The sequence below is a fragment of the Mytilus edulis genome, chromosome 2 (genome assembly GCF_963676685.1).
Source record: "Mytilus edulis chromosome 2, xbMytEdul2.2, whole genome shotgun sequence".
NCBI lineage: Eukaryota > Metazoa > Mollusca > Bivalvia > Mytilida > Mytilidae > Mytilus > Mytilus edulis.
Genome location: NC_092345.1, coordinates 7,431,364 through 7,575,542, shown reverse-complemented (window position 1 = coordinate 7,575,542; position 144,179 = coordinate 7,431,364). Strand labels below are relative to the sequence as shown.

The 144,179-nt window shown below is 32.6% G+C and overlaps 2 protein-coding genes and 1 long non-coding RNA gene across 3 annotated transcripts; 2 read left to right on the top strand and 1 right to left on the bottom strand.

Annotated features, from left to right (window-relative positions):
- Nucleotides 1–24,815: 24,815 nt before the first annotated feature.
- Nucleotides 24,816–28,163, top strand: LOC139510467 (uncharacterized). The gene is made up of 3 exons (XR_011661886.1): nucleotides 24,816–24,905; nucleotides 26,940–27,079; nucleotides 28,133–28,163. It is a non-coding gene; the product is annotated as an uncharacterized lncRNA (long non-coding RNA).
- Nucleotides 28,164–60,720: 32,557 nt separating this feature from the next.
- On the top strand, nucleotides 60,721–100,706 carry LOC139511326 (uncharacterized). Its single transcript, XM_071297968.1, has 17 exons — nucleotides 60,721–60,804; nucleotides 63,423–63,520; nucleotides 69,137–69,223; nucleotides 70,370–70,445; nucleotides 75,786–75,850; nucleotides 76,637–76,696; nucleotides 79,049–79,139; nucleotides 83,453–83,503; nucleotides 84,719–84,768; nucleotides 85,790–85,849; nucleotides 86,565–86,649; nucleotides 87,053–87,094; nucleotides 92,087–92,127; nucleotides 93,490–94,639; nucleotides 97,447–97,473; nucleotides 97,849–98,031; nucleotides 100,530–100,706. Exons 1-14 carry the CDS (start codon nucleotides 60,771–60,773, stop codon nucleotides 93,592–93,594), a joined length of 945 nt encoding a protein of 314 aa, XP_071154069.1. The 5' UTR covers nucleotides 60,721–60,770; the 3' UTR covers nucleotides 93,595–94,639; nucleotides 97,447–97,473; nucleotides 97,849–98,031; nucleotides 100,530–100,706.
- A 6,586-nt stretch (nucleotides 100,707–107,292) lies between these two features.
- LOC139511325 (uncharacterized) lies at nucleotides 107,293–137,996 on the bottom strand. The gene is made up of 22 exons (XM_071297966.1): nucleotides 137,916–137,996; nucleotides 133,925–133,987; nucleotides 133,416–133,500; nucleotides 132,637–132,701; nucleotides 131,669–131,749; nucleotides 130,033–130,126; nucleotides 129,210–129,248; nucleotides 128,752–128,892; nucleotides 127,518–127,652; nucleotides 126,402–126,457; nucleotides 125,536–125,595; nucleotides 123,667–123,748; nucleotides 122,806–122,895; nucleotides 120,672–120,709; nucleotides 120,047–120,106; nucleotides 118,702–118,783; nucleotides 115,469–115,675; nucleotides 114,508–114,545; nucleotides 112,556–112,612; nucleotides 110,660–110,753; nucleotides 108,751–108,885; nucleotides 107,293–107,475 (listed from the first exon to the last, which is right to left on the bottom strand). Exons 2-22 carry the CDS (start codon nucleotides 133,976–133,978, stop codon nucleotides 107,339–107,341), a joined length of 1,830 nt encoding a protein of 609 aa, XP_071154067.1. The 5' UTR covers nucleotides 133,979–133,987; nucleotides 137,916–137,996; the 3' UTR covers nucleotides 107,293–107,338.
- Between the last annotated feature and the right edge of the window lie 6,183 nt (nucleotides 137,997–144,179).

The window sequence follows — 144,179 nt, the reverse complement described above, 5'->3', positions numbered from 1 at the left end:
AAGTCGCATTATAAAATGCTTGTTAAATTCCGTTACATGTGGTACGTTCATATTTAAATACCTTTCTGTTGAGAAAGTGTAAAAACAGTTATTGAAATTCGCCTGAAAAGATAAAACGAGTAGTGATTATGTAACTAACTTTTTTTCATAGGACATTTGCGCTTTTTTTTTTGGACACTTGCGCTTCAAAACATAGGACATTTGCGCTTGTTTTGAAAGCACATTTGCGCTTTTTACATATGACATTTAAGCTTTGGCAATATTTGGTTGTTATGAATTCCCTCCTCTATTCCAGGGTTATGTCCGGCAGGATTGTAATTTCATCAGACTTCCCAGTCAACACAATAAATACAAGGGGAATATAGTTCCCATTTCTAAATCCATGACTCAGTCTGGTAAAAAGCTGGTATAAAACATTTGGGCAACAATTAAATGTTCCGTCCGTTTGTGAATGAATATGTTTTTTTTTTCTGACTAAAAATATTACCAAATATAAGTTGATTTTATTTACGTAATGATTACTTCTCACTAAAAATTTACAGGTATACGACTATAGGTAAAAAGCGCAAATGTCCGGTCAATTTAATACAGGTTAATCAAAATTTAAAGTGCAAATGTCCATAGTGTTTGAAGCGCAAATGTCCTACCGATTTACAGGTAAAAAAGTGCAAACGTCCTGTGCTTATAAAAATAGACAACGCTTATATTTAAAAAAAAAAGTAAAGAAAAAAAATATTACTATACATTGTACGGACGTTTAGACTAATTCGCTAGCTGTGATATACAGCAAAAGAAATAATGTCGATCGTAGCAAGGATAAAAAGTCATACCAGATTAAAAAAAAATATGATAATTTCTGAGAAAAAAAATCCCGTATTTTAGAATCACGAAGTAATTGAAATTGGATTTAGATTATATTTGTGATCATTAATTGGAATTTATTAAGACTTTTTAAAATATCTATTGCTTTCTCTTTATACATGTAGTAACTTTTTTAAATCGAAATTAATGAGATACGTTTGCAATTCTCATTTTCCGTTCACTTAAAGTTTTTGACGGTCTTCTTTTTTTATTTATTACCTTCAAAAACTGCTCAAACTTTTATTCTCAGACTAGACAGTATGAAAGACATAAACACTTTTATAAGTCAGTGTACACACGGTGTTTTCCAAACTTGGTAATTTCTTCGCCCAGGGATATGAATTTGGCATTAAAAGTCCCTCAAAGCTTTACAATACCCGGTCGTGTCATTTCCGTATATTGTAGATGGAACGAGTGATATACATACACCAGACATACATGTGTCATTTCCGTATATTGTAGATGGAACGAGTGATATACATACACCAGACATACATGTTCCAATACAGGTAAATTTTACCTTTTTGGAGGACTCCTAAGTGGGGGTGCGTTGCATGTGTGCTAATCTAAAAAAAAATCCAATCTTTTATTTTTCTAAACTGCGTTACATGCAAATGCGAAACAATTAGTGTTGTTTGTTCAGTCCAATTTATTTATAAATATTAATTTATTCTTTTGAATAAAAAAAAACTACGCATGTAAACTTCAATAAATACAATAGTATTTAATACTAGTAGCCTAAATGTAAAACAATTGCAGCAAGATTTGAGGTTGAAGCGGCTCGATCAAAACGTGAATAGATGAGAAATTGTCATCATTCTTCTAATTAATTACAAAGTATTTTGTGAGAACAAATACTTATATTTTAGTGATGGTGATTCATTGTTGTTTGCCTCACCTCCAGTGGCAAATATTTCATTCGTGTTCATAACGAGAACACAAGTTTTAAATATAATAGGAAGAACTTCAAATAGTCGTTCGACAATAAGATTAAAAGTGAACTTGAAATACCACTGGATAATGAGAGAAGATTTAATAAGGATAGAAATTAAGCCTTGCAACAGCTCGCTACAGTGGGACCACTAACATAATTGAGGAAAAGTTTTCAATTTGCAGAGAGCGATGATCCTCTCAATCTACTCTGATGTCGGCCATCTCTATTCATACGTGTAGATACCAAAATCACATAACGGCATCTAATTTAGATAAGATCATGACTTTAAAATCGCATTAGTAACGGTGATAATTCTGTTAAACTGTATTGTTTATTATGCTCGATTTTTGGTATGACTATGCGACTACTCTCCTCTGGTTGGTCTCGTGAGAATAAGTTCACCTCGACAGTCCGAATTCCAAACGGGTCTAACAAAGAGTTTTTTTCTTTCTTTCGAACTGTTAGCTTGTGAACTTACACGTTAAAAATCCATCTCAGTGTGTCGGTCTAGTACAAAGCAGGCTTAATTTTCATATTATATTTCCATATCATAGCTTTGTCCTAAATCTATTGATTTATATTACACCTGCTATAATTTTCAACGATCGAAATAAAAAAAATGGTACGTGAAATATTTCTACGGAACACTTGCATTTTTGTCTAAAAAAATCACTGCTCCCGTACTATTTAGTCTTGTTGCGGTTTAGGCTTTTTATTCTGTATAGGTTTCTTTCTATTACAAAAATATGTGTGTTGACTCTTAATGTTTTGATTTATATGTGTCGTTGGGTTGATGTCGTATTAATGTATACCTTTAAAATTGTTTTCAAAACCAAAGGATTGATTGGGTATAGAAATATTCACATCTCTTGACTTACCCCGTTCGACAGTATATCTATTCTTTGCTAAAATTGGGTGCGGACGTTTGGTTGTTCGGTTGTATAAATAAGCAGCCGCATTTGGTCGAAAATAAATTAGTCTATGCATGGTGTAGGGAGAGTTTCGCGCTATCTATACGTTAAAAAAAATTGAATAAATCGTTGAAGGGATATACGAACTTCGATTGAAATTTCTAAAAACGAAAAAGGTCACCTGAATCTCCAAGTAAGCCAGTCGCATGGTTGAATTTAACACTTTAGAAGAAACGAAACGGCCAAAATAAGTTTAGTCTTATTATAAATTGTTGCCAACTTTTTCGTCCGTTTTTGCTTTTATGACAACTTTCAGATTTGACAGTAATTATTTCACCAAAACGAGCTCAACTACATGTCGTTGTTTTACGCTTCAACATAAATGCATATTTATGTATACAATGGAGACTGTTTTCTGTTCTACTGCCCTTGTCCTAGATTGGCTGTATACAATCTAACCCCTGACATGGACTACTTTATTAAATGTTTACAAACAAATAAATGCAAAGAGAAAGATTCGGAAAGAAATTCTAAAATTTACGCTAAAAAATAAAATACACAAAAATGGAAACAGTTTTAGACAATTATCATTTGAGAACTATATATAATTAGCATGCATCACTAAATGAAACTGATAAATTGATTGCTCCCTTAATGTCCAGTGGCAAATATATTACGCATATTCATGACGAGATGCGAAATGGATCGACCTGAAGCAAATGATTGATACATCACCAAGACAGAGAGTTCGCTGAGGTAAAAGGTATGCCGTACTAGAATAAAGTTGAATATGACCAACATCTTGAGGTAAGCTATTGACCACCTTTTTTTCTCCACAGAAGACGCACGCCAAAAACATAACATGAGAATTAGAAGATATAGGTTGGAAAGTCACAAAAACGCTGAAAAGGACAAAACGTCAATACATGTATGGATTGTTTTTTTCGGGAAAAGTTTTTTTTTGGGGGAAAATTTAATTTTAGATCTTAATGCTTAAAAAAATAATTGGTTAATAAAAGTCAGACATATGTAATATTCATTCATATTTATATTGATATATGTATTGGAGAAAACGTTACTAAGTTAAAAACTTCTGTCTAACATGTCTAATCCATTTGTCATTTGTTAACAATAAAATATGTTCAAACTAAAGAATCTTGATATGATTTTAAAGAAAAGAAGAAAATCAAACAATTTTTTTTTTAATCAAAATTGAAAATCCAACTGATTAAAAAAGTCGTTTTGCCCCCCAAATTTCTATCATAGAAAAAAATACTATTGTTTCTCAAAATGTCCAAATATAGCCCATTTTATAACCGTGCAGTGGACATAATCGTTATATTTATATTCAGACATTCCACATTTTATCAACCGTTTCAGAACGATTTTTTGAAGATTACGAATCCATTGCTTCATTGCACATTTAACGCAAAATACATTTTTCAATTTTTTATTTACACTCAAATTCAAATATGTGTTAAATGAGGACAAATTAAAAATCAAACGCAATAAATGACAGAATAGACAGGAAACTAATAATAATTCATGACCCAATTCATGAGGTCGTGTCAAATTGTAACGAATGTCCAATCAGATTTTTCTGTTGTTCAAAGTATGGTTGAAGTGTTTAGTGTATTTTACATTTGTCATTTCAGAGTCTTTTTAAAATATCTTACTATGCTGTATGGATTTTGCTCATTGTTAAAGACCGTACAGTGACCTTTGAACGACTTTGACCCCCCCTTTTTGCAGAGCTATAGAAAAACAGTACATTAACGGGTGTTACACGGACTCTTTTTCGATGATACACAGACTCTTCTTTGTTGTTACACGGACACTTTTATGAATAGAATCACTCGTGCATGATCAGTGAGTTCATGGGCACTTTAATTTTCAATTAGATTTGAACTTTTTGGTTCACCGACTTATTTCCTGTCTTTTTATTGGATAAAATATTTACGTTAGCATCAATATCTATTTTCCGAAACATTTCCAGTAAAATACTATTCATATCAGTACACTAAGGGATTAGACATTTAACTTCAAGGGGGGGGGGGGGGATTTTATTAGGAAGTATAAACTGAGAAACAAACCTAACCATGTTAACATTGTATTAAACTGAAATAACTTTGATCACTTAAATTATCCATGAAATAAAGTCAAGGTCAGGTCAACCCAACCTGATAGACAAGTAGATCTTTCAAGATACTCATATACAATAAAATGTATCCAATTACATATATAAAATATACAGTATAAGAGAGCATTTAATTGATTAAGTAACAGTATATTTTACATGCAGTCATTGAACCATGAAAATGGGGTCAGGTGCAATGTACATATAATGGCAAACTGAAACATCATAACATATTAGCTACTAGCATCTGAATACAAGACAAGAAACATCCAGCTCTTTTAGCTTTTAAAATGTAAAGCTCTATAAAATAGCTTACATCATCACCCCAAGACTGTAATACAAATTTCTTGTATACAACCAACTTTCATGACTTTTGTGTAAGGCGAGACAAAATAAAATGATACTTTGAAGTACATGTATTGTTTAATATGTTTGACTACTATTATAAAATGCCAGTTTCAGAATGAACAGTAATTTAGAAGATAATTAAAATACATGTAAATACATTCAGACTATTATAACTATACAGCAAGCTGTCATTTGACTCTAACCAACAACCATGCCAGGGCTGTAAAGCTTGTCTAGGTTGGTAAAAACTTCCATCATCATGCATATACATGTATATGACACTAACCAATAGTGATGGACTGTGACAGACCCTCATGGAAAGTAAAGGAGGTTTAACACTCCCTGGTGGTACATGTAGCCAACAATAGCAATGGCAGCATAGAAACTCTTATTATATCCAAATTCTTATTTCAAATGAATAAATATCCAAGGTGAATCAGATGATGTATGATCATGATGATGCACTTTTAGTATTGACAATGATTGATATTCACTGAAAATAGAAATTTCCATTATTCCAATTTTCTATTCTTAATGATATTTATAACTATCCAAGATAATCATGGAATTAAGATATGATGCACTACTAATATTCCTAGAAAACTTTAAATTCTCTTTATTTCAAATTGTTAATATTACTTATTTCAAATATATATATATATATATATATATATATATATATATATATACAACTCGTCTAAACATCAACCCAACAATGTTAGATCTGTAAATTTGCTTTCGCAAATTTTTGGTTCTTCCCTCGCCGGGATTCGAACCCATGCTACTGTGATATCGTGACACCAAATCGCCTGCACTGCAGCCGTCCCGCTAAACCACACGACCACCTGGGCTCTCATAAAAAGAGCTTTCGGTGGGCATGTGTTACCTTTCCACGTCAGTTTTAATCTAGCGGCGTACTACAGTACATGATATATAAGGCATGAAGATGTTATTGTTACATATATATATATATAACTCGTCTAAACATCAACCCAACAATGTTAGTTCTGTAAATTTGCTTTCTCAAATTTTTGGTTCTTCCCTCGCCGGGATTCGAACCCATGCTACTGTGATATCGTGACACCAAATCGCCTGCACTGCAGCCGTCCCGCTAGACCACACGACCACCTGGGCTCTCAATAAAAGAGCTTTCGCTGGCCGTGTGTTACCTTTCCACGTCAGTTTTAATCTAGCGGCGTACTACAGTACATGATATATAAGGCATGAAGATGTTATTGTTACAGATCAGCTAAATTATCTATAGTAAAGGATCCTACAAATTAATGTAATATACAGTCACAGAAAATAATTATATTTATAAGTACGTCTGAGTCAGTGACAACTCTACAACAGATGTATCCATCGGATCGCCATCAATGATGGTGATACATGGCTGTGTACATAATGTATATACAACTCGTCTAAACATCAACCCAACAATGTTAGTTCTGTAAATTTGCTTTCGCAAATTTTTGGTTCTTCCCTCGCCGGGATTCGAACCCATGCTACTGTGATATCGTGACACCAAATCGCCTGCACTGCAGCCGTCCCGCTAGACCACACGACCACCTGAGCTCTCAATAAAAGAGCTTTCGCTGGCCGTGTGTTACCTTTCCACGTCAGTTTTAATCTAGCGGCGTACTACAGTACATGATATATAAGGCATGAAAATGTTATTGTTACAGATCAGCTAAATTATCTATAGTAAAGGATCCTACAAATTAATGTAATATACAGTCACAGAAAATAATTATATTTATAAGTACGTCTGAGTCAGTCACAACTCTACAACAGATGTATCCATCGGATCGCCATCAATGATGGTGATACATGGCTGTGTACATAATATATATATAACTCGTCTAAACATCAACCCAACAATGTTAGTTCTGTAAATTTGCTTTCTCAAATTTTTGGTTCTTCCCTCGCCGGGATTCGAACCCATGCTACTGTGATATCGTGACACCAAATCGCCTGCACTGCAGCCGTCCCGCTAGACCACACGACCACCTGGGCTCTCAATAAAAGAGCTTTCGCTGGCCGTGTGTTACCTTTCCACGTCAGTTTTAATCTAGCGGCGTACTACAGTACATGATATATAAGGCATGAAAATGTTATTGTTACAGATCAGCTAAATTATCTATAGTAAAGGATCCTACAAATTAATGTAATATACAGTCACAGAAAATAATTATATTTATAAGTACGTCTGAGTCAGTGACAACTCTACAACAGATGTATCCATCGGATCGCCATCAATGATGGTGATACATGGCTGTGTACATAATGTATATACAACTCGTCTAAACATCAACCCAACAATGTTAGTTCTGTAAATTTGCTTTCGCAAATTTTTGGTTCTTCCCTCGCCGGGATTCGAACCCATGCTACTGTGATATCGTGACACCAAATCGCCTGCACTGCAGCCGTCCCGCTAGATCACACGACCACCTGGGCTCTCAATAAAAGAGCTTTCGCTGGCCGTGTGTTACCTTTCCACGTCAGTTTTAATCTAGCGGCGTACTACAGTACATGATATATAAGGCATGAAGATGTTATTGTTACAGATCAGCTAAATTATCTATAGTAAAGGATCCTACAAATTAATGTAATATAGTGCCTATAAATAGCAGCACATGACATACAAATCTATGGGAGTGTGGATTAATCAGTACAGAGATTAATTCAATTACACAAATAAAATTATAGATTGCCTAACAATGTAATTTTAACACACTATTTAGTATGTAAATATAAGAATGTTTAAAATATTTACAAAATGATGAAAATAAACGCAATATTTCGCTAGACCAACTAGCTTTATCAAGCGTGCATCTATCCAGGTGAAATCGGATGTAGATGATAAGAAACTTTTGCAGCTCAACGTCTATGTTGCACTGAACTGCCTTCAAAATAAGAAAATTTTGCAGCTCAATGTATATGACCTCTTGCATTTAGCTGCTTTGAAAATAAGAAAATTTTGCAGCTCAATGTACATGTTGCACTTGGATTTAGCTACCTTAAAAATGCATAATTGGTAGTTGAAGTTAGCAACGTCCATTGGCCAATATTACGGGATAAAAAGGACGATGCTTTGTTTTAAATTATTCTTTATCTTTCCTGTATCTTTTTTCGTCTTTTTCGTTAAGACCATCAGGTTCTAAAGTGTGGAGTTGGTGGATCCAAAAGTTTTCTCTTCTCCTTCTCGCCGTGGTGTCCCATTCGGTGCTGACTTCTATAATTTGGAAAGTGACATTATCAAAAGGATGTTTCGTTGAACGAAGATGTCTTGTGAGAGGACAGTTTTTGTTGGTTTTGTACGATGAACGATGGTTATTGAGCCGAATATTAAATTTGTCCATTGTTTCTCCCACATACTGAATGCCACAAGTGTCACATGTTAATATATAAATTGAGTTCTCCGTTTTACAGTTGGAATTAGAGTAGATGGTATAATTTTTTTTAGTAACGGAGCTGACGAAAGAACTGCTTGTATTGGCAGCTTTACAACACAAACAATTCCTTCGACCACATTGTTTGTAGCAACCGGGCGATGGATTGGGCTGCTTGGTTAATACAGATGTCACTAATTTGTCACGGATGGTTTTAGGTCTTCTGAAGGCCATGACTGGTGGTGAAGAAAATACTTTTTTTAGATTTAAATCATTTTCTATAATTTTCCAATGCTTCTGAACAATGGATGACACATTTTTAAAATCAGGATGGTAAGTGAGTACAAGGGGTGTTCTGTTAGCTGCTTTATTCTTATCTTTGTACTCAAGAAGTTCTCGGCGACTAGTTTTGTTTGCTCTTTCGAAAGCGCTATCAATAATGTTGTTATTGTATCCTCGAACAACTAGATGTTTACGAAGTTGTCCAAGTCTAGCATTTTTCGTATTTTCAGTAGAGCATATTCTCTTGATTAGCAATGCCTGGCTGAATGGGATACCACGGGAGCAGTGTTTAGGATGGCAACTTTTAGGAGAAAGGAATTGATGTTTGTCCGTTTGTTTGGTATGAAGGTCCGTTATAATGGTTCCGTTCTTGATGTAACTCGTAGTATCGAGGAAGTTTATTTTCTCCATAGATGATTCATATGTAAATTTTATTGAATGGTGGAAAGAGTTGCAGTGTTCTAGAAATTCATTAAGATGTTCTTGTGAATCTGTACATTTGAAATCAATATCGTCAATGAATCGGAACCATGATAAGGGCTGATATGGAGCACTAGCCAAGAGGCGTTTTTCAAGTTGGCCCATAAATATGTTGGCATATGACGGGGCCATTTTAGTGCCCATACTAGTACCGTCTATCTGGAGATAGTGTTTTTCATTGAAAGAGAAGTTGTTATTCTCCAGTACTTGTTTCAGAAGTGTAACAAGGCACTCAGTAGGAGGATTTTTTTCACTACGAGTGTTCCATGCCTCTTCACAGGCTGCTATTCCTTCGTCTTGTGGAATGTTGGTATATAAAAAAGACACGTCCATGGATGCAAGTATTGTATTGCTTGGTAAAGGATTGAGGCTTTCCATTTTCTTGAGATAATCAGTTGTATCTTGAATGAATGATGGTAGTTCTTTCACATGAGGTCTTAGATGATGGTCTACAAATTCTGATATCTTTTCAGTTGGATGACTATTCGCTGACACAATTGGTCGACCTGGATTGCCCGTTTTATGTATTTTAGGCAACATATAGAATCGTCCGGCCTTTGCTTCGTTCTCAAGAGGTCGGAGATAATCAAAGGTGTCATTGTCTATATGCTTTTTGTCGAACATCTCTTGAAGGATGGTGTTGATCCTTCGAATAGTATTAAGCGTTGGATCTGTGGTTAATTGTTTATAAAAAATGGAGTTAGAAAGTTGTCGATTCCCCTCTGCTATATAATCTGTTTTATCCTTGACAACCACAGCGCCCCCTTTGTCGGCAGGTTTTATTACAATATCCTCTTGATCTTCACAAGACATCTTCGTTCAACGAAACATCCTTTTGATAATATGTCACTTTCCAAATTATAGAAGTCAACACCGAATGGGACACCACGGCGAGAAGGAGAAGAGAAAACTTTTGGATCCACCAACTCCACACTTTAGAACCTGATGGTCTTAACGAAAAAGACGAAAAAAGATACAGGAAAGATAAAGAATAATTTAAAACAAAGCATCGTCCTTTTTATCCCGTAATATTGGCCAATGGACGTTGCTAACTTCAACTACCAATTATGCATTTTTAAGGTAGCTAAATCCAAGTGCAACATGTACATTGAGCTGCAAAATTTTCTTATTTTCAAAGCAGCTAAATGCAAGAGGTCATATACATTGAGCTGCAAAATTTTCTTATTTTGAAGGCAGTTCAGTGCAACAAAGACGTTGAGCTGCAAAAGTTTCTTCTCATCTACATCCGATTTCACCTGGATAGATGCACGCTTGATAAAGCTAGTTGGTCTAGCGAAATATTGCGTTTATTTTCATCATTTTGTAAATATTTTAAACATTCTTATATTTACATACTAAATAGTGTGTTAAAATTACATTGTTAGGCAATCTATATATATATATATATAGATTGCCTAACAATGTAATTTTAACAATAACATCTTCATGCCTTATATATCATGTACTGTAGTACGCTGCTAGATTAAAACTGACGTGGAAAGGTAACATATGGCCACCGAAAGCTCTTTTTTAGAGAGCCCAGGTGGTCGTGTGGTCTAGCGGGACGGCTGCAGTGCAGGCGATTTGGTGTCACGATATCACAGTAGCATGGGTTCGAATCCCGGCGAGGGAAGAACTAAAAATTTGCGAAAGCAAATTTACAGATCTAACATTGTTGGGTTGATGTTTAGACGAGTTGTATATACATTATGTACACAGCCATGTATCACCATCATTGATGGCGATCCGATGGATACATCTGTTGTAGGGTTGTCACTGACTCAGACGTACTTATGAATATAATTATTTTCTGTGACTGTATCTTACATTAATTTGTAGGATCCTTTACTATAGATAATTTAGCTGATCTGTAACAATAACATCTTCATGCCTTATATATCATGTACTGTAGTACGCTGCTAGATTAAAACTGACGTGGAAAGGTAACATATGGCCACCGAAAGCTCTTTTTTAGAGAGCCCAGGTGGTCGTGTGGTCTAGCGGGACGGCTGCAGTGCAGGCGATTTGGTGTCACGATATCACAGTAGCATGGGTTCGAATCCCGGCGAGGGAAGAACTAAAAATTTGCGAAAGCAAATTTACAGATCTAACATTGTTGGGTTGATGTTTAGACGAGTTGTATATACATTATGTACACAGCCATGTATCACCATCATTGATGGCGATCCGATGGATACATCTGTTGTAGGGTTGTCACTGACTCAGACGTACTTATGAATATAATTATTTTCTGTGACTGTATCTTACATTAATTTGTAGGATCCTTTACTATAGATAATTTAGCTGATCTGTAACAATAACATCTTCATGCCTTATATATCATGTACTGTAGTACGCTGCTAGATTAAAACTGACGTGGAAAGGTAACATATGGCCACCGAAAGCTCTTTTTTAGAGAGCCCAGGTGGTCGTGTGGTCTAGCGGGACGGCTGCAGTGCAGGCGATTTGGTGTCACGATATCACAGTAGCATGGGTTCGAATCCCGGCGAGGGAAGAACTAAAAATTTGCGAAAGCAAATTTACAGATCTAACATTGTTGGGTTGATGTTTAGACGAGTTGTATATACATTATGTACACAGCCATGTATCACCATCATTGATGGCGATCCGATGGATACATCTGTTGTAGAGTTGTCACTGACTCAGACGTACTTATAAATATAATTATTTTCTGTGACTGTATCTTACATTAATTTGTAGGATCCTTTACTATAGATAATTTAGCTGATCTGTAACAATAACATCTTCATGCCTTATATATCATGTACTGTAGTACGCTGCTAGATTAAAACTGACGTGGAAAGGTAACATATGGCCACCGAAAGCTCTTTTTTAGAGAGCCCAGGTGGTCGTGTGGTCTAGCGGGACGGCTGCAGTGCAGGCGATTTGGTGTCACGATATCACAGTAGCATGGGTTCGAATCCCGGCGAGGGAAGAACTAAAAATTTGCGAAAGCAAATTTACAGATCTAACATTGTTGGGTTGATGTTTAGACGAGTTGTATATACATTATGTACACAGCCATGTATCACCATCATTGATGGCGATCCGATGGATACATCTGTTGTAGGGTTGTCACTGACTCAGACGTACTTATGAATATAATTATTTTCTGTGACTGTATCTTACATTAATTTGTAGGATCCTTTACTATAGATAATTTAGCTGATCTGTAACAATAACATCTTCATGCCTTATATATCATGTACTGTAGTACGCTGCTAGATTAAAACTGACGTGGAAAGGTAACATATGGCCACCGAAAGCTCTTTTTTAGAGATCCCAGGTGGTCGTGTGGTCTAGCGGGACGGCTGCAGTGCAGGCGATTTGGTGTCACGATATCACAGTAGCATGGGTTCGAATCCCGGCGAGGGAAGAACTAAAAATTTGCGAAAGCAAATTTACAGATCTAACATTGTTGGGTTGATGTTTAGACGAGTTGTATATACATTATGTACACAGCCATGTATCACCATCATTGATGGCGATCCGATTGATACATCTGTTGTAGGGTTGTCACTGACTCAGACGTACTTATGAATATAATTATTTTCTGTGACTGTATCTTACATTAATTTGTAGGATCCTTTACTATAGATAATTTAGCTGATCTGTAACAATAACATCTTCATGCCTTATATATCATGTACTGTAGTACGCTGCTAGATTAAAACTGACGTGGAAAGGTAACATATGGCCACCGAAAGCTCTTTTTTAGAGAGCCCAGGTGGTCGTGTGGTCTAGCGGGACGGCTGCAGTGCAGGCGATTTGGTGTCACGATATCACAGTAGCATGGGTTCGAATCCCGGCGAGGGAAGAACTAAAAATTTGCGAAAGCAAATTTACAGATCTAACATTGTTGGGTTGATGTTTAGACGAGTTGTATATACATTATGTACACAGCCATGTATCACCATCATTGATGGCGATCCGATTGATACATCTGTTGTAGGGTTGTCACTGACTCAGACGTACTTATGAATATAATTATTTTCTGTGACTGTATCTTACATTAATTTGTAGGATCCTTTACTATAGATAATTTAGCTGATCTGTAACAATAACATCTTCATGCCTTATATATCATGTACTGTAGTACGCTGCTAGATTAAAACTGACGTGGAAAGGTAACATATGGCCACCGAAAGCTCTTTTTTAGAGAGCCCAGGTGGTCGTGTGGTCTAGCGGGACGGCTGCAGTGCAGGCGATTTGGTGTCACGATATCACAGTAGCATGGGTTCGAATCCCGGCGAGGGAAGAACTAAAAATTTGCGAAAGCAAATTTACAGATCTAACATTGTTGGGTTGATGTTTAGACGAGTTGTATATATATATATATATATATATATATATCAAAGGTATGCTCTGTCACCAAGTAATGTAGTACATTGTATTTCCTACATTTTTTTCTATGAATTGTAAGTTTGCTATTTGTTCAATTCACAATTTTCTTTTTGTCCAATCAGATCATCCCATCAACTGTACATCATGACATAATGCTGTTAGCTCTATCAACGTTATTTCCAAACCAATAAGTAACACAAAATTATGAATGAATCCACCATTTCACAATTTATAGCTACAGGTACAAATGAGGTACCATATGAGAGTAACTTAGTGACACTATATATTTCCTATATATACATTGATATACATGATATATGCCGCTTCATAATCTGGCTGGGAATCATGCTCAAACCAATGTGATATCTTATCTACAAAAAAAATATACATTAAGAATAAAGTATTTATTATATATAAACTTGAATTTATCTACAAGAAAAACTAGCAATCATAATTTGCTTGACAACAAAGTTTAATGATGTAAAGAAATGAATTTATGACTTATACATTTAATTGATAAGTCCCTTATGAGAAGAAGAATAAAACCCTTTTTTGAGGTTCTATTTCTAAAACAAAATGTTCTCTCTTTCTACATCAATGTTTTCTTAGGTGTATACTTTATTGAAGGGTTACTGTCTAATAGAGGCTATAGCACTATACTTGATGTGATCAATTTATAATACTTTTTTATTTTAAAATAGAATTTGTTGAATATTACTACCAATGTGACATGGTGACAAAGCAAATAGTATTTATAAGATTCTTCTTCTTCCTTATAATCCATCAACATACTGATGATAACGTGTCGGGCACTTATTTAACTATGCCGCGCATGCGTGGGATCTAATTTTTATTAAGTCATGACAGTCATAACAGTGAATAATATACAAAAGATAAAAATAAAAATTTCAACATAATTTCTTTTTCTTCTGTTATAACATATATTTAAGTTCTACAAAATTTAGAGCATAACAAATCATTTATAACAAAATAATGAATCATACCTGGTAAAATCTTAAATTTCTTATCCCAAAAGATGAAAAGTGTTAAAAATTGTTGTTAAGGACGCAATGCCGTCTCGTCATTTGGAATCAGGCATGTCAGAGCACAATATCAATATACTCTTTTTTTGCCCCGGGCAATTTTGAGGTTTTTGCATAAATACAAACCCAAGCCTTGAACATGTTGAAGGTATTCATAACACATATGTGACAAATTATAATTATTGTACATCACCCACCAGTGGCTATATAAATAGGTATATGATCGTCGTAACTAGTCCGAGATTACTCTGACGTCAAAACGGCTGTTTTGCCAGACAAGCTTGTCTCTGACTACATCCTAACATGTGAAGATTGGTTGGTTATGGGTTAATAAAAAAAAAGTGACAAATATTTCATGTAAATTTAGGACGTGACAGTTATCAATACATTAACATACAATATGTAGGATTACTCGATCAGGGGTTTAGGTCTTGTAACTGTTGTAATAGGCCATCCCGCACAACCAAACCATTGTGAATACAGGGGCGGATCCAGCCATTTTAAAAAGGGGGTTTTCAAACCTAGAGTAAGGGGGGGGGTCCAGCTATATGCTCCCATTCAAATGCATTGATCGGCCAAAAAAAGGGGGGGTTCCAACCCCCGGAACCCCCCCTCTGGATCCGCGCCTGGAATACCCCACATGCTAGGCAATAAACAGGTGTGGATCCAGCCATTTTTAAAAGGGGGTTTAAACCATACTTGTTTATATGTAACTTTTCAAATCATGCACTGATCTTCCAAAAACATGACTGAAAAGGCGGGGGGTCCAATCACAGGAACAATTTTTTAACAAGCCCAAATTCTTACTTTGACTTTGAACAGGCTACTATGCAAGAGTGTGGAGTATTGGAACGTCGATTCATACCTGCATGCACAAATGTAACAAATGTGAACAGTTTTCCTTCAAACTCTTGGATGATGATCCATGATCAATGATTATTCTGATAGACATGTATTAAAATATTATTCATTTCTACTCACCAATTGCAATTTCCAGCTCAGCTTATATCACATGTATATTGTACTATAGTTTCCTTCTACCATGTCAACAATTTTGTGTAAAATAAGTTTGCTATTAGAAGCGCTGACACTGCCGACACACATGTGACATGAATGCAACAAAAATAAAGAGGGTACGGTAACGTTAAATCGTTTACGGGCGAAGAATTATTTTCCGTTTTTAATAAAACTTGTCAGATTTGATTAATTATCGTCGAAAAATGTCCCTAATTGATCAGTGGCGGATCCAGGGAGGGAGGGGGGGGGGGGGTTTCCGGGGGTGCGCACCCCCCTTTTATTTTTGCCGATCAATGCATTTGTATCGGGACATATGTTTTGCACCCCCCCCCCCCCCCTGCACCCCCCTTTGCCCTGGGTTAGCACCCCCCTTTCGAAAATTCCTGCATCCGCCCCTGTGGATAGTCATTCCAATTAAACCAGCTTTATTATGCTGTATGCATGTAATATATATGTAACCTGGTCTTTAAATGTACTTTAAGTACAGTGTCTGACGTATAAACATTTTCTTGATTATTTATCCTATTTCAAATATAAATTTGAATGAATTGATAAGCCTTTTTCTGCTATAATATTCAAACTTTATTTTTTAACGAAGACTTCTGGTATGTAATTTTTTTTTACAAAAGGCTCTCGAATTATAGACACATTAAAAAATAAAGATGGAAAGTCAAACGCATGAGATAGGCAAAAATAAACGGACAATGTCATGACAATAAACGGAAAACGATAAAAGACAGAGTTATATATATATATATTTTTCCTTGCCTCAAATTTACTCAAATGCAATTTATACAGGTAACATAAAAAGATAAATGATAATGCATTCATTTACAATATTTAAAAATAGTTACATCTTAAATTTAATTTAACATATCAAGATCACGTTTTCAAGTGTTCACGGCCGACATCCGTTATTATTAAATAAGGGTGTAACACTGCGGATATATTTCTGTATACTTACATACATTTATTTACTATGAATAACTGTTTTTGTTACAAAAACAGAAGGTATAAAAATCGGGGTATTTGGAAAATAGGGGGAGGGCAAAAAAATGTGCCCAGTCGTTAAGTACCTTTGACTTTTGATACCTCTCCTGAAATTCTTCAGTCAGTATATTTTTTTTTTACAGTTTACATACGCTCTATTTCCCCGCGATTTCGCGGGTGTGTTCTAGTTGCATATAAAACGTATTGCTATCACTTGTAAAGCATTAAATATAAAGGTTCAGGTGCTTATATTCAATAAATAAATATTATTTCGGCAATCTGTTGATTTTTTTTAGACAATTCGCGGCGATTTGTGCAGCAGTATGACTTTGAGCTACTTTTTTAAGTTTATATAATTATAAAACAATGTTAAATAATTAAATAGGAAGAAGTTAGAATTCAAATTGAATATTTGTTTTATTTAAATAACATGATTATGGGACGTGGTAGACTTTCAGTTAAAAAAAATCGTCTTCTTTCACAGTTTTATTTTATTCTTGAAAGGGGAGCAACCCCTGATAAATAATGGGAAAGTTTCACTCGTTTTGTGTCCAAATTATTAAAATCTGAACACGACTGGACACGGTCTGAAAACATCTTGACGTCAGTTTGTATCCATGGTCTGTTTTGGTCTGACACGGTCTTAACGGATCTAAACAGCTCACTAGAAGATACAGTCTTAAATATCTTTACATGCCTTAGGTAGCACTCCACAGTTAGAAAATAAAATTAAAAATGAGCCACAAAATGTTTTATCATCTCCTATTCCTGGATTTCTAATACATTAACCTAACTGTTTGTGTTGTACATGTGCATATGTATGTAATCAGTATATTCCATAGATTTGATTTTCAAAAGTTAAAAGAGTGAAAATTAATTCCTTTTATGTGTATCCATGGCAACATTCTGCATTTATTTACCATAAAATATTGCAAAAAGGGGGGTGGACATGTCACATATCCCCCCAAAATTTTGATCAAACTAGAATTTCAATGCCTTTGAGTGATACCTTTTTAGAAACTGTTTTCATAAATCTTCCTAATGATCAAATAAAAAATGGGTGTCTTTCGCCTCATTTTTTCGTAAAATCCAATCACAAAGTTCGTGCGATAAAAAGTTGGAAAAAAACATTGCAATAATTGCCGGACCAATGTATGGTAGGGACATGCAAATACGGACTGTCATACAGAAAACAGCCTATATTACATACATTACATAATCTTGATGTTCATATAAACCCAATACAAAGGCTATTTTAATACTCAGCTATCCAAAAATGAATTTTATTGCACACTAGCTCTCATATTTGAAAAATCCACAGGGGCCAAAATGCGAAACTACACACCTAACTGTGGAGTGCTACCTTAAGGTGAAATTTTTCCCCTCCTGCCTCAATTTTTATTATATTTTCTGTGTTCTACTAGCTGTTACGATGAAAATGGTACCTTAGTTTTTAAAATTGATATAGGAAGATGTGGTGTGAGTGCCAATGAGACAACTCTCCATACAAATAACAATTTAAAAAGTAAACCATTATAGGTTAAAGTACGGCCTTCAACACGGAGCCTTAGCTCACACCGAACAACAAGCTATAAAGGGCCCCAAAATTACTAGTGTAAAACCATTCAAACGGGAAAACCAACGGTCTAATCTATATTAACAAAACGAGAAACGAGAAACACGTATATATTACATAAACAAACGACAACTACTGTACATCAGATTCCTGACTTAGGACAGGTGCAAACATTTGCAGCGGGATTAAACGTTTTAATGGATCCAAACCTTCTCCCTTTTTCCTGAAACAATAGCATAACATTACAACAAAGAAAAACATACGATAAAATATCAATTGGCAGACTTAACTCAATCAAAAAACGTATGATTAAACAATGAACGAATGGTTCAGTAATAAAGATTTTATGAAGGTTAGCAGTTGATGTTGAAACGCGACAAAAAGTGATTTAAAAATAAATGCTGGATCATAGTGAAAAACTTAAAGTCTGTCTCATTTTTGGGGTAAATTTCTAAAACCTTTCCCATTATCTTCTTTAAAATCATAAAATTACCTTCAAAGAGGACAAATTGTACAATTTTTAGGTATTTGAAAGCACTTATAGGTCAATTTTGCTGTAAATAGCATACCTAACCTTGGTTTAGAAGCTCTCAAGCAGGGTATAAATTTCTAGCAGTACTGGCATCTTTAAATTTAATTAATGCCAAATTATAATATAAAATCCTGCTAAAAATGTTTATTTGACTTATTCGCATTCAAAAATATAAAGCGATACATTCTGAGTATATCATATAAAGCGCAATCTTTGGTTACAATGGTGAAGCTAATTGAGTACAAATTTAAGACCGCAACATGTCTAAGTGTCAAAATGTGTATATTTGGTTGCTAAGGACAGTAAACAATAAGATAAACATAAATTGCATTCCTAGCAGATTTTCTCCCTTCAGAACTAAAACAAGAACATAAAAGACTAAAGATTTGTGGTAAATTTTATCTTAAAAAGTGCATTTCTGTGCTTTCTGATGTGCCATAAGGTAGCACTCCACAGTTAGAAAATAAAATTAAAAATGAGCCACAAAATGTTTTATCATCTCCTATTCCTGGATTTCTAATACATTAACCTAACTGTTTGTGTTGTACATGTGCATATGTATGTAATCAGTATATTCCATAGATTTGATTTTCAAAAGTTAAAAGAGTGAAAATTAATTCCTTTTATGTGTATCCATGGCAACATTCTGCATTTATTTACCATAAAATATTGCAAAAAGGGGGGTGGACATGTCACATATCCCCCCAAAATTTTGATCAAACTAGAATTTCAATGCCTTTGAGTGATACCTTTTTAGAAACTGTTTTCATAAATCTTCCTAATGATCAAATAAAAAATGGGTGTCTTTCGCCTCATTTTTTCGTAAAATCCAATCACAAAGTTCGTGCGATAAAAAGTTGGAAAAAAACATTGCAATAATTGCCGGACCAATGTATGGTAGGGACATGCAAATACGGACTGTCATACAGAAAACAGCCTATATTACATACATTACATAATCTTGATGTTCATATAAACCCAATACAAAGGCTATTTTAATACTCAGCTATCCAAAAATGAATTTTATTGCACACTAGCTCTCATATTTGAAAAATCCACAGGGGCCAAAATGCGAAACTACACACCTAACTGTGGAGTGCTACCTTAAGGTGAAATTTTTCCCCTCCTGCCTCAATTTTTATTATATTTTCTGTGTTCTACTAGCTGTTACGATGAAAATGGTACCTTAGTTTTTAAAATTGATATAGGAAGATGTGGTGTGAGTGCCAATGAGACAACTCTCCATACAAATAACAATTTAAAAAGTAAACCATTATAGGTTAAAGTACGGCCTTCAACACGGAGCCTTAGCTCACACCGAACAACAAGCTATAAAGGGCCCCAAAATTACTAGTGTAAAACCATTCAAACGGGAAAACCAACGGTCTAATCTATATTAACAAAACGAGAAACGAGAAACACGTATATATTACATAAACAAACGACAACTACTGTACATCAGATTCCTGACTTAGGACAGGTGCAAACATTTGCAGCGGGATTAAACGTTTTAATGGATCCAAACCTTCTCCCTTTTTCCTGAAACAATAGCATAACATTACAACAAAGAAAAACATACGATAAAATATCAATTGGCAGACTTAACTCAATCAAAAAACGTATGATTAAACAATGAACGAATGGTTCAGTAATAAAGATTTTATGAAGGTTAGCAGTTGATGTTGAAACGCGACAAAAAGTGATTTAAAAATAAATGCTGGATCATAGTGAAAAACTTAAAGTCTGTCTCATTTTTGGGGTAAATTTCTAAAACCTTTCCCATTATCTTCTTTAAAATCATAAAATTACCTTCAAAGAGGACAAATTGTACAATTTTTAGGTATTTGAAAGCACTTATAGGTCAATTTTGCTGTAAATAGCATACCTAACCTTGGTTTAGAAGCTCTCAAGCAGGGTATAAATTTCTAGCAGTACTGGCATCTTTAAATTTAATTAATGCCAAATTATAATATAAAATCCTGCTAAAAATGTTTATTTGACTTATTCGCATTCAAAAATATAAAGCGATACATTCTGAGTATATCATATAAAGCGCAATCTTTGGTTACAATGGTGAAGCTAATTGAGTACAAATTTAAGACCGCAACATGTCTAAGTGTCAAAATGTGTATATTTGGTTGCTAAGGACAGTAAACAATAAGATAAACATAAATTGCATTCCTAGCAGATTTTCTCCCTTCAGAACTAAAACAAGAACATAAAAGACTAAAGATTTGTGGTAAATTTTATCTTAAAAAGTGCATTTCTGTGCTTTCTGATGTGCCATAAGGTAGCACTCCACAGTTAGAAAATAAAATTAAAAATGAGCCACAAAATGTTTTATCATCTCCTATTCCTGGATTTCTAATACATTAACCTAACTGTTTGTGTTGTACATGTGCATATGTATGTAATCAGTATATTCCATAGATTTGATTTTCAAAAGTTAAAAGAGTGAAAATTAATTCCTTTTATGTGTATCCATGGCAACATTCTGCATTTATTTACCATAAAATATTGCAAAAAGGGGGGTGGACATGTCACATATCCCCCCAAAATTTTGATCAAACTAGAATTTCAATGCCTTTGAGTGATACCTTTTTAGAAACTGTTTTCATAAATCTTCCTAATGATCAAATAAAAAATGGGTGTCTTTCGCCTCATTTTTTCGTAAAATCCAATCACAAAGTTCGTGCGATAAAAAGTTGGAAAAAAACATTGCAATAATTGCCGGACCAATGTATGGTAGGGACATGCAAATACGGACTGTCATACAGAAAACAGCCTATATTACATACATTACATAATCTTGATGTTCATATAAACCCAATACAAAGGCTATTTTAATACTCAGCTATCCAAAAATGAATTTTATTGCACACTAGCTCTCATATTTGAAAAATCCACAGGGGCCAAAATGCGAAACTACACACCTAACTGTGGAGTGCTACCTTAACGGACTAATTTACCTAATGAGACTATCGATCCGAACGGTGACTTAACGATCTGACAAATCTTGACGTTTTACTCTAGCGGTAAATCCAGTCAATTAAGATACGATCAGACCAAAATGACCGTTTCAGACTAAAATCGTGATACTAGTGATATAGGAAGATGTGGTGTGAGTGCCAATGGGACATATAAAGGCAACAGTAGTATACTACTGTTCAAAACGGATAACTCTACATCCAAATATCAATTTTAAAAAAGTAAACCATTAAAGGTCACACACTGCATTTTACCTTGATCTTTCTGAGCCATGTCAGCCATGTTTGTTGGCAAGCGGGTTGATATGATACATTTTTAGCTCACCTGGCCTAAAAGGCCAAGTGAGCTTTTCTCATCACTTGGCATCCGTCGTCCGTCGTCGTCGTCGTCGTCCGTCGTCCGTTGTCTTTAACTTTTACAAAAATCTTCTTCTCTGAAACTACTGGGCCAAATTTAACCAAACTTGGCCACAATCATCATTGGGGTATCTAGTTTAAAAAAATGTGCCCGATAACCCAGCCAACCAACCAAGATGGCCGCCATGGCTAAAAATAGAACATAGGGATAAAATGTAGATTTTGGTTTATAACTATGAAACCGAAGCATTTATAGCAAATCTGACATGGGGGTTAAATTGTTTAAAAAAGTCAAGATCTATCTGCCCTGAAATATTCAGACGAATTGGACAACCGATGATTGGGTTGCTGTCCCTGAATTGGCAATTTAAGGAAATTTTTCCGTTTTTGATTATTATCCTGAATATTATTATAGATGGAGATTAACTGTAAACAGCAATAATGTTCAGTAAAAAATAAGTCAACCCGACCAAAATCGCCAGTTGACCCCTTAAGGAGTTATTGCATTTTACAGTCAATATTTTTAAAAATTTTGATAAATTTTGTAAATTTTTGTAAATTTTAACAAAATATTTTCCTCTGTAACTAATGGGCCAAGTTCATTATAGATAGAGATAATTGTAAGAAGCAAGAATGTTCAGTTAAGTAAGATCTACAAACACATCACCATCACCAAAACACAATTTTGTCATTAATCCATCCATGTCTTTTGTTAAATATGCACATAGACCAAGATGAGCGACACAGGCTCTTAAGAGCCTCTAGTTTAAACAAGTTAATAATTGCGACCAAGTTTGGCTATATTCGTCCCATCATTTTCAGAGGAGAAGATATTTGTAATAAAAATAGGTAGAACTTTTTCATAAAGGACAATAACTCCTTAAGGGGTCAATTGATCATTTTGGTCATGTTGACTTATGTTTAGATCTTTTTATGCTTGACACTATTGCTGTTTTCAGTTCATCTCGATCTATGATAATATTCAAGATAATAACCAAAAACTGAAATTCTCTGAAATTACCAATTCAGGGGCAACAACCTAACAACGGGTTATCCAGTTTGTCTGAAAAAGTCAGGGTAGATATATCTTGTCCTGATAAACAACTATAATCAGTCAAATTTGCTCTAAATGCCTTGGTTTCAGAGATATAAGCCAAAATGAACATGTTGACCCTATGTTCCATTTTATGCCATGTTGGTTGGCCGGTCATCGGACACATTTTTTAAACTTCATACCCAATGATTATTGTGGCTTATAAGTTTGGTTAAATTTGGCTTAGCAGTTTTTGAGGAGTAAAAGTTGACGGATGATGGACGACGGCCGACAGACGCGAAGTGGTGAGGAAAGCTCAACTGGCCCTCTTGGCCAGGTGAGCTAAATAGGAGTTTTAAGTTTGATGTTGTTTCATTTTCGATTTTATTGCATCAAGCGCACATTCATGGATTTTAATAAGTCGACAAGTCTACTCTTACTTTGTTACAACATGGCAACTGTGGATACATTGTATATTCTATTCAGTGAACATGAAGGCAACGAAAACAAACTTTTTGGGTTAAGATTACTAAAGTTTTAACTGTTTTTTTTTCAGGTTGTTATTAAAAGGGCCATAATTTACGAGACATATATAGAGATTATGTCTGTTTTGGATTTCCATCATTGAAATAGTGAAATAATAATTCGCTTTTAGCATCCATTATGGTGAAAAAAGGATGAACAAAAACCAGCATTAATGCATCCTTATACACGCGACTTTCATTTTAACCCATAAGTTAGAGATGTATTACTCATAGATTATACATGGTTAATGAAAATTGCAATATTGAAAGTGAAAAAAAGTAAAGCATTTGATTCATGAGTTTGACTGTCCCTTTGGTATTTTTCGTTCCTCTTTGATTGACTGATTGGATCAACAAAACAACTTTCTTCTCCAGGTAAAAACGATTAACAAATATTTCCAACCAATCACATGATAATAAACAGACCTATAAAAATACATAACACAAGTTCGTTATTTCATATCTATATTTAAGTGTTATCTCTAATATTACCGTCGGCAGTCTGTTGGAGGTCAATTGATACTTAGTTGGATAGCGTCTAGACGGAAATACACATGAAACCTATTGAGCCCATGACGTTTAAATTGTTTCTTTTTTTAGATTTTTCATAATTTTGATATACGTTTTAGTATGTTACAAAGCAAATATGAGAATTTTAGTCAATTCGGTGAACACTAATTACACAGAAATGCCCCTTTAAGAGATAAGTCATATATAAAAGCTTTAGATTTATTTGAAATGTGTAGCTTTTATCTAACACGGTGTAAAATTGAACACCCACACACAGAACAACCTTACCTTTGCATCAGTTTTCTTATTTTATATTATTACCGTATTTGTCCTATTATAACTGAAATAATTCATGCTAGCCCTAGATTTGATATATGTTTTTACATGGCCGTGCCGTTATATTCGCTTAAGATTGGAATAATCATCGATTATAATATCCCATGTCATGTAAAATTTCAAATAAATCTATGGCTTGCATGAATTACTTTTGGAATTTTAGTTGAGAACTAATACCACTATCTTATTATGGTAAGAAGATTGTTCTAATCTGACAAAAGCGTTGTTAAGTGCACAGTTGTCTGTTGTGTCCAGCATGGATGTAAATAATATCCTTGTAGTATGTGTTGGTTAGTTATATTTATAATTTAGATATATATATATATATATATATATGTTTATATAATGTGCTTAAGGTTGATCCTGACCTTTAACAAATATGGCCGTAAAAATTTACTCGGATTAGAGACAAACATCATGTACACCTTCAAAAGTTAAGGAGCATTGCTGGATTTCAGAAGGTGACAAAATAACTAATTTGATAGAGAACTTTGAGCACATAACCTTATATAATGAATGTTGTGAGTTATATTGATTTAAATGGTCAGTAGATAGACAATAAAAAAAACCTGCAAACAATAGGTGATTTAAACTTTATAACTTAGTGGATCGTATCTAATTAAACTTTTAAGTCCTGGCATGCCTTTTAAGGTTTCCTTGATTCATCAGTTTGTCTACACTCATAGAATCTTTTGTAGTGTAAACATAGTCATACTTTTAATTCCTCTTGATGAACCTAAATGCAGATGTCTTTAATGAAAACATCGAGTTTATTGGGTTTGGTTATGTTTTCTTTTATGTTAGTAGAAATAAGAAGATGTGATACGAGTGCTAATGAGACAACTCTTCATCCAAAATCACACTGTGTATAAGGTAAATAATTATACGTCAAAGTTCGGCCTTCGACACGGATTATTGGCTCGGACCGAACAGCAAGCTTAAGTAGACCTCATAATTACTCATGTTAAACATATGATAACTAGAATGAAAAACAATATAGAAATACTTATCAACCACAGAAAACAGGTTTCGGAGAAAGAATCAGAGCTTTGCATAAATGGGGATAAATTCTTTGATTTTATAAACTTTAAAGCACATTCGTATTTTCATGTCAGTACTGAAGTATTAGTTACTTAGCTGTTGAAAAAAACAAGTGCAATCAGTCCTGTGGTAGAGGTATCCGCCCAGTTGTAGGTATGACATAAACGGTACCAATTTTTTGACAGTCTGAGTCTGAGTAGTAGCTATAAGATCTTGCATACCAAATACATTGGGAAATGAATATCTTATCCATTTTCCAATTAAAAATCCAAACTTTTCTGATTTAGTTCCATTAATTTATCCACAGAACTTAAAAGTAACCAAAATCCAGAAACGGCCTCCCCCGCGTCATTGAACTTATACTCCGAATTTGACATCTCGGTGCCAGAATCTACGGCAAACGAGACGATTTTAATCTTGAAATTATCAATGTTCCTCTTAGTTGCAATATACCAATTTCACCTGCATATTCGATATTCAATAGCTTGCAGCTGCTACTCAGGCTTTTTACAAAGTCACAAGTGGCTGACACGAAATTTTATGAACCAGCCAGGAATATGTCAAAGAATGTCTTTTTTCTAAAAAAAAAGTTCATCTGAAGGTACCAACATCTGTTCATGAATATTCCGTATTAACTAACAAATAATATACAATGGTCTTGAGGAATAGGTTCTGGGTACTGAAATTTTTGACCATTTCAATAAAGTGTTCAAGCTCTCACCCCATATGGAATTTACTGACCCCATATATACCGTATTAGGTCACTAGCACACTATGTAACTAATATTATCTGTAAACAGTTTTGTAAGACTTAGACGTTTTTATTGTTCTCTTAGTATATTCCGCATCTTTGTTTAGGAACTATGTTATCAAGAGGGGAAAATGAAGTACATACATATAAATTCAATTTAACCACATCTTTGAAACTTTAGTTTAGTTTCAAAAGCAATTCTACCAGGTTTAATCCAACATTTTCTACGTCCGAAAATGCCTGTACCAAGTTAGGAGTATGACTGTTGTTATCCATTTGTTTGATGTGTTTAAGCTTTTGATTTTGACATTTGATAAGGGACTTTCCGTTTCGAATTTTCCTAGGAGTTCAGTATTTTTGTGATTTTACTATTGTTCAACAGTTCTAGTGCCATGATGAGTTACATTCAGATGAAAAGCGTATATTGCATGCTGTAGCATAGGCAAGGTATCTTCGATAAGTTTTTAAAGCATTCTTTTAATTATAGATATCTGTTCACTGCACTCAACCAATTTTCTTCTTTATTTTATAGTTTGTTATAATACTGGATTGTCAACTCCATTCTTCTTACATCACTTAGAATGGCCTAAACAAAACACAGACCCACTCATACAATACCAAAAACGTTATAAGATGACGTATAGTTGTCTCAAGCATGAGTGTCACGGGACTGTAAGTAATATTTATAACTAATTATCACTTCGGATTTCAATTTGAAAAAAATACAACTTTATTCTCAATTAGAAATATGCCCATTGACGGATACGAACACATTTTACTTATGTCTATAATTTAACAGAAAAAAGTTACAATCCCTTAGTCTTTTATGTACCGATTTTTTTAACGCTGATGGTTCACTTTGGAAATGAAACGTTCAAAATATGCTACGAAGAATGTTTATAACTGGCTCCGTGCCCAAATTGAAAATGCTATGAAAATTGAATTATTTTAAAGATTTTTGTGTATTTTGTTTGGTTTTGTCGTTCTTAGTTATTGGGTTTTTTTGTCATGATTTTGTCGGTCTCACTACGACATCTAACTTTTGATTCTTCTTAATTTTTCAATTTTCCGGATTTATTTTTTCTATAACAGTATCTACAAATGCAAGATCTGGGAAAAACTTAATACGAAAGCAAATCATAAATATTTGATCCAATGTTGAAAGTTTTTCTGTGGTTTACATCAAGTTAGGAAAATTGAAATAGACTTTCTACAAAATCTCCGCTTTTGACAATTTTTGCAATGTTATATGCATTCAGTTATCCCCTTCTGGATGTTTAATACTAACTACTGATAATACAACTATAAACCAGCACTATATACACGAATAATGTCTAACGTTTATTACGTCACCTTAAACTCGTTGGTAATTGCAAATAATGTAACAATTATGTCCTATCGGAAAAAATATGTTTATTTAAGAAAAGTGTTTTTGTTTATGTAAGAAAAGTGCAATAGTTTATTGAACCGCATTACTAAAACTAATTATCAAAATGTATAAATCTTCATCCATGCAGAATAATCAGTTACAATAACGTTTGTTAAGCAATAACGTCTCTCTTACCGATTCTTTTTCGTTATGAATCGATAAAAACTGTGTATGGCGATATATTGTGTTCAAGAAATATTCATACAGGGCAATGATGAATGCATCGATCTCAAAATATTTCTGATTTGTTGCCTTTATAGTCACAAATTATTTAACAGCCTATTCCTTATTTTAAGGACTATTGCCTTATCAAAATGGGCGATGACGACATTCAGTCATTCTGCCATGAAAATATGGTATGTAATCTTATTTTTAATATGAAATATTAAATGATTAATTTATATTTATTTTGTCTTTTTTCAGAAAAATTCAAAACATCTATTGATTATAACTATTTAACATATATTTCTGTAAGAAAGATTGTAAACATCTTGAATGTCAACATATAATTTAATTTTGGATGTAACGCGTCTTTTGATCGGCTGACTTTATTTTGTTGTGAGCCCATATACATTATTTAGTCATATGACCGTGACGTCATCAACGTTTTTTCATGGTTTTCTACGGTTTAAAACAAATTTAGAATTAAATTATAAGAAATGACTGTAATATTTTTTAGATCTATTCGAAATAACATAAAAAATGTGGTGCACACTGTTAAATAACCTGCTACGCGCGTTATTCAGTGTGCATTCCTTAAATAGAATTAATATATATATATATATATATATATATATATAGATTTAAGAAGATGTGCTGTTGCATGAGAAAACTCTCCATCCAAGTCACAATTGTAAAAAGTAAATCATTATCGTCCGGTCTTCAACACGGAGCGTTGGCTCACACATAACAGCAAGCTATACAGGGCCCCAAACATGACTAGTTTAAAACCATTCAAACATGAAATCCAATGGTCTATATCTATATCAAAAACGAGAAGATGTTATGAACCACACCAACAAACGACAACCCCTGAACATCAGGGGCCAGATTTAGGACAGGTACAGACATATGCAACGGGTTTGAATGTTTAATGCCTGCAACCGTCCCTAACACCTGAAGCAATATTGAACATTACAACATAAAAAAACACATATGTAATATCCACTTAAATGGTTGAACTCAATCAAAAGCTGTAATAACAAAAAAAGTCGAAAATACACTGAGCACATTCCATATGTTTGATCTAATACAGCAAAAAATATATAGTGCACTTAATTTGCGTTTTAAAAAGCACTTTCAAAACTGTTACAGTTGCATTCTTTGCATTAGATGTAAACTCACTTTGTATTTTGATAGGACATCAAAGTTACTTATTCGAATCAAAGATTAAATTGAAACTTTATATAATAGTATGTAACACATACTGTGTTTTCACGACTGAGAAGTTAATTCCGTGCAGATGGTGTTTGAGCACCAAATGCTATAATGAATGTTGCCAAGTACGCCAAAATAATGTTGAACAGATAAGGAATCATTTCTTAAAACTTCGAAGTTTTTAATGCAACAATAAATTCGCTTTAGGTTACACTTCAGTAGATATAGAAAAAGTAATTTCTCATAGAAACCCCTACTACGTGAGAACAGTACCATTTTACTATGTAATTTTAAACAATTATATCATAGAATGAAATGCTTATATGCACTACTTGTTTTCTAAGGTAAAAACAAAGGGATGTGCGGCATATTTACAACATTTATATAGATATAGGAAGATGTGGTGTGAGTGCCAATGAGACAACTCTCCATACAAATAACAATTTAAAAAGTAAACCATTATAGGTTACAGTACGGCCTTCAACACAGAGCCTTGGCTCACACCGAACAACAAGCTATCAAGGGCCCCAAAATTACTAGTGTAAAACCATTCAAACGGGAAAACCAACGGTCTAATCTATATAAACAAAACGAGAAACGAGAAACACGTATATATTACATAAACAAACGACAACTACTGTACATCAGATTCCTGACTTAGGACAGGTGCAAACATTTGCAGCGGGATTAAACGTTTTAATGAATCCAAACCTTCTCCCTTTTTCTGAAACAATAGCATAACATCACAACAAAGAAAAACATACGATAAAATATCAATTGGCAGACTTAACTCAATCAAAAAACGTATGATTAAACAATGAACGAATAAATTGGATCTGCGATATCTGAATACAAATGCACAGTTAATTAAATATTTTAGACAAACATTCATGACCAAAAAGCTAACAAACAAATTCAAACACAGGACATGACGGAGAAATATTAAACCAATCAATGTTCACTTTAGAAAAAAAACGGTTTTTTTATAATCTTGAAGTTTATACAAATGTTGTAAGAATAAGTGAAAAATTGAAGATATTACAAATAATGAAAGCTGGTGTACAGAAAAGATCCATATAAATGAAAAATAACAAAAAAAGCATTATAAACAGTATCAACAGGTCGAATTAACAAGAAAATACGATTTGAGAGTACTCGCAGTTACTGACAGCTAGTTAAAAGCCAAAACCAATAAATAATAAAAAATCATGCATCAGAGACTAAAATCGACTAAAACATATATGCCTTGAACTTCTAAAAAGTAAAATGACAAAAAGACCGAACAGTTCAAAATTGATGTTAAAATTAGACGCATCAAAAGAATAGACACCAGCCTCATATTCCTGACTTGGTGCAGGCATTTCTTATGCTGAATGAAAATGGTGGATCAAACCTTGTTTTTGTTAAGATTTAAGATATCAAGATTTCATCATAAGGCAACGTTCAAAAACAAATAGATGTGTCAATAAACTCATCATAGATACCAGGACTAAATTTAGTATATACGACAGACGCGCGTTTCGTCTCCAAAAGACTCATCAGTGACGCTCGAATCCAAAAAAGTTAAAAAGGCCTAATAAAGTACGAAGTTGAAGAGCCTTCAGAACCAAAATTCCTAAAAGTTTTGCCAAATACAGCTACGGTGATCTATGCTTGAGGTAGAAAAGCCTTAGTAATTAAAAAAATTCAAAAATTTGTAAACAGTAAATTAATGAATATAACCATATCATAGACAAATTATGTCAGAACAAAAAGTGCTGACTACTGGGCTTGTGATAAATAAACAATGTTGTACACATGATATACAACACAATTGTAACATCTACAAACAAAATCAAATAACAACTGATACAAATCAAGAAGTTATTTAGCTTGATAAAAGATTACACCTGCTTTATAAATAAGCATTGCAGTAAGATAACATAACAGATGATTTCTGCTTGATTTGATGCTATGTATAATAACTAAGGATATGTTTTTATCTAAAATATATTCGTCTGAGGAGATTTACATACAAATAAAGGCAACAGTAGTATATCGCTGTTCAAAAGTCATATAAGAATTGAGAAAAAAAAAATCAGGTTACAAACTTAAACTGAGGTAAGTGCAACAAAATACAAACAACAATGTAATTTACATAAACAGGAACTATTAGATGGCAACAATAAAAAGACAGTGAAATTCGTCTCCTGTATTTTCTTTATATATGTGACATTTTCGGTCCTCCATTGAAGAGTTTAAACTAACAGTTTAATTATGTCCTATTCGGGTATTCCATAGGTATTCATTTGGCCGCTTTTCATGTATATCTATACAAGTTACATTTTTTAATTGTGTCCCTACGAGATGAAGCATTAAGATCGAATGTGGGAAGCAGTATGTTACACAAAAAGATAATATCTTTCAATATTAAATGTTTGCCAAAACAAGGAGTGGTTTGTGAAGTAGCTTTATTTACAAGGTTCAACATATATAGTGTTGATCAACGAATAGAAATTTCATAATATTGAATTCAACATTTGGTCTTCTATGGAGATTCAATGTGAAAGCGAGTGCACAAAAGGTGTTATTTACACATACATGTAACAGCAATTTCAATAACCAAGTGTCAATTAGTGATATCAGACGTCAAATTGGGCTATACCCTAGGTTCATATCAGAGTCAGAACAGAAATCTTTTTATGTTTAATAAAGTCTGCAAGTTAAATGATGTTTTTATTCACAACATGTAACAGTTTTTACTGTTTTCCAACTACTACACAGGAAAAATTGCAACGCATGTTTACCAGGTGTTTTTGAAAAAGTATGGTAAACATTCGTTTCACCATATGTTTACCATGTGTTTTGAGTAACAGGTGGTAAACATGTGTTTGAAACCATGCGTTTCCCATATGTTTGAAAAATAAGGGGGAAAGCATCAAACTTCAAAAAGAGGAGGTATGATTATTTTTCTGAATCAGAAGTTTTTTTTGCACAAAGTGTGAACAAATTTATTTAGTTTTTTGACGCTATCAATCAAATTATTTTGTCAAAATTTAACACTATTTATAAGGTATGTGGGAAATCTGCATTCAGAATAATATTTTTGTCATCTGCTTGACCAGAATATATTTTTTTCATCAAATTGTGGGTCAGATTTTTGTTGTTGAAAAAACATACCCCCCTTTTGAAGTTATATGGTCTTCCCTTAGTCAGTGTCAAATTGTTTGAGGTAGTTACTGTCTTGTTCAATGAAGCTCATTAGAATTAGTGGAAATTAAGAAGCATTTTATTATGTTAAAATCATGACAAACAATAGTCACTAAATTATATCCCTCTAATCTGCCAAATCATGATACTAGAACAATTGTAATTCTTAGTAATAAACTTCCTTCTCAATTTCTCTTTTCTATACAACTCGCCCAACTCAAACCACAAACACTCTCACTAATTATTACAACTTTATCAAACCAAGGATTTGTATAGTAAGTCTAACTATACAAATCCTTAATCAAACTACTACGTGACTTGCTTAAAAAAAAAGAAAGAAATGTAACAAACTAATTGAATAAAAATAAATATGAGGTTCTGGATGGGGGTCCTTTATATCTTAATTACTTTTTTCAGACCATTAACATTTTCTCTGTTTCTTCATTTATAATTTGTCCCTTACTTTCAATAACTTCTCAAAATTCAGTCTTTACAATTTAGAAGTTGAACCCCATGATTCTCAATTGTTCTTTATTCTATTTTTTGCTTTTTTACTCTCCTCTTTCCTTTCTTTATTTTTTCTCTCTTTATTCTGCACTTTAATTCGTCCATCATTCTTTTATTTCCCCCTTCCGAAACAGTTTCTAGACCCTCATATACGTACAACTACAACTACAAATGTACGAGAGTACGAAAACACGGAATTCTCACCGTTACCATTTTGTATACTATGACGCAATACCATGGACGCTCACGAGCTGGCGATGGAGTTTCAATTTTTAAAACTAACTGCAAGAATGGAAACAGTCAGAGATATATGGTATAAACAACTCTGGTTGTTCAAACTGATGGTCAAACCGATGAACAAATAAATGGAAATAGATAACTTGTAGATTAACTGGAAGAAACCGGGGAACGATTGAAATGAAAGTCAACGCAACGAAAGTGTTTTTTTTTATGAGTGACTTGGAAAGCACAAAGGAAAGGTAAAAAAAAAATTATCATTCACATTTTTTAAATGGATAAGCAGAAAGATGTAAGCATTAAATTATCTCCGTGTCGGCCATATACCGCCACACCATGCACATCGTCCATTAGTCCGAGATTACTCTGACGTCCAACGTCTGTTTTGCCAGACAAGCTGGGGCCGGCAAAACAGCCGTAGGACGGCCCCAGCTTGTCTGGCAAAACAGCCATTGCACGTCAGAGTAATCTCGGACTCATCGTCCATACTCTGTAAAGACATCTTCCATACTTCATGTACTTCAAATTTTAGTTTCATTGAGCATGTTCAGTTTATATCATAAAATATAATAATACAACACTATCCGACATATGAATGGTATGTTTGTATCTGGGAAAAGGGTGTTACTAACTAAATTTTTATAGTACAAATGTGCCAAAAAATAGGGTTGCTGTTTCATGCCCTGCTGGTTAGAACAGGGTCCCTTTTCATGTCCTGCTTGTAAGAACAGGATCGCTTTTTCATGACCTTCTGGTGAGAACAGGGTCTTTTTTAAACAAAGTATGTGTCTTCTAGGGGGGAGGAGGGTTGGAGTGGTCCTGATTTCGAAATCCTGAGCATAAAAACATGAAATCCAAAGGGGTGTGTCTTTTCAACACCAAAAACACCACCAAACACCCTGAAAACCATTGACCACTAAGAAAAACTGTGATATACAATAAAACGATAAAACAAATTAAATTACTTATAATTTAATCAACTTTTAGATTTTTATGTTAAAATCAATAGTTTTATATACCAGTCGAGAGAATGTTTAATTTCATGAGCCATAAGGCGAGGGAAATACATTCTCAAGACTGGTATTTTTCGCAAATACCCCTCGTTTTATTCAATAATGATAAAGTTTTTGAAAGTCGCCAGAAACTGCTATATAGCATTTTACTCAGAAGGATTGGTTTTTTATATAATTGATTATGCTGTATTTTAATGATATTCATAAGCAAATATATATTATATATAATATGTACAATATCTTATTGTTTTTTAGTAGTATTGATTATACAGTCTCTTTGTTTAGGGGCCAGCTGAAGGACGCCTCCGGGTGCGGGAATTTCTCGTTACATTGAAGACCTGTTGGTGACCTTCTGCTGTTGTTTTTTCTTTGGTCGGCTTGTTGTCTCTTTGATACATTCCCCATTTCCATTCTCAATTTTATCTCATAAATCTTTTAAGATTGGCACATACAATGTGAATTTAAAGTTTGTTGTTATACATGTATGTTTTATGTACCTGTATGAATATTTTATTGTGTAATGAATGTAATTGTACAAAATGTATGTGGTGAGACTTAAATAAAATATTGAATCTTGAATATTGAAAGCAAGACACAAAAGAATTTGTATGGTGTAGGAAATAAATATATACAAGTCACTTTATAAAGGGGGGATGCTATGTTATTATACAATTTTTCTCATGTCATTTTCATTTTGGAAAGGCAGATAATTAATCGTGTGGCTGTAATTCTAAAGAAATTAAAAATTTGGGCTTTAGATCTAGATTGTTTGATAGACATGATAGAGTAAAATCATTTAATGTATAGATATTCCCCATTTCCATTCTCAATTTTATTATCTATAGGTGTAATAAAGTCAGAACTGACACGAATACAGCATAAAATCGTGATACATTATCATACATATATACTTGCTGTCTGGTGTGAGCCAAGGCTCTGTGTTGAAGGCCGCACCTTGACCTATAATGGTTTACTTTTATAAATTGTTACTTGGATGGAGAGTTGTCTCATTGGCACTCATACCACATTTTCTTATACATATGTACATATAACACAAAAAACTAATATCCATAGGTCAATGTATGATTTTCATTGACCAAATTTAACATCTTTGTATAACTTCAAATTTCAAATTCCTTAATTAATATCATGTTTTTTGCCCAAAGATTGGCATTAATTTATTTATTAATCATATCAAAATCAGAGATGCAATATAACCACTTTCTTTCATAAAACTATCGTATTGATCATAGTGATTTGATATGATGCGTAAGAACATTAAAATAATGAAATGCTTTTTGTAAATTCATATTTTTTTTTAGGGCAAATCTGTTGGTCTTATTTTGAAATGCCAAAGTAAGGCAATTTTGCCAGTAACATGTATCATAACTTCCTTTTATCATGTTTATGCAATTAAACATTTTTCTTTTAGCATTTTTAATGAAAGTACATGTACTAAAAGAAGCAGGAGAAGATAATCAACAAAACAGAAGTCACTAGAGGCAATGCTTTCTATATTTATATATAGACTAGTAGTGGATTTGAAAAGTGCTGTATTGATTCATGTGCAAATAAGGAGCAGCGGCCAATGAAACATTGCAATTGTGTGATGAGAGGTATGTCATGAAAGTTATGCCTTTGTTTAAATATTTTTTTGTTTTCAGACTTACATGTACAATGTACAAGTAAATGTTGAGGTCATAGAGGTGACAATTTTTATTCTTGGGTTAATTGGAAAATTTTAGTTTGAAAATTAACCATTTTAGCAGTGACAAACTATTTATTTTAATTGGTCAATTTTATATAAAATTGCATTGGAAGCTCTCTTTACTCTACTTTACTGGTTCTTTTTAGCTAAACTAGTTAAAAGGGCCAAATTGCCTTTTCTTTTTACTTGGTGTCTTTTTATTATTTTCTACGAAAATCTTCTCTGAAACTACTACAATGTACATGATGTAATAAGCCATATTCAACTAAACTTGGTCACAATCATCATTCATGTCATTAGGGTATCTTTGCTTTCCTCCATAATGACACATTTTGACGCAACCCCCTTTACTCCATAATGACGCCTTTGGATGCCTGTGTAGTCCCTAGTTGAAACGTATTGCCTACGAAAAAACTTTATCAGACTTTAAAAAAATTGCATGTTATATAAAAAGGATAATAATATTCATGAAAATGTCTTGCGCTTAAGAATGCATTTAGATTTGACAAACGGAAAAACAGTTTGAGAAAATGTGATTTTTCGGTATTTTATCAAAGCAATCACATATCAGTAGATTCAAAATAATATTTTCTGTCAGATACAAACATAGATTGAGACTTTTTACTAAAGTCTACTGTTTCATGTTCAAAAACCATGTTTTTCTAAACGTTCTATCTATCTACTGATACAAACACAAAGAAACGCAACAAGCAATTAATTAAATACCAATATATACTTTGTCACGAATACTGCATAAAGTTATAGATAAATGTGTATGACATTGAGACAGTCATGAACATAGCCTCAAACATGTTTGTTCACATAACACTATAATTATTATACTTGTGAATGACACGATAACCTAGATTTATTGAGATAAATTATCAATAGTATCCGAAATTGTCTTTCTTATACATATAATAATATCGACCTCATTTGTCTATGTATTCAGGATGCCGCAGAGTTTTAGCAATTTGGGAAATATTTTTGCGACTGAAACCGTTTTATTTACCTTTTCTATCAAAAAGTAAAAGAGAGAAATGAAATTGCTCATAAAATTAATCATGACAACAATTAAAATTCAGAACTTTCCGAGGAATGGCTTGTTTGTGCTTTTACTGCCCTAAGTATATAAAGTAAAATAACTATTATACTGAACTCCGAGGAAAATTCAAAACGGAACGTCCGTAATCTAAAAGCAAAAACAAAAGCTCAAACACATCGTACGAATGTATAACAAATGTCATATTCCTGATTTGGAACAAGCATATTCTTATGTCGAAAATGGTGGATTAAACCTGGTTTCATAGCTAGCTAAAACTTTCACTTGTATGACAGTTGCATAAAATTCCGATATATTATCAACAATATGTTAACAAAACAAACGGACATAATTAGTAAAACTATATGTTAACTTGTCAAATGTCAAATATAGATGCGAACCATGTGTGTATAGACATTTACCAACTATAAAGAATAAGAAAGACAAATACTAAATTATTTTTATGATTCATTGTCAAAACGTATAACAGACAATCGTTTTACTAGAAATGGGTTAAACTAGAAAATTCATAAGAAGTAATCAATTCGGAAATGACAATCAACTTGCGACTGAATTCGGTCGTTGATTATCGTTTACGAATCCACTACTTCATTTCAATTCTCTACTACAGAAACACACAAAAGGCATACACTAATAGCATATTATCAAAAATAAAAAACAAGAATACACTGTTATTTTTACAATAGAACAATGACGAAACATATAAGTACTGTTCCACTTCAAATGAACATCAAATGAACATCACTTAAACAGATTCAATTCAAAAAGCTAACCAAACCTTTAAACACTTTTTCAGAAGGTATATAGGTACGATGCTCTTGTCATGTCATTAAGGATGACATATGTTGGTTTAAATATTGATTCTCTTATAGGGTCTTTGGATCGGAAATAAACACATGTATATAAAACAATTGTTGGCATACTACGGATTATGTTCTTCTCGTATATTTTCTGATAGAATCATACTAAACCCTGACGGGAGGGATTCTGCTTGATTTTTGTATGATGAAGACATAATTTTTCAATCAGTTTAATTTAGGTCTTGAGCTGGGATGTCAATAACTGCTTGTAGTCCTAAGTTGATTTACGTATCATTGTCATTATGCGTAGTTTCTTTTGTTACTTATTCTGACATCGAACTTTGAATTCTTTTAAACTGATTTTTTTATAATGTGTGTTTTGTTATTCTATATTGGCTAAATGTATCAGGAACGGTTGAGTTATCACAAAACATGTTTAACAATGCTCGCGTATGTTAGTCTTATATGTATTTAAATTTTGGTACATATAATTTTTGGAGTTTAGAATAACGTGTTTTTTCACTTGACTAGTAAACCTTTTTTTAGGGGCCATCTGCAGTTTTGTCGGGATTTTGTATCTTTCACATATTCCCTATTATGTTTCTCAATTTTAATTAAATACTCAATAAAAGCAATATTAATAAAAAAAACTGTTGAATAACAACCGTCATATTGATGACTTGGTACAGGCATTTTCTCATGTAGAAAAAGGAGGATTGCACCTGGTTTTACAGCTATCTAAACCTCTAACTTGTATGAAGGGTTGCATAGAATTCCAAAAACGTCATGGATTATACAGAATAAATGATATGATATTAAAATGTATAACATATTGTAATATATATTAAAATCTTAAACTTAGTATATAAAATTAATAGCCTATATATATAAAACAAAATAATAACCTTAATATGTTAAAACGTAAGGCACACTATATCAAAATGGTAATATTGATATGATAGGCACAAAAATATTAAAATGATAAACACAATGTAATTCAATGATAAATTAAAAACCAATTGTTCAAAGAACAATTGAGGGTCTTTCCACCAATAAGTATCTATTTTGATATGAAAATATTAAAATTCAGTTGAAAATGTCAGTTCCTATGGCTTAATGATGTATACATATGAATTTCAAGCAAAGGTCAAAATCTAGAACGTCCAATTAACCTATGACCTTGACCTCAATTTTAAGGTCATAAACCAAGGATTCCATATCAAAAGACCATAGGTCTGTATTATGTATGGTTCATGAGTAATATCCCTTTACGCATAATTCTAAATATAAAAGGGGCAAAAACTCCCATTTATTGTCTACGCACCCTTCCAATCAAAATTTTTAAGTTACGACATGTCGCAACTAACAATTTAGTAAAAATAATTTGTCGAAATCTTATAAAAATAATGAAAAAGAGTGAAAATAAGCCAAAATCAAAATTTAGAATTTGACCTTGACCTTTGACCTTGACCTAATTTTCATTTTTTTGGACCAAGGACCTTAAATCTAAAGATTCTAGGTCTCTAGCACTTATGGTTTACAAGATAGAAATGCATATCACTTATAACAAATGCATAAGGGGAAATAACTCTCATATGGAGCGTTCATATCGCTTCGGTCAAAATAGGACAAATCATGCGAAGGATATAACGAGCAATTTTGTAAAATAAATTTGTAATAATATTTTACGGTTGCGAAGGAGTTGCGCTAACAAGGAAAACAGTGTTTGGGGAGATAACTCCTACAAAGAAAAGTATTCGTTTACGCAGGGGAAATTTCAAAAGCGCATAAACTGTTCGATATCATATACCAAATATCTAAGCGACATATTGCGAAACAAATGTTTATCGCAAGAACAAAATTAGGCGGAAGAAAAAAAAAATAATCAGAAGAAAAACAATAGGTCTTCCACAGAAAAGTGGAAAGACCTAAATATATATAGAATAATAGAAATTTGTGTTTTTGATACTGATTCTATCAGCAAGAATATCAAGCGAGCCCTCAAGGGCAAGTTGATGTAGTCAGTATTAACAAAAATATAAAATGGCATACAGATTATTCTTTTTATTTGGATTTGTTTACCAATTTGTTTTTGCTGAGAATATGAAATAAAATGAAAAAATGATATTGTCATTAAAACTATTTTTACGCGATCGTTCAATCATTGTTAAAGTTGTTCCGTATAAAGGAAACCAAATGTTAAGCACACTATTCCAAAATCAATTATTTATTTTCACAAACTAAATTAGATGGCATCGACTATTAAACATTTGCCCTGCCTATATATATTAATTCACACCTGTTTTAACCCCAATTTGAACATTTTAAAAAACCGTGTCCGAAAAAGATTCTATGGTACGTCTAAGAGGAACACAAACTTCTAAAGGTATCAATAAAGGGAATTCAGCAACCTCGAACTAATTTCTTGTATAAGATATGTGCAGGATTCCATGCTTTATGGTCAGGCATTATCCTTTGTAGTCTTCATAATTGCCATTATGTTTATTGAATCTCCCCACTCGTGGAATTGGTATGAGATATGCATATCTTGCTTTTTGTTTTTCCTGCAATTTGCATAACATTTTTAACACACGTTTTCTTCAACCCAAGCAACATATATATGTGCCTGTACTATGCTTATTTGTTGGTGAAATAATGAGATAATAATGTTGAATAAAATATAAATGAAAAGCACTGATTACATAAAATTTACTTAGTAAATCATGAATGAAAACTGATCACTCAAAATTTTAAGGAATAAGAAAACAAAAGATGCCTATACTTATTTATTTTTCATCAAACAAAGGATCTTTGTATTATTGATAATCATTTCAGGGAATTCGTAGAATAATTATTTAAATGTTCAGTGATTATGTAAAATAACTGGTTATTTTCGGGGATTATATATAATCCCTAATGGTTTTAGTGATTTTACATTAGCCCTGAAACATTAGGGATTACACATAATCGCTGATTATATCAATTTACTGTAACATATCGTCGCTGTTATGCAAAAACCTCGTATCTAAGGTTTTGATAATTTTACACCAGGCAGTAAAAACTGACTCAGATCGATCTTTTTAATTATATAAACCTTAAATTTGAAATGTGATTTTAAATTAAATCAAGTATTGATAATGTATGTAATTTTTTTCCCTGCTGCAATCTCATTGGTTGTCAGCTGAGATACGATATTTTTTTCTTTATACATCCTCGGACCAAAAAAATCTACGATATTTTAGACTCATATTGAATATAAAAAAGAGCAACATAGAGGACACAATCTTTAGATTTAAAGATAGTTTATAATTCATTGACACACAAAAGGTATTTTGACGTTTATATGGGAAAAATATCAATCCTAATAATGTTTGAAATATTAACTGGACTATATTTCAAAAGAAAATCAGTGATTCAAAGGCGTCATGTTTTATTCATATAAAAGGATGGCTTTTTACTGACAACAATAAAAGAGATACGAACGCTACCAAAGAGACAACCAAGCTCAAATATGTAAACCAAACTGACAAACCCTGGCAAAAAATATGGAAAAACAAACAGCAGTCCACAAAACACACCACAGTAAACTAACAGCTGAGCAACACAAACCCCACAAAAAACAGCGGTGACCTTTGCTTTGGGTGATGCAAATTATAATTTGCATTGTTTGAATAAACACATAAATAACACATAATCTTACTGTTTATTCTTTAAACTGTAAATAAAAACATACAAACATAATCAAACGTACATGCACAATTCTTAATGCTGAATATAGAATTGTAGTAGAAAAAAAATAGACAATATAAAACTGTCAATAAAAAACAAGAATTAGAAAGTAAATCTGTTGTCAAAACAGTTTTTCAACACCGATCCTTTGATATTGTATCTAAATTATGATAATAAAAAATTACATTGGAAATGTCCATGTATTTTTTAAACAAAAAATGACTTTTCCTAAGTCAATTAGTATTCTTTGTTATTATGAAATTAACACGCGAGAAAGTCAAAGAACATCAGACTACAAAATATCCTTCTTTATACATGTACATAAAACATATCAGACAGTGTTATGCATGTCGTAAGTAATCATAGAATGCATGGAAATCTCTAGGAACAATACGTTTTAGTTCTTGAAGGTGCTTATACTTCGAGGCTATTGTATCTAAATTATGATAATAAAAATACTATTGAAAATGTCAATGCATTTTTTAAACAAAACATGACTTTTCCTAAGTCATTTAGTAGTTTTTGTTATGAAATTTACACATGAGAAAGTCAAAGAACATCAGACTACAAAATATCCTTCTTTATACATGTACATAAAACATCAGACATTGTTATGCATGTGGTAAGTTATCATAGAATGCATGGAAATCTCTAGGAACAACACTTTTTAGTTCTTGGAGGTGCTTATACTTCGAGGCTTTGATACACAAAGCAGAATCATGAAGATTACCTACTTGATCCGTATCTCCAGGTGCTGAAATTTTTGCCCGTCTTGGTAATTCTAAGTAATCCCCAGACATTGCCAGTTTATACTTAATTTCTCCTTCAGGTAAGTACATAAGAGCACGAATATCAGTGACAACATTATCACCAACCTTAGAACCCGGCCGAATAGAGTTGTAATAATTTAGATCAGAATACTTCTTGAAAAACTGATGTGAGAGATATTTTACGTCATATGGACGTTCAAGGCGGGATACTTTAAAGATATCTACATAATTCTGCGGCACATAAATTGGCTTGTTTTTCAGTTTACGTTCTATGACACTGTGAACGCTATCAACCTCCATTTGTGTACGACCCCTTTCTAGGTACTTTTGAAAAATAGTAATTTTTTTATCATAGGCTACTTTCAATAGTGCATTGGACAAAGTAACGTTCCTATTTTGGTACGTGCAACCGTCACTGTAAATTATTAAAGTCTTAATGCTATTGTCCAAACTCATGATGTAATCGACAACACATGATGAAAATGAATTTGATGTTAAGTCACCTTCGACTTCTGTCCAAAAATAACAAATAACATCTTTAGTTTTCATGTCAAATATTGTAAAATTATGACAGGACAGTTTTGTCTTGTAATACATTGCGCTCGCTTTTAATAAAGGGCACATTAAAAGAGCCTGTAGATCTAAACTAATGACTTTCATGTCATCTTTTGTCAATGCTGCTTCTTTGTCCTTATTCTTTTCAGCCCTGGCTGCTTCCTTCTTAACTATGTGTTGGTCATACATCACTTTATTGATGTTTCCGGCTTCATACCCAAGTGTCACATTGGTCCTTTCTAGGCTGAAACAATGAAATGTTTAATTCGTCAAGTATGTTGTGGAAAAGACTTCTACTAATCACAGGACTCTCATCTTTCTGGGCCTCTTTTCTATATTCCCTATGCAATTCTGAGATGGTTTGGAAGACAGGTTCCAGGTATACTTTAGAGCTAGAGGCACGACAATAGTGACTTGGAAGTTTAGGCAGGCGTTCTAAAAATGATTTTGCATATTGTTTTCTGTCAATGTCATACTGTTTTGCAGGTCTTTTGACATTTGACTTATGAGGAATTCCATTCTTTGAGTTCAAAATCCATTCATACATCATCTTTTCTCCGATACCTAGTGTACTTAGGAACATGCTTTTGCACACAGGAAATTTTGAACCGTTTTTGGTCAAGAAATATGAGTACGAACATTTCCTTCTGCTTGCGCCAACAGTTGTTCTTTGTTTCACATCATGTTTCCAAACTAGATTACAAACAAATACTTTCTTTTCCTCCCATATGAGTTGCCAGAAACCGTTAAATATTTCTTCTCTTTCTTTTTCTTCAAATATTTGACACTTTCTTTTCTCTGATTTCTTACATTTGTTGGTACATCCACTAGGAGCCATTATTCTCTGTTCTCGGTCAATACAGTAGGTTCTTATTCCTTTCTCATTTTTTAGGACTCCTTTGTATTGTTTGCCTTCCATTCTTAGTCTTTTATTTGTATTCTTCAACCACTCGGCTGGTGCTTTTTTCTTTCTTTTAGTCCTAGTGTGTCCTGTGTTTTCAAGACCTGCATCATCTGTTTGGATAATGTTATTATCTGGCTCCAGAACTGATTTCTCTGATTGTACATTGTTCTGTTCCAAGTCTGAATCATCATTTTCTGAATCAATTGCATCATTATTATTTGAATCTTTTTCTGGTCCCCAGTCTGGGTCTTTTGTGGAATCATCTAAATCATGCTGAGAAAATTCTTTGTCTGAATCAAAATTGTCAGATTCATTACATTCCAAGTCTTTTTCTTTGATCTGACGATAATTTTGAAGTGTTTCTCCTTGAATGCGAAGAAACGTTGATGCATTTAACATAGAAATAGACTGAGAAGATTCCAAAGGTCTGTCTTCGATTTCTTTGCTTTTCAATGCAAGTTCAACTAACTGTTGTCCTCGTGATAATCTATTAGCATCCATTTTTGCAATTTGGGTGAAATTTCCACTCTATGCTTTGGTACTGGTCAAAATTATTTGGGTTTCTATCGATGACCTGATATCGAGGTGAATTTACTTTAAACCAAGTGTAATATATTGTCGGAATGAAGTCAAAATGCCGTCCCTTTGAAGAATAATGTCCACGTTCTCTCTTTAAAAATGTTTGCAATATATTTGTATCTTTATTCACACGATAATCAGTGTCTAAAGGAGTGTTTCTCTGCCATTCATATTTGGACATGATCAATTTGAATTGTTGTCAGAATCATAAGCTCCACTAGCAAACCATCCACATTCGTCACATAAATAAACACCTTCAGGAAAATCGTCGTCAGTTATGTTTTTAGGTATATTTGTGACACAATTCATGTGGTATCGTCTATCACATCCAGCACATTTTAACCATCTGGTTCCATTTGCCTCAATCAATATAACACATGAAGCACTTAGTAGTTCAGTATCCAAAGAAAATCTATCATTTGCTTCAAGATTGCATATAAAACAAGTCCATTCTTCTTCGTGTTCAGTAGAGTCTGAATTTGCCGACTGTGACATCTTGTTTAGACATTATTCGATAAACCTGAGAAAGAAAATTTATTTGTATTTTTCAAGCATTTTATTTTCAGCTCACGACTAATTTATTTACATATTGTTTTTACTAAATAAATCTTGAATTAAATGCATTTTTTTTTTCGTTTCCATTTAAAAGACTATAAATTTCGTATTTTTTATCTGTAAAGTTTATTTTAGATTCTTTGTCTTCTAATCATTTTTTTATATTTTCAAAAGGGGTGCTTTTCTTATGTTAGTTTTATTTATTTATCTGTATTATTGCACCTATCAAAGCAACAATCATTATCTATGATTCGGTCTAAAGCATCGTAACTCAAGTCAACATTGGAGCTAAAATGTCGGACAATAAAAAATCTTCAAATGAACGAATTACAACTCATATAAACACATCTACCGAATGAAATAACCACTACAATTGTATTTTTTATTGAAAATAACGTTAACATGTCTGTCAGCAACATTTAAGAACCTGTTTGTACCGTACAGAATTGTGTTTGGTATTACTACTTTTTGTTTTGTTTGTTTATCTTTCAAAACATGCATAAAAAGGTTAAATTATATTGTAATTTTAAAGCGTTTCATTATTTCTAAGTTATATCAGCTTTGAAAACCTTAAATTGATAAAACTATACCTGAAATTATGTCAGCTGCCGTGCCGAGTGTTTTTATTTTGAGATACGATATTTTCGCACAACAATATTTCTCACCAATCCAACTTCACTTTTTCGTCACATGACAGAACTCGGGTTAATGATTGGTTAGAAGGTCAGATATTTTCGCATATAGTGGAACATACATATTTAATTCTAAATAATCGATAAAAAGATTTCCGCAAAAAATTGAGATACGAGGTTTTTGCATAACAGCGACGATATACATGTATATATAAACAGATAGATGCCATCATCCACATGTTGAAGTGCTCAATATGCAAAGATGAAGATGCCATTTCAATATTTATAGTATCTGCCAACGCATGTTTAGTAAATAAAGGCAACAGTAGTATACCGCTGTTCGAAATTCATAAATCGATAGAGAAAAAACAAATACGGGTTACAAACTAAAACTGAGGGAAACGCAACATTAAAATGTAACACACACAGAAACTAACTATAATATAACAATGGCCATTATCCTGACTTGGTACAGGGCATTTTAAGAAAAATATGGTGGGTTGAACCTGGTTTGTGGCATGCCAAACCTCCCGCTTTAATGGCAATGTTAATTAAAACATTAAATTGACAACATCACATGACAGGATTACAATAAAAATAAATGGAAGAAAATATAGTACAGAGAAAAAAACGAATAATAGCCAACAAAAGGTACTAGGTTAAAAAAAAAAAAAAAAACCAGTGACGTTCAGTTGAAAAAAGTTTGAAAGCCAAAACAAGTACAAAGTTGAAGAGCACTGAGGACCAAAAGTTTTCAAAAGTTGTGACCAATACGACCAGGGTTATCCACCTGGGACAAAAACATCCTTATTATTTATAATAATTCATACTTTTGCAAACAGTAAATTTCATAAATTGACTATATAATAGATATAAATGATTAATCTGAAGTGGTGACTAGCTACAGAATAAAAAACGGATACATTTCAAAATACACAGCCGTGTTAGCCAAATTCAGCGCAACGAACAAAGTGACGTCACATTTGAATTTTTAAAGCGAGTTCCCAAAATTAAGAAAGAATTTGGATGGATCTCAAGATTAGATTTGTATGACTGATCTAACATTTATTAATAACAGTGAAACAAAACAATACTAATAAAGATCAATATATTATGTAAAGTTAAATCATAATAGTGTTTTATACAATAAAACACTTTCTCAACCATGAAAGTTTAAATTACATCCAGGTATCAAATACTTTTAAGAACCCATACAAATTGATAAACAGAATCTGTTATCCATTGAGATACAAATGAATCATCAGACGAGAAATAAAAACGGCGAATGTGTCAAAGAGACAACAACTCGTCCTTATAACAGAAAAAAAAACACATAACAGCCAAAGGCTAAGTCTTTATAGTTTTCTTAATGGTTTTTGTGTACTATTGTTTGTCTGTTTGGTTTTTATCTTTTTTAGCGATGGATTTTTCATTTTATTTTCGATTGATCAGTGTATGAGTTCGAAATTCCCTCTGGTATCTTTTTCCTTTTTTTTATAGCACAGACTCAGATATATACATATCAATGGATATAATTAGTTTAACAATTGTCCTAAAACGAGAATTGATCAAGTCAATAAAATTCATATCGAATCCAAACCCGATATGAATTTGATTGACCCGACAAATTCCGCATTAGAACATTTGCACACTGTGTAACGAATTTATCCTGATTTTTATTACATATTATTATATTCAAATTCAGTTACAAGGACAATATACACGATATATATTTAGATATTTAATCTCAAACTGTGAAAAATGTAAATAATAGAAATTTAAAATTACTCAAAATATTATTAGGTCAATAGTATAAGGGAGATTGGAATATTTGACCTAATGAAAATTTGTACTAAAATCAGCCAATCAAATTGCCAGAAAGTACTCTAAGGTAACATTGTATATGTTTTATGGTAATCAATATGTGACACTTTAATAAACAAATTTATTATTAATTTATTTTTCATTAATACTATTTACCCCCAACATAAATCCATATCATAAACTATGTGTAAGTACTATGAGGATTTGGTTTTATTCAAATTGGAATTGAAAAAAATAACTACATAATCGTTATTCCTATTCTTATATAAAAAAACGATAATACAATAAAAAGACGGTAAAAATTGGCAATATTTCCGAAAAAAAATCTTGGCACATTAACGTCATGTAAACAAATGACGTCATACGAACGAAAACTCTCAAGCTGTGAATTATACCGTTACGTGTATGCTCTACATTCTAATAATGTGTTTTTAAAAAGAAGTTTTGAGGTAGGTTTTAATTCATTTTTTAAATTATTGCATTAAGTGCACTATCATAGATTTTAGTAAGTAAAAATGGCGTCTTACTCTGACTTTGTTACAACATGATAACTGTGGATTATACAGTAAATTGTCGGCAACGAAAACAAACTTTATTGGTTACAAATAATAAGGATAGAACTAACGTTTCTAGTTGTTATTAAAAAGGGTACTAGAAAAAAAAATTATAAGTGCACGAAGTGCACGCAATGAAATTAAGATTTTATGATGAAACTTAAGTAAGGTTCAATAATGTATTCTTTCTGAATTCCCCATATAGAGCCCTTCAAAGCTATGCCTCATGGGGAAATTCCCATGATGCATCCTTCTTAACGAGGCTGAATATGGAAAAATTTGAATTCATCATTTTTCTTTTTGTGTGTTTGAGTTGCTTTGAAACATTACCTAATTTCCTCAGTATGCAAAAGTAACGATGGAGTTATCTCATTGACAAAAGTACCCTTTTCCATCAATTAAAATGCCATTTCAAAAAGAACTTCTTAATCAATCATTTTATTACTTTCAGTTGTATATAACAAATGTGTTTTTTTCCACAAAATTATAATAACGAAATCAAAAATTGTCTCTGCATGCTAACTGTCCCCACGAAATAAAAGTTCTATAAACCGTCTTTTTCGTCTTCTTTTTTTATATTAGCTGACAACAATCTCTCTTGTCTTCATCCGTTAATCCTTTTTGAAAGATGTACTGCAATACAAAGGAAATAAGATTATAAATCTTAATGAACATATGTAAATACATACGCACAAACAAAGCGGTCGGGTGGGTGGGGACCCATACCTTAAATAAGTTTGATCATAAAATCTTAATTTCATTGCGTGCACGAATCGTGCACTTCGTGCACTTATGAAATTTTCAATTTTATTTCTCAAACTTAATAAAGGTTTAATTTTGTATGTTCAAAGTTGTTTAATTATTTATGTATATACACTATATTACACTATATACAAATAGATTTATCAAATTGTTTTGTTTGTTTTGTTTTGTTATGATTTTTTTCTTTTTTTCTTTTTCTTTTATAAACATTTTTACACTGCTTTAAGTTTTCCTTTTTTGGGTTTCTGTATAATCACAGTCTAAGGAGAGTTGATTGGAAGCTACCTGCTTCAATTTCTGTTTCTGGTGGTTTGTGGTAGAATTTTTCAAACGTTCCCCTAGATCGCCAGTTTGCTATATTCATAATTTGTTTTATTGAAACTCCGAACTTGTTTGCTTTTGATGTACTCGCACCCCGAGTTGAATGTGGTTTGAAAATGTCAGTATCTATGCCTGCAGATTCTAGCATATGTTTTAACCAATGCGCAATTGTGCATGATTTGACAGGTTTGTGAGGTTTAATAAAACTAATGATCAATTGATTACACTCATTAGAACGAAGACTTACGGTTTTATCAATGTAGTCTAAGATACATTGAACGACATTAAGATTGTCATTCTCCAGGAAGGAGCTAAATGTTATTTGGTATGGTTGTGAACCAGTCTTCCTAGTCTTTGTAAGTTTTACCATTGTAAAAATAATTTCATTTGTACGAACATTCATATAATTCATATCCAGTTTCTGAATGTCCGACGACCTACTCGCTGAAGTAAGAGCTAAAAGCATGGTCAATTTCAATGTCAATTCTTTCAAACTCAAATTTTTATTCGACCCCATAGAACTTATAGATTTTAAGACTATATCTACGTGCCAAGTTTTTATGTATCTTGGAAGAGGGACGCGTTCGTTGAAAACCCCCGCCATGACCTGCTTAATCAACTGATGTTTGCCTATTCTTTCGGAAGACACATTTTCGTGAAATGCCGACATAGCTGACCTGTAAAGATTTAACGTGCTATACTCGTAGTCAGACTTAAACAAATATGCAATAAAGTTTGCTATAGATTCCACAGGGGCCTGAAAGGGATCCAGGACCTGTTCACAACACTAGCGATCCAAGTGTCGCCAGCAGCAGCAGCTCCATCCACTAACCAAGAGTTTGGAAGCGTGTTCCGAAAGTCCCATTGCTTTTCGCTCAGTCCGGGAACTTTCCACGCCACTAGTTTTAAGGTTTTGTTTTCTATTAGTGGGTGGGTCCCGCCCTGTGAGTTTGTCAATAAATCCCTCATTGGAGGGAGCAGTATTGGTGCTGATATTTACATTTCCAATAGCATTGGGTAAAACGCTTGTGACTGCCAAGCTGGAGTTATGATAACTAGATTCGAGCGTTCTTTGTTCACTTTCGCTAGGCAACGAGCTATCAAGCAGAACGGGGGGAAAACATATGGGTTCTTGTTCATCCAGTTCAATTGAAACGCATCTGTTTGGATCGCAAATGGATCTGGTCTCCAGCTGACATAATTGTCCAATTGTGCGTTCAGGCGATCTGCGAACAGATCTAATTTCAACGGTCCCATTATTTTGTTGATCTGTTGAAATATTGCCCTGTTCAGAGTCCAATTGTTTGAACTTTCTGTGTGACGACTTTCCTAATCCGCAATTTCGTTTAGAACCACCGGAATGTATTTGGCTGTTAGAGCTATTTCCCTTTTTTGGCAATATTCCCATATCTCGCGACTTATTTTTAGTAAAATTGGGGATCGTGTCCCTCCCATTCTGTTTATATGCGCTACAGCGGACACTGTCCATTTTTAAATGAACATGAATGTCGGTTTTGTCTTTTGTTAAGGACTTTAAACCGAATTCTGCGGCTTTTAATTCTAGAGCATTTATATGCAAAGCCTTTTATGTTTCGTCCCAAGGACCTCCCATTCTGATGTTTCGAGCCACATCTACTGCTCCCCAACCCTGTTTTGATGAAGCATCGCTTTCTATAATTAAATCTGGGTTTGGGGATATTATGCATTTCCCGTTCCATTTTTCTAAGTGTAGGGCCCACCATTTCATCTCGTTCTTGCATTCGGGCGTTAGTGTTATAAGCGACCGGTATTGTGTCGTTTTCAATAAACTCTTTGTTTTGAACATTTGTAGTTCCCTGACATAAAGGGACGCCGGGATTACTGCTTCTGCAGTCGCGTTCAGAGTCCCTATCAGACTTGCTAGATCGTGAATAGAGACTTGGAGGGATTCTAGCATATGTTTGCATTTTTGAACTATTGCTTTGCATTTCGGCTCCGGGAGATAAGTCATCTCCATGGAGTCTATTATCATCCCTAAAAATGCTATAGTTTGCGACGGCTCTGTTACAGATTTCGACCAATTTATTATCCAACCCAGACAGTGAAGTGTCCACACTAATGTGTTTTGGTCCTTCACTAAACCATGTTTTGACTGGTGTAGGATTTGAATGTCGTCCAAATAAATTACTATCCGCATGCCTATGCGCCTCATTAGTGCAACAATGGGTTTCATTACTTTTGTGAATATTCTTGGGCCGGACCCCAGGCCGAACGGAAGTGTTCGATATTGGTACATATTTTGACCATGTTGAAAGCGCAGATATTTTCAGTGCGATTTTAACACCGGTAGACATGTACAAGCTTCTTTTAAGTCCAGCTTGACCATCCAGTCCCCCCTTTTTAGGAGATTTTTTACCGTTTGGAACCCTTCCATTTTGAAATATTGATATTTCACACTTTTGTTTAAAGCCTTTAAGTTGAGAATTGGCCTGACACTCCCGTCTTTCTTTGGCCTGATGAAAATATGGCTGAGAAATTGACCAGGATCGGAAGTTTTCACTTCTTCTATAGTCCCGTTTCTTGTACGGGCATTTCTAGAAATTCTATTGTGTACTGTGTTATGTTCTCTAGAATTTTCTGATCTGAGGTTATTTTCCTCCAATTTTCCCCGCAAAAATTGAAGTCGACCCCCAGGGGTATATGTGATTGATTCACCATTACAAAATTCAGATCTTTTACTATTTGGTGGACATTCAATGCTATGTTTTGCACTTTTGACACCTGATTGTCTACCAATGAAAAAGTCTGACAATTGTTTACAAGATACGTACATTCTGACTTTGTTGGTAACCGGAAGGGCCGGTCTTGCCATTTCCCTGGTTCTTTTCTTGTTCTTGGATTTCTGGTCAAGGACATTATAAAAGTTGTCCCCGAAAAGGGCCTCTCCGGACTCAGTTAACATGCTTTGATTATGCGACAAAGTTTGTTTAGCTTGCTTCATGCCTTTCAGAATTTTGGCCATGAAATTTATTCTCCTTTTGTAAAGGCATGCCACATTTACTTGTCCCACCAAGAGCACTGTTCGTTCAATTAGATTCAGTACATCTGTAATGGACATCTCGGATGTTTCTTTCCCGTGATTCGCTCCATCGATTTCTTGCCACATTTTTGCTTATTATTAGAGCTACTTTCTTTTGAATGCATTTCACATTGTTATCATGCAGTTTCATGAATCGCCAAGCCTTGCGATTTCCTATCAAGTCTTCAATGAACTCGTCGATTGAAGGAGGCGAAAGTATGATGTTTAAAGGGACGGGTGAATCACCAAGAACCTTTTCTTTCAAGCAACTTTCACTCACGTAAGTACTAAAATACTTCTGCACATACCTTGCCATAATGCCAGTCATAAATAGTTCGGACTCCTTGTCCAACGGATCGAATCTCTCACAGTCCGATTCGTCATCAGATACTCCTGATTTGGCACAATCGCTTCTGCGACTTTTCGATTTCATAATTTCCCCGTCTTCAGCTTCTGAGCCCGAAATACAGTCTTCTTTGAGCTATGCTTCTCATATGGGTAGGTCTCGGAATCGTCATCTGAGGATTCTCTCTAATCGCATTTGCTTGTGCGAGTCTTTTGGGGAATCTTATATTCTCTTAGACATTTTTTGCCATCTTGGCCGGTAGCATCACTTCAAAAGTCTAAAAGTCAGAAAAGACCAGTTTTTGTCTTGATTTGCCTGAACTTTTACTCGACATTCTCCTAAAGTATGACTTGTGTCTTAATTTTTCTTGACAAATTCTAATTTATATCAAATTTGTTTGAAATTTACTTGACATATTCTTGACATTCTGAATATGGTCTTAAAATTTCTTGACAAATTCTTGACATTTGAATACTGTCTCAAAATTTCTCGACATATTCTTAACATTTTTATTTTTTCTCAGTATGGCTTGACATATTCTGAACATTTGGAATTGTGTCTTAAATTTACTTGACAGTTCTCAGTTTTACGAATCATGACCAATATTAATGATATAACTTTAATCTTTATTTTTCTTTACATAATGTACCGTTGTTTCAAGTTACACTTCTTACAACAAAAAATGAAAGTTGGGCATGTAAAATAATTGAAAATTTGGGCATCAAAATATTTTTACAAATGCAAATGTGGCTATAAAATCTAATGTATAAAACAATTTAAATGTGTTTTTTTTTTTAAATTACAAATTTTGATTCCTAAATCTTATAAATTAAATGATTTAAACCAATCATACTGTAGACATATTTTATTCTACATTCATAATATTCATTTGTTAATATGGTAAATAATTCTTGTACAAAAAATGTGGTTTATATCAATAGCAAATTATGATGATATACAAATCATTCATTAACAGATGAAAAATTTGTGTAATGTCATCTGTTTGAATATATATTAAGTATTACACATTGACAGGATGTTCCCCATAAAATTAAGATATTCATACCCAAGAATACACACAACTATTAAATAGAAATTACTGATTTACCTGTAATCAGCCATACAACTTATTAGTTGACCAACCATGGCACTACAATATCAAAATTTGTTTAATAGATGAAAATGATGAAAAATTATAAAATTCAACACTCAAATTTGAATAAAATTGTTTTTGAGTTGTTCTGAAAAATGAATAAGTTTTTTTAATCAAGATGAGATAAAATTGAGAATGGAAATGGGGAATGTGTCAAAGAGACAACAACCCGACCAAATAAAAAAACAACAGCAGAGGGTCACCAACAGGTCTTCAATGTAGCGAGAAATTCCCGCACCCGGAGTCGTCCTTCAGCTGGCCCCTAAACAAATATATACTAGTCCAGTGATAATGAACGCCATACTAATTTCCAAATTGTACACAAGAGAATTTGTTGACCTACACGTAACCCCCCCCTTCTTTTTTAGCCACATAAACCTAAAAGATGAATTGTGGGGTCCAAAAGAGACACATGGTCACATTATAAACTGCCTACAAGACACCTGTTTTAGTAAAGCATATTTGACTGGCAGTTTTGCGAATTGCAAAAATCTAAATGCTGTTTGTCAGTTTTATCGACTTATAATGAAAGTGAAAACAATCAAAACTAAACTACATGGGGGATTAATCAGGGTATTCCAACTTAGGTGAACCAAAAGGGTATATTACTATAACAAATTAATCCTTGATTCTTCAAAGTTTAGTTTAGCCAAAATAAAAAGGAGTATATAACAACAATAGAATGTCATAAACAGTGCAGAATAAGTCTGCACACATTTTTCAGGCGATTTTTATACTGTCAAGACATATTTAAGACAGTCAAGAATGTGTCGAGACAATTTCAGACATTATTTAGAATGTCAAGAATATGTCAAGACAGATTAAGACATTATTAAGAATTTCAAGAATATGTCAAGACAGATCGAGACAAATTTAAGACAGTCAAGAATTGGTCGAGACTAATCCAGACTCATCAGATGATACAGGAAGTGTCGAGAAATTTTAAGACAATGTTCATACTGTCAAGACACTTGTCAAGAAAAATCAAGAACATTATTAGACAAATAAATACTATGTCTTAAAAATTCTTTAGACAAATTAAGAATATCGAGTAAAAATTCATGCAAATTCAGACAAAAACTGGTCTTTTCAGACTTTTTGACTTTTGTAGTGCATGGTCTGCCGTAGCAGACGATGCATCTTTGTGGACTTCTGTACCTAAATCATGCAAATCATCCATAGATGATCTTCTCTTTGCACTTTGTGCCAATAAGAATTAATTATTTGCGTTAGAAATTGTTCGTAACCGTTGATGTTGATAGATTAAAAAAATTGAATTCAAAAAGTCGTCTTCCATTAATGAAAGCCGAGAGGAAGAAGGATGCATCATGGGAATTTTCCCATGAAGCATAGCTTTGAAGGGCTCTATATGGGGAATTCAGGAAGACTACATTATTGAACCTTACTTAAGTTTGAGAAATAAAATAGTGAAATAGCTTTAAACATCCAATATGGTTCAATTTTGTCACAATAAGCTATAAAAACATCATTGCATCCGTATTCATGCGACTTTCAATGTATACCATTAGTTAGAGATGTATTACGAATACATTATGGTTATTTAAAGGAAAGAATGGCAACATTGAAAGTGAAAAAAGGTAAAAGATTTGATTTACTGATTCGATCAACAAAAAACCTTTCTTATCCAGGTAAAATCGAGAATTAGAATAAATTTTTAATCTAGCATATGATTTTAAACAAACCTAGAAAAATACAATTGCACACGTTCGCTATCTATTAATTTCTATCTATGATTAAGTTTATATATCTTATATGACCGTCGGAAGTCTTTGTAGGTCAATTGATAGAAAATAAAATAGCGTTTTAGACTGAAATACACATGAAACGGTGATATAAAATATTAAGCCCATGGCTTTTAAATTGGTTTTTTTTTTAGACTTTTTATAATTTTGATACACTTTTAGTATGTTATAAATCTAATAATATGAGAATTTGAGTAAATACGGTAAACATTAATTTGACAGCCAATGCCATTTTGAAATAATTCATCTATTCGAGCTTAAAATTTATTTGAATTATGTATTTTTTATAGTACAGGGTGTAAAATTTAATATCTGTACACAGATTAATCATACCTTCGCTTCAGTTTTTCAAATTACCGTATGTGTCCTATCATAATTAAAATTATTAATGCTAGCCATAGAAAAGTTATTATGTTTCATATAGCCGTGTCGTCATATTCGTATATGTTCGGGATAAGCATAGAATATAATAGCCAATGTCATGTACAATTTCCAACAAATCTATGGCTTGCATGAATTACTTCTTGAATTTTAGTGGAGGACTAATAGATGAAATAACCTGTAAAACTGTAGTTAAATTTAAAACATTTCTGATGAAAATGCTCCTGTATAGTGGTATTGAATCTTCCAGTATTAACTACATACTCTTGGCAAATATAAACAACGCAAACATAATCTTAGTTTGCCGACAGCCCGTCATGCTCGATGGACGCCAGATTGTATTAAAAATATTTACAAATATTATTGTCATCATATTATTACAATTACAATGCATATTCAAACATCATACAATTCAAATGTACGTATTATCCAAATACACCAAAACCAAACTTCCAACTAAATGCACCCCTTCATAGACGGTCAGGGCCGGCCAGGAACAACTAGAGATAAAACGATATAATCGACCAAAATTCTCTAGAAACCTGTGTCAGTGGATGCCAAGTGCGCAATCCCGTCTCCAGGGCCAGGTGCTCTGACCTACACCTTAAACATGTGTGTACTGGCAAATTAAATGCAGTAAAAATATCAACATATATACATGTACATCAAAAGTTAAAGTTGAGTGTTCACTCGTTGCACGACAGCTAGAAAGTGACCCTATGCTTTACTACCAGAAAGTATACCCATTGGTCACTAAGTGTGACCCTATTATATATTCATACGACCCGTACCCGTCAATACAATATTTTCCCGCTATACTAAACGAAACGCGGGAAAACACAAGTATTAACTACATACTCTTGGCAAATATAAACAACGCAAACATAATCTTAGTTTGCCGACAGCCCGTCATGCTCGATAGAAAAATACAAAGAACGGGGGATCAGGAAAAAAGTGACGTTACAGTCCCAGTGTTTGTGACACTTTAAGCCTCTTTTCAATGGAGTCCACGATATAACTATCTTTACTTTTCTCAGTTTTCCATCTCCCGTGTCTTTTCAAACATCTACTATGGTTAGCAACATGATTTGCGGCTGCCGTTGCCCCACCGGAACGAAGAGAATGTAAACCTAAATTCAAATTACCAGAGACTAATTTAAGTCTAGAAATAATGTTCTCTCTAGCTGACGTGTAACTAAGCTTTTTATTTTTGTAAATTAATTTACAAGTATTCCCTGATCTAAAAACAGGTCTGAACAAAAACACTTCTGACCCCTCAACAAAGCCTGCTAACCGAACATATTTCAAATACATATTAAAAGGACAAGCCACTGAAAAACCTTTGGAAATCAACACTTCATTTCCTTGCCTATACTGGTCAGTCTTGCTTTTGTTTAAATACAAAACTAGAAAATCATCTTTAACTTTAACATTGCTAAAAAGTAAAGAGCTTAATTCATCATATCTTAGAAAACCTGCAAACCCTAATAAAGTCATAGTTAAATCCCTTACAATCAACAAATCTTCTGAATCTGAATATTTTTCACAAAGTTGTATCAACATATCAGTAGTAACCGGTTCCTTTTTTAGTAACTGTTTTGTAAGCTGTACGTTTTGCGGCTTCTTGTATGGATGAGACAAATGAGTTTTCTGTAGGATCAGTCAAACCATTGATCTCGTGTGCCCATTTAATCCCGTACTTAGCATTGTCAATAGGGTGAAAAGTCGAACCTTGCTCAAGCAAATGAGTAAAATAAAGTGCAATATGAATAGGTTGGGCTGGCAAAGCAGCAAAACCTAGCTTAGTTATATACTGTTCCCAACGTCTAAATGCATAAAAATAAGATTTAATAGTATTGTCACTTCTGCTTCCTAGCAGTAACTTGCACATCTTAGGGTATAGCTGGTATTAAGGACTGTCTGTAGTAACTCCACTCTCCAAAACAGCTGCCTCTACATGATCGTTAATCTTTAAACCTATTGTAAATATAAGAATAACAAATCAAAATTTTATTCTCAAAGCAACAAGTCTAATTGTATTTGATTGTTTGCCAAATAAACCATTTTGGCCTCTTCCTTTCTTAATCAAATTATATCCATGTAAATATTTGTAATCAACTACAAAATTTTGAAACTTTTCGTCTTGTGTTAACATACACCAGTACGGTGCTGACCTCCACTCCGGTACAACTAAAGTACCTTCACAACGTTCTCCTGTCATTTTGTTAATAACCTTTGTAATTAGTGAAGGAGGAGGAACTAACCAATTGTTTTCATTTGTCCAGTTCTGTTTAAAGGCATCTACGCCCGATGTACCTTTACAGTAAAACTTAGAATTAAACATTTTGCATTTTGTGTTGTAATCGCATGCAAAACGGTCACATGTGAAAATACCCCATAAATCATTTAAATATTCAAAGATCCATGACTGGATACCCCAGTCATCACAATCTGACTGTCTACTTAATCTATCAGCTTTAGTATTCGATTCTCTAGGAATCCAGTCACATGACATGTCAATTGAATATTTACTACATGTATCATGTACAGACATGGCTTTTTCTTGTAAATAGGGTTTTTTCTTCCTACTTTAAGGATGTGCGATACATTTTTGTTATCTGTGTATATTTTAACAGATTTCCCCTCTATCCTACTGACAGAGTTCTTAAAAACTCTATCTACCGCCTCTAACTCTCTCCAAGTTGAACTCTGTTTCATTTCAGAAATGGACCAACTACCAAACATATTTGGTTCATCTGATTCGTCTGTCGAATCAAAGGTCAAATGACTACCATAGCCTACATCCGAGGCATCACAAAACATCTGCACATTTTCAGATGTAACTTTCGTCAACTGACTAAGTTCAGAACCCTTTTCATTGAGCTTGTCTATATTTTTTAACCAAAACTCAAACTCGGCAATTGCCTCCCTATTTAATACCCCCAAAGAATTCCAACTGGCTTTTGCTAATATGCAATCATATGAAAACCGAGTTCTCAAACGAACTTCATCCCCAATAACTGCTTGTGCAGAAATAATTTGACCTACAATAGAAGCTAAAAATCGAACTTTCACCAAAACGTTCGTATTGCATCCTATTTGCAAAAACAAACTGTTTAAGCAGTCCTTCAATTTTTCGACTCTTTTTCCACTTAATTGTATTAAACCATCAATCAAATTCCAATCAAAACCGAGCCACGTAAATTTTTGTGCCGGTTCCCAAATACATTTTTCGTGTGCTATGACAAAACCAAAACTTTCAAGATCAGACTTGATCTTTTTACTTGATTTCCAACATTCAGAATAGGTTTTACCTCCACCTAGACCATCATCTAGATACATTACTATTTTCAAACCGCCGTTTCTCCAATACTTAACAATTTCTCTCATGACTTTGGAAAAAATGAATCCACTCGTTGACAGACCAAAAGGTAATACATTAAACACCCAGTACTTATTTTCCCACTTAAAACCTAAATATGTTCTATCTGAAAAACAAATTTCCACGTGATGATAGGCACTTTTCAAATCATATGAAAAACAGAAGTCACCTTTATTAAAGATTTGTCGAGCTGTGCTAGCATCTTCATATTTATAACGAAATTTGAAAAGATGCAGATTAATGTGTCTTGCATCAAGAACTAATCGAAGTTTATCTTTTTTATTACCTGCCACTGTTAAAGGATTAACGACATGTGGAATATAATAAACCTCGCTTATGCATTTTTTCTGTAATAACTTGTTTATTTCCCCTAAAACAAATTGAGGATTATCCTTCGCTGACCTATTGTTTTCAAGCTCAACCTTACCTGGTATTACCATGAACGGTATTTTATATCCGTTTTTTATAACATCTAAAATATATTCATTTGTGCCTATCGATAACCATTTTGTAATGTGAGTTCTCAGTCTACCTGCCGGCGATGTAATGTTTACATTTGAGATGTCAATTTCATTGTTTTGGTTGTTCATTTCATAACAAAGGGGTTGTCTCAGAGCATTTTTGTTGTATATATATCTACTATTACTGTCATTAATATCAAACAGAAAAACAGTACTTATCTTATCACTTGCTCGACTCTGACTTGCATTTCTTGTCACCTCTGGACATTCTCTTCTCCAGTGACCCGTCTTATTGCAGTTAAAACATTTCCCTGGTCTGTCGATATGGGATGTTCTTGTGGGAATAGTGTACGGAGCTGGTGAACTAGAAGTTGGTTTCCTTTTTAACTTTTCTTTCTTTATTTTCGCCTCCGCTCTTGTTTGGGCTTTGTACATTCGTTTCTCGTCCTCTGAATTTTCAGCTAACGGATTAGCGGTATATTCTGCAACAACTCTCCAACCTGCTTCTGATGAGTCAGCTAGCTTTATTAACTTTTGTCTGTCTCTAATTAAACTCATACCTTCTGTTATTTTGTCCTTGGCCGACTCGATATTGTCCTTTGTGAGATGTTCCTGATTTAGTTCACTGTTAGCTTCCTTGAACTTCACCAAAACTTTACTGTTATGTTTATGTTGTTCCTCGTTCCCCCATTTTTTGAACTTGTAGTTATCGGACAACGTCTCGTCTAGCTTTGCCAATTGGGATTCCGCTAACGCTTTTTGAGTAGACTGGAAACTTTTATTGAAACATTCTAGGCGGTTATCTAGAAGGGTGGTCATGCTATCCAATATTGTAGTTTGGGTGGTCTGAAATGCAGCTTGCACTTCATTTTGTATTTCGGATCGAATTTCGGCGTCCATCTTAAGTTGAGTGTTCACTCGTTGCACGACAGCTAGAAAGTGACCCTATGCTTTACTACCAGAAAGTATACCCATTGGTCACTAAGTGTGACCCTATTATATATTCATACGACCCGTACCCGTCAATACAATATTTTCCCGCTATACTAAACGAAACGCGGGAAAACACAATTAATTTGAAATCAATTAAAAAAAAACTCCCTCATTTATCTTGAAGAAGACCAAAAGTTTTCTGAAATTGTATCAGTTTTGTTTAACACCTTTCCGAAAAAAAAAGGATTAAAGTCAACACTTTTGGATATTTTAGTTCGAAGTTCTTATTGAACTGTTATCACTTTTCTATCACGATAAGAATATTGTTATAACCTGACAAAGGCGTTGTTTAGTGCATTGTTGTCAGGAGTGTTGAAAATGGATGTAAATAGTATCCTTGTAATATATATTGGTAGGTTTTATTTATACTTAGATATATAGATGTTTATATAATATATTAAGGTTCATAATGACCTTTTATCAAATATGACCGTATTTACACCACACTTTTACTCTGAGTAGAGAAAAACAGTTTTGGAGCATGGCAGGACCTGCAGAATATCCCCTTATATAATGAATTTTGTCAGTTGTATTGATTTGAATGGACAGTAGATTGACAATAGACACCTGCAAACAATAGATGATTTAAACTGTAACTGAGTGGACCGTATCAATTGAAGCTCGTGTGTTAGTTTATGTTAATGCGTCAGTTTGTCTAAGCTCACAGAAAATTTTGTTGAGTAAATACGGGTATATGTTTTAATGCCAGTTGATAAACCTTAATACAGATGGCTTTAATGAAAAAGCAAGGTTTAATGGGTTTAATGTGGATTTCCTTTTATGTCAGTAGCAATAAGAAGATGTATTTGATATGAGTGCCAATTAAAACACTCTTCATCGTAGTCAAAATGTGTAAAAAGTAAACAATTATTCGTTAAAGTTCGGCCTTGGCTCATACCGAATAACAAGCTTAATTTGACATCATAATTTCTATTGTTCAAAGTTATTAAAGGTACCAGGAATATAATTTAAACGCCAGCCGCGTGTTGTGTATTGTTAAACAATGAAAAATAGAAACAAACGGTGTAGTCTTTATAAAAAGAACGAAAAACTAAAAACACTGATGAACTATATAAACGCACGATAACCACTGAAACAGGTTCCTAGGAGGGAATCAGAGCTTTGCATGGGGAAGATATATTTCTTATTTTTTTTATAAATTTCCAAAGTTTTGTAACTGTGATTACAAATTTTACTGAGACATCTGTAATTGCATGCGAGTGCTGAAGTACTTGTTACTGGGCTGGTGATACCCTCGGGTCCATCAGTCCTCCAGCAAATGTATCGGCGCAGTGGTAATAATAACATAAACGATAATAATTGTTCGACAGTCTGAATCGGAGTAGCAGCTCTTGAATACCGAATGAGTATGAACATGTATATCTTATCATTTGTTCCCAATAAAATCCGAACTTGTCTGATTTGGTTCCATTAATAGATCCCCATAACTAAAATAAAAAAGAGGCGATTTCCCCTGTCTCATTTTCAAACTTATTTCATATCCTCAATATGACATAAGCGATCATCTCTTTACCAGAATATATGACAAACGAGACCATTTTAATTTTGAAATTATAAATTTCCCACACCTTAGTAGAAATATACAAACTTCACCTGTATATGGAGAATATATTTCCCAACTGATTCGGTATCCAATTATAGCTTGCAGTTGCTACTTAGGCTCTGTAAAAACGTTACCAGAAATTTGACTATCAGATGACCCAGGTGTATGTCAAAGAAAGTCTCGTCTTTTTTCTAAAAATGGTTCATCTGAAGGTACCAACAGCTTGTATCAACTTTACAAATAATACACGTTGGTCTTGAAGAATATATTCTGGATACTGACGTTTATTATCATCTTAATAACGTGTTACAGTAGATAATTATTTGTCTTTATGAATATTACTTTTACTGTTTAGTCTATTTTTAGTGATTATAAAAATGAAGATTTGGTATGATTGCCAGTGAGACAACTTTCCACAAGAGACAAAATGACACAGACGTTAACAACTATAGGTCCCGGTACGACAGTCAACAATGAGCAAATCCCATACCGCATGGTCAGCTATAAGAGGTCCCGAAATGACAAATGTAAAACAATTCAAACGATAAAACTAACGACCTAATTTATATTCAGTAATGAAATAAAAACAAATATGTAACACAACAACAAACAAAAATCACTGAACTACAGGCTCCCGACTTCGGATATCTATTTGACGTGTTTATATACTTATACATTCCGTCATTGTGTTTCATATATATGGTACATTTGTTTGTTCTTGTGTTTCATTTTTGGTAATTTGCTTTGTCTAAAGACATTTGTGTAGTTGTTTATTGCATATATGTTTGATTTCATAGTGATGAAGATTATTACATAATGTTGACCGCTGTACCCATTTTTTTGACATTTTAACGATAATTCTGTCTGTTTGTTCACACAACGTTGTGTAAGAAGAAAATCATAACATAGATTTGCATTCCTAATAAAAAAAAACATAGAAAATTCGAGATGAATGTTTATTAATTAGAAAACAACAAAAACAAACACATATTAACACAAGTAAATGTATAGAGCAATATTCCAGCTGAAGAAGTATTTATCTTATAGTGGATATGTTATGACAGAGTTTGAGTTGACATAAAAAGGCTTATCCGTGACGCTCGATAAAAAAGTTAAAAAGGGCAAATAAAAAACAAAGTTTGATGGCATTAATGGCACATAATTCCGAAAGGTTCTGCCAAATACAGTTAAGTCTATTTCTTATTTCGAAAAGTCCACAGTTTATCTATGATTATGACCATAGTTCATGTCAACACAGAATAGCTGACTACACGAGTTCAGATGTACTCACACAGACCCAACACGCGTATGGTGTTCTGTATGATATATCTGGTATCTTTTCATAACATAAATAGCTTTCCGTTCATCATACAATCAGCAGATTAACCATTGACTTTTTTTTACAGTTTGTATAAGTTTTAGATTATCATCACCTTTCGTCGTTAATGGATTAAATGGAATTGTTTCATCCCTGAAATGCTTAGGCGAAGTATGTGAACAAAATGTAAGTTTAGTACAGATGTATGACAAAAATACCGAACTCAAAAGTATATTAAAAAGGGGAAGTTCATTATAACTGACAAAACAAAATTTTGAAATTAATCAACTAACAAAACGAACATAAAACAACTGCCATATTGAAGACTTGGCATAGGCAATTGAGAAAAAGCAAAAAGTTGGTTAACCCTAGTTCAATAGTTAGTTGAACCTCCAACCTGTCTGTCAGTTTTATAGTTATGTTAACATGTGTTAAGCAACCCAAACGGACATGAAAGGATAATGTAACAATCATCGAGATCCAGCAGCCAAAGCTTTGTCAACCAAACTAAAACAAATTCAAACAATTAAACAAATAAACAAATAAATAGATCAAAGATTCCAACAATTTAAAAAAAAAATATGTAGTTGATAGTAAATTGACAAAGGTGTCAACAACAAATGATAAATATACTATACTCGTACATTAAGAAAAACATGTATGTCCCCCAGTGACAATAAAATTATTCTTATTTAGGCAGACACATCACATTTACAGACTGCTGTAACTGTTACCTGCACTTTAATTTATTTCTAAGCACTGGCACTTTTCTTTTTTGAATAACAAGAACTCTGCTAATGATATACTTGCAATGTCTATTTTATACTTCTGGAAACATTTGAAGACATTCTTTCTGTTTGATACCTGGAGAATATGGCAACGTGAAAATAAGCAACAAAGAGAGATATTTTATAGTTCGTTTCTGTGTGTGTTACAATTTAACGTTGCGTCGTTTGTTTTCTCTTATTTTTGAGTGTACATTGACATTGCGATAAGACGTGTCACGGTACTTGTCTATCCCAAATTCTTGTATTTGGTTTTGATGTTATATTTGTTATTCTCGTGGGATTTTGTCTGATGCTTGGTCTGTTTCTGTGTGTGTTACATTGTAGTGTTGTGTCGTTGTTCTCCTCTTATATTTATGCGTTTCCCTCAGTTTTAGTTTGTTACCCCGATTTTGTTTTTTGTCCATGGATTTATGAGTTTGAACAGCGGTATACTACTGTTGCCTTTCTTTATTCAAAAATGCTTGTAATATATCATTTCTAAGTCAATACCCTTGAAATGATAAGGATTGATGCGTTTCAGGACTATGCTTGAGAACTGAAATTTTATCTTTTCGACAAAAGGTGTTCACTCATTTAATCAGAGGTGCCTTTGAAAACTTTGATTAACCATAAGCAAGGGTTTCTAATTAATCCAATGATAACGACGAAAATTCTATTGTTCCAGCAGACAAATACACAAACAATGGTGCTATCAAATGATCGAAGAACTGTGTGGTAGGTCCTTCTAAAACACTTCGAAAAACAGCAAATCTAGAAATCCCATAGGATTTTACCCCCGACATCATTCACAATACAGGACATTTTGTTTAATAACATCACTAATCTATTGATCTATTGCTTCGTTTATACGCCTTAGATTCATGTCAACACATTTCTGTAAACAAATATCCGTGTTTTGATACAAGCACAGAAGTATTGAGGTTCGTAAATGTTGGTTTTCCTTTGGACTTAAGATCAATAGCACCGACCAAGGGATATTAACAATATTAGCAATAGTAATTAATTGTATTTGTACTTTTCAACGTTTTTAATTATATAGTTACTGGCGAGTCTTTTAAAGAACAAAACACTTGTCTGTCGTAAACAGTTTCAGTCCTAGAATCTAATGATGAGTTTCTTTAATTCACTTGATACGCCAATAAAAATCTTCTGTGACTCATATGACAAATATATTGAAAATTCCAAAACCTGATATTAGCTTGTAAAAGCTATTTTAACGGAAAAGGACACACGGAATAGTCCATACTGGAAAAGAATCCGAACTCTGCATGATAACTTCCTTACTGTAAAGACAGAATAATTTGAAATTTGTTTTATTTTATACGAACATGCGATTGCGTGTGTTTCAAAGAATTTCATCTAAATGATACAGATATTGGTATGTAGCTGTTCCTGAAATCGCAATCATTAATCATTAATCTTAGCCAATTTTCAAAATTCGCTATAATAAATGCATACAATAATTTTAGAGTTTACAGTTATTCAAAATATCTTTTACATTAAGATGACAACCCAGTAAGTGTTATATCAATAATGATACCACTGTATAGATTGCTGACTAAAATTCTCATTTGGTTTTACATCTATCACATGCAGTTTCGATGAACAAATATTCTTATATAAATGATATTACAGAAGTTTATATCTATTTGGCAGATTGATAAAACAATCAATTGTATATAGATATAGGAAGATGTGTCATGAGTACCAATGTAATATTTATAAAAGTAAATCATTATAGGTCAAGGTACGGCCTTCAACACGGATTTTTGGCCCACACCGAACAGCAAGCTATAAAGGGCTCAAAAAAATTCTAGTGTAAAACCATTCAAACGGGAAAACCAACGTAGCCAGTTTACAAAGATAAATAATCAATCACAAATACATAAACTCATGACGATACGTTTTTAACATATATATGAATCATTCTTGTCATTTAGTGTGCATCCAATTTTCGAACAAAATAACTTTATATAAGTAAGGCCGTTAGTTTTCTCGTTTGAATTGTTTTACATTGTCATATCGGGGCCTTTTATAGATGACTATGCGGTATGGGCTTTGCTCATTGTAGAAGGACGTACGGTGAACTATAGTTGTTAATGTCTGTGTCATTTTGGTCTCTTGTGGACAGTTGTCTCATTGGAAATCATATCACATCTTCTTTTTTGTATTAGCTCATTACATTATGTTTTATTAATCTTCTTCGGCTTAATGCTATATGTTTTTGAAAATCACTGCATCGAACTCTTATGTCCTATTAACATGCAAATATTTATAGCATCTTGTGTCCCAGAAACAATAGGCAAACATAAATGGTAATGACATGTTTATAGTACAGTATTGTGTTGAAAATTTTAATGTTACAAACATATGTTTCTCAAAGCAAGACGGCGGTGTCCATGACAGTAAATATCCTACCAATGTCTATGTTTCATTTTGACACATCAAAATAACGAAATGTTTTATTATGATATCGTGAAAAAACCCGACACAAAAGGGTTTGGAGAACAATTTATACTCATAATGTCATGATTAACTTCAAACCATCTGTTGAGAAACCCACGAACTTTAGCGTGACGTCCTGCGGACGTCGGTAAGTAACTTTTATTTTAACTTCATTCTTTTGTTGTTGTTACTGTATACCTGAATGTGGCTACTGTAATTCAAATATACAGCTTACAACTTTTGTTTTATTCACAATATTATGGTGCCGTGACCTGATATGTACTGTAAATTCACAACTAAGTAAAGTTATGCGTAACAAGGTTTAAGTTTCACCGTGTTTCCGAGAACAATAAAAATCAAAGCAAACAATCTTTATCGTGTCGTACGTACGGATTTGGATTCTTAATTCCTAAAAATAAGAATTGATATAAATAACTGACAAACTGAGTGGATTAAACATTCAGGACATACATTCCATCAGTTTAATAGCGAACCAGTGTAAGTAATGAAAAAAAAACCCGTATCAATTCCGTTCGTCCAAAGAAATTTTCAGGATTTACCTTCACCAGATCGCTCTAATTAAAAAAACTTAAAAGTGATGATGCATTAGACCAGAACAAACAGAGAGCCATATAATCGAAATATCTAATACATAGACAGATTCTTGCATTGAATATTATGGCAAATGTGTGTAGTTAGTCTAAGCATATTTTATTGAGCTGAAATCATACAAATTGATGTTGTGACCCCGTAAAATGAAAATGACCAGAATGTATTTATCTTATCTCTTCAAAAGCGTGTTGGTCAAAAGTTAAAGCTTATTACAATAGTTTCTAAACTTAAATTAAATCAGTGAACACTTTTATCAAACCATTTTTAAGAAAACGATACACATCTTCACCAAAGACATTTGTCTTTTATAGATCAAAGTCTTTTAAACCTGTATATAACGATTTAAACCTATTAGCACCTCACCACACTGTACATATCTGTGAAACCAATTAATCCCAAGTTGGAGTGCTCCGAAATATAACAGCGGAAATACCTATACAGAACAAAACATATGTTACTTTCCCCCTTACTTATATTCCCTATCACAAAATGTTCGTTGCTAGAATAAAATACAAGGAACTTCTGAAAGAGTTGCATTCAACTGCAATTATATTGTATGCTGGCGAAACAAAACTATCCATAGCCGCTGTATGTTTATGCACCTGTCCTGATTGATTCAGGGACGTGTCGTTCAGCAGTTGTCGTTTCTTGATGTGGTGCATTGGTATTTCCCCGTTTGGATATTTAAATTAGATCCTTGGTTTTCCTGTTCGAATTTTGTACACTAATGATTTAGGGGTCCCTTATAGCTTGCTGTTTGGTATTGATCAAAGCCCTGTGTAAAAGGCCGTACTTTGACCCGTGTTTGTTATAATCAGGTTGGGAACAATACCCCCCCTTTTCAGACAAGGGGTCATTTTACTGTTGTAGAAAAGAAAATAGAAATACCAAGGATTTGTAAAGTGCTACTATACTAAACCTTTGATAACTTTTTTTACTCGAAAAGGGGTTGAATACAATATTTTTTTTAACAACTTTTCTAAAAGAGGGGTCCACTTATTTTGAATAATATTAAACTGTTAAATTAAATGTGTTAACATGGTTAAAGTCCAGAAATATTACAAAATTCTTGGACCATTTAATACCAGATGGATATATAGTTTTTTGGGAAAATATGAGCCCTTCTGTACTTCTGTGTTTTTTACAAAAAAATATATTATAAAGTTATATTGACCCCTCATTAAAAGGGATATTTATAACATTAAGGGGTTGTTCCCAACCTGATTAAGACTTGGATGGAGAATTGTCTCATTGTCAGTCACACATACAAAGACCAGATTTAATTATTCAATTATTTCTTGGTAAACAGGGAAAAAAATACTTCATAAATTAAAGAAATGTCAAAATACAAGTGATAAATCAAGTTTTAATATTGTCAAATCCTACTATTTTATGTTTACAAAAAAAATATAATCTCTCGCCTTTACTTTTCAAGCTTCGCCCTTAAAAATTTGCAAATTAAATATTTTTTTATTAAAATTTTCAAATCGCTCGCTCGCCCCAATTTTTGGAGTCCAAAAATCCGTAGAACAAGAAATTAAATTGGTGTGGCCTAAAATTCAGATACATAATATTTCCAATTGGAAAAACAACTGCTGGAACAGTAAGTACTGGAAACGACTTGTTATAAGGTGTGCCATTGAGCGACAATGTAAGCTTTAGTAATGAAACATTATTTCGAATAATGGTCGTGTAATCTAAGGGAAAAAAATGTATATACAAGAAAAGCTTTCTTTCACGTTAATGTGATATTTAATAGACGATTGATATTTGTTAAAAACAATAACTTCACTTAATTTTGTCATTTGATTAGGTAATTTTCGATCTGAATTTTCCTCGGAGTTCAGTATTTTTGTGATTTTACTTTTCACCTGCTATTATAACACTTTTCCTATTCTATTATGGGTATTAATTTTAAATATATTAACAGTATACTGGTATCAACATACATTTTCAGGGAGAATCCGCTATGCATCCTTACTGTGAAATTGAATATAGGCGTGATAGACTCAGGGGAGATTGTGACGAAAGTGCAAACATTCATGTAAGACAAATCATTTATTTACATACTTGTCATTTATGACCAAAGAACACTTATGTATTTATGTAATTCTTTTTAAAAGTACTATTTTCTAAACAATTTAGGAAAAATCGGTTATAACTTAGTCTGAAAGCTCACTACATCCGGAGAGTGCTTTGGTAAATATAATTATTTTTTGTTAATGTGCTTTGTCTATTTGCCCTTCTGTTTTTCTTTGTTTGTTTGTTTTTATGGTGATTTGGATTATAAAAAATGTCGTCGGCTGTAGTTCTATGTTTGACATTTTACCTGTTTTGTCTGTTAGTTGAGTTAAAATACAATTGAAAGGGTTTATAAGACGACAGTACTTATTATCTGTCTTATATTTGGCGAAAGTATACAGAAAAAATATAGTTTTAAAATCAGCGTTAACTAAGCTATTATCTGACACTAAAATGGATATGCTAACCCGGATGAAACTATTTATAATTGGTTATCCAAGATTTGTTTTTATAATCCGGCTTTACAGATCCAGATATGACAAGGACTTATTTTTTTTCAATGTAATTATTGATATCTGTGCGGAGATTACTCAGTATCATCATATCACACCTTTTGTAGTTTAAAGGAGATAAAAAGTTTGAACAGGGTCAAAGATTTGTTATTAAATAAATTAAACTAAAAATATCAAAGCGTTTCAGGTGTAAAGGTCATTAATAATTAACTTAGATTAGCAATATTTGTTGATCGCTATGTAACTTGTTCACATCGTTTTCAATGTTCTCATTAGTTCACTTTCATCATTGCAAAGGAATAAAGGATTGATTGGTGTTGTCCAACAACAAATTAAGTGATATTGTTATATTTGTTTGACGTGCCAGAGAGATTTATCGACCATCGGCAAGAAAACCGAATATGCTAGTCAATGAGGATTGGGGTCGATAACAGAATGGCATGCGCGGAATTTTAGCTAATGACGCTAGTGTTGATGAATTACTCAAACCTCTCGCTCAATTAGGCAATTGGTAAATTCATATGAAATATTTAACTGGCTTTTAAAGTTTAAGTTTTGTTGTTTTAGTTTAAAATACTAACTTCCTTTTTTAACCAATGTCATTCAGTCGTTTCAGGTCTAATTCCAACATACGATTTTGAAATACAATTTTGCAGAATGTGTGCCCTCAATTAGATGATTCGTCGTGTAGATGTTATGATCAGTCATGTATAGATGGTTTTGTAGAAAAACGTAAGTGTAATGTATTTGTTAATCGATTATCCACTGTGAAAACCTTCCATCAAAACATATTTTTTTTTAAATATCTTAAGATCGTCACCTAAACAACTCGGTAGCATGTACAAATGACGTAGAAATAACAACTTGAGATCACCGTTCGAATGTCTTTTCAAGATAATTCCAGATCGTATAGCAAACGATGAAAGACACCCAAAACAATTCAAACGATAACATTTACGGACAGAATCCGTCTGTATTGAACATGTTTAACCTTGAACAATGTTGTAACAGCACAGAATAAAAGCAAACTATAAAAAATAATTTGAGAAGGGCTTTACCTATCTTATCTTTATAAATACAAATTCATCAAAGACACAAAGTTCAATTTTTTTTAACAAGTATTTACTTAAAGGTCATAATTATTAAATAACTGTTTACAAAACTTTGATTTTTTTAAATACTAAGGCTTTTCTACCTTGGGAAAAGACTACCTCTTCTGTATTTGGCAATACAGTCAGGAAATGTTGGTTCTCGATGCTCTTCAACTTTGTACTTTATTCGGCCTTTTTACCCTTTTTGATTCGAGTGTCGCTGATGAGTCTGTTGTAGACAAAACGCGCGTCTGACGCAAATACAATTTTTTTTATTCTGGTATCTATGATGTGTTTATTTAAAGCCTGATCGAAATCAATAACAACTACTTAATACAAAAAAAGATTAAATATCAATCAAATTTAAAGAAATTATATTGATATGGGATTTAATTTATTGATTACAAAATAAAAATCTTTGCCGAAAAAAAAGTATTTAAAGATCGTATTACATAGTTGAATTTGTAACATTAATTGTTAGATGCAATAAATTGGTCCACATATGCTCAAAAACATCGTTGATATATGCTTGCAAGTGAAAAATTTAACCAGTTGAATCCGTATTGTATTGACTTTCAATTTAACCCTTTGGCTCATATTTTATTATTAGCAGTCACTTTTTAAAGAACAGTTTTGCTGTTTTTATCAGATTTCATTTCAAAGGGGCATTTGCTATAAAAAAATTTAAAACGATTTATCTTTCATCTAAAGTATAAATGAACTTTAATCATTCAGAATCAGTTTTAAAGGTGAAACATTTTTTTTCCAAATCGTATCAAAATTGACAGACTTAGTATAATTTTTAAAATGCACGTTTCTAGTTAGCTATTCGCAGGTGTAGCCAAACTTCCAAATCAAATGTTTGTATTATAAAAGAATTTGTAAAAATTTGAATTTAATCATGGTAAAGAAATTGTTGAAAGTAAAATTTACCATTAATTTATAGATTATGTAAATAGAAATCTAAAGTATTTACATAGACACGAGCATGGCTAAAGGGTTGGTATGTATATAGGATCTACAAACACCGCAAGATGGATCTAGAGGAACATCGCCGTTCTAAAATGGAAATTAAGCAATAGAAAACGAGAAATAGTTCCTTTCGTTGCATTTTTATGAAAAATTATCGTGTAAAACTGAAAAATATTAATCTAGGTTAGAACATTTATTGCTGTTTATATCAAATTTATTTAAAGGGGCATTAGCTACGATTTAGACAAAAATTTATAATACGGTGACCCTCAATTTAACCCTTTGGATTACGCATATACTTGCCATGTTCAGCTATTTAAATGAAAAAAATGTCAAGAATGAAAATGAAACGAGTGTGTACCATTCAATCAACACAATGTTGTTCTTATAAGGCAAATCGATGATCAACATATGTTTGTTAACCTATAATTTGAAATCAAACAGTCCTAGAAGAATTCAACTGCAAGTGTGCGCGATAAATTTATATTAATATTAATATCTATGTTAATATCGGATAATATAACCGTATGTAGTTTTGGGAGGTTATCTAAAATACACGTGAAATACCGATACATATTATCTACTCCAAACATGGTTAAATATTAATTTTAATATTTTGTAATTTTAATAAACGTTTTAGTATAAATCAAATATGATAATTGAGTCAAATTGGTAAAAATCAATTGGACAACTATTGCTCCTTTAAGATAGTTTTTTTATAGCAATTTCGGCAGTTTTATAACGATAACTTTTGTTGAGACTTTTGCGTTTGAACTCATCAGTTGAAAACAAATGATTAAGCCATTGATAAAAATGGAGGACCAACATACACAGAGAATACACCATGGATAACTATCCAAACATTCTGTGAAGACATGGACAAATATAGATTATTGTAGCTGTATCGGGCAAACCTTTCGGTATTTCTTGTCCTCAATACTCGTTAACTTCTTACTTTATTTGTGTTTACTTTTATTTTCTTTTTTGCACATCATTGATGTGTATTTGAAGCCGACATAATTGTGTTGTATTCACAATTTCCATCATGGAATCTATTGTGAATGGTTCGATGACATATCTGCCCAGTTAACAGCACTTTTGTGTTAACATGCATTATCCTTGACATGGCCAAAGATATAAATTATCTGTTTACAACACTTTAAATTTGTCGAAATACTAAGGTTTTTCTACACTCACGGAATTGTTCTTCAGCATCGTACTTTTCTTTGCCTTTTAAGTTATTCATTCGCGCGTCATTGATAAGTATTTTATATATAAAACATGCGTTTACTGTACAAAATTTTAGTTCTTGTATCTAGGGTGAGTTTATTTGTCTTCAGAATTCTTTGTTTTGATTTGTGTACAGCTGTTTTTATTATGTCGTGTTTCCGGAGCTTTTATACGATGACAATGCCAGTTCGTTGTCGACTAATGAGTTTCAGCATGCCTTTATATAGTATCGTCCGCCTCTCTATAATAATAACCCTATTAAAGATATTCCGGCCAAGTATGATAAGTTTGATTAAATATGTAAGCCTCCGATGGGTACCTTTAGATACGTGAAAACACGAATCCTTTGTTTTTAATTTTTTTTTTAATTTTTTATTAATTAGCTCTAAGTGACTGCGAGCACTCTCAAATCGGACTGCCGGGTTAATTTGACCTGTTGATACAATTTTTTTTTTAACACTATAATTGATTCTTTATTGCACATATTGCGGTTTAACAATTAAACTTGGTGTACAGCATTTCATCAAGTTTCCCTGTTAAATTACCACTGAATACCCAGGGATAATATTCAGTAAAATTAACTAATACATTACATTGGTTTAATTCAGATATTAAACTATTATTATAGCTGTTACAATTAGTCTTTGCTACTTCACAAAAAGTATTTTTAGATATATTCATAAAAAATATCTACACAATAATTATTTTACGGAAATTGATCATTCATCCGGAATGACTTTTTGGGTTCTTTTATTAGCTAATCAGAAACGAATTGCGGTCAAGTGACCTCACACGACTTTTCTGTTTCTCGTGTTTGGATTTTTGAAGTGTTTCGAGAATTTGGATTATTAATTTCTTTTTATTTTTTGTGGTTTTAAAAGCTTTGAATAATATTGCGAAAAGGTAAGTTGGAGTGTAAATATATTTTTCATAGTTGCACTTTCAATCTTGTTGATACAATTTATAATGCATTTTTGTTATTTTATGTTTACTTATTTAGTGTTAAATATCGTCTTTCTATTCTTAATATATACCTTCTTTCATCACTTTTAATTTTCAGTTCTGTTCTCGTACTAAAATCAACAAAATAATTTATAGCGTAAATTTTTTCCCGAACTTCATGACTGTATACCTTACAACAATATGAATTCAATTGACCTGTAAACGTTATCGTTATATTATTTTGGGCATGTTGTCCAAGGTTATGGTTGTCTTTCTGATATGGTTTAACATCTCATTCTTTATCTTATTAATTTTGTATTTATATTGCGTCATAGATAAAATTTAGTCGTTCAGTGTATGTTCATCTGTTTTTGTTAATATGTCTTTTGATTGAGTTAAGGGCATACGATACAGTTACAGGGGAGGTTATAACGTTTCCACCGCGAATTTTTATTTTCGCGACGTCAAACTGTTACATACCAAGGAAAGATGCAGTTTTCGTCTGTTTTTTATCATTCAAGCGGATTTTTTTTATGAAAACAAGTTCATGGACCCCTCTTTTGTAAAATGAGGATTTGGTTGGATACTGTCTGAAGATTATGTGTACCAATTGTCATGAAAAAGTCAATATTGCAATTTGTTTTAAATTTGATCAATATACAGCAAAACATGACGTTTTTCTACATTCATGAACATATGATAAATATGAGTTATTTGTAAAAAATAAAATGTACAAATCTTTACGACATTTTTTGAAAACAGAATTTACAAATAATTTAAAAAAAAACAGCTTGTTTTTATCTTTTTAAACAAAAACGTTATGTATATCTGTCGAAAGGAAAATACGTCCACAAATCCGAATTTTGAGCAAATATCTAAATGTTCGACCTCAATTTACTCAAACAGTAGCACATGAAGGTAAATGTTTTATTTTATATTTGATAAATTCAGGTTAAAACAACCTATATGCAAATTTTCATCCAAACACTATGGGAACAAAACTGTATCGTATGCCCTTAAGCCATTTCGTTAGATATTTTTATAGTGCGTCTTTCTATGTTGTGATGTTACACTATTGTTTCAGGTAAGGATGAAGGTTTGTACCCATTAAAACTTTTAAATCCGCTACGTTAGTTCTCACCTGTCATAATAGTGGGGCGAAAGATACCCAAAGAACAGTCAAACTCATAGATCAAAAATAAACTGACAACGTCATGGTTAGAAGGAAAAGAAAAACAGACAAATAATAGTATACAAGACACGAAATAGACAACTAAAGACTAAGCAACACGAACCCCATCAAAAACTGGGGATAATATCAAGTGCTCCGGAAGGGTAAGCAGATCCTGTTCCAGATGTGGCACCTGTCGTGTTGCTCATGTTATTATAAACCCGGTGAATAGTCTAATTCGGTAGGTCACATTCGTGAAAAGGGAACGGGAGTTTAGTTATGACATAAGGAACATTTTTTATATCATCTGTGAAATGGTTATTCCATAACGGTTAACCAACTCCTAAGACGGGACCCTGATGTTCAAGGGTTATTGTTTGTTGATGTGGTTCATAAGTGTTTCTCGTTGGTTTTCCTGTTTAAAAGGTTCTACCCTAGCAATTCATGGGTCCTTTATAGCTTACTGTTGGGTGTGAGACAAGGCTCCGTGTAAGACCGTACTATGGCCTTTATGGTTTACTTTAAAAAGTGTGACTTGGATGAAGAGTTCTGTCATTGGCACTCATACCATGTGGGGTGATCTCATGTTCTTATATCTGTTGACGCATACAAAAGGCAAAAGTGTTCAAGTATGATAATTACATAGGCGTTTATATTTTCATGTAGATAGACAACAATTACAACTTCATAGGATGACATATACTTGCCTCAAGGAAACTTGTCATCGAGATGTGAGTAATATTGAAAAGAATTATTATTTTGAAAATAAAGTATTACTGAATAGAATACTTAAATTCTTAAAGAAAAATATTTTTATCAATTCTACAATTTAAGTGTTCAACGAAGCATATATTTTCTTTTCCCAGTTTACAGACTTTAATATAACCATGAAATCACATATCGCGAATATATAATTGTCTTAAATCCAGGAAAAACTGGTAGCAAAGGAAATAAGCGAACATACAAAATCTTAGAAAAAAATATTTTTAGTACGATATATTTGGGATATGTTTTGGATATGCTATATAACATAAATTGACTTCTGACATAACTCTTGCATTCTAATTTACATTTTTTTTATCTCTATTTATATGTTTCTTCTGATCTTAAATCGAAAATTAACACAAACTGAAAAACAAAAGGATACCGTACATTTGTAACTTCTCCTTTCTCGTCACTGATGAGTCTTATAAAGACAAAACACGCGAGTCGTACTAAATTATAATTTTGGTACCTTTGATAACTACTGTTGCGACCAAGTGCTGTTCTATCGCTTAAATTACTATTTTCTTTGAAATAAAACCAAAATTGAAATAAGTTGAAAAGTTGAAAGAGACGCATACTTTTCTTTATCCTCTCACCAAAATAAACCAGTAAATTTAAGGTTTATAAAGCACATACGTTTCTTGACCATCTAATTTCATTGTAATTTAAAATAATTCGTATTTGGTCCATATCAGTAAAGAAACATAACGGTGATCTTGATACGCGTAAATAAAACATATTCTCTGTTTTAGGATTATTGTCATATTCACAAGGAATATAATGAAATTGTTTCGTCTTGCCATGAGCATATGGTATGTGATTTTCATTTGTTTTATAAAATATCATATAATTAACACATGACTTATTCCTGATTGGGACTGTTTTACTGAGTGTAATTTCGCATTGCTATAAGACGTGTCACTGTACTTTTCTACCAAAAATTCATGTATTTGGTTTTGATGTTATATTTGTTATTCTCATCGGATTTTTTCAAATGTCTTATCGTTTGTAGATGTAAATCTTAGTTTTTCCTGTTGTATTCGTGTGTTATGGCTAAGATAAATAATCACCCAGTTCATTTAAAAGATTTTATACGATATACTGTAATTGTACTTATTTACGTGGTGTATTTATTTTCACGAATTTCGCGGTTGGTTTATTATCGCGAAAATAAATACACGAGCATTTAAATCCAACTTTTTAACTTAAAACTTACTGTTCATCTATGCATGTAAACATTACATTGATGATATGACATGTTTACAACCCTGTTTATCCGATAAATAAACAAACTAGATTAATATCAACAGATAACAAGTAAAAACCAATAAGAGATCAAAAGAAATAATAACGACTCGAGATTACCTTGACGTAGAACCATATGACTTTTGGTTTACAGTTGGATTTAGAAGAAACACCGACATAGCTAGATATAACAATTAATTATCTAATTACTACCACAATTTTATATTAATTAGTAAAGTAATTTTCATTGTTATTAATAAATGTTATATCAGTATTACAAACCCACTCTTGAATTTTATCTTAATTCTATCACATTTGTTGGAAATTTTTAGAAATTCAAAATTTAATGTGACGTCACTTTTGTGCGTCGATCTAACTCGACTGTGACTTTTTATACGCTGATTTAGATTGTTTTGTGTATTCGTTTTTATTCTGAAGTTAGTCAACACTTCGGTGTTATCATGAATATCTATTATATAGTAATTTTTTTTAATTAAATTTACTGTTTGCAAAGGTATGAATTATTCTAAATAATAAGGATGTTCTTATCCCATGCAGAAAACCTTAGCCGTTTTAGGCACAAATTTTTGGAACTTTTGGTCCTCAGTGCTCTTCAACTTTGTACTTTGTATTGGCTTTCGAACTTCGTTTATCTGATCGGCACTGGTTAGTCCTGTGTGGACGAAACGCGCGTCTGGCGTCTTAAATTATAAACATGGTACCTTTTGATACCTATTACTCTTGTGTTTCTCTGTCCTATATATTCTCCCATTTATTTATATTTTAGTTCGGTCATGTAATGTTGTCATTTTCATGTTATACTTAAAAATTGCCATAAAAACGGGAGGTTTGGCTAACCCACCGCTTTATTTCTTTAAATGTCCTGTACCAAGTCAGAAAAATCGCCATTATTATATTATTGTTCCTTTCTGTGTGTGTTACGTTTTAGTATTTTGTTCTGGTGTGTCGTAGTGCTCCTCTTATATTTGATGTGTTTCCCTAAGTTTTTTTTTGTAACCCGGATTTTTTTTTCTCAATCGATTTATGAATTTCGAACAACGGTGTACTACTGTTGCCTTTATTTATGTTAATATATATTTGATCTAATAAAGGGAACATACGCTATGAATAATCAGCGTCATGGATAACTTGATCATCGGAGTCATGGCTAGAAAACCCAGAAAAAGTATATAATTTAACAGTTTTAAATATGTGTGAAAGGGATAAATATTCTCAACAACTTTCTAAAAATTTTGGATTGGATTCTGTTACTGTCTTGAAAAAATGGTGCAGGAGAATGAACATTTTTCACAGTCTGATGTTCAAAAGATACATTTTTCGCAGAAGGCTCTCATTTACCTGGGAATTCTTTGTTACTGTTCAAGTCTCTTCTGGTCATTAAGCTTTTCACGTCTTTTGGTATTGATCTATTCTTGTCTATCAAATATATAGCTTTAATCCTTTTTAATAAAGAAATCTGATGTTTAAATGTGTAAAGATTTATTTTAGATAAAACGTGCGATCAAAGAATGTTAAGTCTTCGTGATGTTTAAAACAAATAGTATGTAGATAAGAGGAAATGTGGTATGAGTACCAATGAGACAACTGTTCACAATTTCTAAAGATAAACCATCAAAAGTCAAAGTACTGTCTTCAACACAGAGCCTTGGCTCACACCGAAAAGAAATCAATAAAGGCCCCAAAAATGACTAGTGTAAAAAACATTCAAACGGGAAAACGAACGGTACTATCTTTAAAAAAAACCGAGAAACACTTATGAAACACATTAACAAGCGACAACCACTGAACATCATGTTCATTAGTATGTTTTGTTTGTTTGATATTTTCTAAGTGTTACATTCATGTTTGGCACTTATCATTTATGTTAACCTTAAATTAAATAATATGCTTTATTTTAGCACACTGATCACGTAATGTGTTTGGATCATGACTCTGTGACATCATCAAGAGGTTGTTATTGTAGTACAGCTGAATGTGTGCAGAGAACAGGTAAGGTAATAATATTGCAGATATCAAAAACAAAAAGGAATGAAAGAAGAATCTCTTTTATACACTATAAATGATTGGTTTTCTCATGTTTTTATTTCCAAGATTCATTTGGGATATTTTCAACGGTGATTATTTCTATCGTGCTACATATTATTTAGAACTATTCTAATATAAATTCAAAGCTGACAAAAACCTGAGAAGAATTAGCTATATCTAAGGTCCTTTTTAGTCATATAGCACTGCAACTGTTTTCTTCATGTTCTCATACATTTTTGGCCTACAAATATTTGGCATTTAGAAAGTGTTGTTTTTTTTTATTTTTTCTCCCACTGTTCCAATCAATTGCACGTGTTCAGTAGTAATCATTTATTTTTTTTTATTTTTTTTAACGTAACAATATCTTTATTGCATATTTGCTGTTACAATTTACTAATTGTACAGCTTTAACTTAGTATCCCTCATGTTAGCTTACCTAATAGTTAAGGGAAGCACTATTTGGCAAGATATTATTTCTTCATAATATTAGTATTCATAACATAAGTCATTTCACAAAATATATTTGATAAAATATTGTGATTACATATACATTATATTGTGTTTCTTTTTTCTCTTTTTCTTAGTATTAAATTTTTCCGGAATCGACTCCGTTATCGGTATGATCCGTGTTTCCATTAATATTGGGCACAATATGTGTTGTTTTTCACATGTGCGTTATCGGTATAGTTTTGATGTGTGTCGTCTAAATATAATTATTATCCATTGGATTTAACGATTATATATGTTAGTTTACTATTCAAGTTTTCTTTAGTTATAGAAGTACACACCCGTGATAACTATGTTAATTGGACATGCTTAGATACTATATATGCCCTTGAATTTTTACTAGATAACATTTTTGTTCGCTTTGGGGATTCCGTATATCGTCAGATTATCGGAATGCCAATGGGGACTAACTGTGCACCACTTATTGCGGACCTGTTTTTGTATTGTTATGAGTTACAATTTATGACAAAAATAAGCAAAGACCCATCGAAACAACATCTGATAAACAAATTTAATAATACTTTTAGATATTTGGATAATATTTTGGCTCTCAATAATGACGACTTCAGTATGTATATTAATGAAATTTATCCTGTTGAACTTACTTTAAATAAAGCTAATACTAACAATGACCACTGCCCTTTTCTTGATCTTGATATCTATATCACTAATGGAAAGCTGAATACTAAAATTTATGATAAAAGGGATGATTTTTCATTTCCTATCGTTAATTATCCGTTTTTAGATGGTGACGTTCCCTTGTCACCATCTTACGGTGTTTATATATCTCAACTTGTACGATTCGCTCGTGTATGTAATAATGTTTTAGATTTTAACGAGAGAAATTTATGTATTCCTGAAAAATTATTACACCAGGGTTTTCGATATCACAAACTAGTCAAAACATTTACTAAATTTTATCATCGGTATAAAGACATCATTCGTAAATATAGCTCAACATGCAGACTTCTAATACGTTCGGGTATTTCACATCCAATTTTTTATGGAAATATTCTTTATAAAGCACAAAGGTGTCAGTATTCACCTCAGAAACTTACAAAACCTTTGAATAGACTTATTAAGAAGGGATATAATTACGATACTGTTGTCAAGTCATTAAAGATTGCATATTTTGGCGTTAATATTGATTCACTGATAAGGTCTTTGCATCGGAACTAAACACATTTATTCTAAAAACAGTTTTTGGCATGACACGGGTTATGTTCTTCTCATATATGTTATGATGGTATGATACTAAACCCCTAACGGGAAGGATTGTGCCTGATGTTCATATGATGAAATCATAATCTTTTAGTCAGTTTAATTGAAGTCTGGAGCTGGCATGTCAGTTAACTGCTAGTAGTCTGTTGTTATTTATGTATTATTGTCATTTTGTTTATTTTCTTTGGTTACATCTTCTGACATCAGACTCGGACTTCTCTTGGACTGAATTTTAATGTGCGTATTGTTATGCGTTTACTTTTCTACATTGGTTTGAGGTATAGGGGGAGGGTTGAGATCTCACAAACATGTTTAACCCCGCCGCATTTTTGCGCCTGTCCCAAGTCAGGAGCCTCTGGCCTTTGTAAGTCTTGTATTATTTTAATTTTAGTTTCTTGTGTACAATTTGGAAATTAGTATGGCGTTCATTATCACTGGACTAATATATATTTGTTTAGGGGCCAGCTTAAGGACGCCTTCGGGTGCGGGAATTTCTCGCTACATTGAAGACCTGTTGGTGACCCTCTGCTGTTGTTTTTTATTTGGTCGGGTTGTTGTCTCTTTGACACATTCCCCATTTCCATTCTCAATTTTATTATCGATTTTTAAAAAATCCTTTGAAATACGGAATATATCTCCCTTATTCAAAGCTCTGATTCATTGTCCGGCTTTGACAATATACTATGTCCTTTTTGTTTTGATAAGTTCTTTCAATGTTTGTATAAGGTTTTGAAGATTCAAATGTTTCGGACTGGAACATCACTCAAGATACATTATTTGTCGAAATACTCATTTGGTGCATACTAATTACTACTGTTGATGTCATTAGACACATTTATCTTTAGGTCTTTGCTATTTCTGGTGAATTTTAAGAGAAAAAATGCATTTGACGAAGTCTGCGAAGCAGCTTCAAGCTCTTAAATATAGTATAAGTTCAGAAAATGGATATTCCATACAGGCGGAAACTCAGTTGAAATAGAACAAAAGAATCGAAGCTCTTTGTTAGAGAAGGCGATAAATGTGTACTGTAATGTTTACTATAGTAACAAATATGTTAAAAGTTAATAGAAACAAATAAAACGACAATTTTCTTCTCAATTATGAAGTGTTTTATTTCAAAAACACCATTTGCATAAGTTTTCAATTTATCTATTACATAGTAATGCAGAACAATTAGATAGCAAGTCGACGACATAGGTATCTATCAAGTTGGATGTAGAACATGCATAAGCTCCGATTTAAAAAAAAATAACCACGGACGGAGAACATATCAATCTATTAGTTCAGTAATTTTCGTTTCTGCCCTTCCATTATGTGACTCAAGAAAAAAAATCCGAAAAATGGGTAATAATTGTATCGAAAAGAGTAAATCGAGATCACCTTTTTATGTTAGGGCGTGCTTGAGGTGTATATTTTGTCTTTTAAACGTACAAAGCAAGAGTATGTGATACATCATATCGCTACAGATTCTATTATTTCTATATACGAAAGCTATAGGTTGACTTTATAACATAAAAAAAAACAGTACGAAAAGATGAAATATATGGGTCAATTGAAATACCTATCTAATGAATCACAAAAACAGAGTCGGTGTGTTCGAATAGCTATTTTTTACTAAAAGTACTTGACGACAGTCTTTAAAGTTGGATGATGAAAATGCATATCTTCGAAACAATATAATTTTGTGTGTGTGATAACTAGGGTTTATAATCTTCAACCACTGAAAATTTTTAGTCTGCCCTTCCACGAAATATTTAATTAGATTTTTTTTAAATGTTTAAATGTTAAATGACAGCCGATCAGATAATAGTTTTAAGTTGAATCAATGCAGACAAGATCATTAACTGATGCTCATTAGCTAGAAGATACATTTGTCTTTTAAAATACAACTGACGTATAAGGCTCGTAGTGGTGCTATGTAAATAAATTTAACGGTTTTCAAGAGCAAAATTGGCAGCGCGTCATCCCTACAATGGCTTCCCTTTCTACGATTGTGAAAATGAACTGGCGTAATGGGGAGATAATTTTGACGAAGTGCAAACCTGACTGCATACACGATTATAAATTAGTATATTGCTGGTAAGGTGAGGAAAACTTATATTTTCAAAATTGAAATTGTTTTCGTATATCATAGATTAATGAGATGACCGCTGTTGTCAGGTTATAGGCAAATGAGGCGGGGAATCTGTATCAGTGGTTTCCTTTAATCCATAGTTTAGGTTATAATAATGAAGCCCAATCTGACAAGTTTGGATTGTTAATGAAAAAAACATCAATAAACTTGTTTGAGAAATTAAATGATATAGCATTGTAAAAGGCCTTTTGATTAAAATGAAAACGTGTTTTTACTAATTTTCCTTTTTTGTCCCTTATTGTGATTACAAGCAGATGTTGATAAACAACTTTGAGTGTATGAATAGCTATCACTATTTGCTCAACATGGACTATTAGCATGTATGGATATCAATTTTTCTTGATAGAAGTATGTATCTTATTCTATTATAAAATGTTGTTATACAATTCTAATTCTAATTTCTTTTATTGAATAGAAGCATACATACAAACAACAAACACACCTACAACAACTGTTCTTGATTTACGTATGTACATATCATTATTAAGTTGTTTTGTTTGGACTTCAATATTGTATATTTGCTTTGTTTTATATTTTTACCAATGAACAAGGACTATATGGGTTATGTAAAAAAATATCAAGTAATGAAAGATACTTTCTTGTGTCGATAGTGTATCTTATCTATAGTGTGTATTGTTGAGGGATATATCATCTTCCATATATCAAAGTCTATGAGTAAAAAAAATGAAATGTAAAAAAATGAAATTGAGGAACTTTTCAAAATGATTTATAGTCTTTGAGAAGGTTTTGTATTAATTCTGCTTTATGTGAGTAAAAAACTATAATTAGCTTAACCCATACCTTATATTTCGCTATTAAAGTCACTGACATTAAAAAAAAATGTGAAAAAATTGAAATGATAATACTTATTAGTAAAAAAAACAACACATTTCTTATAAATACAATCAGGAATTTGTATCTGTGATTTCAATATTTTTATCATGCGAAATACAAAAATTTCAATACCGGTATAACTGCAAATTGAAAAGATTGTAATTGATTTGGAGTAGATATTTACAAATGTTATGACTTAACATTTGATTTTTGCCACAAGTTGAATAATCCTAATTTAAATATATCTCAATTTAATCTTTTGCTATCAAGAAAATAGTAAAAACAATAAAATGATTTTCGAATATAATGAACTATAACGTAACCTTATCATACCTCTTTCTAAAGAATGATAGATTTTTTGTTTCCTTATCAAGGACGAAGGAATTTGTTTCATACACAGTAAGGTCATACAATTGGTTCAATTTAATCATGTTAATTGTCATGATTATCAAAATAAAACAAGTATCCCACAAAATTCATTTATAACAGAAAAGGGCGTGTCTAATGGTTTAGATTTTATTTGATTGCAAATTACTGATTTATGCATTGACAAAACGAGTTATATTTACTAAGTTAAATGATTATAAAGTTTTAACGCGCATTTATATCTGCTGTGAGTATCGAAATACATTAGAATACTCAAAATCAAACTACCTCATAGTTTTGAGGTATAGAGTACCAGTCTTTACTTAACTTTTCCTATTCATTGACCCTAAATAGTTTATACAGCATTGCTACCAGAACCCAGAAAACGCCTTTCTGAGTGAAAATGAAAAGCGAAACGAAATTAAACTGGAAACTTTGTAAAATGTAAATGTCAACAAATGTATCTGTTTTGATATTATAGAACAATTAGGTCCATACACCTGTGTAGCTGAAGCCTGTGGTAAACATCAGGTAATATATCAATTAACATTAAGTAGCTTACCAGTTGTCATGTTGATGTTTGTAATGTTGTTACCATTCAAATGTTGAATGCTGATACATATTTTAAAGTTAGAAAAAATCTTGCCGATCTCAAAGAACTTGAAATATTGCACATCAATGCAATGAATAAACACATGGAGTGTTTGTGATTATATGAGCAAAACGATGGGTGCCATATATGGAGCAGTATCTGCATACACTGTTTTATCAGCTGAGTTTTCCCGGTTGATGGTGTGGTTCGTGTAGGTAAGGCTTTAGTTTTCTATGTTAAGTTTTGTATACTGTTGCTTGCCTTTTACTTTTTTCCTTTTCTTTCAAAATTTCTGTAAGGATGTGTCAGATTGTTTCTAGTTTGTTTTCGGCTTATGAACGATTTTGTTTATTCGTTTGATATCTTTGCCTAGGTATTTATTATTTTTCAAATCACAATTTATGCTGTAAAGAAGGACAGTGCTTATTATAGGAAAAATTGAGAATGGAAATGGGGAATATGTCAAAGAGACGATAACCCGATTGAAGAGCAGACAACAGCCGAAGGCCGCCAATAGGCTTGTACAAAACGAGAAACTGCCGCACTCGGAGGTGGTTCCATCTGGCCTCTAAATGAAATTGTGTACTAGTTGCTTAACTCCAAAACATATAAATGAAATAAAATATAAAAAAAAACCGGCCAGAGTCTCCTGAATTGGGACAGGCGCAAACATGAAGCATTGTTAAACATGTTTTGTGTGATCTCAACCGTCCCCCTGTATCTCGAGTCAATGTAAAACAAAGAAATAAAGGTAACAGTAGTATACCGCTGTTTGAAATTCATAAATTGTAAACTCATAAATCGAAACACATAGCAATACGCACAGTAAAACTCAGTTTAAGAGAATTCTTTAATATACCATTAAGGTTCCTATCATCTTAATAAAGTTTCCCAATGTAATGCTTTAAAAGGTTGTTTCTACAAAGCAGTTTAACGATCATAAATTTATTTGATTTTCAGAATTATTGTAATTTGTACGAGAGTAACAACATTATACAAGGCCGGTGTGTGATATTTCAGGTAGGGTTATTGCCTTTTTGTTTCCGAAAAAAAATATCATAATTTTGTATTCAAAACATGGTCTTGCTATCGATGAGATATATCCTCATCTTCAAAATAATATAGATTCTCATAACAATTGAACGCCGCGAAGCAGATTTCCTGACATTTTGCAACGGATTACAAATATTGCGTGCAAAATGCATTAGTTTTAACCAAATTTGCAATGAGGCAACAGTGATGCTGTATCGCAGCGATGTTAGAATTGTTGTGAATTCAATTTCTTTAATGACTATTAACCAAAAAACTGTCAGTTGAATTTATTAATGATTATTTGGGAGATAGTGTTCGAATAATTCCGTAGTCAAATGGGCAAAGCGGTTGTTCTCAGTAAAGGACTAGTTTATCTTGTTGTGCTGTTGAAAATGAAAGATTAAGCCTCTTACAGGTGAAATATAAAACTTCATGTCGTCTTGTAAGCAGTATAAAACAGTTAGAAGTTACCTAACGAAATTCAACATACAAAATATGTGGCTCAATTCATAAGTTGGGAGGACATAAAAACTATGAATATTAGAATCAATTTTATATAAAACTAATATAGGACAAGCTGTTGATTAAAATTACACCATGCGTCTTTTTTCATATTTCTTGTCATCTGCGAATACTTTATCATTTTCCTCTTATGTCTGTGCGCATATGATATCAAATCTTAGGATATTTATATTACTTTCAGGCTGGACAGTTGTGTACTTCTTCTAATGATGTATCTCTTATTGGCGGGTGTTATTGCTCAGACTCACAATGTGTTACCAAAGCAAGTATGTTTATCAATTGATATTTTCAAATGATAATTTTCCATCGAAACTTAAAGTTCTAGACATTCTTCAAGACAAATATTGATTTCACAAGGACATCTGATCATATTGTAATCAAAATTATACCATTAATAGGACGCTTTAATTTAATTGAAAAAAAGATCTGTCGAACATTGATCATATAATAAATATAATTTCAATATCATAGAAACGCATGAAAATTTTCAACCTGTTATTGTTATTGTATACACAACTATAGATTCAGATATAAATGGTAGGGAAGGTGCGTTTGCAGTGAATGATTCATTTTAAATAAGAGAGCATTTGCTTTTAGACATTAAGAATCATAGGAAAATCACTTTATTGAAAGTTTGAAAAACATTAATTCTTCGAAATTGTTTTACAGTAATGGACTACAACAAGAATCATATAGCTGTACCCACACATGGTAAGTGAAAGTATTGTTAAGCTTTAAAAAACATTTTAATCGTTCAAAGTTAAAAGTGTAACCAGATATTTCAAGTTTTTATATTATTGTGGGTGTTACTGTCTAAATTTCAGATTACAGTCCGCAATGCTATATTGGGTGAGCCACATCGATTACGGGTCTTATAGTACTGACGAAAAAAGCATGTGTTTTACACATGTAAAATTTAAATGATTATCGAACGTTTAAGAGTGAAGTGTTTTTGCACAGCTTACTGAACCTAATAAAAATGTCTGCAAACCAATATAAATATATGTGTGCTGGAGCTTTTGCGTGCATTGATGTTACATTCATTGTGTAAAAAGACAAAACTTATCTTATTATTTAGAAAGAAATTTGCTCATTGTTGAAGGCCGTATAGTCACCAATAGTTGTTAATGTCTATGTCATGTGGTCTCTGGTGGAGATTTGCCTCATTGAGAATCATACCACATACTATAATATGAGGAAGGCGCTACCGTAAATGCCAGCTTTATAATGTCCTACATATTGATTGGTTGTTGGTTGTTTAACGTTCAGTGGCAAATATTTCATGCATGTTCAGAACGAATGTCCAAGGCTACAGTAACGTTTTGTTTATGTCTAAAATAAAATTATAAGTTCAGATGGAAAATGCTATTTTTCTTGAAAAAAAATATTCTGATTCCCAAATTGATGAATAAAAAAGCATAGGACAAAAAAATAATTTGAATCCAGATCTTTGCCAAAAATGATTTTATCTTTCAGATATGCAAATTAAATTTAACTTTTATATATTATCTAAAAACATAAAAACTTCCCAAACCGCACATGTCAGTCTGTACACAGTATTTTTTAGGTGATAATAAGACTGTATTTGCCAATTTGTTATGATAAACCTTAATACTAGTGTTAAATTTTGACTAAAAAATTTTAAATGATAGTGCTGAATGGCTTCGGTAAAAAAAAAATCTGACTCGAATAAAAACATTTGTATTTCTGATCATCTTCAGTTTGTGAGTTCTACATCAATATCTGACATGTACTATTAAATTCAGAGTCAGTTTTATGTCATTTCTTGCATATATTTTTTTTGTTACATGTACATAATGTAGCTTACTTTTCAAGTTCTTATATGATAGCAAAAAAAAATTGAGAATGGAAATGGGAAATACAAGCATGTTAAAAAAAACACATTTGGTTTCAGACAATAACTTGAGTTAAGTAAAGGGATTTCCATGAAATTTTACCAGGAGGTTCATACACAAAACTCAAAAGGAAGATAAGAATTGATTTTGGGGTTATAGTACATTATTGGGGGTATTTTTATTTTTTTATTTTGGGGTTTTCTTCCAAAAATTACCTTATTTACATCAATTATACTCATCTAGTACAGATTTGGCAGGAGATGCACTCAAAATATGGTGTTTTAAACATTTTATCTGTAGTCTGTGCATTTTTCCTATGATGTACATGTACTTCTTGATAATATTGATGTGAGTATCATGATAAAGAAAATACATTTGGTAACCGTAAGTATATATTCACAATTGACATGCACCACAGCGAGAAAAGGATCTTCTTTCCCTTTAATTCCAAAAATTGCACATGATTATTTTTCTCTCACAGAAACACATGAGTTATTTGGTAAATAAAACATTTGTCAATGTTTGAAACTTTCAGTAATAAAAATTCAGTTTAGCTTGTTTGAATGTTTCACTGATTGTGTGAAAATTTGAACAGCAATGTACAAAACACTTGAATAAATTGCATTATCTGCAGAATTATTGATAACTTTCCTCACAATAAATTCACAAGGACATAGAACTAACACATTGTCCATGCTATTCTGATCTGAGTTTTATACATACATATACTGGCATGGCTGTGCTGTTTCAAGTTGTCTTCTTTTTCTGTTTCCTAAGAAGTATTTGTTTAACCTGTTCAGTCACTATAAAGTGTTACAATTCTTATTTAGATGCAACACATAAATGGGGACCAAAAAGGTTCTGCTTTCATACGAGAGGAGCTAGAAAAAAATTAAATGTACACATTTTCAATAGTTAGTAGGACTTACTATCAAATGGAATTAAGGAGATATGTACATGTAGTTTGAGACTTCTGCTGAATAGAAATATGTGGGTCTACCTGTGCCTGTTTTCAAATTAGTCCATATTGAAGTTTAAAGGATCCAAAATTAAAAATATGTTTGATTTCAACTGACATAAAAAAATTTGGTGTTATCTATATGCTCAATATACATCTGCGGTCGTATCAGGCTGTGCATGGCAAAGCATTTTATTGCCTTTAGGTTTGTACTTTTTTTTTTGGGTCATGAAAATAAATTTGCTAACATGAGAATACCCTAATTTTACCTAAATTGTCAGTTTTTTTTACCAAACTTTTTTTTATGTACCAGACAAAAGTTTATTCTGTGCTTATTTTGTAGACTTCCCTTGTTTACAATAGAGTAATACCAATTTAATTTTGAGTCCATGTAGAGTCATTGAAAAATTAGTTTGAAATAACATCCAAACAATCCATGATCCTGTAATGAGACCAGTACCCAAATTCCATACATCTTTACATGTATGGTTAATTTCAAATCCTTTAAACTGGGATATAAAAAGAGATTTTGTTTTATTTCATGCTGTAACTATTATTTTTGAAAGAAGAGGATGTTCATGGTAACACATTTAATTTGCTCATTTTATTGGAACCCAATTGAACCTTTCCATAGATTCACCTGATAGTTACCTGTCCATTTAAACTGTTTGCAGTTCTATTGTCCCATTGAACAAATACAACAGGTATTGTTCTCTGTATAGTTTATAGTCACTCAGACCTTTAAATTTCTTCTAAGAGAAATCTATCACTTATTAATTAATGTACCAGAGTAAAAAGATGATAATAAGATAATTTCACATGGTGAAACAAAACTTGTAAGTTTTTTGCAGGTATTTTTTGTTGAATAGGTGCAATTTGGTTACTGAGTACAATTTTTGTACTGTGATGTTATATCATAAGTGTGTATTGCTAAATAGGTTGAAATGTGAACCTGATAGTGATATAGTGATAAAATACTTGGTAGAGTGAAAATGTTTTGATCAGGGATAAACTGATGCATAAAATATGCAGGCGACTGCTGCAGCTTGAATTTTAAAGGATGTAGCCCACATGCTTCCAAGTAACATGCCCTATAAACACATCATGGTTTATTCTCATGGGTTATCATAATAACTCCATCTTCCCATAAAATCCAATTTTGGACAATATTGAAGCATACAATATATACAGTAGTCAGTTCTAAATGTACTACTTAGACTCAAGTCTCCTTTTATGATTCAACTTAGAGAGAGAAAACAAAACAGTTTCCATTTCCTGGGACTGTATAAGGTGTGACATAATCAATGAAAAGATGTCTTGAGAGTTTGCCATTTTAATATAGAAAGTACAGAATAAGAAGATTGTGAATTATTTGAATGTTTTAACTTTTGTTAAGTTTTGAAATAGTCTGTGGTCTACCAAAGGATCCAGAGGGAGACCCTTTTCCTGGGGGGAAAAATGATGATTATATAAGGAATAACTGAATCATGACTGGAGCGCCCCGTCAGCCCCCCCCCCCCCTTTTTATGAAAAATGCTGGATTCGCCATTGACTACATGAATAACCACGATCACATTCAACTGTATAATTATGACTGTTCCTTGGTGTGGGGAATAATGATATGTGGCAGATGAACATAAGGAGTCATGGTCAACCAGTGCACCGGAGTTTACCCCGCATGTCCGACATGGTCAATTTGTAAAAAGAAATGCGAAATATATTGCTTGCAGAGTTTTTTTTTCTGTGTTCCCATGGCTGGACGGAACTTTTACGCTAAATATGTTATCGTTAACTATGATTTTGTGACTTTTGAATGAAGTACCTGTGATTATTTAGGACATTTGCTTTGACCTCACTGATAATGGAATGTTGAAGCAGACGAAACATGGCGTCGGATGTTGTTGTCATAACTTCGGTAATTTCCGTGGTACAATAAAATTTAAATAAGCTACACAAGTAGCCAACATTTCTGAATTCGAGTTTTTGCAAACAAATAAAAATTCATGTCGTATTTAACATCGAATTTGTTCCATTCTGCCTGTTTTTACAAGATCGCGATTGAACGAGAATTTTGGCAGCCATTAATAAAAAATAATCGTACGAGATTTAACGAGAGTGACGAAACTTTTCAGATGGGTCGTCTAGCAAGAGTTGTCGTTCTTTGTCCCAAAACGATGCTTCTACCATAAGTGCCAGCATAGCTGGCATATAAAGTCTAAAAATATGCTGTTTTTTTAAAAAAATAGTTAAATATGTATAACTTTTAAAAAATACGAGTCGAATTTGAAAACTACGTTCAAACATATGATTGAGTTGGATAAAAACCGCAATTTTCAAACGTGTGCATGTAAAACAAAGTTCGTTGTAGAAGGATCTAAGCACTGCACAATCAAAATTTACCAAAAGACAAACAAAGTGAGAAAAAAAAGTAAATTTTAACAAAACGCATTTGACTAGCAGGTCGATCAACTGATGTTCTTAAACCCTGCTGACTGCCATTTTCGATTGCAAAATAAATTGATCACAGGATGTAACAAATAAAGGCTACAGTAGTATATACCGCTGTTCGAAATTCATAAATCGATAGAGAAAAAACAAATCCGGGTTACAAACTAAAACTGAGGGAAACGTATCAAATATAAGAGAACTACGAGACAACAGAAAATGGATCTTACTATTAATTTGATACTATACATAAAACAATAAACTTGCGACAAAGATGTTATACCACAAGCATGAGTGGCATCATTTGTACACAAGATCCGTATTTCGACAATAAATGTATCTTCAGTGATGTTAAAATATACATTAGAAAGGGTAATCACTATTTAATTTATAATTATGTTAAATATTTAGCGATACTTCAATTAATAATTAAATGCTTTTCAGCCTCAGAATATTTATGCAACCAGGCCTCGTGTCGTAGTGATGTAAGTACCATATATTTCTAGCGCAAGAATTATGTTTTGCCGATGTACTAATCATAGATATATCTTTGCGGTTGTAAATCGACCAAAACGACTGTTAGTTGAACAACATGTGTTTTAGAAAACAAATCTTATTTATTTTGCACATATCTATTGAACCAGGGTTATTTCAAAGAACGTGTTACCTTTTTGATATAGATATATGAACTACATTAATAATGCATGATGATGTTGAGGTATAGATTATAAGTTTTGACATCGACGTTAATTATCATCTTAAGTATGTGTTATAGTGGTTTTATTTTTCTTGTCAATTATTACTCTTTACTGTTTAGTCTTATTTTTATTTTATCCTTTTGGTGTTGCTTGGTACTTATATGTTCTGCCATTTTGATATCGTGGTATGTTCGTTTCTTTCATTTTTATTGTTTGCTTCAATTTTTGCGTATGTGCTTTGTCTATATGACATTTTGTGTTTCTTTGTTGATATATTTGATTGTTTTTCTAGTTATTACGATTATAAAACAATGTTGACTTTTGTTACATTATTTTTCATATTCATACCTTATATATGCTTTGTTCACACATTGTTCAATATAATAGACTTGTATGCTCCTGTCAGTGAGAGGTTTAGCTAGCTATTGAATAAGGTTTATTTCACCATTTTTTCATTAGGTAATGGATATTTCAAGTCATAAATATGACAGTAGGTATCCCTTCCTTTGGGGGGTTTTGATTTTAGTATTTTGTTAGGTGCTTTGCGATTTGAATGTTTATGTAGTTATATGTAGTGTTTGCAGTTTTACTTTAAGATGAAAGGAATTGTGTATAATAATATTCCTTTTAATTCTACTTTTTGTCAGATATACATATATTCTATTATTATGTATTGGATGGTATAAAAACAGTTTTGTGTCATAAAGATTTATTTAAATCTAATAAATGATTTCCTTAAAAATAATAACTTTTTGTCGGGTTTTGGATATATTTAATTGGTTTAAGTGTTTGATTCATATTCTACCACCGATTTGGGATGTACTATTTGAGAGAGAGACCACGGTTAAGATATATATTTAAACTATATAATCTATTTTTATAAGACTAGTTACATTGGGTCTTTATTTTTTTAAAAATGGTGCAGTTTTTCCAATTTGATATTGATTTTCAACACATTCCAGTTGAACAGAAAATGTTTAATTGAACGACAATTTTCTTAGCACAGATATGTGCTGGGGAATTTCTCTTTTTTTAAATGTTTTTGGTCATTTTCATAGTTACAATAATGATCATTGATCGTTGACTTAATATATATTAATTAAATGTGCATATACCGCGTAAAACTGTTTAAACATGTATATCTTTCAGATGTTCTGTCAATTATTCACATACCAAGGAGTTGTCACAAGTAGATGTCTTGCCATTCATGTTAGTATGATATGGATAAATATATATTTGTGTTCACACAATTAAGAAGTAATATACATATTCATGTGGAGTCGTTTGAAATGATGACCACAAGTATACTTTAACATGAATTAGTTGGCTTATTAGAAGTCAAAATAAATCACGAAAAACTAATGTCGACAAAGTTATTAATTAAAGACGATTCGGAGTACAAGTTTATGAAAGGTAACTTATCAACATAACAATATCTGACGGATAACTTGAGGAAATTTGTACAGTTTTTAGAGGAAAACAATGAAATTGCTACTTTTATTTATATTGTATGTGTGCGATGCACTGTGTTTGAAGTAATTTCAATGTGAACGACCGAAGTAAAGCAATTGACAGCCAACGTCCTATAAACCCAAACCGAATGAAGAGATATATAACCAAAGGTAAAATGAATAAGTGTCCCTATTACAGGTCAAACCATTCATTTTCTATATCTGATCTTATTTTTCATATTTCATATTTTATTAATAATTTCACATCGACCCCTTAAGACCTTTCTTTTCAACGTCAAAATTACAACACGTTTAATAATTTCTTGCGTCCAAAGCGCTTTTCTGGATCTACCTTCATCAGTAACGCTCAAAGCCAAACGTTTGAAATCCGAAGATGTATAATTACCAACACCGTTGAAGAGCTATATGTCAAAAATACCTAAAGTAAATAGCCAAATTCATCTAAAGCCAACTTTGCCTGAGGGAGTTGAAACCTTAGTTTCTTAATAAAACTTGCACATAAACAAAGAAAAAACTGCACGAATCCATACCTGTATAAGAATAAATATAAAAGTAATTCTGATAAAGCTAAATATTTGTTAAAAATCAACAACTCTTGCCTTGAATTCATTTATTACTCTCCGCGATAGACAAATATATTACCTATTGATATAAATATGAATCTAAACCATCTTGTTTTTATTGTTCGTAGTGAAAATGTGCACACACTTTCATGTATTCCCATTATGTTACATTTTCTTTAAAGATAGGGAAAAAATGTATGTCGTATAAAGATGTCAACGAAGGGGGATGTATATGCAATAACAATAATTGTGCAACAAATACTTGTGAGTATCATGTTTTGTGTTTTAAATTTTGTGTATATTTTGAACGTTTTAGTATTAAGTTTAAGAGAGGCAAAAGATACCAAAGGGACATTCAAACCCATAAGACGATAATAAATTCACAAAGCCAAGGCTTAATAAAGACAACAGTAATAATGCCGCTGTTCGAAAGCCATTAATCGATTACGAGAAAAAAAATCCGGGTTACAAACTAAAACTGAGGGAAACGCATCAACTAAAACTACAAAAAAAGGAAGAAACAAACAAAGAACCAACAATGCCATGTAGATATAGAAAATTAATGACTAAGCAACATGAACCCTATCAAAAACTGAGGTGCTATCAGGAAGGGTGGCACTTGTCGCGTTGCTCGTGCTAGTACCAACCCGCTAATAATTATATTTCGATAGGTCACATTCATGGAAAAGTGAACGGAATTGCAGGGACGACAATTCATCTGTGAAACAGATATTTTATACCTATTATCTAACTTATGATAACGTTCCAAAACTTTAAGGCAGAAGGATTTCAACTACTAGTAACTACTTTGAACCAGTAAGTTCCTTTTTGAGCAGCAATCGTTTCTCAAGGAAATTAAGAAGAACAAGCCCTGGACATTTGAATCATTTTGGAGATATTTACTCCTCATGCAGGCAACTCTGGAATGCTTCTACATCAAAATGAAAATTTCACAATTTGAAAAATAAAATCATCCCTTTTGCAGGACAGTTTCATTTTCAGCCGAACCTTATTGTTAATTTTTAGCTATAAGTCAAGGTATACGGATAATTTCTATGGAATAGATGGGTTAAGCATATTTGCCAATTTATTAATTGTTTAGTGAGAGTACATTATATGGAGTTATAGGATACTGTTTACTTGTTGTCTTGTTTCCTATTGAGTTTTTGTATAAAGTCAGCGTCATTTAAATAAAGGTACAAGTCGTCAAGAAGAGTTCCCTTTGGAAAGTAAATTTTTTCTTGAAAACCAACTCCTTCAAAAGTAACAAATATGTGGTCAATCAAGAATTAAGCATCTTGATAATATCAGTTTCAGAGATTTTTTTGTTAGAATCAAATTACAAGGTCCCAACTATACTTCCTATTAAATAAAATAACATCTTTTAACAAATAAAGTGTTTGGGCTCAGTAAAATTACATATTTGTCTTAACGGTATGTGAATTCTTTCTCGTTTATATAAAACGTATTCATAACATTGAAAAAATATTGTAATAGTAAAGAATATATGGGGATCACTATTCTCTTTAAAAATAAGGATGTGTGGTATGATTGCCAATGAGACAACCGAAATTCAAATGAATTGGACAAGTAAGTATAAGCAATCGTACGACAATGAGAATAAACTACACATTATAAAAGGCCCGTACATAATAAAAGATGAAACCGTTAGATTAAGAAAACTGACGGCCTAGTGTATAACAAAACTATCTACGAAAAGAATTTTTAATAGGTATGAACTAACGACAACAGGTGCACTAAATATTCCTGACATGGTAGAGGCACATAAAAATATAATTGGGATGAACATGTGAGCTCTCCACATCCATCTTAACCTGAGAGAGTTGTGAAACAGCCCAATATAAATACTAACAATTTGTTATATTAACTATAAAAATCAACAGCTCAACTTAGTTCAACACAATCAGAAAACATTAATCTAACCCACAGGTCAGACTTGGTAGGGTATTTATCCATCCCTAATTCCAAACAGCCAAAAAGGCCATAAGTGCAGATCTAAATGAACTCACAGTTACTTACACTAGTTCAAAGCCAAAACAAAAATAAGAAAACAATCATGTTTCTTAGAATATCATGTATTTTGGACATTTTGTTTGTTATTGTATTGTTTGAATTATGGTCTTTTTCCTCAATTAAGAAAGACTTTATTGATTTCTGCTAACATTTCTTTGGCGTGGCCTATAATATTTTCATTGGAGTTATAATGACCAATCATGAATCACCTATAGGATGATTACCAATTGAGGCTTTGTAGGATTTCTTCGTCACCCTTAGAATTTATCTCCCTTTAATTGTAGAAGACATGGCACCTTCTCGTTTTTTTTTTAGAGGTATCAAGACCTTTATTTAACAAAAGGTACATATCATCAAGAAGAATAACCAGACGGGGCTGCGCACGATTTTGTCATCCCGATTGAGAGTTATATCTTTTCGAAATAATATCTCTTTTATTAGCGCATTTTATTTTCAAATTGTTGCAGATAGAATCGAACTGAAAAATGGTAAAATGTACAGGAACAGGTGGCAATGTTTATAAACATAAATAATTTTTCAATCCTCAAGAGGTGTTATTAACCTTAGATTCAAAACTGTCCGACCAGGTCACTCTTTTAAGTTTCCTTTTGTGTGTGTATATCTGTTAAATTGTTGTAGATTTATTTCACGTTTAACGAGTTTTTACTTTTTTATTTGGCGTTCAGTCGTGTAAGACATATTACTCGTTCCACGTGTTCTACTTATCTAATGTTATGTGCATCGTGATTTTAAAATGCTTATTTTGCGTGTTCGATATTTATCAAATAAATTTTAAAAACTAGGCAGGAATTGTCAAGAAAAAAAATGACTGAATTTTGATATTCATCCGAAAGAGGGATGGGGTCATTGACAAACATTTACTCTTCTACGATGATAAGGTTGTTGCATATCAAATAGGGTACATTACGAATATCAGACCTGTTAGAGTGAAACTTTACACTTGCTTTACAAACAATTGAAATAATTTTAATATCCTTTAAATTAATGGGCATTCTACATTATTACTTTGTTTTCAGTGGCTGAATATGCACTCAATCATCAAGGTAAATATCCGATTATGTGTGTTTACTTGCTGTATGTCTTGAACTATATAGTTGTTTTGTGAAGATTAATTTTCAGTCAATTACAAAACGCAATTATCCACTTGATTTGCAAAAATTAGTGAGAATTAGTCCGGTCATTATTTGTCCAAACTCAAACAGAACCTCGTGTAACTACTGGAAATTCGAAATTCATCAGCTGTGTAGTCAATTATCCGGTACCAACGTGATAAATAACAATCTTTCATCTCAATTCGTCTGTTGATAAACCTAGTTTTATACTGCTCCGTGCAAAGATGATCTGACTGAAAAACACAGGTACAAATTATTTCATTGTGTTTGCTTAACCATTGCTCAACAGTACTCTATTTGTTTTAGCTTCATCAACGTCCCAAACAACGATAAGACCTGCCACAACAACAACTCCTAGTACAACCACAACTCCGGTAACAATACCGCCTACTTCAATTGACACATCAACGATTACCACCATTAAAGTTACAGCATCAACCCTTGCAATATCAACTCCGACAACTACAAGTATAACAACAACAACTACAGGTAAACTAAACAGATATTCTTATAATGTGCTTTGAGTCTATCAAGTAATACTTTCATTTTTGTAGCCTTTTGGTTAATCAAGTTACCGATGATTTGCAAGTCTCGATGAGATCTTCATCTCCATAAAAATTGCTTTAGCACTAGAGAAAGATACTAAATTCCTTCATGAGTTAGACTTTGATTTATTCATGAATTGACTAACTTTCAAATTACATGAATCATTGTTGACCTCAGTTTGATATTGGTCTGCTTTACGGCTCCTTTTGGCTATTAAGCTTATAAAATATCCAAGAAATAAAATGTCCTTGGTATCTTTTTGCATGATCGTTGGTCATTTATCTTTAAAAGTATTCCATAAATTATACGTCAAAAAGTTTGCTTTGGCGTTTAAAATGATGATTCAACATGAAAGAAATTCAAACTCAACTTATGAAGTGCTTTTTAATATGTACACTAAAGTATAACAATGCAATCATATTTTGATAATAAGCTGAAACGTTCAATCAAACAGGTTCATGTCAGACAAACTAAAAGCAGCCATAAACAGAGACAAAGAAACTTTTTTTATAAGGTTTATAAACCTATGCAGGGCATTTACTAATTTCCTTGACAGAGGGTTGCTGCTCACTACGAAGCAATTAAACCAAGAGTTCCAAATAGTGAAATATAGATTCTTACACTGCAACAAGTGTATTACGATATTTCTCCACTCTCGACAGTTAAATTTTATTATTTAAAGCGCGAGGCTTGCCGAGCCCTTTAAATAATAAAATTTAACTGTCGAGAGTGGAGAAATATCGTAATACACGAGTTATAGTGTCGGAATCTGTTTCTCTAATGCTTTTTATCGTTCTTTTTCAAAGATTTTCAGAAAATTGTGCTCTTTATATGCGACGTCATCAGGCAAGGTCGCCTTTTTTCATGACGTCACAATAGGAAAATTGAGAAGAAAACAAAACATTTTGACTAATCATTTGCCGAGAACAGATTTTTCACTAGTGAGGAGAAATATTTTTCTCACACCGGTCAGGAAATGTGAAAATAGCACAAAAATTAGAGAAATTGAAATTATCCCTTCGCAAATTTTATGGACGCCATTAACAGGTTGGTTGACCGTTATGGAATATTCGTTTCAAAGATGATATCGGATATGTTACTTATGTCTATAATCCTGTTAAATTTTCACGCACATGACCTACCAAATTAGATTATTACTGGGTTTGTAATAACATGACCAACACGACGGGTGCAACATATAAAGCAGGATCTGCTTACCCTTCCGGAGCACCTGATATCACCCAATGTTTTGGTAGGATTTGTGATGCTTAGTCTTTAATTTTCTATTGTGTCGTGTGTACTTTTATTTGTCTGTTTGTCTTTTTCATTTTTGCCCATGGCTTTGTCAGTTTAATTTCAATCAATCACTATGGTATCTTTCACATTTCTTCTAAGGTTCGAATGTAACCATGAAAAATTTAAATATGAACAGATCAATGGACTACTTTGACACATTCCCCATTTCCATTCTCAACTTTACTTAACAGGATTTTTGTTTGAAATATTCAGGGGGGTAAACAAAATGAGAAAAATTGTTGTCCGAACATGTAGTAGGTACTTTAAACATTAAACCTCTAAAGCTGTCATATGATATTATTCATTCAATTACTGTACACTTATTTTCGCGAGCGATTTAATTTCGCGATTTTTTGCGAGTAGAAAAAAAACGCGAATATAAAACGTCGCGAATCTGTAAATCTTGGATCTAATCTTATGTAAATATATCGACTAAATTAGAAAATCGTAAAATTAAACCGACGCGAAGTGGGCTAGGAAGGGTTAAACGCGAAGTAAAGTACCCGCGAAAATAAGTTGGTTTACAGTATGTCTTGCAAATTAACTAGTCCTGCTTGTTCAAATCTTTTAAAATCAGTTTTCAAATGACCATCATTACCATCATTTATCAATAACTTATCAATTTGGCCTTGAAACTATTTTGATTTATAAGTCATTTTATTGTGAGATTATATGAACAAAATTAACATTTAAGTTATAAGTCTGCTATATTTGAGGAGTTTCATAATCAATTGTAAAACTAAATAGAGTTACCTTGCTTATCAGTTAGTACAATAGACGAACGTTTGGCTTTACAACTTCTAAGCGAAACTAAATAACATTCCCTGGAAAGGTTATACTAAAAAATTCAATTACTAAAATATTCTTCATGAGTAAAAAAAGGAATAGCTTAACATACTGTAAATTCAGATAATACTGCGTACATTTATTATTGAGATTTCGTCATTTTAGACTAAAATGCGATTTTAATTTTTGCGATATTAAGAAAAATCCTGTTGAATTCCTATAAAATTTGTCTAAAATGTCTTGAATTATTTGCGATTATAACCCTGTCGAGTATTTCGCAATAATAAAAATATCGCAATAATTTCTGAATTTACAGTACTTTGTTATAACTAAGACTATTCAATCTCATTCTATTTCAGCCATATGTCAAGATAAACCAGGAGTGGATTGCTTATTGCTCAACTCAACAAATATTTGTGTCAATCCATTTTCGCATCAATATTGTGCCAAGTTTTGTGGTCACTGTACCAGAGTTCTTGAGGCAGCCTTTGGATAAGGTCTGAAATTCTGCTATTAAATGTTATTGCATGTTATAATTTGATTTGTTTTGAGAGATGTTGTTACGAAACCTGAATAACATTTGGATCAAAGGAAATGAAATACAGTTTTAACCCTTTTTTACCGCTGTATACTCAAAATTGAGTGTGTCTCTAAAAGAAATACTAATGATTCAAAAGAGATATTTACATTTATAAGTCGAAAACAAACTGACAATGCCATTGTAAACAAAGAAAAAGACCAGAAGACAAACAACAGTTCACCAAACACCAGCATTAAAAGATTAAGACTGAGCAACACGAATACAAGCAAAAACCTCGAATGAGCTCAGGTTCTACAGATGGGTACCCATTTGACACCCGTGATGTTGCTCATTGGAGTTCAAACACCGATGAAAAGTAAGTCGGGAAACAGAGGACGGGGTTGTAGCTGTGACATTTAAGTGTGGTGTCAGTTTATATGACAAGACTAATAGTTTCAACTTTCCAATTGACAACTTCCCGTTTCTCAAGAGTAAAATGCCTTCTAAACCGTCATTTGGCGCTAGCATAACTACGCTCACTGGGTTGACACAACGGGTCTATCTGTTTTAGATTGTATTTCAATGATTTTGTAAATGTCATGAATGTTGAACAACACACATCATTATGCATTGTAGTATAACTTTCCTACCCACCTTATTCATCAAGAAATGTTTCACTGATACAGTTAAATAAAAATAGTAGATTCATGAATATAAATTAATCTCATAAAATCATCTCCCATTTTTGAATAACTTTCGCTTTCAACAAACACAAATGTTCTAAAATCTTCTAACGCCTTTTTAAAAAAACATCAAAATATAACTTATGTTCTGTAGTGTGAACTTCTTTACAACTGGTACATTCATTGTTGTCTGTTACTTTGTTTGTCTCAAGATGATACTTCAAAGTGAATATTTTATGTTATGTATTATTGGAATTTTTTACAGCTTTACAGTCATAAGACAGTGAAAAAATTTGTCTAATCTATATGTTCCCAATTTTTGAGAAAAAGGAGAAACATGTTCCTGTTAGATTTTTTCCCTCGATTATAGTTTTGCAACTCGGATTAAATGTAACTTAAACGGATTATGACTTTTTAACAGCAGTATACTACTGTTGTCCTTATAAATTACATTTACAAGGTCAATAAACATCTTTTACAAACACTTGTAATAACTTATCACCATGTTTTGATATTCATGTTCAAAACCCAATTCTAAATTAATTGCTGTTTCAATATGGATTGCTATATGAACAACATTTTTCTTGTACGTTGTATAGTAAGTTTGGAAGATAAAATGTCTACAAAAATAAATTTTAGGTCATATTTAGGTAAAGCCTCATGAGATAAACTAGTATCTCAATTGTTTATTAAACAATTGAAAGGTCTTTCCTGTAAAAATGATGTTTAAGTAATGTACTTTGCACGACCTTTCGATTCATATACGACAAGCATACCTTCTGAAACTTTTCGCTTTTTACACACTTTATGACCCCATCCGCTTTTACTTTTTTGAGACTGGAAATATGATATACGTAATGTAGACTTCATGATCTTTCATTTTATATGCGACAACACTATGTTCTAGAACGTTTGATTTTTGCACTTAATAACCCCATCCAACTCATGTTTTGAGTACAGGAATTTGATTGATTGATTGATTGATTGTTGGTTGCTTAACGTCCAGCGGCAAATATTTCATGCATATTCAAGACGAGAACAAGTTCACAATAAATACTATAGGTAGTCTTGAAATAATAGAGGCCATCCGGGATGATGGTCGGGGAAATTTGGACTGCCACTGGAAAATGAGAGTATATTGGATAAGGACAGAAATTTTGCCTTGCAACAGGCCACCTACGGACCCTTAAAAGAGTTGTTGCAAGGGTTCTTTACGTGCAAACAGCGTGGCACTCTCCTTGCACGAGGCATCGGATTTAACGTCCCCAATCTGACAGGACGTGACTGCGAACTTGATACATCCCCCACAGCCAAACGGACGCCCCACTTCGGCAAGAGTTTTACTGCCGGTCGGAAGAAGACCAAGTGACCATATTTCTATTCCCTAATCGCCCTTGGGGGTACAGGAATTTGATATTTGAAATGTAAACGATAAGACCTTTCATGTGTTATACAACAACCTTATCTTAAAAGAAAATTTATTTTTTGCACTCAATGACCCTACCCAACCCATTTATTTGGCACGTCTATTTGATATTTGAAATGTACGCTTTCAGGACTTTCATTTGATATGCGACAACCCCAACCAGAAAATTTCTTTTTTGCACTAAATGACCTCACTTTTCCCACTGGGAAGAAAAAGGGGGTTTATTTTTGTAGAGCTCATTAAGACCTTCAATTTGATATATCAAATGACCTCATTCGACAAAGTGCCAAAAATGATGCAATATCAATTATATAAATAGAACTTATGAAACTTATAAAGTCAATGCAAAACATGAAAATTTCAAATTATTTTTTGGGGTATATTTTTCATTGAATGTTTTTGGTATTTGGTCAAACATATAACCATGATTAACTCTTCAATTTCTTAAACGTTCAGGTGGTAACCTGTTGTTGATTCAGAAATGCATGCTTCCGCTCGAAAAACGTCAAACTGAATTATCTCTGAAACTACAGCAGATATCTCAAATCTGCTAAGTGATAAATGATTTGCAATTGAAGTACAACATTGTATAACAAAAGGTTCATCAAGGTCACAAGGAATAATCAAATATATGATGCAATACCAAACTTGACAACCAAAAGTCATAGAGACCTGGGACTACCACCATTCAACTCAGGACCACTTGACCTTTCAAGTATTACAGGTTTAAGTTCATAGTTCACTTTAAAAAGGTCAAATTTCATCATGACCTGACATTGACCTCAAATTGGAGGTCTTAAAGCCTGATCATTTTTACAATTTATAGTAGGTTGATATCTATTACCTTTTCAAAGATATACACACAATACCATAATTTTAAGAATTATCACGTTGTCACTTTTGAACAGACGGTTGGACATTTTGGGACTTATTGTATAAAATGTAGAGTTCGTCGAGAGGAACATTTTATACACAGTATGTAAACTCTTATCGTTTTCTTAATATGTAAGCTTATAATAGCAGCGTATTTTTTTTTTTGCTATCGGTGACCTTTGACCTTGGGTGCAAATTAAAGGTCACATGAACTTAAGATTATTGGTGAAGGTCCTCAAGTCTCTCCGACTTCCAGTTCTCAAAATACAAATTTAAAAAAAAAATGTTTATAATTTTTCAAGGCGAATAACTCCTTAAAAGGGTTGATAACAAAATAGTTGTTTATGTTAATTAACATTGCCTACTGTTCTTGTACATACTGCCATTTCGAAATCGATTCTATCTCAAAGGACAAGGCTCACTAATTGCACAAAATGGCCTAAAATATCAACTTTATCATAAAACACACAAAAGGTCTCAATTTGGTTCGTAAATGGGTTTATTTCAAAAGTATAAATGCTAAATATATAAGTTCTTTTCATAAGACTACGAGATTTTCGCCAAAGTAAGCCCATTTTAGACATTTTGTCAAAATATGATGATTTTGTGCATTTTTCAGACATAAAAGCTATTGAAACACCTTGGCCGCCACTTGCGATCCAGAATGTGTTGTAACCAAAAGATTCCAATTTTGATATAGATTTCATCAATATAAAAAGTTTTTGGATCGTAGAAGGAGGCCAAGGTTAATTATGCCAAAAACAATTAAAATTATGGACAAAAAGTACCAAAATTGACCTTTTAATACAAATTAGGCTAATTTAAGGGGTCATTGCTCCATAAATAGTAAAGGAAAGTACCAGAAAAAATATTTTTGTCTTAGTAGTATTATCACGAGTATTTCTATGTGACATTTGGAACTTTTTGCCCCAATCTAAAAAACAAAAAAAAATCAGGGCCAATTTTAACCCTTAGTGACCCTTCTCCTTTGTTTTAAGAATTGCAAATAAATGGAATTGAATCAAGGGGATATAACTCTCAAAATTGATGATAAAATCCAACACAGCCTAATACGGCTATACATCATGATAAAGTCTATCTATCGTCCAAATAAGGTAATGATATCTTCAAAAACAACGAGAGGGGGTCATGTTAAAAAAAAACAATAAAAGGGGGATAACTTATAAGGGGATGATGAAATCCTGAACAGGGTCATCTGGTAATACCTCATGATGAGGTCTATCGATGGTTCATATTTGGTCTTAATAACTTCAAAAGAAATGTGGGGAGGCCTTGCCAAAAAAATGTTGGAAGAAAAAAAAACGAAATTAGAAATTAGAAGGGTCCTCCTGTAAAAGTGATGTTTTTGTAATGACCTGACATTGACCTCAAATATACTCTTTACATGTACGTACTTTCAATTGATATACGACAAGCATACCTTCTGAAAATTTTCACTTTATACACTTAATGACCTCATCCGCCTACATTTTCGAGATTGGAAGTATGATATATGTAATGTAGACTTGATGACCTTTCATTTGATATACAACAACCTTACCTTAGAAGATAATTTATTTTCTGCACTCAATGACACAACCCAGCCCATGTAAACTTGATATTTGAAATGTACTCCTTGTTGACTTTCATTTGATATGCAACAACCTGACCATCTGATAAGTTTGAATTTTTGCACTAAATGACCCACCCTGCCCACTGGGAGGAAAAGGTGGTCAAGCATATAACTATATTAACTTCTTCAATTTCTAAATGATTTTAAGTGGTAACCTGTTGTTGATTCAGAAAACATGCCTTCACTCAAATTGCATTATCTTTAATGCGACAATAGATATTTCAACTCATTTAAATAATAAATGATCTGCAGTTGAAGGACAACATTGTAAAAAAAATTGGGACAATTTCAAAGTTCATCAAGGTCACAATGAATCATCAAATATATGATGCAATACCAAACTTGTGAACCGGAAGTCGTAGAGAGATGGGAATGCCACTATACAACTCAGTACCACTAAACCTTTCAAATATTCGAAGATCAAGGTCATACTTCACTTTAAAAGTCAAGGTCCAATTTCATTATGACTTGACGTCGACCTCAAATTGAAAGTCTTAAACTACTGATCATTTTTACAGTTTATAGTAGGTTGATATCTGTTACTTTTAAAAATATATACACACATTTCTATACTTTTAAAAATTATCTCGTCGTAACTTTTGAACAGACAGTCGGACATTTTTTCAGCTTAATGTATAAAATGTAGAGCATTTTCGAGAGGCACATTTTATGCACAGTATTTATGCAGCCCTTACTGTCACCTATACAATCTTACCAATCAATGAATAATCTATTTTCTCCAATATATGCATCTAAGTTACAACACATCATTGCTTCAAAATATTGATGCTTCTTTCATTTTTGTTTTTATGTGTACTTCAATTTCAGTTATGCTTCAGCTTTGGTATGTTTAGATGTGTAATTTATTAATGCTTCGCATGTATTTAAATACACGTGTGGTCTTTCTCTGCATTTGAGGTACGCTGAAAGTTAAATATTTAAAAACTAATGGTGATTAAGAACCGCAACAGTTAATAAGCTATATGACTGAAAGGACATAGACACATAGAAAATCCATCTACGATTAATTTTTCATGAGGCAGTTCAAACCTCCTTTTTTGTCACAATTTCAAAATTTATAATTTCAAATTTTAGAAAGGTTTGTTCCGAACCATATCAGAACCGACTGCGTAAATACTACACGGACGTTCTTAGAAATGACATTTTAAATCATCTGCATTCAAGTTTATGCGCTCCACAAAGAGCCATATAGTAAACAAACATAGCATTACCACATCACAGCTTAATGGGTTTTCAATTCTGAACATTTGAAGGTCACTACTATGAATAGGTTACCTAAACTACACAAAAAAACAGTAAAATATCATTTCATCTCGACTTCTAGTAAGTGTTCTACACCATTCTTGCAAATTTTCTTGTACTTCCCCCGCCTTCACTGCATCTAATATTTCGATGACTGCACTGATGAGTCTTTTGAAGACGAAACGCGTGTCTGGCGTAAATACAAAATGTAATCCTGGTATCTTTAATGGGTTTATTTACAACCACTGGGTCGATACCACTGCTGGTGGAGTTTTAATTCCCCGAGCCTAGTGGTCAGCACTGCTGTGCCGTCATGAATTATCATTGTCATAGCCATATTTATAAATTAACTGTTTACAAAACTGAACTAGTACACATTTTTTGCTAAGGGACCAGATGAACATGTTGAAGCCCGCCTCTGGGAGCAGCTGTTTTCTGCTCTTTGGTCGGGAAGATGTCTCTTTGACACAATCCTCATTTACAATCTCAATTTAAAGCAATTTTAAGAACAACTGAAGGGCTCTATATATACGTTAACCAAACGTAAAGAGGTTGTATTCAATAGTTTTTGATAAGTGTTTAGTGTAATTGATTGTTCTATCGTAGTCTGCAATTAATCGTCATGCCGTTGTCTGTTTCCCTTCGAGTTTTGTTCCCTTAGTTTGTTCTGCTACTTTAAAATATTTGAAACTATCTTCAAGCAAAAGTTTTATTTTCAAGAAAAATAAATCAAATCATAACATGCAATTTTAATAGCTGAATTTCAGAAATTATCCAAATGCAGACTCAATAACTCGGGTGCAGTGACCACAAAATTTGGCACAATATAGATGTGAAAACGGATTGGCACAAATATTTGTTGTATTAAGCAATAAGCAATCCACTCCTGGTTTATCATGACAAATGACTGAAAGAGAAGGATATAATATAGTTTAAGTTATAACAAATATATGTTTAATCACTGGCATTATTGACAGTCCATTATATCAAGGATTTTATAGGTTTCTAACTTTCTTCAGATAGCTTTTTTTGTAGTGGGTCTTCAAAGAAAATTGAAAAACAAAATCGTTATCGGGAACCACTAAAAATGAATGGATACAAATAGAAAATTATAATGCATTTGTGTTTTTCTGTGTCTCTTTTTAACGATGCATTGATTTAAATGTCAGATAAGAAATCAGAATTCTAAATTTTACAAGTTATCCAACAAATTAATAAATCATTACAATTGTTTTTTAAATTGAATACTAACATATTTGCATGTATACACTTGCATTGCAATCACTATATACTGTTACAGAATGGTTAAATTTGCCAGCAATCATTAATGATGTCAAAATAATGATGCAAAACGTCTGATGAGCGTTTCGTTAGCACACTACTGATATTTGCCGCTCAAATCAACAGTTGGTGTTTGGTGCGGGGTATGAAGGGGGAGGGATAATCGATTGCTTATTAGCAAATAATTTGAAACCATAAGTATCGAAATTTAGAAGTTCAAAAGTGACTGACTATTGTGACCAAAAAAAGAGTTTCAGATAAATATAAGTCTACAAAACACTTCCCTAAAACGGAAGATTATACAACATGAATCTTACCAGATTCGAGGACACTATCTGATTCTTCGGAAAGATAAATCCTGTTCACATTTGCCTACCATGGTATATAAAATTTAAAGTTCGTATTCATAATACTGCTTTTGTCTTTAACCTGACGAGTGATGCTAAGAGGACATATGTCTCTCAAATACAAGTACTCCAGCAGTATTCAACTAATATCGTGATAGACTTATCATAATTCTTAAAGTACTAGCACTATTTTTATCATATTGAAATAAAAACTGCTGGTACTTGTTGCCAAATTATTTATGTGTAGCTAGACTGTGAAGGTCTTTATTGTGTGTACGAATTTTACGACAAATAAGCAATGGAGGTAATTATCTATGATTATCTTTATCACGTAAAATTTGTGACGCTCAACCCCATTTTCTGTTTGTAACAAATCAGGCTACTTGAACCTTATTGTTTGTGTTAACAGTATAGTTTTGAAATGGTTGATATGGTGTGTTGAATTGTCCAATATTTTTGGTAATTCCTGATGTCTTTTTCAAGTTTCAATCTTCAATCTTTGAAGTGCATCCCACGTGGTCCAGAATTGTAATAAAATAAAAAGATACACTTACGTGGCTGCGTTTGCGATGAGGCTGATATTGTCGTAGTAGTTGATTCAGAAGAAGGTACATGTGAAATGATAAGTGGTTCTTGTGGAGAAAGTGTCTGTATGGTAGTTGTAGGGTGAGTATTTGTTGATTTTGATACTAGAAAACAAAAGCGATGACATTTAAAAAAAGAAGATATAATATGAACATGAAATACCGTAAAACTTTGTATATTTAAACACCAAATGGCCAGAAGATGTTGTAAGAAGCAGAGCTATGCTGATGCAGAAGACATTACATAAACTGCATTTATCTGCCATTCTAATATGACGTGCTTCTTTCGCTTTGTAAACATCACCATGATAAAATTCTCGATATATCTATACTTAATTGTGCAGACTCAGAGATGAACATAAAAATGTTTGATTCAATATGCCTCCACCGTATATCCACACGAATCGGAACCTGTTTGCAAACGCCGGTGCTACTGTTTTAAAAATTGCATTTGAAAACTAGAGGCTCTTAAGAGCCTGTGTCGCTCACCTTGGTCTATGTGCATACATGTATTAAACAAAGGACACAGATGGATTCATGACAAAATTCTGTTTTGATGATGGTGATGTGTTTGTAGATCTTACTTTACTGAACATTCTTGCTACCTTCAATTTTCTTTATCTATAATAAACTTGGCCCTATAGTTACACAGAGGAAAATATTTTGTAGAAATTAACAAAAATTTATAAAATTAATGAAAATAGTTAAAAATTGACTATAAAGGGCAATAACTCTTTGAGGGGTCAACTGACCATTTAGGTCATGATGGGCTATTTGTAGATCTTACTTTGCTGAACATTATTGCTGTTGACAGTGTATCTCTATCTATACAAATATTCAAGATAACAACCAAAAATAGCAAAATTTCTTTAAAAATTACTAATTGTGGGGCAGCAACCCAACAACCCATTGTCCAATTCATTTAAAAATTTCAGAGCAGATAAACATTGACTCGATAAACAATTTAATACCATTCATATTTGCTCTAAATGCTTTGGTTTCAGAGTTATAAGCCAAAATCTACATTATCCCTATGTTCTATTTATAGCCATGGCCACCATCTTGGTTGGTTGGCCGGGTAATGCCACACATTTTTTAAATAAGATACCCCAATGATGATTAAGGCCAAGTTTGGTTCAATTTGGCCCAGTGGTTTCAAAGGAGAAGATTTTTGTAAAAGCTAACGACGGACGATGACGACGACGACGGACGACGGACTACGGACGCCAAGTGATGAGAAAAGATCACTTGGTCCTTCGGGCCAGGTGAGCTTAAAATGAATTTTTGAGGTAGGTGTTGTTTAATTTTTTATTCTATAGCATTATTGGGAAATTTACTGATTTCAGCAAATCAACATGGCGGCTCCTCATTTAAGAAATGTCAATTTTGGATTTGACGGTAGCTTACGGGAAAACATGTAAATTAAAAATGACAAATGTTAGGTTTGAGAATAAAAAGAATTAAAAACAATTTTCCAAGCGGTTATTTACAAAATAATTCATGGAAGCTACAGATTTATTTGAATTTTTAGCTCTATCTAAGAGGGAGTAAAAAAGAACAGCCACACACACGGCAAACCAACCCTCGTTTTTTTTTTTATTGGCCATATTTGTCCTATTATAATATTGTCTTCGATAAATGATTAAAACAAAAATTACGTCGTTGTTATGATTCAACAATATGCTGTCTTTCCCTATATTTTGTAATGATTTAACAATGGGCACAATGCAGTAATCAAAGTATATTCATTGTCTGAATTGGTTGAAGCGCTACTGAACAATACTGAATTGATCATAAGTGAATTGTTTGAATGTCAATGAATAATTTACATTTTAGATTTTCGATTAATGTGACACATTTACATAATTCTTATATTTACCTGTAAAACTATCAATACAACTCTGTAAAGCACAATCACATTCTGTCGAAATCGTCAACGTACTACTTTCACAAATCAACAAATCATCTACATTCTATTATAAATAAAGTTCATTCTTTTAGTTACACAATCATCTAAACAAGAACTATCTTTAAAAGATATCCGACGTATTTGTTTAAAACTATCATTTCGTTAACCTTCAGAAGCACAATGACTTAAATCTACATCTGAATGTAACTACAAGAAATTCTTTACTAAGTCTGGTTATATTAAGGAAATAATATATAAGAATATTGTGATGATACCTAAATATTTTATTTGTAAAAAAAACCAGTGCAAATAACAAGAAACAAATATACATTTACTAATGTTTACATTAAACTAATGTTTTCTCTATTTGTGTTCAGTATTCTCGGTCCTCGTATCTTTCTGTTTACTTAACCAAAACCCCGCGGAAATCTCACATGCGTATGTGCGTTCTAAAAGTCATGTACGTTCGTACAACAAAGTTTACATTTAAAATTATATAATTGTCCCGAATAAACAGCTGTCATGGTTGTAAAGAGCTATTGCAGAAACAATTATTTTAATAAAAATATAAATCTTTGTAAGATCTAGTTCAAATATATATAGTTTTTCAGTTGCTTTCCATCACGATATAATTAACGAAACGTTTTTTCAAACACAACCAAATCACCCTCCATGACAGCATTTTGTCCAATCACAGAAAGAATTTTCGAGCATGCGTATTCTGTTGCCATAGTTAAGCGTCCTTAAGTTCAAAGGGCACAAACCGTAACTATACCGACTACGTCGGAAAAATACATCAGTACATGCATAAATCCTAATGATGCAAATAAACGTTTTAAAAGTTTGTGTTTGTAAATTGTTTCGACTGTGGTTCAAACAATTCCAGCAATTACGAAAAAGCTGTTCAGATGACAAACCGATCCTGCAATAAATGATCTGTAAAACCACTAAAAGATAAACTTTATACTGAATATATACATGCAAGCAGATTTAAAGTTGATGTAAATAAAGTCATGTGAAATTTTCAATCTTAGAATTTAATTTTGTCAACAAACAGAAATTTTCACTGGCTATATAATTGACATTATTTACATTAACTGTGTCACATGTGCAGGCTGGGCTGTTTATCTCTCTGAAGCACCTAACTTTCCACGACGGTGCTATTCAATCTAACAATTCCTTGCAGTGTTGTATGCAAGTTGTTTTTTTTGTCTTCTTGTTTTTTTAAATTGTTGCCATTCATTGTGTTATATGTTTTCGTTTTCTTCTTATTGTGTATTTTTTTTCTGTTAAAAAGTATGTTAATGGTACGTTTTTAGCTCCTCATTGTGACCTTCTTTCATGGCGATCACTTGAATTCTAAACTTAAGTATATGAACATGGCAACTTTTAAATAATTTAACTAATGAACAATGACAAATCGATCTTTCTTTTGATTAATTATATTGTTCAAGCTTATTTAATTGGATGTTTAAGTGATATACATTGAATATATATTTCTCATTATTTATGTTCACAAATGCACACTCGCGGAGACGGTTCAAGATACTTGAAAAGATTTCATATGAGTTTCACGTGAATCTAGTGTGAAACTCATGGAAATTTCACATGAAAATCACATGATTTTTTTAAGTGAAATTCACGTGAAGTTAAAAAATAAAGTTATTCAAATAAACATTTAAATTTCCAAATTCAATCAAAATCACTAAAAATACGAGTTTTATCTTTTAAATGACCATGTGAAATTCTACAGGTAACAAGAATTAAATTCGACAAAAAAGTATTGCCTATTTTTCTTTCTATTATTCTTTGCTGTATGAAATACTCGTTAATCAGCACCGAGCAGAGTTAATGTAAAATACTCACTTTCAAGATACAATATCCTGCATATGAATTTTCATTATCTAAGTATACTCTGCATACCTACAAATCATTTTTACATAACCATACAGTCATCATTCATATTAAAGTAACTTTTTGAATAGTATTTTTGTGTACGCCAATAGCCACCGGAATTAATTAGACTTTCTTACTGTCTTTTGTCGCTAATGTTTAAATTTAGGCATATTTATTTATAATTCTTATATGATTTGCATATCTATATATACTTGAATTGGATTGATCAATTAGAATTTTTCTCTAAGTTTACATTTCGATAAACCATGTTTCCGAAACTACTTTTGTAATCTATTCATGCGCGATACAAAAGCTTGCAGTGATTCCTGGATTTTAAGCAAATTGAGATTTAAAAACAATTGCACAACAGTTTTGACTATTCTAGTGCATATATAAGAAAAACAAGAAATAAAATTAATGCACTAAAGCTTCGAAAATATATAGAAAAATAAAATTTAATAAAATTCCGTGAAAAAACATGAAGGATTTGGCGAATTTACGTCATGGCAAAACACGACGTCATACGAATGGAAATTTTCAAGGGAAAGATTATTTCGTTACGTGTACGCTTCAAATTCGGATAACATTTAATTAAAATAAAATTTTTGAGGTAGGTGCTATTTAATTTAAGATTCCGTTGTAATTATCGGACATTTATGTTTTTAAAAAATTCAAGATGGCGGCGTACTCCTTTACGACTTGCCATTGTGCTTTTGATGGTAAATATATATGGTAGCCATCAACAAATTTTTTTTTTATTAAATATCACAAATGTTTGGCTAAAGAATTATAAGGATTAAACACATTTTTTCTAGAGGTTATTGATGTGTAAACCGGGGCTCTTACTCACAAACTCAACATAAAAGTTTGTGAGTTAATCGCCCCGGTTTTCACATCAATAACCTCTAATAAAAATGTGTTTAATCCTATAATAATCGCTTGTCAATATTGTACTACTGCTACGTGTAAACGTTCTGATACGAGAGACTACATTTGCGAAAATCGACCATTATTAAATTCGATTATGTTTGTACAGCGGTATACTACTGTTGCCTTTATTTGCATAAACTTGGTGGTCGAAGTTATTGTTTATTGGGTATACATCAGTCGACATCATACATATGTTCATGTCCTTTGGCAGACATATAAAGCGTTTTCAATTCGTCTTTTCAGAATCTAAAGGAACATCGGTAATCTCATTGTGCGTACACCAAAATGACAAACACGTTACATCATTGGTTGAATTTCAATTGTTTAGAACGTTTAATATCATAAATAATTTTTAGCATTTTTGGTACATTTATTTCATCATAGTTATGTTTTGAAACGAGAAGTTGCATATAAAAAAGAAACATTTTTCATAGCGGACTATTTGAAGTGAGCTAAGGCTCCGTGATGAAGGCCGTACTTTGACCTATAATTGTTAACTTTGTATACATGTTTCACAAATGATATCGGATATGTTCCTTACGTCGTAACTACAATCCCCTTCCCTTCCATGAATGTGACCTACCGAATTAGACTATTTACCGGATTTGTAATCACATAAGCAACACGACGGGTGCCACATGTGGAGCAGGATCTGCTTACCCTTCCGGAGCACCTGAGATCACCCCTAGTTTTTGGTGGGGTTCGTGTTGCTTATTCTTTGGTTTTCTGTGTTGTGTCATGTGTACTATTGTTTTTCTGTTTGTCTTTTTCGTTTTTGGCCATGGCGTTGTCAGTTTGTTTTAGATTTATGAGTTTGACTGTCCCTTTTGTATCTTTCGTCCCTCTTTTTGACTTTAATTGAGAGATGTCTCATCGGCACTCATATCACATTTCTTATCAGTATTACAAATTAGATTTGGAAATAGTGTACATCCACTGCAGTAACTGATTTAACTCATGTGCATCTGTTCTTACAATGCAAGGATGCATACCTCATTTACAGCACATGTTGTCTTGAAACAATGAAGTCCTATAAAACAAATGACAAACGAACAATAACACTCCATCGAAAAGTTGAACATATGTTTATTTTCAACAACTTGTAATATAGATATTTATATATAAAATGTAAAATCACAAAAATACTTAAAACCGAGGAAAAATCAAAAAGGAAAGTCCCTTATCGAATGGTAATATCAAATGATAAAACACACCAAATGTTAGTATCATTCTTCCAAGCTTAAGCACAATGAGTTATTGTCTATAGTCAACCACATAACAATACTAGACATCAATACGTATCATGCACGCATCAAAAATCAAGTATAGCATGTATATGTGATAAGAATATTCCCTTCTTTTTTTCTCGTTTTACCTACTAGATATCATTTCGGTACAGACATTATACATATAAAAAGCATGCTCTTTTGCTATATTTGTCCTCCATTTATTTGAACTGAAATTAACTGTGTTTGCACTGACCGAGGACCGTGATTACCAAAATATTGTTATCTTCAATTCTAGTTTTAGTGACGCAGTAAGAAATATTTTCGGTTAGTGACTACATGTATTTTTAAGGGACTCTTAACTATGATAACAGTATCCATGCTGTCACACAATTCTTTACTCTGATTTGGAATAAATTACAGACTTGGATAGAAACCAACAAAATATATCTATGTAACAATAAAAGGAAAACATTACATACATCAATCGATGTAAAAAAAAATCCAGATAGATAACATGAAATCAGGTACAGAAGGTGTCATTATCACCACTGTCAAATTTGTAGATTGAAGGTTTTATCTTTAATTCCGTAGGAAGGTTATATATGTTCTAGATCATTTCATGGACCTAATCTTGACGAACCACACGTCTAATGTACTTACATATTATCCTGGTATATTAATTGAGTATTTATAAAACAGTGGCAAATAATAAGTAAAAATAAACCTGTTTTTGGAGATATAGTTGTTGGAGATATAGTTGTTGAAGATATAGTTGTTGGAGATATAGTTGTTGGAGATATAGTTGTTGGAGATATAGTTGTTGGAGATATAGTTGTTGAAGATTTTGTCGACAGTCTTGTAGAACTGATTGTAGTTGCTGTATTATTTTGTCCTGATGTTGTCATAGAAATATGGTTAACGTAGTCTTTCACTAGAAAAAAAGAAAGGACATTCATCAACTAGTCAATAACTGATTCTTGTGCGGGTTAGAATTTTAGTTTTCGGTCTCTCCAACGTGTGTATTATGTTTTGGATTTTTTAATATCTAAAACTCGTGCATCATTGTAAATACAGTTCTCAAAATGATCGTCTGGTCAGTAAAAGAGGGGAGAAAGACAACAGAGGGAAAAAGTAAAATCACAAAAATACTGAACTCCGAGGAAAATTCAATCGGAAAGTCCCTAATCACATGGCAAAATCAAATGACATTCACACTCATATATGTCGAAAATAAACTGACATCGCCATGGCTCAAAGGAAAAAGAAAAATATAAAACAGTTGTACACAAAACACAACATACCAAACTGAAGACTGAGCAACACGAACCCTATCGAAAACTAGGGGTGATTGTAAGTGCTCTGAAAGGTTAAGCACACATGTGGCACCTGTTGTGTTGTTCATGTTATTACAAATCCGGTATGACGTATAATTCGATAGGTCACATTTGGAACTAGAGACTCTAAAGAGCCTGTGTCGCTCACCTTGGTCAACAAAGGACACAGATGGATTCATGACAAAATTGTGTTTTGGTAATGGTGATGTGTTTTTAGATTTTACTTTACTTAACATTCTTGCTGCTTACAATTATCTATATCGATAATGAGCTTGGCTCAGTAGTTTCAGTGGAAAATGTTTGTGAAAATCTACAAATTTTATGAAAATTGTTAAAAACTGACTATGAAGGGCAATTACTCCTTAGGGGGTCAATTGACCATTTTGGTCATGTTGACTTATTTTTAGGTCTTCTTTGCTGAACATTATTGCTGTTTACAGTTTATCTCAATCTATTATAGTATTTGGTTTTTGAGTTATAAGCCAAAAACTGCATTTTACCCCTATGTTCTATTTTTAGCCATGGTGGCCATCTTTTTTGGTTGGCCGAGTTACCGGACACATTTTAAAAACTAGATACCCCAATGATTACTATGGCCAAGTTTGGTTTAATTTGACCCGGTAGTTTCAGAGGAGAAGATTTTTCTAAAAGATTATCAAGATTTACGAAAAATGGTTAAAAATTGACTATAAAGGGCAATAACTCCTAAAGGGGTCTACTGACCATTTCGGTCATGTTGACTTATTTGTAAATCTTACTTTGCTGAACATTATTGCTGTTTACAGTTTATCTCTATCTATAATAATATTCAAGATAATAACCAAAAACGGCAAAATTTCCTTAAAATTACCAATTCAGGGGCAGCAACCCAACAGTGGGTTGCCCAAATGATCTGAAAATTTCAGGACAGATAGATCTTGACCTGATAAACAATTTTACTCTGTCAGATTTGCTCTACATGCTTTGGTTTTTGAGTTATAAGTCAAAAACTGCATTTTACCCCTATGTTCTATTTTTAGCCATGGCGGCCACCTTGGTTGGTTGGCCGGGTCATTGGACACATTTTTTAAACTAGATACCCCAATGATGATTGTGGCCAAGTTTGGTTTAATTTGGCCCAGTAGTTTCAGAGGAGAAGATTTTTGTAAAAGTTAACAACGACGACGGACGACGGACGACGGATGCAAAGTGATGGGAAAAGCTCACTTGGCCCTTCGGGCCAGGTGAGCTAAAAATGGTACGAGATTGTAATAACGACATTAGGAACATATCTGTTATCAGCCTTGAAAACCATAACTGTCAACAAAATCGAATTGCCGCCCGTAAAACCAACGAAGGAGTGACTTCTTTTTCATCACTTGAAAGTCTTGGTTAAATATTTCCAATGTGAGCAGGAACTCTCTATCAATAAAAATATGATTGCAAATACAACCGCTCGAATATTGTTTGATCTGGGAGATATACACTTCGTATGCAGGCGCTGCTGAAATGTTGCTACATAGAAATGGATGGTTCAAAATTGTGAAGCCGAAATGATATATTTTGTCGTAATGTTTATTTCAAATGACCCTCATTTTCAAATGTGTAATGCAAATGTTTAAACGTTTTATAATAGTAAAGACAGAGTATGGATATTATTCCAATTTAAACTTAATTTTGTCGTTAAGTCGATGTCGTTCTTCTGTTCATTGGAATATCTTTCGCCTCTCCTTTTTCAAAGATTAACCAGAATTCGCCCATCTGTCGCAAATGAAATCGCATGAGTAAAGATACGCATATTAAAAAACAAATTATTGTTAAGTTCGTTCAATGTTGTGTTTTGTTAACGGTCATTCGCATTTAAAACAGGGATTCGCTATCTTTTGTCACTTTTGTATGATCAGTAAACTTAAAATAGTTTGAGGATAATTGAAGGACAAAAAGTGACAGCAAACCACATTAGATGCATTTTTTTTATAAAACCTTTAATGAACAATGAAACTTTCACTGTACACGTACGCGTGATATCATTAAGTTATTTATCGAACTTCGAGTCAGTGCTACAATTTACGATGAGTATTAATATACATAAAAGAACAATGTATGCTAATGTTACAAAACTGTATAATGTCACATTTTGAAATAGCATGTAGAAAGACGGACCCTGGCAATTTTTAGCACATATTTTATAACATATTTCATATTTAATCATATTTATAAATACAATGATGCTTTTAGGTCAACGCTGAAATATCAAAAATGCTTCAAAAGCATGTGATTTCGTTTAAAATCTACTAAGGGTCCTAAAATATGACCTCCTATCACTCAGCACAGAAACATATATAAATCATGATCAAACGCTATCGTGCGTCCACCTCTAAAATTTTACTTCTAATATCGTACAAACTGGATAATTTCACCACATACAGCCAATTCTTTTGAAACATACAACAAAAATAAACAAATACAACACGAAAACCCATGTTAAGTAAGGTATGTTAAATTCATAATTATTGAAAATAAATTGGTTAAAATTACACATTTTTGAAAGAAATTCTGTAAACGACAAGTGCGTACAATACTTGTGTTTTCCAAGAACAACTAACTATTTTATTGCAAATTAGCTTATTCTTTTCAAACTAACCTACAGATTCTGCGCACGTCTTGGAAGTGCAAGAACATCCACTTCCATGAAGGTCTGTATATACTTTACATTCACTCCATGTCTACAGTTAAAATATTAAAACTATTATAAAAAAAGAGACGATATCATGTCTAACACATTCCTCCCATTATATGAATTCCGACAAGAAAAATATCATATATATATATATATATATATATATATATATACGAGTTATATATATATATAACTCGTCTAAACATCAACCCAACAATGTTAGATCTGTAAATTTGCTTTCGCAAATTTTTGGTTCTTCCCTCGCCGGGATTCGAACCCATGCTATTGTGATATCGTGACATCAAATCGCCTGCACTGCAGCCGTCCCGCTAGACCACAGGACCACCTGGGCTCTCAAAAAAAGAGCTTTCGCTGGCCGTGTGTTACCTTTCCTCGTCAGTTTTAATCTAGCGGCGTACTACAGTACATGATATATAAGGCATGAAGATGTTATTGTTACAGATCAGCTATATATATATATACATTGAACTGATGAGTTGTTAAATATAAAATCACTTGACTGTATATGTGTTTTATAAATTAAAGCAGTTTGTAAAATGCTCAAAAACGTGAGGCATTTTCTAAAATGAGGGTACGATTCGGGCATTTTATGTATTCACTAAATGCATTTCACAAAATGCTTACAATTGTTTTATTGAATAAAAATGTTCTCGAAAACTAAGCCATTGAAAGTATTAAACAACAGGGCAGTTTATATACGACATCTGCTGATTTTTAAACCTTACAATTTATAAGTTTTAAAAATCAATTCAAGTGTGAAATTTTGAAATATTCCTACAATCATTGAACTCGTTAATTATTTGATTTTTTTCATAAGATATTTGGACATTTTTGGAATAATGCAATAAATAAATAATTCAATTGTAATTTTTAAAGTTGCGTTTGAACACTATCTTAATTATGAAACAGCGGAGACTATCGTTGTTAACAACATATGCAGTACAATTTATATAAGGAGGTTAAATTTTCTTGTTCTTTGTTTAATAAAAAAAAAACTATTATTGCGCAAAATACGCCTTAAAAGAGATATATATTGGATTGCTTCTAATAGAGGGACAAAATATATCGGGGTCATTCAAATTCCAGTCGAAAATAAACTGACAACGTCATGGCAAAAACTGATGAGGACGAAAAGAAACGACAGTATACATATCACGACACAAAAAAATAAAGACTTTGCAAAACGAGCACCACAAAATATTGGCAGTGATCTCAGTTTCTCTTTAAGCTTTTAAGACTATACTAACAAAGGGATATATTTCTATTAATAAATCAATCTAAAACTTACATTGAATGGCATACATCTTGCATCCAAGTGGTCTAAATATTCATACACGTGACAATATGACTGAAAATAAGAATGAAAATACGATTCTATAACAAAACTGATTCCAAAAAGGTTCCCTTTCAGCAACAGTTTTCGACGTCATTCTACTACTCTTAAAAAACTAGACTGAAATTTTCTAATAAAGACATAAAAGTGCTTCATATGACATTATATAACTACAGATGATAAAGATAGCACTTTTGGTATAAATAAGATTCACAAAAGGTATTGGAATAATTGGCAGATGTCAAAAGAAACACAAAAACTGATGAAATTTGTCTGAACTAAAAACAAAGAACAGTGGGGTTGACAAAGAAAGGCTATCCTGTTGTTAAGTACATTAATTGGACTCATTTTTCATTGTTACTCTTACAAAACACCTATTTGGTTAATATAAATAATGTTCTTTATTTATTGGTCGTGTGATATTAGTAATATATGTTGTTCGTTCAGAAATGTCAAGTTAATAGTTTGTTAAGGAACACCATTATTACACTAAGTTACTGACTGGCAGATTATGTTTGGTTCTCCAACCACATTTCTAAGCTTAACCGAAAGACTGTATTGATCATTTAATGATACTTACTTTAGTGGAAGAACATATTCGACCGAAACATTCATATCCTATAATGGAAACGAACGAAAATTCAGGTGTAGGTGCTTACTTAGAGACATATTTAAGTTAAAATGCTTCAACCTTCTTCAGTTACATATATAATCAATTTACAAAAGACAAAATTGTCAAATTAAAGATTTGATTGTATCTTAAAACCGTTTGAGTTCAATTTTACAATAGGTCGGTTCCATTACTGAAAATAATGTCCAGGTATTGACATGATTTCAACATTAGTAATTTTGTAGTTTTTCTTCAAACAGCATTAACGTTATTAATTTTTATGTACAAGGAGGGCATTTCGACAATGAATATCTATTTTTAGTGATGCTTGCTTTGAGGTCAAATAAACTCATCATATATAGATACTAGGACTAAATTTAGTATACACGCCAGACGCGCGTTTCGTCTACAAAGACTCATCAATGACGCTCGAATCCAAAAAAGTTAAAAAGGCCAAATAAAGTACGAAGTTGAAGAGCATTGAGGACCAAAATTCCTAGACGTCAAATACAGCTAAGGTAATCTATGCCTGAGGAAGAAAAACCTTAGTGTTGGAAAAAATTTATAAATTTTTAAACAGTAAATTTATAAATATAACCATATAAATGACAATTCATGTCAGCACAAAAAGTGCTAACTACTGGGCTTGTGATACCCCCTCGGGGAAATAAATCTCCACCAGCAGTGGCATCGACCCAGGGGTTGTAAATAAACTCATCATAGATACCAGGACTAAATTTGGTATATATGCCAGATGCGCGTTTCGTCTACAAAAGACTCATCAGTGACGCTCGAATCCAAAAAAGTTAAAAAGGCCAAATAAAGTACAAAGTTGAAGAGCATTGAGGACCAAAATTCCTAAAAGTTTTGCCAAATACAGCTAAGGTAATCTATACCTGAGGTAAAAAAGCCTTAGTATTTCAACAAATTCAAAAATTTGTAAACAGTAAATTTATAAATATAACCATATCAATGACAATTTATGTCAGCTAATAAAATGTTAGAAAACCAAAATCTATTTAAAAAACAATGAAGAGCTTATAAACAAAAATTGACAAAATGTCTAACCAACGCAGAGAAAGTAATCAGGGCTTTTAATGAGGAAATAAATGACTTATTTTGAAAAAAAAATCAAATTTTTGTAACATCAGATTTTAATAATACAATTTTCATGCCAGTGTGGAAGTAGGGCATGCTTTGGTTGTTTATATTTCTTACTTGATACGATGTTCTAGTACTTTTGTTTCTGTCATGATTTCCTCGAGCATGATCATTGTGTTTTCCAAAGAAGAATTTTGAATCAATGCTTGTATAGTGGGAACCTTGAAGTGAACGCTTTTAATGTTTTCCGACGCCATCATTATCTGGTTGAACATTGTGAAATGTCAGTGTCATGGATGAACATTGGTATGCAAGCATTGTCCAACACACACAATTCTGTATTCATTTCCCAACGTGTGATTGATATAGGCTAATCGCGGAACTTTACTCTATCATGAACAATAAAAGAGGGACGAAAGATACCAAAGGGACAGTCAAACTCATAAATCTAAAACAAACTGACAACGCCATGGCTAAAAATAAAAAAGACAAACAGAAAAACAACAGTACACACGACACAACATAGAAAACTAAAGAATAAACAACACGAACCCCACCAAAAACTAGGGGTGATCTCAGGTGCTCCGGAAGGGTAAGCAGATCCTGCTCCACATGTGGCACCCGTCGTGTTGCTTAAGTGATTATAAGAACCACAAGTAAAACAGAATCTGTTTACTTGACATGAGAACTTGATATCACCCCAGTTCTTTGTTGTGTTTGAGGGATTCAAATTTAGGTTTTACAAACATTATTGTTTTGTAGGGTATTCTTAGTCTCCTCGTCGTATTTTTGTTCTTCCCTTTTTGTCTCTCTCTTAGACTTATATTTTTATGAACAATCAACTTCGATAATTTGTTATCGATCTTCGGTTTTGAAATAATTCCAAACCTATTTATTCCAATTTCTTTTTTTATGATTTGTTTACCATTATGTTATATCATTATTGTTGCGATGAATAGAAACATGTACTGGGCTGTATTGCATTTAACTGTAATATACAAACCATCAACAGTCGTTGAGATGCTCTTCATAGTTGTATCTGGAGGAAGCATTGTTGTTGAAATTGGACCCATGTGATGAGAATACTCTGCCACTTCATACATGAAATATTGGAATGTCAATAATATAATTTGTAACAAAATATCACGTGAAATTGCTTTATCAGAAATATTTAAAGATACAAAAAGACTTAAAAGTTGCAACGTTTGATTGTTTTATGTAATTGATATTGTGTTTTATGATCTCAAACATTTGATTGGTTATTAAGCAATGACTATATAATATATGCAATATTATCATATGAATGCGGTGTATCAAAAACATGTTCATTTTATGTTTTCATTTTTTGTGTTTACCCTCTTAATAATTTGTAGTGTGTTAATTCTTATTCTGATGGCACCTACAATATCTTTTTTATGTATCATTGTAGAATCTTTTTGTTTTGTTTTGCTTTGTTTGCTTTGTTTGTTTTATTTGTTTTGTTTGTTTTGTTTTGTTTTGTTTTATTTTGTTGTTGTTTTACGTAGTTTTTTATATTGTTTTTGTTTATTTCAATTTTACCACAATCGACTGCTTTATAAGAAAATCTATAATTCAAAACGTTTTTTCACAAATATCTCGAAGCTCCATACTTTAATTTAAATCAAAACACTGAATCAAATTCCTAAATCATGCACCTTTATTAAATTTTTAAAGCCCACGGAAACAGAAGTGATAAATTCAAATATACCAATTTGCCATTTTTGCCTTCTCTAACAAATAGTTCTATTTATTTTTTTTCAATTTCTGGGTATATGCCTGCCTACACACTAAACGTAAAGATATAATTGATGTAAACTGGTATGTTGATAACAATTGTACTTACGTATGTTTATAGCACATTCTGTTGTTTCACATGTGCATCCATTGTCTTGTATTTCTGTGTAATTACTACATACAGCTCCAACCTATGTTAAATTTATATTGATTATTCATGTTCACCCTTTTCAAAATATTGTTAAATTACAGCCAAATATTTCACATTACACAAACTATAACGATTCGCATGAACTGTGAAAGTAGCTATACTGTGTACATCGTTTAAACAAGCAAGTTATTGATTATGGAAAAAGTGTGTGTGAAAAAGTTTTCAATTGAACCAACCCTCCATCTGAGACCAAATGACTTGAAAGGGAAAAACAATGTACTTGTTAGTTAATGAGGGTTTTTTTTTTTTAATTTATTAGATGCGTTTCTTTTGTGTCTATTGCTGTATCTTATCTAAAAGTTCGTTTCTCATATTTTCTTTATTAAATTTTTGAAGAATGATCTTGCAGGATCGATAACGGCAGATACTTAGAGATTATATTTGGTTATCTCAATGAGATTTTTTTCCTGCTGATCCGGTACTTCAAATGTATGAAAAACAATCAAGTTAAGATGAACATTGATAATCTGTTTATTGCTATTCAACCTATAACGATGTGGTAATTCCATTGACTACGACACGTGACGTTTAGATTCAAACACTCGCGAATTAATTAAAAGACTTCTGGTTATCGGTCTTGCCAAAAAATATATCAACATTTTACATCGTAGAATATGTTTAATTTGAATGAGTAGATGTAGTATGAATGCATGTGACAAATATTCTGATCAATCAACCCCGCTGCATTTTTTAAATCTTTTAATAAATGATCCCATGGCAATTTTGCGCCTGTCTAAAGTCAGGAGTCTCTGACCTTTGTTAGTCTTGTTTTTTTATTTGAATTTTAGTTCATTTTTATGTTTTGGAGTTTATTGTGACATCACTTTTCAAGAATAAGTCCACACTTTTATTTGGGGACCTGCTGAGGACCACTCCCGGGTGCAGGACTTTCTCCCCCTCGTTGAAGACCCATTGTGGTTGTCTTCTGCTGTTTGTCTGCTCTTTGGTCAGATTGTTTTTTTCTTGAAAATATTCTCCATTTCCATTCTCAATGTTTGTCAATGTTGAAGATTTAATCAACTATATATCATGGAAAGGCTTAAAGTAAGTTATAAAAAGTCGCACCATGAAAAAATTTGAGACCTATCAAACAAAGCAATTAAAAAACAACAGAAATGAATAACAGCAATCAATGACAGCCACCGAGAAACAGACTCCTTGTTATTTGTTTGTAGGACAATGTGTATTGGCGATGCTCTTCAGCAGTTCATCAATTGTTGGTTTATAGAAAGACCGACTCAAACAGATTTCTCCCACTGTAATTAAACTGATACTGATCTACATGATAAGTTATAAACCTCTTGTAAACTGAACAGAGGCATAGCAGCACAACAACCTCAAAAACTGCAAAAACAGTTGCAAATGATTTCACTCGATAAATCAGTACTAACAAACCTAATTGACATAAAAACAAAACAAAAAATGACAATTGTAAAAGATCTAGCAGTTTCTGCAAAAGCTAGTTCAATGAAAATTGCAGCTTACTATCGCACCACATTCTCCTGGACTAAATCCTTTATAAGTATACAATCGATGTAATTACAATGCCAAATGATGGGTTATGACGTTCCTTGATTATGTTTCATGGAATAGTCACTAGACAAGAATCTGGTGCATGAAGTCAAATAATTTTAACACTCGGAAACCAAACTAAAGGGGAAAAAAGACCAACCTTTTACTTTATTTATAATGAATTTACATAAAAGGAACACTTATACTTATGTCGAGAGTTCTTTTGAAACATTTCTTTACATTACTGTTGCTTACTTGGAACGGCATGCACCTGCCTTCGATTACATTGTTAGTTTGGTAAAGATGACAATAACGCTACGGAGGAGAAAAATATGATATATACAAAAGGTCATGAACTGTAATATAAATTAAATCTCACATCGCCACTACTATTGATAAATGCATATATAAAGGTTGACTATGCATACTCTATGTTTGAAAAATGCTGATAATATAATAATGATAACAGTTTTAATATTGTCATATTGTTCTTGTTTTATCGGTTGTTCTACCAAATGCATTTGGTAAGCGAACAAAAACGATATTTCAGCCACAGCCTGGGACAAGATATTTTGATTCGTGCAATTTATCAAAAACAATAATTCACTTTCGAGAAAAGATGAATGCTAGGCACCTTAAATGATAGCAATGACTTGGTACTTGTACATCCCGTCATTGAGTTGTTGTGCTGAAGTACATTTTGTGTTCTTGATTTTTGGTTTTGATGAGGTGCTCGGTCAGTATGTCTCTTTGTTATTCTTTGTTTAGTTATTTGTTTAATTATATAGTGATTCAGATTATAACACAATGCTGACTGGTGTACCCCAGTGAATGACATTTTTACCTTTTACGTCTCAACAAATCGTTGTCAATATAATAGAATTGTATGCGACTGTCATACAGTAAGCGGTGTAGCCAGCTATATAACCAGGTGTTGTACACCATTTCTATCAAAGAAAATGTCTGTACCAAGTTAAGAACATTACAACTGTTATCTATTCGTTTGATATGTTTGAGCTTTTGACATTTGGTTATGGACTTTCTTTTAAGAATTTTCCTAGGATTTCTTTTCTTTCTTTTTAAAATCTGTATGCATGCTAGCAAACAATAAAACTACTTACCAGATATAAATGAGCGCAGTTTGTTTGTACACATGCTGGATACACAACCGTTGTTGCTAAAATATAAACAAAAATAATCTTTATTAGTCGATAAATTATAATCACTATTTGAAATAACAATGCAAAATATAGAAATATATTTTGGAGGATTTTATCATATGCGACTTTCCCTGATGATACTTATGTTTTTGTAACGCACATAGTCGTGTTTTCCTTAGACAGATTATGAATAATTTACAATAAATTGTATTATTGTAACTATATATATCAGGGTATGTAGTAATCTTTTGAGATTTATTAAATAGATGAAATTTTAAGTTATCATTTTATGATATATCAAATAAAATACTTTAAAAAATACTCTATTTATATCAAATATGTTTATCCATTAACCTCATTCAAAATGGTTTTTTTTATTTATTGTAATCAGATGTTATCATGATTACTTTGCAATTGTAATCATTAATTTAATCAGATACTTACAAAAATTTAAGTAATTGTAATTTAATCAATTGGTTATTCAATTTTGGGTTTAATATCATTAAATGATCTTGCGCTTCTAGACAGTCCCGTTTTTTTTTTTTTTTTGCTGGATTTAAAGTTTGTTCTTATGTTGTATTACAACAATATTGTCCTGAATTATTGGTTGGTAGCGACCATAAACCTTTTATACCTATACATATTTTTAATGTGACTCCCAAAATTTAGATGACTGTCTTTCAGTCGTAGTAGATAGCTGTAGTCTATCGGAACTGTTTCAAACCCATTTCTTCTCAATGATTACAAAACAATGACCACATTTTGAATAATATATATGTATACCAATCTGTTTAAACCTGTTTAATAAATACATATATATTACCATTGAAAGATATTCATGTATTGAAAGATTTTTATTTTTGATTAAATATAATGTTTAGTAATTTTGTTTTTTTGATTTATAAGAAGGACGGTATTTTCCGACATACATGTATACAAACAGTATACACCTTTGTGTACATTCAATTGTATACTGCTGTTTTGTTAACATGATCTACTGCCTTTTATGAGTAAGAATAAATCTGTAGCTTACTGGCCTCATTGAACTTATTTAGTTGTTTTGTTAATATTATTTACTAGGTAATGTTGTGGTTTGTTGAGTTGTAACAGTAGTCGTCTTGATCGTCGTGACTGGTACTGTTGTTGCTGCTGTTGTTGTTGTTGGTACTGTTGTTGCTGCTGTTGTTGTTGTTGGTACTGTTGTAGTTGTTGCTATAGAAAAGAGTTCAGATTATGTTACTGTTTGAATGGAAGAATGAACCTTTAATACATTATCAACAACATTGCTTTAGCAAAATAACAAGGTATATACATATATGACAAATATAACAGAAATACAGAACATTGTTACATTCTTTTGCAGTTGACTTTGGTGTTTGGTGGATTCATATAGTTTTATAAACACTAACCTGTCCACGTATATCTCATTATTATAATTATAATTTCTACGTCCGGTTTAGTATAATTGTTATTACAGCAGAATAATTTAGAAGTCGTACATTATACATGAGTAGTTTTCCCTAATTTCTATCGAATAATGTCATTTCATCATTACAGCTTACAAAATGAACAAGGAGTGTATCAATGGAACATAGATGATGTCCCTGTTTGCATAAAACGTTAAAAAGAGACATAATCACTTAGCAGTATAAGTGACACAACCCACATTCAATTTTAATCTGATTGATGTGTCTATAAGCATTTTGTATATTATGTTCCATAAAATGAGTATGAAGCAAAACAAAGTTTCAGAACATAAACCTATTTTGGTACGTACGTTCTGGTACATAGAGATACAGACAGACAAGTGTAAAAGGGATTTAAAAATGAATTTGGTAGAAAAGTTAAATTTTGAAGTGAAATATTAACATATAAACGACACAAATACAGATGCACGAAAAATGTCTTGCTAGAACCGCAAACAAATGTCAATAGCCAGCGGAGGTAGTACAAATAAGTTTATATATAAAGATTAAGAAATCTTCTAAACGGATATTTGATTATACGCCAATGATTGATTCTTGGTGTTTTAACGCAATCATTGAGCTATTTCGGACAGTTTTTACTGGTTGATGAAGCCGGAGATCTAAGAGAAAACCACCGACCTTCGATAGAAAAACTGACACTCCTAGTTAATTAAGACTGGAAAAGTGTGGACCCACACGGGCGGGGTTCGAACTAATAACCTCAATGTAGACTGGCTAGTGGTAACAGTAGTTGAACTACTAAGACCACTTGCCACCGAGGCTCTTATATATACGAAAGTTATATACTAGTAAGTGCATTAGTGAAAATTAAAAAAAAAACTTACCTCTGCACAGTAAGCAATATGTTTTACAGTCACCCGCTGCAATACTATGAACAACTGCATTAGTGCTTTCACACATCTGTAACTGTGACTGGTAAGCTGCACACCTATGTATTGTAAGCGTTGGTATATCACTGCAAGAAGCTGCAAATGCAGTAATAATATTTGACATTTCAAAACATATTTATTCATGATATGCAAATGAACTCTTCAATTTTAAAGTAAATCAAATTTAATGAATTTGTTTAAAGAAAAAACATGCATATGGATTAGAACCATATGTGTTATATAACTTATTATCAAAAGAAGATGAATGTATTTAAAAGATCCATCCACCAATTTAATGACAAACAAAGAATAAATTAAAATGTTACTTTATTTCTATTCTTTAAATTCTTTGTATTATTTTACTCTTGTCTTTATTCAAATTTAAATCTTCAATCATTTGTATATCTACATACATGGGATCCGAGGGGACACGGTAGTTGCTGGTATTAAATCTACAAAATGCGAGTAATATTAAAATATAAATGGTGCATTGTATAATTTTCAATGACAATTATTTTGCTGGTAATTACGTTACACTCAAACGCCGTTCAGATATAATACTGCAGATTAAAGCCATGTTTAAAATATGACATCAACTTCGAAACGACAACATATTGATGAGACATGAATAAGAACCCTGTTTTGTACTACATTGATGAGGTGAACTAAATTTGTAACTGTAAGTTCAAAGTAACAGCAGACCAAAAAAAGACACGTCATCTAGCGCATGCAAATCATTCAGAGTCAAAGCCAACTAGTCTTCGAAACGTTGCTTGCTAACTTTTGATTTAGTTTGACCAAGTTGGGGACAGAACCCTCTATATCATTTTGGCGGTTGTCTTAAGTCAGGAGCCTCTGGCCTTTGTTAGTCTTGAAAGTTTTTTTTAAATTTTAGTTCATTCGTATGTTTTGTCGTTTAGTGTTACGTCCATGTTCACTAAACTAGTACACGATTTATTAAGAACCATCAGAGGACCACCTCCGGTTGCGGGATTTTCTCGCTGCGTTGAAGACCCGTTGGTGGCCTTCGGTTGTTGTCTGCTCTTGTCGGGTTACTGTCTCTTTGTAGTGTATTCTCCATTTCTGTTATCAATGATATTAACATGAACAAAATGTACTCAGAAAAACAATTGAGATATAAATAAGGGGTTTTTAGCTTTGAATGGGTGCTAGCAAATGGTCGTAAATCTGAATCATGTAATATTGTACAATGTAACAAATAGAGGTACACCATACCTGTTGAGAAAGATTTTACACAGGGTTGATTGACACAGGAACATGACTGGCCATAGTGTGGAGGCGATAAACATCTCGGCGTGCTGTGGTGTCCCTTTAAAATATCGTTCATATATTGTTATTTTACACGATTGATAATTTTAATTTTTTGTGCTGTCATTTGATTAATACAATGCATTTCATTTTCAATCTAGTTTACCTCCAGAAAAAATCATTGAGATAGATACAGCTAACAAAAAGGGAAGATACTACTTCAAGGATGGCCCTTCAATTCAAATTTTATTTTCTAGGTTGTGAGAAGGAGATATGTGGTATTCATGTGAAAACACATTTATTTCTTTTTAAATTTAAAATTAATTCCCATTCATATTATATATTAGATGTACACTTAATTAATCACTAATTGTATTACAATATTTACCTTCTATGAAGTTTGGATATGTTACCATTACATAAAAATGCTGGTTTTGAACAGCTAGCTGTACTCACAGATCTGTCCTTCTGTTCTTTGTTTGTGTGTTTTGTTTTTTGTTTTTTGTTTGTTTTTGTTTTTTTTTTGGGGGGGGCGGGGGGTGATTTTTGGTCAAATGATGAGTTGCGCTTTTTTTAGCTGATCTTTATAGTTTGTTAATATGTTGTTTCATTACACCACTGTCCCAGCTAATGGACAGATCTGTGTACTCCCATAAGTTATGTATGTGCTGGTCACAAGTCAAGAGTTTGTTATAACGTTTGATGATGTATATTATATTTGATTTTCGTTCATTGTTTCGTACATACATCACGTCATTAGCTATTTCCTTTGACTGTGAATTATCACAAACTAGTCAAAATATTTATCTAAGTTTATCATCGTCACAAGGACATAAACAATATCGCCATTCACCTCAAATGCTTACAAAACCTTTAAATAGACTTATTCGAAAAGTATAAAGTTATGATACTGTTGTCAGGTCATTAAGGATATGTTGGTACTCATATTGACTCGCTCATAGGGTTTTTGCATCAAACATAAACTTTAATCTAAACCCAGTTGTTAGCATGGTACGGTTTATGTTTTTCTCATATATGTTATGATGATATAATATGATACTAAACCCCTAACGAGAGGGATTGTATTTCGATTTTCATATGATGAAGACATAAACTTTCAATCACTTTAATGCAGGTCTGGGGCTGGGTTGACCACCTCTGGGTACGAAACTGTCTCGCTGCGTTGAAGACCCATTTGTGGCCTTCGCGATCGGCTGTTCTTTGTTCTTTTTAGATATAGGAAGATGTGGTATGAGTGCCAATGAGACAATTCTTCATCCAAGTAACAATTTATAAAACAAAACCATTATATGTCAAGGTACAGCCTTCATTTAGTCGATTTGTTGTCTCTTTGACATTTCCCCATTTCTATTGTCAATTTGATTATAAATGAGTATTTCGAGGAACAGTTTTTTTCCAGTGATAATCATAAGAAACCATGAATATAAGTTCGTCCACATTGAAAGCAGATGATTTAATATTAAGCTAGTTTGAACTGGTGCGTAAATGACTCATTCAGATACCCTGGGGTTTCCTTACAGTATATACTTCCTTTTACATGCTTTATTGGCGATGTTTAAGAAGAAGCGCACGCATATCTCACCTCTGCTTGGCAGTTAAGGTTAATACTAGACACATGTCCATGGTAATTATGTGTGTGACCATCATTTGTCAATACACATACCTAAAATCAAATCCAATTTAGATCTATAGTCTCACTAGTCTTGGAGACTTGCCAAAAACAATGAATTCTAGTTTTCTTAAAAATATTTTAATTGAATAGAATATTTAATGTAACTGTTGTTTAGTAATTTACTTTTTAGATGTTTAGAATAAAGTCATATATTTTCATCATATAAAGTCAACAATGGCCTTTCTTTGCTCTATGTTTAGTAATCAGTAACATTATAAAATGACAGTGTATTTACATTAAGACATTTGTTTACATTGGTAATTGACACAATAGAATTTATATAAAAAGAATGACAGAAGGATAAACACTTGTTACATAGCCGCTAGAACATCTTGTCCTATATGGAAGGGTATGTTACGAATTATGCCCAGCTTGTTATGGTCTAAAGTTATTTATCTAACATCTTTTTAGAGTTAACTATATATTGAATCCATTCACAAATGTGTTAATCTCAAATACAAGGTTGTATAGGTAGCATGGTAGTATTTCCTGGTCAGTGGAGATAATGATAGCTTTTATTTTCACCACTTTCTAACACTGCCAAAAATTATACATACACAGTTCACTGAAGTTCCTTCATTATAATATTTAGACAGCTTACTGTTTTTATTATCTTTGATAAACTAAGGCCACTAGTGATTTAGTGTCTTATCATGCAGTGATAAAAAAAATCAAATAAATTTCTAAAAAAATTCTTTTCACCTGTAGGTGAAGTAACTTTGGTCCAATCACACTGTTCAGATACATTTACATAAGCATGGTACACAAAAAATCAACCTATATTCCGGAATGCAAATACTACCGTGCCACAAATAACACTAAGAATGCCTCTACATTTAGCTTAATTATTGTATTCGTAAATATAAACAGTTACTCACAGCGTCCCTATGAACATGACAGGTATGATTTCCGCATGTGACATGACTGTCCTGATGTTCCGTTACTAAAAGATATAATTTGTTCAAGAAATTAATGGAAATCAAAGGAATAATAGTATATGGTCTTGAGTATAAATTAAGTAATCTTTCAGCTGTCAAGTTATATATGTAGGCTGTATAAGTAGTTAAGATCGCTGGTTTTCCAGTTTGAATAGTTTTCTACTTGTTTAGTAATTTTAGGCCCTTTATAGTTTGCTGTTCGGTATAAGCCAATGCTGTGTGTACTTTTATACATTTTGACTTGTAATATTTAAGGTATGACATAGCTTGTTTCTGTTAAAAGTTACTACACTGGTGCTGTAAATTACATGTCATCTAACAATCTAAAATCTGTTAGGGTACATAACTGACGTGCCCCTAATATTTTATTTTGAAATAAAAAAAAATATCCTGTTTCCTAATTTTAAAATCAAACTGTGCCACATTTTCAGGATACAAAAGGTATGATAAGGCATTTTGATGTAAATATGCATTTATTTCAGATAAGGTGTTAATGAAATCGTATGTGTCTTATTAAACGGAAGAGTGATAGACTACTAATAACACCGAGGATGAAATCTCAATCAGCATTGACTTCGAAACAATGACTGTAAAATATCATCAAAAATACCAGGTTTTAGTTCTCGTTCAGAATATACATCCTTGTCGTCGAATTATGATGTGAAATATGAAAATGTTTGTATGAATACTATGACTTGATAATTAGCAGTATAATTCACCTATGGAAAGATAACTATCAATACATTGCTGTGTAGTGCATTTACAGACTGTATTAACATCATGCGAAGGAGAACAGCTAGATTTCTATAATGAAAAACATTAAGTTTAATGTCACCAAAATACAGCATAATAGAGTAAGCTTAAACGTCTCTTTCTACTTCTTTTATACCATAACCATAGTTCTAAGAAATGCCTTTTTTAAACGAAACATTGACATTTAATTGAATATTGTGCTTTGATCGTTCATCATGAAGGTAAACCCAGAAATAAAGCGTTTCGGACGAATGAAATTTATATAACTTGCTGTTTTACTGTTTGTATTAAAATCTTTCATGTTAATGTTTTTTTGGCTTTTTTTTTCTCATACAACTCAAACATAATATGAATGGTATATAGAAATTTGGTCGTCCAATCTATGATATACAATGTATGTATGTTTATTTTTTATTTTCAATCTTGGTTTTTTTTGGTTGAATTATAAATATCTTTATCATTTGTTTTAACTTACATGTATGTCGCTAGTTCTACCACAGCGAAGCGTTCTTCCACGATCGGATATCATACAATAATCCTGTAAATCAAAAATAAGTACATGTATACGTAAAACTATATAGAATTGTAGAATAATGCTGTTTCAAACCTAATCCCCATCAATGTTCAAGAGTGATACATGTGGGGATTATCTATTTTTATGAAATGGGGTTCTTCGATTATGATAACATAATGGCATGAAGATATGTATTTGTATAGCTGACATCTGAAAGTTCTAATCGATTCTGTGAAGGGGATTCCCCCCCAATAAAATATTTATAGATTTGGTGCTTCTGAGGCGCCTTTCAGTTTACTCTTACTATTACTCAATACAATTTCATAAAAATAATTAGGGTTCGTTCATTGCAACTATAAAGAAACAACACTGGGGTAATATGAACGAACAATGTCGACACCTGCTAAAATGTCTAAAAAAGCAAAATAAAAAATATAATAAAACAGAATATCTCTAAACAAATGGCAAAATCAAAAGCTCAAACACATCAAAGGAATGATAACAACTTATATGTTCCAAACTTTCGGTTTCACACTCTGATCAAAACATGATCACAGTATCAGATTGATTTCATTCGATTTCGATCACAATCCTTTACCAAATTAAGAATGCAATGGCAGTTGTCGTAAATAAACATATCATAGATACCAGGATTAAAATTTGGTATTTTCACCTTACGACTTATCAATGTCGCTCAAATAAAAGTTAAAAAGACCAAATAATAGTATGAAGTGGAAGAGTATTGAGGATCAAAAATAACTAAAAGTTTCGGCAAGAACAACTAAGTAATCTATTCCTTAAGCAAAAAAAGCCTTAGTATTTAAAAACTCAAAGTTTTGTAAACAGAATTTAGAAATTGATATTTATGAACATATAAATGCTAATGCATGTAAGCACAGACTACTGGGCTGGTGATACTCTTGGGGCTAAAAACTCCACCAGCAGTGACATCGTATTGTCTTATCATATGTTGTCAATTTCGCATTTGATACTCTTATACTTGTATAATTGTATGAAATCCGATCGCAGTATTCATATGTTATGAAGACACCAAAAGGACATTGAAAATTATTATCAAGACATAGAAACATCCAGAAGTTAACATATGACAATACCTTGAGAATGGATTATTCTGCAGCTTTCACAGTATTGACGTTTTTCCTAACATCTGTTTTTATTTATTATACGCAATATATAGAGCTCAGGTGGTCGTGTGGTCTAGCGGGACGACTGCAGTGCAGGCGATTTGGTGTCACGATATCACAGTAGCATGGGTTCGAATCCCGGCGAGGGAAGAACCAAAAATTTGCGAAAGCAAATTTACAGATCTAACATTGTTGGGTTGATATATATATATATACAACTCGTCTAAACATCAACTCAACAATGTTAGATCTGTAAATTTGCTTTCGCAAATTTTTGGTTCTTCTCTCGCCGGGATTCGAACCCATGCTACTGTGATATCGTGACACCAAATCGCCTGCACTGCAGCCGTCCTGATATGATATGTCATATCATTACGTTGCAAAGAGTAAGGAGAAACTAATTCATATTCAATTTACACATTCTATGTTAACTTTAAGTTATAAAATGTGATGTTCTAGTAATACCTTCTCTTTTTAGTAGAATGTGTCATTTTAACTTTCATTTCAAAATTAGGGTAAAAGCCGTTGTTATAAAATGACTCTTTTGATCAAGCTAAATCCTATATCTACATGCATGCAATTGCAGATTCAAAATGAGTAATCAATATTCCGTGACACGCATATTGAGTAATCACAAAAGTTCTTAATTCCATATCCTTGTACTGTGTTATCGTGAAACAATTTCAAACATGCTAGCAACTATAATATTTCCGGTTTTAACTGTGTGTATATTGACATCTAATACAGATAATTTATTCGACAATGTCACGATGAACTAAGGCATTAGTTCTAACTTTGTATTGTTTATGTAATGGTATGAGTTTGGGTCATTGTGACGGAATATATAGTGGCTGGTAGATGTTTTCATCGTCGTTCTATGGTCCTTGGCAAACAATTGTCTTATCAACATGTCACACTTGTTTAAAACAGAACAGTTTTATGCTTAGTTGTTATGGAGTGAAACTCTTAAACAAATCAATAAAATTGAGAATGGAAATGGGGAATGTGCCAAAGAGACAACAACCCGACCATAGAAAAAAACAACAGCAGAAAGTCACCAACAGGTCTTCAATGTAGCGAGAAATTCCCGCACCCGGAGGCGTCCTTCAACTGGCCCCTAAACAAACATATACTAGTTCAGTGATAATGAACGCCATACTAATTTCCAAATTGTACACAAGAAACTAAAATTAAAATAATACTAGACTAACAAAGGCCAGAGGCTCCCTACTTGGGACAGGCGCAAAAATGCGGCGGGGTTAAACATGTTTGTGAGATCTCAACCCTCCCCCTATACCTCTAGCCAATGTAGAAAAGACTGCTTCGTACCCAAATGTAAAATAACAATAATTCTAAACTCTAACTAAAATGCTAAACGGAAAGTCTTAAAGAAAATGGCAAAATCAAAAGCTTGAACACATCAAAAGAATGGATAACAAAAGTCATATACCTTAGTTGTGACATGAATGTTCTTATGTAGAACATAGTGGATTAACCTGGTTTTATAGCTTTCTATACCTCTTTTAATACAGTTGCATAAAATAAATTTTATTGAGAGAATGTTCTTTACTGAGTTTTGTAACTCACTTGCTCGATAACAGAGCATGGGGGAGATTTCGTTCTCAATGCTTTCTTCAGACCGGTTACATATGAAATGTCATTGATATATGCGTTTTATGTTAAAGACAGGCAAAATATACTAGAGGTATTATCTAATCAGTTGAAAATGAACTCTGTGGATAAAAAAGACAACCAGACAAACAACGTTACACAAACCCCATAAACTACGAACACACACCATCAAAAAATGGGGTTGATTTCTAGTGCTCAGGAAGGGTAAGCAGATCTTGCTTTATTTTTTTCACCAACATGGCATTACCTTCAAACCTTCTTAAACAATATATTACACAGCTTCTCGGACTTTTGGTTTTAATGCTCTTTTTCTTCGTGTTTGCCTTCCAACTATTTTATTCAAATACTAAGTCTTTTGTAGACGAAGAGCTTGTAAATACATGCAACTTAAGCCTAGTATTTGATGAGATGCAAAGCAACAGTGACGATGACATTGCTAGTGGAAGCTTTATACCTGCGCTCAAGAGAATTATTATTCAAGTAGTCAGCATATCAGAGTTGACATTAAATATCATTTTTACAAGGCTTTTCTGTTTATTAAACGCACATAAGTTGTTCGAAATTGTCCATTGAATGTCTTTGGTCCTTTGTCTTTTACTGAAGATACGTATTCCAAACAAAGAATAAGACAAAACAAGAACTGTTTGTCACATCATATACACATGCTAACAATCGTTAGTATAGACAACACTATGTTTCAAACAGTTTTGCTATATCAAAAAATATAAAAATATAAAACATATTTATGATATAAAATATAAAAATGTTATTGCTTGAAATTGATGATTACATTACTCCTCATAAAATACATATGGCACCTGCAAGGTCGTCAGTTTGGTTGATAAATGTCTCATGTGTAATCAACCCAGATTTCTTCTTTTATTATGCTTTCAATGATGAATAAAATATCCAAGAGTTAGTGTCAGTGAAATATATCAGGTGGTTTGAATGAGGTAGGTTTTGGAACATAGCTAAACTACATTACAGGGTTAACAGAGGTCTTTATTTGCGAAAATATTTGTTGATTAGTTTGTGGGAGAAGAATCCAGACTACAATTTTGTTTACTGTTTTAGTCGTTGTTATTGTGTTACCCCAAAACCACTGAATAATGATGTTACATAATATTATCAAAACAAAAACAAAATAAGAAAATAAGAAAATAAATATGGCTTACGTCACATGAATGGCTTCCACAGTGGAGATTTGGATGATGAAGAGCTATAAATTGTAAAAGCGATCTGTTCAAAATTCATAAAGTATATATTGTTTTCTATGTTATTTATAGTCATTGCATGAAAATGAAAATTAACGCGTGATACAACGAAACAAAACAGGAAAAATCTTTAAACGGCTACTCCTATGAGGATCCCAAACGATAATATAAATTTATCAATCGAAGTATATCCAAAGAGACTCGGTACGCCATTACAGCAAGAATGTGCATGTTTACTAGCGATATTCAGTGTACCACCTATGTCCCATGTCCGTGTTCTAAAATCTATATGGGATCTAATTCACCATTTTTATTGGCCTACTCTGATCTAATAAAACAATAAAACCAAATGTTACATATTTCATTTTCTCCGTTTATCATTAACAGTCGATCCTATAAATTAAAGCGACAGCAGTTTTCGAATATTCAAATCTCGTATTTTTTTCGATCAAGAAGAGAGGAATCAAGAAAACAAACGAAAGTTCTTGGAATTGCATGAACTCCGAGTAAGTCCGAGCAAGTCCGAGTACATCAACAGGTTAGGCTTTTAATAATAGGCATACATCACGTGACAAACATATCCACAATAGTCAAATTATCAAAATCGACAAAGATTAAATTACAATTCAGACAACTATTTACATATCATTGAAACCAATATTAAAATGTTTACGCCAGATGCTCGCTTCAACTACAAAAGACTCATCAGTGCAATGTGTTAAAGTATTCTTTTGTGTTTTCTTTGTAAATATCACTTTTACTGTTTTTATCTATTTGGCGTGACTCTGTACTCACGCATCCAGTCTTTTTCTTTTTGTTCTATGAGTGTTTTGTATTATTGTCTTTAATTGTTGGTAATGTCCTTTGTCTATATGGTTTTCTTTTTGTATTTCTATGATACATATGTTATAGATAATTATAGATTATCGTTGATCATCTCAACGAGATTGATTTTCTCGCTTGAGCTGGTACAGTGAAAGTGAGAAAAGCAATCGAGTTGAGATGACAAATGATAATCTGTTTATCGCTTTTTTACCTATGACGTCAATTTCATGTCAATTTCGTTAGCAACGCCACGTGGCCTCCTTAGTTTCTATCGATAATTTTTTCATCTCAAGCGAGAAGCATGATATGAAAATTATCACAAAATAAGATCAAAAGAAAAATGCACAAAATAGCGATAATGCATATTTTAAGGTTTTTCTTGTCGTAGAACACACCGAGGGGTGTTAGAATTGTGCAAACTTGACACCCCGAGGTGTGTTCTACGACAAGAAAAACCTTAAAATATGCATTATCTGACTTATATAACGTCAAAAAATATCATTTTTTTTTATAAAGATTTGCAAAATTTAGCATCCTATTTTACCGACCACAATAAAGTGGGATATTCCTTTCTAATTCTTTCAGGTTTTAATACGCCCTACAGCTCATTTAGAATATGAAATAAAACTGACTTATTAATCTAGATATAAACCTTTAAAATGACCATCCATATACAATAAAAGTATTACTGTAACTGCATGAAGAAAGACACAAATAAGTTGATACCTTTCGATAACGATGTATGACAAATACAAAACACATTGTAAGTAATTTATTGTACCAAAATAATTTATGGAAAAGAGAGGGGGGCTATGTTTTTTTTCTTCTTGTAATGACATTTGTATCGCGGAAAAGTGGTTATTTTTTCAACAATTTTAATTGAATCGAATGAAAAATTTAGAAAGATTGTATTTAGCAAAGCAATACATTGTTTTAACAGATTATCAGGATATAATTATTTACCCTCCTCACCCACCCCTTTTGTGAGTAACGTGAACGTTATTCTTATATTAGTTGATAATTTGATAGAGTAAAAGGTGTACATGAATTAAAAAAAAAGTTAAGAACTGACACGAAGACAAATATAAACACATATAGGTCACATCATGATTTCTTATTCAGTGTGTATCGTCCTGAACATGCATGAAATATTTGCCACTGGACGTTAAGCAACCAACAATCAATCAACCTATGCAGTGTGACTCAATAAGATTTTCAAAATCTTACAAACGAATATGTTAAATCTGGCTTTATTCTTTGAGAGTTTACATTAAAGTTCTATATCTCATATGTGAGAATGTCTCTGTATTGGAGCGATAAATTATCAAAACTTCACGTTATTTTTTTTTTAAATTTGGACAATGACATTTTTATTACACCTATCATTGATTGAACTTTAAAAAGTAAATTCTCAAATCGGCAACGAAAAACTATCAGACGAATATGATTTATGATGATATGAAGTGAAAATAGGTGGCATTTTTTATCAAGGAAAATAATGACCTCACACAGCTTTGTACCTCTACATCCGTTTAAATTGTTATTGTGTTATGGTACATTTGTGTATTTTTATCTTTCAGTTTTGCTAATGTGCTTTGTCTATATGTCTCTTTGTGTTTCTTTGTTACATATTTTATTGTTTTATAGTTATAAAGATTATAACACAATTTTTACTGATGTACCCCTATTTTTGACAATTTACCTATTTAGACTGTCTGTTTTGTTCAATCATTGTTGTCAATATCATGGACTTTAATGCGACTGTCATACCAGTGTGAGGTTTAAATAGTTTAAAAACCAGGAATAATGCACCATTTCTACACACACAAAAATACTAAGTCAGGATTATAACCTTTGTTATCCATTCGTTTGATGTGTTTATGCTTTTGATTTTGCCATTTGATTGTGGACTTTCCGTTTTGAATTTTTCCTCAGAGTTCAGTATTTTTGTGATTTTACTTTGTTTGTACTGTATTAGAACATGTTTATTGTATTAACAATACATACCATAATAGTCCTTGGCACTTGTCACACAGGCCTGAGAAGTGCAGTAGCAATGATTTTTATCAGCTCCTGTTGCTGTACAAGAATGAAGTGTTGTAGCATGCCCGACTATCCATGCACGAGTCTGCGTTTATTTAGATAGAATATATAAGAAAAGATTTTGTTTCACATATATCATAACAGTGTTTTGATTTAACTCAATCTGGTATGCTGAAAACTTCAAATGTTTGAATGTCAACTGTAAATAAGACCTGAAATCATTACCATTTACAGAGAGAATAAACCCCAAAACCTATGATATCTATTTTGGTAGGAGATATATAAACAAAAAGGATTTAAAAAGAAAAGGCAATTTTACAGGAGGTTAATTTTGTCAGATGGAGTAGCTATATACTTTTTACGTAATTCATTTATTCATTATCAGGAAATTTAAGACATATATAGGTTCAACCAATACAACAAGGGTAAATTTTGATATTGAAAGTGCGACCCTGCCGAGCTTTTTTAAATAATTAAAATTTGACTGTTGCGTTGTACATTTGTAATGACAAAGATAGAAGTAATTATAATTCACCGAATTGGTTTCATCAATGAGAAAACACATACCGTATAGTCAGCTATAAGAAGCCTCGAAAGAAAAAACGAGAGACAATTCAAAAGAAAACATTAACTGCCTCATTCATACCATACAATTTACGAAAACCAAATATGACAGGTATGACAGACATGAACAAGCGACATCATGCGGTGGTCGGAAAACATGTTTTGGCGCTAAACCTTTACCATAACCTGGGACAGTAGTGTAGTGGCACAACATACGAAAAAACTGGGAAAAATAGTTGCAAATGACTTAGATTAATAGATCGGTGCGAAGCAAATACAAACGAGACTAATTTAAAAAAAAAAACAATATCGCATTCTAAGTTAAATAAGAAAAGGGGGTTTTAAAAAACGGACAATATTAAACGTTATCAATCTCTGGAACGGTTGGAAGTAATTTGATAATGCAAGATTCACTGGAAAAAAAATAAGAAAAACAATCGTTAAATTTGTCTTTACCGAAGCACTCACCTCTGAGCTTTCTTGATAACAAACAGATTGCAAGCCGTTGTATTCAGAAAATGAAATTTATAATATTTCGTGCGTCTTTTAAATAGTTTAATACTTGAAACTGAATCTTTATGTCACTTCTTATATCATCTTGGTGAAAAGTGTTGTGTTCAAGGAACTTGCAAACAACTGTTTGATGTTAAAAAACCTAGTGATAAGTCTGAATCGGTAGTTCAAATTTGCGGAAAAGTAACGACAATTGGCACGCCTTCGTTGTCATCTGTAATATGGATACTTCATAACGTCATTAAACTCTTGATGGCGTCCGTTCATAAATTTTACGAAGAGATGGTATCAACTTTACCACATTGTAAACTACAACTCTCTTACAAGAATATCATGATGTGGTATGGGCTTTGCTCATTGTTGAAGGCCGTACGGTGACCTATAGTTGTTAAGTTCTGTGTCATTGTGCTCTTATTAAAAATTTAGATCGAAAACCAGTGCCTTTACGAGACGACATAGGATCACATGAATTAAAAACTTTTGTTGAACATAATGAGTTAATAGACGTGTGGAGAAAACGATATCCTAAAGAAAAACAATATACTTTTTGCCGGGGTAATTCAAGGTCACGAATTGATTATATATTTATTAGTAGTGAGCTTCAATATAAATCACAACAGGTAAAATTAGGTTATTTTCCGTTCAGTGACCATGACGGTGTGTTCATGAAATTAAAAACAAATGAACCAGAACGCGGTCCCGGAACGTGGAAAATGAACTCATCAGTTATTCAATCGGATTTATTTAGAAATACGTTCGAAAGCTTTTGGGGGAACTGGAAATTAAAAAAAAAATCATTTCGAAAATAATCTAGAATGGTGGGAGGAAACTAAGATAAAGATAAAAAGTATAACTATAGAAGTTGCAAAGCAATTCAACATAACAGAAAAACAAATAAGGGAGTGGGAAAAAAGGTTAGATAATATTACGGGAACCCATCCTATCAATAATGAAAACGAATTAAATAATTTGAAAGTAAAAATTAAAGATTATTATGCCCAAAAAGCCGAGGCAGTCAGAATTAGGTCTAAGGTTAACTGGTACGAGAAAGGCGAAAAATCAACAGAGTACTTCTTTAAACTCGAAAAAAAGAGGGGTGCTGAAAAATTATGGACTAGAATAAAAGGTTCAGACGGAAGGTATAAGGACGATATAGAATCTATTTTAGAAGAACAAGTGTCTTTTTACAAACAATTATTTACATCCGAGGGTTGGGATAGGGATGCTGATGAAAATCTATTACAAAATATAGATCATAAACTAAGTGAGGAAAATAAAAAAATATGTGAAATGGAAATATCTTTAGATGAAATAAGTAAGGCCGTTAAAATTTTGAAACTTGATAAATCTCCTGGGGAAGACGGAATTGTGAATGAATTTTACAAAACGTATTGGTATTTGATAAGTGACGACTTCGGGGCGGTTATTAAGGAAATTTTTGACAACAATTTGCTCTGTGAATCTCAATACAGAGGTATGATAACGCTTATGTTTAAGTCTGGGGAAAGAGAAGACATAAAAAATTGGCGTCCTATAACGCTCTTGAACACGGACTATAAAATTATTTCCAAAGTACTCGCAGAAAGGTTAAAAAATATATTACCGCAAATAATTGATTTCGATCAAAAAGGGTTTGTCAAAGGGCGCAACATTTTTCAAGGCAATAGATTATTACAAGATGTTATAGATTTTTGTGAATTAGAAGATGAGGAGGGTGCGATATTATTTTTAGATCAACAAAAAGCATTTGATAGGGCGGAATGGGAATGGATCGATTTTTGCTTATTAAAATTTGGGTTTGGGGAAAAATTCAGGAGTTGGGTAAAAATGCTTTTCATTAACGCTAAGACGTGCATTCATACGAATGGGTTTACTTCTAGATTCGTAGGCATAACCCGTTCAATTCGTCAAGGATGCCCAATAGCCCCGATGTTATATATCCTGCAAGCAGAACCACTTGCAGCATCAATTAGAAACAATCCTAATATAAAAGGAATAAAACTTCCTACTAGAACTGGGGACTTTATTGAAACAAAGCTAAATATGTTTGCTGACGATACTCAACTCTTTAATAAAAGCGAGGAGTCTATCGAAGAAACATTTAAAACTTTAAAACTGTACGAAAATGCTTCGGGGGCTAAAATGAATATGGATAAGACTGTTGGCATGTATTTAGGCAAGTGGCGAAATAAAAAACCAAAATTTAACAAAATTAAATGGTCTAAGCGTCCTGTGAAAGCATTAGGGGTACTACATGGATACGGGGTGGACTTAGATCAA

What these genes read in the sequence shown, in the direction of transcription:
- LOC139511326 (XM_071297968.1), top strand. Translation starts at nt 60,771, where the DNA reads ATGGATGTAAATAGTATCCTTGTAATATATATTG. An exon ending in TATCCTTGTAATATATATTG is followed by an intron (nt 60,805 to 63,422) that starts GTAGGTTTTATT and finishes TTTTTTTTACAG; the next exon opens with TTTGTATAAGTTTTAGATTA. An exon ending in AACAACTGTTCTTGATTTAC is followed by an intron (nt 83,504 to 84,718) that starts GTATGTACATAT and finishes TTGATATTATAG; the next exon opens with AACAATTAGGTCCATACACC.
- LOC139511325 (XM_071297966.1), bottom strand. Translation starts at nt 133,978, where the DNA reads ATGATATCCGATCGTGGAAGAACGCTTCGCTGTGGTAGAACTAGCGAC. An exon ending in GTCATGTTCATAGGGACGCT is followed by an intron (nt 131,750 to 132,636) that starts GTGAGTAACTGT and finishes ATTTGATTTTAG; the next exon opens with GTATGTGTATTGACAAATGA. An exon ending in TTGTATTGATAGTTTTACAG is followed by an intron (nt 108,886 to 110,659) that starts GTAAATATAAGA and finishes TTTGTTTTCTAG; the next exon opens with TATCAAAATCAACAAATACT.